At 39.8% G+C, this 144,179-nt stretch overlaps 4 protein-coding genes across 6 annotated transcripts; 2 read left to right on the plus strand and 2 right to left on the minus strand.

Moving 5' to 3' along the window:
* Positions 1-17,306: 17,306 nt before the first annotated feature.
* On the minus strand, positions 17,307-63,256 carry SLC12A4 (solute carrier family 12 member 4). Of its 2 annotated transcripts, XM_072346309.1 has the most exons (25): positions 62,910-63,256; positions 45,219-45,313; positions 43,590-43,721; positions 37,389-37,535; positions 36,915-36,969; positions 36,496-36,626; positions 35,827-36,068; positions 33,866-34,080; positions 33,084-33,248; positions 32,916-33,014; positions 31,031-31,088; positions 30,098-30,272; positions 29,618-29,736; positions 29,055-29,153; positions 28,575-28,694; positions 27,847-27,951; positions 26,824-26,992; positions 25,606-25,801; positions 24,401-24,570; positions 24,092-24,223; positions 23,896-24,003; positions 22,922-23,106; positions 22,178-22,192; positions 20,109-20,242; positions 17,308-18,495 (listed from the first exon to the last, which is right to left on the minus strand). In XM_072346309.1, the coding sequence occupies exons 1-25, from the start codon at positions 63,181-63,183 to the stop codon at positions 18,404-18,406; spliced, it is 3,432 nt and encodes a 1,143-aa protein (XP_072202410.1). In that variant the 5' UTR covers positions 63,184-63,256; the 3' UTR covers positions 17,308-18,403. The 2 variants fall into 2 exon arrangements, with proteins under 2 accessions (XP_072202411.1, XP_072202410.1); XM_072346310.1 differs by lacking the exon at positions 22,178-22,192 and having other exon boundaries at positions 17,307-18,495; positions 62,910-63,253.
* A 7,871-nt stretch (positions 63,257-71,127) lies between these two features.
* On the minus strand, positions 71,128-84,962 carry LOC140257270 (dipeptidase 2-like). 2 transcript variants are annotated; one of them, XM_072346465.1, is made up of 11 exons: positions 84,756-84,962; positions 80,192-80,462; positions 79,362-79,488; positions 78,769-78,898; positions 78,291-78,432; positions 77,389-77,458; positions 76,712-76,888; positions 76,175-76,262; positions 75,452-75,527; positions 73,808-73,943; positions 71,128-72,791 (listed from the first exon to the last, which is right to left on the minus strand). In XM_072346465.1, exons 2-11 carry the CDS (start codon positions 80,320-80,322, stop codon positions 72,603-72,605), a joined length of 1,266 nt encoding a protein of 421 aa, XP_072202566.1. In that variant the 5' UTR covers positions 80,323-80,462; positions 84,756-84,962; the 3' UTR covers positions 71,128-72,602. The 2 variants fall into 2 exon arrangements, with proteins under 2 accessions (XP_072202566.1, XP_072202567.1); XM_072346466.1 differs by lacking the exon at positions 84,756-84,962 and having other exon boundaries at positions 71,162-72,791; positions 78,769-78,872; positions 79,362-80,295.
* Positions 84,963-98,225: 13,263 nt separating this feature from the next.
* On the plus strand, positions 98,226-113,821 carry LOC140257414 (galanin receptor type 1-like). Its single transcript, XM_072346702.1, has 3 exons — positions 98,226-99,367; positions 100,993-101,058; positions 112,679-113,821. Exons 1-3 carry the CDS (start codon positions 98,660-98,662, stop codon positions 112,994-112,996), a joined length of 1,092 nt encoding a protein of 363 aa, XP_072202803.1. The 5' UTR covers positions 98,226-98,659; the 3' UTR covers positions 112,997-113,821.
* Positions 113,822-115,847: 2,026 nt separating this feature from the next.
* On the plus strand, positions 115,848-130,107 carry DUS2 (dihydrouridine synthase 2). The gene is made up of 16 exons (XM_072346750.1): positions 115,848-116,081; positions 116,743-116,876; positions 117,098-117,143; positions 118,265-118,356; positions 119,492-119,535; positions 120,394-120,454; positions 122,079-122,126; positions 122,351-122,416; positions 123,520-123,590; positions 124,014-124,100; positions 124,607-124,775; positions 125,403-125,524; positions 127,076-127,219; positions 127,738-127,825; positions 128,425-128,498; positions 129,603-130,107. The coding sequence occupies exons 1-16, from the start codon at positions 115,991-115,993 to the stop codon at positions 129,859-129,861; spliced, it is 1,596 nt and encodes a 531-aa protein (XP_072202851.1). The 5' UTR covers positions 115,848-115,990; the 3' UTR covers positions 129,862-130,107.
* The last annotated feature ends 14,072 nt before the right edge of the window (positions 130,108-144,179 follow it).

Here is a 144,179-nt window from a genome sequence, read left to right on the forward strand (position 1 = left end):
TCCCACAACCCCTTCAGTAACAGCTAACTGCATTAACCCTTCCCACGATCCCAAAATGGCTATAAAGGCAAGATTTCCAGAAGACTAGTGTCCATTTAGACACCATTATAAGAGGGTAAATTTTCAAGTTGTGTTAAACACAAATGGATGCCAAATCTTTGAATGTTGATATGCTTGCATAAAATCACTTATTTTCTCTCCCTGTCACATCTGGTCTGTTATAACACTTCATGCCGTAATGTTGAGAGGTTCTTGTTACATACTTTACACACTTAGTAGCTCTGCACCGCACAATGAAACCAAGATTTATTAGGCCTCTGGCCATAATACACAGAAAACTAAGAAATATTCTAAATAAATTCCCTTTTCCCCACTCAAGTGGCTGTTTTACTTCACTTACCAACAACTGAGCCCCAGGAGAGAGGTAACAGAGAAAGGAGAACACACAAAAATATTTGCCTTCCTCTTTCAAAGCAGTAACCAACATCCCACTGTTTTCATAATCTTTCCTATGTCAAAGGCCACTTATGTTTAACTAATTAAAAATAAAGCCAAGAAAGAACAAACCAGCAGGGTAAAAGAAAATGAGAAAAGTAGAACAGATTCAGGAAGTACGAACAAAATGGTGTAAATGTGAAAAAGAAAAGGGCTAACATGACTCAACCTCACAACTCCCAGATGATCTAGGGAGACATTTTTAGGTATAAATGTGTGAATGAAATCACATTTAACAAATACTACCCTTGACATTTTTCACTCAGCATTTTACAGTTTTTCCTGGAATTTTCCATAGCTGCTACACTCCAGTGTTCATCAACAACTTAAAATGAATATTTGCATCATTTTAGTAGTAAAATATATCCCTGCTGAAAGTAAATAATTGCCCAATTTATTGCTTTTCTAATGTCATTTCTCTAAGCTTGAAATAAATATTTGAAACCTTAAGAACAGATGAAGTTTGAGAGATGTTTAAAGAACTACCAACTCCTTAGTCAGATCCTGCTCAATATTAGATAATCTACTGCTGCCAGTTGAAATCATGGATACCACATATGAAGAGAGAGCAGAAGTGAGAGATGCATTCATTTCTGATTAAAGCCATTTAAACTGATTCAAGATACCTCAGCATTCTAATCAATGGCAACAACCACAAGAAACCTCTCAAACTGGCAGAGGATTTCTTTCTTCCTACTAATCTCTATAGCTGACTATTTCCTTTCTGCTGCAGGAAGATTTGTATCATGCATCCACCTAAAGCAGCATCCCTGAGCATACTGCAATTCAGAGGAACAGTTAACTCTAAACCAAACAAACTTCCCCGCCTCACTGCCCTAAGTTCCACGCAGAGATAAATAAGCCCTTTGCAGCTTGTAGCTGAACCTTCTCACTATCACTGCAGCCAAAATAAGGATAACCCTGCTTGGTACCTTACAACAAATGAAAAAACAACACTAAGTGCCTCCTTCAGTACACAGTGTGGAATCTAGACACCATTCCAGGGTTTGCTATTTCTCTAAAGCAGGCTTGCAGGTCATTGTCTCATTGTCTCATGCATCCTCCACATACTGCAACCCTCCAAACAATTTTGTTCAACTCTGGTCGCATTAGTAATATAGCTTGCAGGGTTTTCCCAGAAAACTATCCTCAATGGAAAATTAAGGCAGTGGTGAAATAAAAGAAAGGAAACATGCAGCTTGGTAGCATTTTGTAAGCTGGTTTACTAAACTATTCCAGTTGCAACATCAACAGGACAGGAATTTATGGTGAAAGATCAGTTCAAGCTGACAAAAGATACTCCTGGTCAATCTGGTCACTCTGCAAATAACTTTAAAGAAGCAATGAGAGCACAACATAACACAGCCCAGCTACTTAAACTTCTGTGCTAATATACCTCATTTTTGATACCATGTAACTGTGTTTGAAGTGAGCTCATCAGGAATTGATCCTTAAAATGAAGATTGATTCCGAGTTCAACTATTTAAAAAAAAGGGGGATTTGTATGCATTGTTTTTAAATTGATACCATGGAAAACATCAGTACTAAATATTAAAAGATTACTAAAATTAGCTAAGTAGAAGGTATGGTGATGGTTCAAGACCTACTAGCCTGTCCCATCAGAGTGCAGTGGGGGGACACCAAACGGAACTGAGTCCAATTTAAGACTTGAAGAAGATGCTTTCCTCAAAAGAGGTTCATTCAGGAACTTAATGGTTCTACAGCATGTTTACATCTCATTCTCTCTGGGGCTTTTTATTTCATTAAAATCAACTCACCACTGCCTTACTTGAGTGTGAAGTTTGGGAGAGAGTCTCAATTCCCCCCAAAAGGTGAGAATGAAGTAGAGAGGTGAGTTGTTTTGTGTCTATGTATATATTTATATATAGGTACCTATTAAAGCATTTTTTGAATCGAAATAATTGCATTTTTGGTATATCTATTTTTTTCCTCTGAGGCAAAAAAGGCATCAATCTAGAAAAGCTTGTAAATAGCATGTAATACTGCAGGGAAAATGATATGATGACCTCCAATATTCTCTAAAGACTGTTAAAATAGAAAGAAAATATAACTCCTATGGCAAGCCAGTTAAATTTCCAATTTGTGAAGGTGAGATTCAAAGATCTGAACCCATCTTCAGCTTGAACTTCTGGCTGCTTATCTGAACAATAAGAAATCTCAGGAGAGCAGGCATTTTCATGAACTAAAATCTCACAAGTTGGGGCAGGGGTGAGAGAGGAAATAGAAGAAGTAACTTATACAATGTCAGAGCTACAGATCTCCAAGCCTGGATTCAGCCTGTAAGAGAAGCTGAACACCAGAATGAAAAACAGTTGAAAAGGATAATGACAGAACATTTTGAAACATTTGAGATCTATTTAATGAGCCCTGGCCAGAAAACAAGAATCCTACAAACCAGTAAGTGTTTTGTTCTGCATCCAAACAAAAAGTTAGAGCTTTTAAAGTAAATTTTCTAAGACAGCAGAATTAAGGAAACCAAAACTAACTCAGCCACAGCCCAGCAGTAGGTCACTCATTGTACAGATTTTCTTTTCCATGTTCCAGATATAGAAAAGTAGAAATTTGGACTCATTATACACAGTAAAAAGTCCTAATACTGGGAATTTTGGAATCACGTATTGAAAACCTTTGTCTCCCTTTAATCTTTGAAAAAGTGTGCCCCAAACCATTTCTGTTTTATTTCTGCCTATCTATGTCACAAGCTCTAGTAGAGATTCAAAACACTCCCACCTACAAAAGGATAATAATTCTGGTCTACTTCTACTTGTTAATTTACTTACTTTGAAGGCCTGCATGTTTAAAGGATGACAAATAATTTTCTGATACAGATGGTAGAAAACTGCTTTGTCATTTAAGTTTCAGGCTATTTGGAGTAAAGTTCTTTCTTAAATATTAAAAATACATCAGAAGTGTTTGCTTTTTTTTTAAATTATTTTTAAATTAGTCAATCTACTCCTGCTGTTCTTCTGATTTAAGTTTGGTTGGAAATGCTACAGCTTGCCTTGCTAGAGGCTGTTCTCCTGGAGAAAGCCTCTCCAGACATATTATTTAGGGGAAGAATAGAAGCCTAAACATAGATCTTCAAGGTACACAGCACAACTATAGCAGAAAAGGGAAAGAGCCAGAAAACCCCAGCCTAGTATTTGTTATGGGCTTCCCTCCACTAGACTCATTAGCCCAACTACTCATTCACATGTGGATACCCTGTTCTGCAGTTAGTGAAATAGTACACACCTGCAACCAAAGTCTGTTTTATCTCCTAATCACTTTCATACATTTCTTTCACAATTCTTCTTTCCAAGTCCCTAGATGAATGGCCAAAAATACTTGGCCTTTAAGTTTCCTTGATAAATGAGCATGTACTTCGGTGAGGCATGTACATGAAAAGTCAGTGCTAAATATTCCAAATCTGAATTAAGCAGCAAAAAAAAAAAAACAACTTGGATTGTATAACAGGACAAAGGAGTAGCTACACACAAAGCTTGTAAGGTAATATTTTAGATAGGAGGGGATCAGGAGCCAAGGTTACGTACACACTGTTAGTGGGGGAAAAAAACAGTTTCTGGAGACATAAACTGAAGACTATATAACAAAGTGTCAAAGTTTTGAGGTTAAAATCCTAGTAATAGTCAATACTTCCTAATAAATTAATCCCTGTGTGAGGCAGGATGCAGCACTATGACACACTGTCACTTTTGAAAAGAAGATCAAGGACAGAATACCTCCTTTCCATTTATGTAAATGCAGCACATCTTCAAATCACACTACAAACACGGCAAAGATCTGCTGATGGCCTCTCAACAAAATGGGTGAGCATAGTTGTCCATTATCACAAACTTAGTACACTTACTACTCATATCAAAGGACAAACGCTTACACAGAAAACAATTATCTGTTGTGTTTGGCACAGTTCTGACACTCTCTTTTCCTAACGATAAACATTTAATCCATCTAAAAGCAAGAAAGGACATTATTTTGTAGCATCTTGTACTTTTGTCCACCATTATAAGGTCTTGCTTATAATAATACTCTTGCTAAGAGTAGTATTGGCAAAATGTCATACATACAAGTTTCTTTGATCAAGACTTTCAAAAAAAAAAAACCCAAAAAACACCACACTTAAACAGTCAAGAAAATAAGAGCTGAGACTATCAACAGCACAAATGCCCTACATAATTTTCTCAGAGTAATAAATTAAATGCTTCAAACCAAAGTCAGACAGACATTACCAGAAGACTCTACTGAGAGCCAACCACTGCAATACTGCAGAACATGCTAACATACCAGAAAAACACAGAGACAACAGTTTTAGAAAATCCACCTTTTTGTAATAAGAAACATAACCAACAATTTGGAGCTTTTATATTAGCAAAATAAAACACACTAATCCCAGCAGGGTTCATAAGCGCAAGCAGCAAACATTTCAACAAAGGAAACATTAAATGCATGCCATCATCAACATCTGCTTTTCTCAGTCTCAGTTGTAGATATTCTTTCACAAATAAATTTTTCACTTACCTTGATGACTTCATTTCAGGAAGTTCCAGTTCTGTCAGGTCATGGGCTTGAAGAGTCTGAAGTTTTATCTTGGAGTAATCGCACCACGGTCTCAGCAATAAAACTAAAAGAAACATTTTAAAAGCTGCTTAGAAATCTCATTTTTAGGACACAATACCTCATATAAAAAGACAATTTAATATACAGCACTTCCCAAGGTATCACAACTAAAGAAAAACATACAGAACTCTGCAATATATAATATGTATAATAACATTATATATAATGATGATCAAAAGTTAATTCATGATCTTCTTATATGAATTCAAGAGCACAAGGGGAAAGTGGTACCAGCCTGCTAGGGGTGCTATCTAGCCACAGTATCCCATCCTTCTGAGTCTTTTTGTTCCATCTTCAAACACTTTAGGAGGCAGTACACCAGCTATTCACATTATTTTGCCAAAGACCATTACATTTGCTACCAAGTAGAACTTGCGAAAAGTGAGTAAAAAGAAAACAAAAAAAATACACCTCCATACACCCATGATTGAGGCTGAATAGTTGACAGCAGGCTTATCACTGAATATTTGAGCAGGGAAGGACCTTTAAAGGTCATTAAATTCAACTCTTCTGCAATGAACAGGAACATCTGCAGCTCAGAGCCCAGTCCAGCCTGACATTGAATGTCTCCAAGGTAAAGATATCCACCAGACCTCTTGGCAGCCTGTTCCAGTGCCTCACCCCCCACTATTGCAAAAAAGTTCTTCCTTACATCCAGTGTAGATCTCCCTTCTCTAGTTTGAAACCATTTTTGTCCTATCCCAACAGATCCTACTAAATAGTTCATCCCCTTCTTTCTTATAACCCCCTTTTAGATATTGGAAGGACATTATCTCTCCAGAGCTTTCTCTTTTCCAGGCTGAACAGCTCCAGCTCTCAGCCTGCCCTTGTAGGGTTTTCTGAGTTGCAAGAACATATTGCTGGCTCACGTTCAACATACCATCCACCACTACCTCCAGGTATTGCTCTATCCTTGCATTGCCCAGCTTATACTAATAGCAGAGGTTGCCACAACCCAGGAGCAAGCCATTGCACTTGGATTTACTGAACCTCATAAGGTTCACCTGGGCCTACTGCTCCAGCCTGTCTGGGTGGCACCCTTTGGGTGCACTGACTACACCACACAGCTTGGTGTCATCTGCAAACTGCTGATGGTGCACTTGATCCCACTGTTGAAGACATTAAAGAGCACAGGTCCCAGTATTGACCCCTGAGGGATACTACTTATCACTGACCTCTATCCACATATTGAGCCACTGACCACTGCTCACTGGGTACAATCTTGCAACCAGTTCCTCATCCATCGAGTAGCCTACCATCAAATCCATATGATATTTGCAGAGAAGGGTATTTTCCCTTGCACCAATACCACCAGCAAAAAATGTAGCTAAGATTCCAACATATTGGCAATGAAGGCCAATATATTACATGCACATTAAATATTTTGGACAGTGCCTCAGTAAATATATGGCATTGCCAGAAGGTGCATTACGCATTGCACAAAACTACAAAGGCTACCGCTCTTATAAAGAAGTGCTGCGGATTATATAAATCCAAACAAGATAAAGATTCTACTTCCTTTTAATTCCAAACATGCAAGGAAAGAACAGCAGATTAGGTCATTTCTTAAGTACAGACATCTCCAAGCAAAGGGATTAATCAGCTGCAAAGGACTCCCATAGCTACACTTATGCAGTATTTTGATAAAAGATTACTAAAAAGGAATATAACATTACCATGACTCTTGTCAGGCAATATGCTGATTTGTGGAGTAGAACACTATCACAAAATCCAGATTATGTAACTTTTATAATCACTCTCAACCCCAGTGTCACGTGAGTTCACCAGAAAATATTTTCTATGAACTTTTATAAATATACATCTAGAACTAAGAAATATACTGTTGCTTTTTTGACACTTTGCATCCTCAGAGAGACTGGGCTGGGGACAAAACCATCAGGGAGGTTTGGTCCTGCATAAGGTTTACTTGGCCAAGGTAGCTGTTTTAGTAATCTTCACCCATTAACAAGATCAGACCAAAGCTCTTTTCCTCTTTCTCATTCTCCAAAAGCAACAAGAGGATAAATTCCTACTTCAGATTTCACAATCCAGAAAAGAAGCATCTTGGCTCCTGCCTTTTGGAGAGACTTCAAAGAGACGAGGACTGCACAAACAGCCCTGCAATATTGGGCCAGAGCCACTGGTAAACAACAGTAGTTGAAATCCAAGCATAACTGACCAGTTTGTTATCCCAGTTCCCAATCCCTCATCTCTTAAAGCTAACATAAACCATCTGTTATTTGATAATTAGAAAGAAACAAAGGGCTTTTTTACAGGTAGAAGTGGGATAAGAAAAAAAAAAAAAAAAACTGTTTGGTTTCTCTCAAAAATAAGTCTCTCGGCTCATTGCAGCAGGAAATTTGTGAAGTAGTCATATATAAGAATAAAAATATAAGGAAAGTTTAATACAGTCACATAATTCTCCAGTTAAATTTGATGAGTGACTGTGCCAGGGCTGGTTTATAACCAAATATATTAGAAGATCCTTGCCACAGTGTACATTTTGGAGTCTGGGTTTCAGCAACAAGTCAGCTCCACTTTTATGCATCCCCAAGTATCCAAGGCTCTACTTTGGATAAAATATCTGCACCTTACATTTTGCTATAGAGTTCAGCTGTCACCTCAGGCCCCTCCCATGGCCGTAGCCACCACACTAACAGGTGGTGCTTTTCCTCACTACTTACAGAAAGCACTCAGACACAGAAGCACTGTGTCAGCAGCCTCACCAGATGGCTACTGAGGTACAACTCAATGCTGCACCCAGAGCAGCTGAAGCTTTACCTACTAGAGCAAGAAAAAGGTGGGATGACCATGTGGTACTCCAGTCACATTGACTCACTTTCCTTCCTCCTTTGAGGAAGAAGGAAAAAACAAATTACAACCCATAGCTGAAATTTATATACCATATTTTAAGTCTCACAGAACACTTTTCTGTCTCTCCAGGGCAGACCTTTTGGGACAGCACTTTGAGACAGTGAGAATTAAGGAGATTGAGGGGCCATAATTAGACAGAAGTCCTTGTAAGTAGTAACCATGGTTAATTTTAAATTAAAACGGCCCTCTCCCCACTGCTCTAGCATAGCTGTACATCACAGGAAGAGATGGCCAGCATATGCCAGCCCATGAAGCCAGACTTAGATAAGAGGTGATGGGATGGAAAGTTAAACACTCACTGTAATCTCAGACTTGATAGACAAGTCACCATCCAGAAACACAGATCTGCCACAGCCTCTAAAACAAAACAGAGTGCTCGAGACTACATCATTGATTTAAATACACTTTTATCCAATTCAGGAACTGCTACCATTACTGGAATTTCAAATAACATGCTTTCCCTCATCCTCTGTAACTGAAGGTAACACAGGTGCTACAATTACAGTTCTTCAATTCTGAGTATTCCAATTCTATCTTTACACAGCCAACATACAGGCCTTCCCTCCCAGCAGCCACAAAGAGCAAGAAGACGGGATGGCAGAGGAGGATGTGGAATGCAAAACTCAGGTCCTAGTAGCCAGTACTTCTTAAGTAGTCCTACATAACCAGAGCACAAGTGACTAGAATCAATGACTGCCATCCATTCAGATGTCTAGAATTCAAGTGCCTGAAAGCAAACCTGTACCAGATGCCACTAGTAAGCCCACAGTAATCACCTCTCCATTCTCTTCTATGCCTTACAGGCCTGCCTTCGGTTTCAGCTCTAACCAATAACCATTCAGTAACAGTTAGGGTTGAGGGTAAGGTGATGAAATACCACTTCGTAGTGCAAGTTACAAGGAACAGCAATCCAACTGCCTCATTTGATAAGCTTCTTCACCAGTTTCAGCAAATGCAGATACTATTTTCCCCTACTAATCAGAATTCTGAAATGGTTTTGTGCTAGAAAACACTTTTAATATCATTATTCAAAAAAATATTTACTAGTTGGGAGTCATAAGCAAGCCAGTAAAACACCAATATGCAGAAAATTGGGAAGTTACCTATCATGTCTTTGCAAGCAAACATTTGGAATTGTGGCCTTTATACTTGCTGCTTGTTTTGCATCTAGCATCAAAGTGTGCTTCATGCTATAATATCATAAGTCTTGGCCACAAAGAACAAGAACCATGCAAGAGAAATGAAGGTGATATTCATTCTCACACAAGTGCCTCTTAGTACAGTTGCTCTGTAGGCAAATCTGTTAGGAAAGCCTGCAGCAACCAGAGCTGTTCCTACATACAAGCTATAAGAACAGAACACAGTACAGGGCTCAGAGACCCCTGCTTAACATCTGCTCCTGGATTATCCTTTTAACAGTGTTGCAACAAAGTACCACTTGCTTAAGCAAGCTGTACTCAAACTCAGTTAAACAAAACAAAGCTTGGCTTACTGAGCTCACAGAGGGAGGCTTCTACTCTGAAAACCTGATCTGTCTTCTAACTGTGAAAGAGTCTTGCTTATGCCTGTGTTAACATGAAACAGCAAGGCTAAGGAGTAAGGACCAGAAATGCCCATCTTGGTCTGTTGTAGTCATACAACCCCACTCAAGAGGATGTGGCCCTACCATTTTTATCTATCTTCATATTTTGAAGCTTTCCATTTGCTGGAAGGTTTTGTACACTAAGTGTAATTAAGCTGTTCTTGAGTCCCTCAGAATTTACATTCTTCTTACTTGTGACTACTGTGTATCAGTAATAGAAGAAATAAATCCCCATAGCTTCTGAAGCACAATAGAATAAGAGAATGTGTTATGGCAGATACATGCCATAGTTCCTCCTTTCCTTATAGGCTATGCAGCATATTAAAAGCTTGAACATTCCCCTGAAGTAGATGCCTCCCACTTTTTATCTAGACTTCCAGCTGAATAGTTTGCTACAGCAGTTACCCTTCTTGTAATCACACCCACAAAGCACAGAAAACCGAGACCATGCAGTTTGCTCACCACTGGAAGAGCAATTGAGGCATGTTTGATGTTGTAACATTGTTACCAAAAACACATGGACCCTGCACTTCCAAAACAACGTATGCTTAGAGAGGAAACCTGGTTTATTTTCAGGGCAGGGAGCCAGGTAGAATATTTCCACAAATCAAGCACAACCTCCTGCTTATTCAGTTTGCTTTGTGTTGTTTTGTTTTTCTATACCTACTTTGTTAATAAGGAAGAAACATCTACTACCTGTATATTTGTTAGGTTAGGCAAGCATCGCACTCTGTCTCCTGCTGGTTACTTTCCCTGGCCATCTGCACTTGAACAAGGTTGTATGAGGGTCTTACATAACCCTCACTGGTTGCTTGGGAGTTCCCCCCTTACTCATTTGTATAGTCCCCCCTGCTTTTCCAGCTGATGTGTTAGGTCAGACAGCACTGCCAAAAGCCATCTCTTAAATTGATGCTAGGATCTCCGTCAAGTCAGTATTACCACTTTTATTGTTCATTTTCCTCTTCTTAATCTGATACAGACCATAAACTCTCCTCTACAGACCCAGTCTTTGCCAGCCTAGCAAAAAAACAGTTGCTTCAAAACTAAACAATGGAACTCTTGTCATCTATAAATGTTAACCAGAACAGAAACACTAGTGAGGGTGAAGAGTTACTTAAGATAAAGGGCAATTTTGTTATGAGGTCAAGCAGCAATAAACTAAGAACAAATCTAGCCTTGAAATCAGAAGGCTTCACAAGAGTTCTTGAACTAGACTTTAAATCTCAATAGGTTAAAAGAAAACCCAAACCTAAGCATTTGCAAGGTAGAACTGCAGAAGTCAAGTTTGAAGGAAACAGATCCTCTTGTTCCTCATTAACAAAAGAGATTACATCAGTTCAGTCCTGTTACAGGTTGTAGTTTACTCACTCTTGACCAGGCTGTATATCGTTGTAATTATACAAATGTATAGTTGTAATTACAAAGTGAACGGATAGTCAGAGGGTATCTAAGAAAATGCTCACTGTCAAGATGGATGCTCGCCAACGTCGAGGCTTGCCACAAAAACTCCACACAGAAGCAATCTCCAGAAAGAGATGCTGCCTTAGTGATGGTCAGCCCTTAAATGGGATCTAGGAGAGGTGAAATCAAGCTCTACTCCTTCTGGTAGCACAGCTGAATAACCTTCACCTGTGCTCCCACAGCTGACCTATCACTTGTCTCACGTGGTTAATCAGAGGTTCAGTCTGTGATTAATAGTTTCCCTTACACAGGTCAATATGATGCCCTAGTTTAAATGTATAAATCACTTAATTTAAATCTCTACTGTTTTACGAACTGGGACTACTCCCTTGCTAAATAGCAGTCACTCATTGCAAATCTAAAGTTTCAGAGATTGCACTTCTGGCCATTCCAGTGGCTGAGCTCAGAGGCCTTCCAGGTAAAGCATAAAGAGTTCTGTGAGGACAGGAAACAAGGTATTTTGCTAATAACAACACAGAAAAGCTCAGATTATTGATGAAAATATACACATGCACTGGATGTGATGCCTCATTTCATGAGGTTCCTCAGACTTCAGTGACTGCTCTGGATTTTGACCTGCCTGTATTGGCAGCCTGAACAAAAGTCACTGTTGGACTCTGGAAAATGTTTTGATATTTCAGGAAGAGAATGAAGCAAGTAAACTCTGAGAATAGGTTCTTTTCTGCATGACAGACTTCACCCTTTTGTTGTGTATCATAACACATTCCTCTTTTCTCCCCTCACGCTTGCTTCTTCTCTTTGCCACAGAGCACTATTAGCCTTATAAAAGTTACTCATACTTTTCACAACTCATCCATACATTCTTCCCTCCCAAAGCTGAAAAAAGCTTATGATATCACAAGAAAACTGCCAAATGAGCTGCAACTCTTTATCACTTACAGCTTGGGACAAACTTTGCTACACATAAAATGATGGGTTATGAAACAGCAGAGGCAGGAATCCTCTGTGACAGCAGAACTGAATCTAATTGATCTCCCTGTGGACATCATTAAAGGTGCTTCATCACCTTCAGCGCTACATCTCCAGAATGACATCTGTGGTGCCTAACAACTCACGGGTGTGTTAGGTTCTGTTTTGTTTAGGTAGCCCCATTACTTTGTGGTCTACCTTGGCTCTATTGCAGGCAGGAGCCTCAAGATCCGACCCTCCAACATCACTGAAGGCCCCGAATTTCACCCAAAGAACTCCTCCCTCCCCACCCTGCACAACCACCCTTCAGTTCTAATCAGTGTGAGCACACAGTATAACAGACTTTTCCTCCCTGCCTGCCATGCTGTGACTGCAGCTCACTGCACGGCCTCCATACCTCAGCAGCTGGGCTAAAAGATGGAACCTTCTGGAAGAGCAGAGTTTGCCTCCTCCCTTTTTTCTTGCGTGCTCTGATCGAATCCCTTTATCTCCCTCACACCAGCAGCTTTATCCTCACCTAGCTTTGTTAACCATTCATGCTGTCAGCAGCACAGTCTTCCTCGATCAGAGCTATCTCCAGCTCACAGTACGGGACGGGTTTTCTCTCCTCAGCGCCGCCACGTGGCGAGAAGCGGGAACTGCAGCGCCGGGCCGCGAGAGCAGCCGTTGAGTTGCAGCACTGCGGGTGCAAACAAGGCGCTGCGTTCATTCGCGAGGCTCCCGAGAGCTCCGGCATCTCGCGTGCATTTGCAGACGTCACAAGACAGGTACCACAGTGCAGCACGTCTGGAGTCTCTGTATGAGTGTTTGCTGCAAACTTTTCCCCATGACAGCAGTATACAGAACAGCCGAGGTCAGAGCTTTAGTTGCAATGGTGAGACCCATTTCACGGACAACTTTGGTATCTGTGAGGTACAACTTAAAGTAAAAGAAGGGTCAAAATCCAGAGAAGAGCAGCTTTCCTAAATTAAGTGGACTTTTTCCTCTCAGTTTGATCCATGGGGATATTCACTTCTTGCTCCAAATTGCCCTCACTGCTTCTTAGAAAATCCACCATTCTCTGCTCTGCTTAAAGACATTCTTGAGTTTCCCTACAGGCTCATTGTAGTACCCAGGATCTGACTGTGGAAGTATGGTTAGTAATGAGATCCTAATGAGATCCTGATAGTTAAGTCCGGTATGAGAAAGGTGGGTCTCCTAATCAAATTAGACACTGAAGAGATTACAGGAGAGACTTTTTCCTCACAGCCTCTACAGTGAGCCACCTCTCTTAAGGCAGAACATGTTGAAATACAAATACATGGCCTGGAAGGCACATTCACCAAGAGTTATCACTTGATGTTCTCCTTTCACACACTTCTCCTTCTTCCACCACCTTCCCAACCAGCACAGACCTTACTTAAGATGCTTTTTAAGTAACTAGATCTGCCTTCCACAGTTTTCAGCAGCACCAGCATTTTATTTTTCAATCTGAATTCAGAATTGGTGTTTTGGAGCAGGGGTTGGATCCAGGAGCCTTCAAAAGGAAAGAAAAGCTCTGTTACAGCAAGAATAACCTACCTTCTCCAAAGACATCATTCCGTGCTGCTGCTGTTCCCATGTACAGCATATCCAGGCAGACAGGAACAATATTATTTATAAGACAGCAGAAGAGGCTGTTGCGCTTTAACAGCAGAACCAGTTTGCCATGCTAGGATGTAGCCATATTGACCGTCAAGACAATGTTTTCCACTCTTAGTATGTATTCTTAAGACGCATGGCCTGATTCTACAGAGACCGTTTCCCTCAGTTCTGTGCATTCTATGCCAGTTTTCATTCAGTACTGACATACCAGCTGGCAGACAGAAAGATAGAGTAGATTAGCATTCAGTCCCAAAACAAGTTGCAAAAGATGCCTGTTTAAAAGGAGCTATTTTAAAATCTAATAAATAAAGCACTGTATAAACCACACTGTATAAAACCATTGCATAAACTACGACTCTGGGAGCAGTATTACTGCTAAGCTTTGTTCATTGCAGGATCCTTGTCAATTTTAGTTTAAGTGTGTGAAAAATGGTATGAGAGTTGGACTCATTCTATCTTCTTGTTTTCAGTGCATTCATTTTAGCTGACTGGCCTGGCTGAGCACTTCAATAAGCTGTTCTGAGGTGAGAAATACCTCCGCAGATGCAAAGAAGTTGTTGAAAATGAAATGAACGGAATCCAGACAAGCACACTTTATGAAAAATAGCGCTGAAGCCCATCTGACAAGGATCGAGTTATGCTGGCTAAAGCCCATAAACAAACAGGGCCATGCTTCACCCTCGCACAGCTGGCCTCTGAGGAAGCTAATTGTACTTGCTCTTGAAAGAGAAAAGAGCAGATAAGCCACAAAGAGCTCCATTGTGGGAACAGCTTGTATCAACTCTGGAGAAGGACATGAAAGGAGCCAACTAAGAATGCATTCAATCGTCATTGTGGCCAGCTTATTTTGATGGGAACTATTTACATATTTCATTCAGATCTCTGATGTTTCTGTGGTGAATGATGTCTTTCTTTTTTGAAAAGCCTCGGCCATTGATTCCTTATTAACTTCCTTCTAATCTAATGGAAAGCAAATCAAGATATTTAGTCAAAGATGGAAATTTTACAGCAGAATGAAACTTGTTATTCTTGGGAAATTAGTCTAGACATATAACAAGAAAATCCAAAAAGGTGTCAGATAGAAATTCTTTACTATGGGGGTAGTGAGACACTGGAACAGGTTGCCCATTGAGGCTGAGGATGCTCTGGCCTGGAAGCATTTAAGGCCAGGCTGGATGGGGCTGTGAGCAGCCTTGTCTAGAAGGAGGTGGACCTAGAAGGAAAGAACCTAGAAGGAGGTGAACCTAGAAGGAAAGAACCTAGAAGGAGGTTCTTTACTAGTGGATCCCACAAGATCCATGCAGCACAGTCCCATGCTCTCCTTATTACTTTCTTTTTATTTAACATCATGGACTCATTGTCCGACTTGCATGGCACAGACACCTTAAAGGTCAGAATCTCTGCCTGGCTTTGCAATGAACCTGTTAGCAATGTCATTCCTGTGGGCAGCAGAAATGTCCTGCCACACTTCTATTTCAGCAACACCATCGATATTATTTATATAGCCAGAGAATTACAGAAATCATTAAAAGCTGTGGCGCTTCAGTCTCACACACACTATGCAGAGATAAGTTAGGCACATTTATTGCCACTCAGCTTTAGCCAGTACCTTTTTACTTCTGGAATTATCCTATCTCACCTTCCAACTCATCACACACAGTACATGCACTGTCTCTTTAACACCTCTTAAAGCATGAGCTTGCTGCAGCAGCTCACAGAAAAATAAGCATCAGGACTGCCAGGGACAAGCAACATCTGCCTGGGTGGCAGGTTCTCCTCTGGCTGGATGAAGAGGCACATCATGACAACATTTTTCCTACCAGTGACAGGTCTGCCTTCATAATATTCAGGGCAGTGAGTGAATTTTGGTCAAAACTTGAAAACTCTCCTCAGTTTCCCATTGGCAGGGGCAGTCTATTCAGAGCTGCCAGAGCTTGGGGTGTAGTGTGTGACTATTAAGGAGAAATCTCTTCAGAAAACCATCGTCTACTAGACTGTGCTGCAGTTCTGACTGATGCTGTCTGATGTGGCAAATGCAGAATGATGTGGTACCTCTCCCTGGGGGAAAACAGCACTTGTTATTGGCAGGATCTGCCTACAAACCTGGGCCAGCGGCTATGGAGGGGGTAATTACTCCCAAACGGGATGAGAACTTTTGACCTCTAGAGCACAGCATGAGGCAGTTTCTTCCTTCCCAAGGGAACTACTGAAGAAGCAAACACGATTATGGATGACGCAGATGAGAAAATGAGGAATGGGGACAGGGAGGAGAATGAATCGTTTCAATGGAAAATTTTAAATGTATCGTGTTTCATTCCCTATCAGGGTATGGAGGATTCAGAGAAGTACAGTTTGGATTAACAAGATGAAAAAAATCACCACTCAACAGGAATTCAGAAATGATTTGGGTAACTGTGGTGGTATTTCTGCAAGCCCAGAGAATCGCCAAACGAGGCAGCCCAGTGCCCTCTTGTGGATTTTACTGTATAAAACATCATTGTAATTTCCTGAAAACAATTTCAGTGCTTGGAAGGCTGAGCTGCATCAGGAAAGCAACATACAGATCCTCACAGAAAGTAAAGCAGTTTTGTGATAGCCTGGTTTTCCTGAGTTCTAGCTTTGTGAAGGTGAAGGCTAAAGCAGGCAGCAAACAAAAAGCAACTACTTTTTAACATTTCTAATTATTAAAAAGCTTGCCATAGAGGATTTAGTCGTAGTCAACTATATACAGCTCTGTATAGATAGTACCAATTAAATCTGTTGCATTTTAATTGTAACGTTCTCACCCCCTTAACAGAAAAGAGCTCTAGTGCAGGGCCAGGAGTGGAAGGTGATCATTCTGTTACCCTCAGATAGCTAACTCATTGCTGGTCTGCTTCCCTGACCTTTTCCATGCTGCTTTCAGGTTGTATCAACACACCCCTTCCAAAGGAACTTACCTTGAATCCTCTACATAGAAAGATATCTTACTTAATTAGAACCTACTGGTTTGTTAGCGTTCATAAAGTACTGAATTAGTTTTTATCCACGTGGCATAGAATAACCTTAGAGAACCCCATCTACTGTATCATCCTTCTCCCATCTGGTATGTCTTATTTCCCTGTGAGAACTTAAACTATAAAACTCCTACACAAAAAAAACTGTATTATATTGTTCTTATTCAAGACAAAAGTCTGTCTGGGTCTAGATTTCTGCCTTAGAAATGCTGTTACAAAGTGAAAGAACCAGGAACGCTATCACAACAGAGATGACAGAACTAAGCATACCAACCAGCTGGATCACACGGATCAGAGAGATGTGCCATCCCTGACCTTTCTCCCCACACTACTAATCCATCCCACAGAGATCAGCTCACAATCATCCACTGTAAGGGATCACTGCTTTCCCACGCAGCTAGAAATCCTGAGGGCATACTAACCCATTTGTGTTTCATGGTCTATAGGCATAGGGTAGATCATAGCTATTTAATAAGGCAGTAGCTCCAGACCCATGAGCTCTTACTCACTTCAGCACAACACCAGGCTTTCAAGACTAAGTCAGCACCTCCCCAGAGCAGTACTTGTGCCATCTGGGCAAACACAACACCTCTGCACCATCCGGATCTGTCTCAACTGATGCACTGAAATCAGACCACAGAAATTCTGCAAGGTGAAGACAGATAGAGTATTCCCAAGTAATTCATTATAGCACACAGAACAGAGAATAGGTTCAAAGTATATGCAACATTTTATTGAAAAAATACGAATGTTCTGTACATAAAGTACAACTCAATGGGCTTGACAAAATCTCCAGAGACTTATTGGTTAATAAAGGTCATCTTTTCCTCCTTTTCCTCTACTAACACAAAGCATACAATGAAGCAGCAGGTCCCTTGTACTTGTGCAAGTGCAATCCCATCACTGTGCGTGTAGCACAGCACTTGGCTCTACACATGGGACTCCAACATGCTCAATGTACTTTGATGGATGGTCTGCAAGAAATTTAAAGCATGGAGGAACTGCACAGGGACTGGTCCTTCAATCGATGGATGATTCAAAGTTTATGATGAGATCTCTGTATTCCTAAGCAGCCTTGTGTACCCATTATTTCTGACAAATAAATACAAAAATAAATAGGAATCTGGCCTCACAGAACCTCAAGTCTCAGAAGCAACACAATTTGTAGCAAGCTACATACATAATTCCAACTATATCAACATAATTTATTTAAATCTCTATCAATAAATGTATTAAAGGTATAAATTCTTATCCAATACTGAGAGTTTAGTTCTGTAAATAAACCCAGGAAAAAAAAAACAAAAAAACAACAAACAAAACCCAAACTTCTTCAGTTCTCTTACAATTTAGTGTGCTCTTAGAAAATGCTTTGTAGCTGAACTTCAGCAGAAACTAGCTGTTATATAATGTTATTCTATTCCCCAAACCTAATATAAAAAGCTTTTAAAATCTTTTTACAGTAACTGGCTTTCATGTCCTAACTTTACATACAGTTACTAAAAATACTGCACGTGGCAGTGTTGTCCAAAAATAGGTTTAATGGTAAAACTACATGCACAACTGCTGGAGTATCAAAGCGGAAACTGAATAACGTGGCAGCTTCACAATTAAATTATGTTGCTAATCGGATGGTGTAACAATACTGCAACCCCAAAAGATATGTATGTTGCAAACGGAAAGACAGTGAACAGGAACTGGATGAGGAGAAAGGCAGAAAAACCTTTTTTTCTTCTCCAATTAAAACTGGAATGTCCATTATCACCAATAAGGTAAATGTAGGCCAGCATTAGAAATTTGTACTAAATCAGGAGTAAATTGTGATGACTTCTCGTCCACCTCCTCTGACAAGTAATACTCTCTCCAGACCCTCAGTCAAGACTTCGAGAAACTCCATGTCTGTTTCAGTAAAGTCAAGGACAAAGAGATGTTAAAACCAGAATGCACAATGATTAACCTCCCTGCTTCCAGAACTGTAGTAAAACATTGGATTTGGAATGTTATAGGCAGTGAAAAACAAGAACTCTGAGGTAAGTATAAACTTAAAAGGTCTGTTCAACCCAGGGCAGGAGAAATTTTCCTACAGGCAGATTTAGGGAGATGGGATTTTTTCCAACAGTTAAGAAATGTTACTTGTGGCTGAACACATTTCTATATGCTCATATTGTTAAATATCTCGCTGCAAGATGCTGCATGAGAGCCAAGTTTAAATTGTACTATACTCAATTTGACACACCTGCATTCATCCTTCTGAATAGATATAGATATGGTAGCAACTGGACAGAGTTAAGGAAGGAATACAGTGGGTTAACATAAGCTTTAGGAGTTCTTTTAAGAGCAAGACTCTCTCACTTCCCCAGCAAAATGATCTGAGCACCAGGAAACACAGACATTCCCTCTCAGCTGCTCTTTGAGAATAATGCATGCTGTTTGGTCACAAGGTTTCAGCCTCTCTAGGGATGCTGGAGGAGTAAGCAGCATCACCCAAAGTTACCCACAGACTCAAGTTCAAAATCTCTCCTGCAGCTGTAGCTGTGGTTGAAACACCCTTATGCTGAGGAGGAGTGTTTTAATCTCTTCTTCAGCCAGCAAGCTGTTGTGTAACAACTCTTACCACGGTTTCCCTCCAGAGTTAGGAGAAAACTGCAATCATTTGGTTTGTGATTTGCAACTCACGATACACACATTTTTGGCACAGTTCAAAGAAAGGCTTACTAATGTGACAGTACAAAACAAGGCTGAAGAAAAGCTATGGGCAGAAAACTGGAACACCAGGATGCTCTGCAGACTGCAACCCCCAGCTCTGGCCTCGCTTCGAGGCACAGTGCAAGTACCCTTCTAGGTATCTAAATACTGTAGGTCTGAATTTTAATTGTACCAGAGCATTGCATTAGCAGCTAAACTTCCAAATTACATTGTGAGACAATATGCTCGTGATACACCCTCTCTATCAGCACTTCCTGCTTACTCATCAAGTTCAGACACTGTCCTGAACTCAGAGCACTGGCTACTGTGAATGCCTCCTTGAACATCTGCTACATCCACTATTGAGAATTAACCTCCAAAGTCAGTGCTGTAGACTTCATTATTGGATGCAGGCCCCAACATTTAAATGACACTACATATCATATAGCAGGCCATATGCCTTTCAGAATTAGCCTTTGCTCCTGCCCACAACATATTAAGTGCTGTCAAACTGTTTACTCTTTTCTTGTATGGCAAAATAATCACAAAAGAATTGTGTGTTGTTGCACTGCACAAGCATGATTTACAAGGACTTGGTAAATTATGTTAAATAAGAATTGAGACAACATTCATTTCAAACCTACAAGGCTTTCAGTGCAACCAATGGCAAATTTTACTTCAAGCAACTACTATCGGCACCAAGCAAGTACTCTCCACTCAGTGGGAATGGTCATTCATTACAGTCTGACATTTGTGTCAAAACAACCTCAAGAAAGTGCACTAAAGAAAACGATTGTAAGTGGACCAGGCCTTGACTGAAAGGATACAGTTCTCATCACCATCAGTGTTCTTTGGAGGACCAGGCATATTAAGGAGAACAAGTCTGGCATCATGGGATCTATTAACAATAACTTCATTCAGCTTCACTGCTGTGTGCATCCTTCGGACATTAGACTGGTTCCTGCAGAAAAAGCACATTTAGACCTCCTGTTAGAAACATGCCTCTGAAAAACAGAATGCTCAAGAAGCCCTTAAAAGCATACCTTAAATCACCTAAACACTCTTTTCAGTGTCAACTCAACAAACAGCGCATTTCTTCAAACAATGATATAAATACTAAAAAGATTTCACAGAGTCCTTCAGATACTGACAGTTCATCCATCTTAAGATCCCTGGAGTTTGGTCTCTGAGGGTTGAAGTTACGCTGCTTTTAGGAAGCGTGTTTTATAAAGAGGATTTACAGCCTTTCACAAGAAGCTGAAAACGTGTTTGCCCAATGGGACATGCTCTTTGACCATGGGTGTTTGTGACTGCAAAGTCTTCACTTTCGGCAGCCTCCTCCCTCTAGATCCCCTCCTGCAGCAGCACAGACCTCCCATGGCTCAGTACCAGAATATCATTTTACTCAGATTCATCATGACGAAGGCACAGGAGGGCAGCATTGTGTTCCATCCATGCTCTCTGTGAGTGGACTTGTCTTATTGTGTGCAACAGCATTTGATATCTCCAGAAAAAGCCTGGTTTGTTACAGCTTCCTACACTACAAATGGCTGGATGCATGCCTGCTTGAGCGACTTTACCAGTGTTTAATAAAGATTTTAACCTTTTCTTCAGTTTGACACCAATCGACCTCTCTGCCTGGATATATGCAAACAAACAAACAAACAAAGAAACTCCCTATGATCTGATCAAAATTGAAATCTCAATTGTGCTTTTAAATCTGATCAGCCACTTGATTCAGAAGTTGTGGGAGAGAAGGGAATAGATGCAGAATGATCTTACAAGCCTCCTCTTTCAGAATCCAGGTACACAGTTAATTTTGTACACAGGCACATTACCAATTATCAGTAATATATCACCACAAAATAATGTCAGTTCACACAAGAATAGAACTGGAAAGTTAGGAATTCTGACTCAGGAGATGTTTCCTTCCTACAGGAAATCAATCATTATTTTGGTACTGCAAAAGGAAAAGCATAACAGAAATAGACTGATAAAATGGTGAATAGATTTCCAGTTGTGAGGATTCCATCATTTCCCACTTGTTTTCTTTCTTCATTTTAATGTATTAAAACAAGGTATTAGTAGACAGACTGAACATGAATACGCAGTTTTCCTGATTCAGTTTTATATGTTATGAGTTAAGAAGTCTTTAGTAACCCTGCTGCTCTTCCAAATACTTAGTATTGCCAGAAGTATTTTATATATACAGAAAATAGAAGTTCTAATAGTATGGTTAATATTTGTTATACTAACAGCAGTCTAACCACTTCGAATTACCTCTGTTATTTCAAGTTCTTATTTAACATAGAGCAAGGACACCCTCTGTCTTCACCACGTCAGCTTCAGGAAGCCACAGACAACACAGAGAGGCACCAGATTATGTTTACAGGAAGTGTGGAAGAAACCAGCACCAGAAACAACGCGCTGTTATTAACTACGTATAGTTTTAGAAAAGTAATGGACAATTAAAGGCTTGGTACTCTATGAAGTGGCATCTAAAACCTGCATCTCTCAAGTGACGTGAAGGTGCAGACTGTGAGAAAGGGTTTTTTGTTGTTGGGTTTGTTTGTTTTTTAAAGAATCCAGAGACTGCCAGAAATAACATCATAGCAGCGTTGAGGAAGGATCCCACATTTTGTGAGACACTTTCCTTAAGAAAAAAGGTTCAGACCTGTAATTGTTTTTTTTTCCATGACTTGCCAGGATAACTTGCAATTTGTTACACACTACGTATAATGATACTTTGCTTATGTGAGCTAATCCTGCTCCCTTTAAAACCATTGCTAAGACTGCTTAACTCTAACTCATTTTCTGTTCTTTCCTTCCTCTTAGTTGAGATAACAGTGTTCCCTCAACCACCTTAAGGCACTTCTACGTTAAATAACAAACTTACAAGTTTTCCCACTCTCTGAAAGCATGGAAGAGGAAAAAGTACAGGTAGTTAACACCAAATTCAGAATTTCTACAGTATATGAACTATTTATTTCACCCTAGAGCAGATTTGATTTCTCACTGCTTTATTGTCAAGTATGCAAAGCCAGCGGGATGAACTCTTCACGAAAGATGCAACACATCAGGAGATCACAGGATATTCACATGTTTTTATACTAAGCCACAACAAGCTTTACTTCTGGCTATTCAGGTGGTGCACATGCAATAACTAAAATGGTTGCTGTATGTCCATGCTCTTTCAACAATAAATCCATCTTATAAGGGTTTTGATCACAAACATATTCTACTCAGTCACTCATCATCATCCCCACAGTCTCTTGCTCATTGTATTAAACATCTATACTCAACATTAGATCAGTGAAGTTATCGGTCTTTTATTAATTGTCATTAGAGCTGTGAAATGATCAGTCTGTTTTTTAATACTGCTTTTTGTTAATGTATTTGGGAGGCAGGAGGAAAGTTACAATAGGCTTTAACATTAAAGCCCATTCAGAATTTGACAAAATACTGAGGCATGTGTGCCACATTTACTAAGTTAGATATTTCTCGGGAGGCTAACTGCTGTCTTTTCAGTAGTCAGGTCTCAATGTTTCCTGTGCAAGTCTAAACCAAGGATTAGAAGGGAAAAGACAATAAACGCACAGACATTCAGGAGGCACAAACCATTGACTCTGACAAGACTCACGGTTTAATGCTGATGAGATCTCTAAAGCTTCCCACAGCACTGCCCCGGTTCCGCTTCTCAGCATCGCATTTCTCTTTTGTCCAGGTCATCTGAATGTTCTCAGGCACAGTGTCCCCCTCATCTTCTTCATCTGAGTACAGGCTTTCCAGACGTGCTATTGAATGTCTGTCCTTTACTAGCTGAGCCTAGAGGGCATGTGAACAACAAGGTGAACTGAGAGTTTGTTTTACCATTTATGGTTCTTTCCAAGCAATGAAAGACTTTTTGTTCTATTGTATCTTATATTGCGTGTGGTTGATTTAGTGCCTGGTACAGCTCAGATACTAAATGCTCGCCCTAGCTAAAAATCCTACATAACCAAACTAGCTTTAAACTATTTAGATGATTGTGAGCCATGCAGAATTCAGGCTAATGGATGCCTGTATCTATGCAATAGAAAAGAAGACGCTCCATCTCACATCGTGACATGATCTGAAAAAATCAACGTTTGACACAAAACTAATGACAAAAAGTTGGACAAGCGCATGCACAGAAATAAGACTGGACACTTAGAAGGCTAACAGTCCAACCTACAATGAAGCTTTCAGAAGGAAAACAGGTTATTCTATAAAGCCTCAGACATCCCCACATAAAGCAAAATCAAGATCCAAACTGTTCTAGGTTCAGACTTGCATCGTCATGTCACCGAGCATCATCTACACTGCAAAGGGGAACACACAAATTGTTTCTGCAGCTTATATGCTGCCACTGTTTTTTCCTAAACCAAATTATTTCTAACATAGGTTTGCATGTGCAGCAAGGCTATCCAGTGACAACAAGCAATTCTGGGAAACAAAAAGCTACACTAAATTGATTTCCTTTTAGCTTTAAGAACACAGGAGTTTAATTTAGAAGCTGCTATTATAAAACACTACCAGGAAGACACTGCGTCATCCACCTCAGCAGCCCATGGTAATCAGCCACAAATGACATACCTCCCTTTCCCGCTCTGTTTTTGTCAGCCTCATTTGCCTCAACATCTGAGATCTCTGCTCCATCATAAGAGTTCTCTCATAAGTATATGCTGAAATATCACTATTATGCTGCAGAAATAAGAAAAAAATATTGCTGTCAATTCTTAATCAAACACCATTTCCATCACAAAGTGAAAAACAGGCTCAAATCCCTTACCATTTCTACCACTTCTACTTCTGCCTCTATTCGGAGCTGATAGAGGAAAGTAGCCAAGTCCTTCTTCATCTGGATGCTGTTGTCATCCATCTGAGCCACAGTAAAAATTCTCATCTTGCATTTTCTCCAAACCTGGTGAGGGAACATAAATTCTCAGTATATTTGATTTAATAGCACTCTACTTTATGAAATGAGCTTACCAATATAACTACTGTTGTTTATCACTGCAAGCAATACTACTGAGCCTTTTTTTCTTTACAATAATGCATACCAAAGTAATTGGTAACATTCTTTTTCTAAGCTCCTTACTTTGTGCTGTTTGAGTAGAAAAGGAAGCAGCATCAACATGCCTCCATCGTGCACAATCCACCACACATCAATGTTGCCTTCATTGTAACGCTCATGGTTGCTGGGATAGAAAGACACATTTTTGGGAACCAGCAGAGCCAGATGGGCTGCAGTTGTGCAACGAACAGTACCTGCCAAGAGGGGCAAGAAAAAACAGTTACCTTCAATTCTGCAAGAGTCATCTATAGTAAAAAATAATAATAATAGTAATAAATAAAATAAAAACACTCACTAAGCAAATGTCAGCAAACCATAGAAGTTATCACTAACATGAAGAAAAATACATACTGGAAGGCTTGCACAGACAGATCGGACAAATGATGCACCTGGGATAAAACAGACTTACAGGAACACAAGCCCTATTTCATGTCTGAAATAAAGGCTGTGATCTTCAAAGCTAAACACAAGGAAGAAGCAGATGTTCTAATTTGTCTGTTAAGTAGTTGGGCTACCAGAAACAACACGGGAATGACAGTGATAGAGCAAGGGCAGTGCTAGCTCCCATAGTAAAGATGGCTAGATTAATACCCATGGAAAGCGATTATCTAGGAACAAAAAAAATAGTTTGCCACAAAAACAGTATCTCTCTAGGTCACCATTTTGAAGCATTCATTAGAAAGATTAATTTTAATTGCTAAATTAATCTCCGAAGAACTTTCGTAGGCCTCTTGGCTACAACAAATGATACTTCAAATATAAATCAGTTTTGTAAGAAATCATCTACAGACAATTTGCTTATTGCTTTGCCTGAAAGCACAGACATACTTTCCCCTCTCCCCTCAATCACATCATCTGGTCTCACATGAAAGATTTTGCTTCCCTTGTGAACTTAACCTCACTTGCTGCATTTACACCCTTTGTAACATACATCCAAAAGCTTTAGATTACCACATTTATTTAAGCAAAAAACAAAACTACAACCCAGCAATACCACGTAAGTATATGAGACCACTTTCTTTTCTTTTTAAGACTTAAGCTTTAACTTAACATGGCAATCATGACCAACAGAAGAAACAAATCTGTAAGATATATACATATACCTCAAATTTCACAAGGATTCCATTGAAATCCCCAATGTGTAATGTATGTGTAATAAATAATGTAATGTATGTGTAATAAACATCTTGGTGCACAGTCTTTGGTCCCACCAAACCTTCAAAACTCACCTATAAATGTCTTCCATGACCTTGGATCTTCACTTTGCCTCCATCCATATGGCCATCCCAAAACCACGGTGTTATGTTTCATGCCACCAAGCCCACAGGACTGGATCAAGTGGGCAATTCCTTCCCGAACTTTATTGGCTACAACTACTTGGCAGAATCCTTTCACCTTCTCAATGTCCATCATATTTTTAATAGTCTGGAAGACAGTCAAGGAAAAACCTCATATGCAAGAAGAATTCCATGTCTTTGCCTATCATTTGATTAGAGTACATTATTGATTCATATGACCACAGGTAAAACACGTTTTAAGGCAAAATTCAGCTCAATCACTTTCCTTAATAAACCAGAAGAAAAAATGCCCACTCGATGCACATAATACCTGATACTAAAGCACACAAAGTTCCCTTCCAAACATAATTATTTCCAAGATACATGGCAAACTTTTCTTTCTGGTTTGTGCTATAATCTCTTACTCATAAAAATTGCAGTAGCTGGTGATACCTGTTACTACCCCACTTCCCATTTTCTAATCTTAAAACATCCATCTTTTTAAACACACAGTTGATTATCTTCACTTGGATTTCCAATTTTGATATCTATATGTAGTTTGGTCTGTTATTACATTCATTTAGCACGTACAAGCACTAAATCCCCACTTGTATCCCATGAACACCCCATACAAGAAAACCATATCCTCTGTTCAGAAATTAAACTTGCTCAACCTGTGAGCCTATGAATTCATTTTTCCTTTTTTAACAGTGCTCCTGTACAGAAGACCTTTGTGGAAAACAACGATATTCAGATAAGACGCAGATGAAAGCAGGCCTGTGATGTCAAGTTTAATGCTGCTTGAGACCATGCAGAAAGAAACACAGTACATTTGCTAATTTATAATAATTGAAAGTCACTGAAACGTTTCTTGTTATGTCCAGAAACTAAATAGTCATCTTTCCCTCATTAATCAGCATACAAAAACTTCCAGAGTAATTATTTTCTATAAATTAAGTCAGTTTTACGCAGTCAGGCTTCTTATACAGGTCGAAAGCATTCATCTTATTATATCCTCAAAGAAAACTGATGGCTGAAATGTTTGCAAGCTCTTTAACAAACAGCTGTAGCACTATTCAGCTCATACTGTATTTAATGGAAGTCTTACTGATATGCTTTTTGACATGAAAGATTATGAAATTCCTTTAGGGACTGATTCAACACACTGACCTGTTCAGCAGCCTGGGCTTCTCCATAAGTTTCCAAGAAGTTCCCTTGGATGACTGATCCTATGATAGTCAAACCTTTGCCAGCTTTCAGCTGGGATGCAAATGTTAACAATCTTGGGTATTTTACATGCAAGTCTTCATCAAGTTTCAAAAGCACCAGCAACTGAGGCCTGGAGAAAATTAATAGAGAATTAATTTTTTTTGTTAATAAATTACAAAGGCACTTGTGAAAAACTGCCTCATTCATTACTTTAATTGTGCCTGAATATTAACTCTGGGAACAATGCTCTATCTCCTCCTTTATGAAGGCTTTAATTAATAATTTATTTCTCTTGATTCAAAGCAGATTTGAGGCACTGAGGGAATTGTATTGTTTTGACAGTCATAAAACCCATTCACATACTAAGCTTAAGAGATTTTCATTAGCGCTTTATTACATGGTTGATTTTTCAAGGCTCTGCTAAGCACAATTATGGCACACGCTTTGTGAGAAAGGCTGTCCCTCCAGATCTATCTTGTGCCAAAAGTTTGGCAAACATGAATGTTTTTCTCATTCTGCTTTTTGTTCCTTAAGATATTTTTACATATCGCATTATTCTCTCTCTTAAGTTAAGATTAAGCAAGTTCAAAAAGACTTACAGACACTTTTTTTTCCTCTTTCTTTTTTTTCAAGGGAGATTCCTACTCCTCCTGTTCAGAGCCTGACAAGAGTTGTGCAATACATAACCCAGAGGAGAGTTCTGTAATCTGCTTAACATACAAACCCAGAGGGAGAAACGTTGGCCTCTCTTCCAGTTTTTAAGCTTCAAGTGGTAGCAGTGACTTCTTCATGCCCTCAGCAAATTATAGTGGGCCTCTGGACTTCTGCATTTGGCAATCTTAAGAGGCTCCACTTCTGAATATAAACTCCAGGCATTTAAATTCAACCACACAGATCCCCAACATCTTGCTTGGAATCCAATGTAATGCCTTATGTGTACATAGACAATCAAGTTGGTGCATTCTACTAGTCTAAAGTGAGTACCTCCAGTTCTTTGTGTGCGGAGGACCCTCCTCCAGTCTGAGCAAGGCGTATCTCGCAGCACTCAGTGAAAGACCCCGGATACCATCACCCCATTCCTTCTCTGCACTGTGAAGAACACACATTCACAATCACAATACAGAGACATCATTACCTTATAAGTTCAATACTGTGGTGCACAGCGTGCATCACATGCACATATATACATATATGTGTGATGCATATTGCATAAGCAAAATGCTAATATTTCAGTCAAATATGAGTGACACCACCTTCCTGCATTTAGTGCCTAATCAGCACTCCACTCCAGAGGTTTCCCAAGCATAAACAGCAGGCATTTCAATATTTGCTAAAATGAGGCTATACAACAACACTACAGCCAGACCCAATCAGACATTAACAGTCTGCCTTCAGCTGTTTTGGGCTTGAAGCAGTTGTATGTGGTAAATGAGAGGAAAAGTACCCAGCCAGGGTTTCTGCTTCCTGTGACCCACATAAGTAATCAAACATCTTCAGAGGCTTAACAAAACACATCCCTAAGATTTCAGTGGCTTTCAATTAGTACTGACACAATAAAATAATGATATATATATATATATATTGCTAAGAAAAACCCTCTATTTCATTCTGGACTGTGCCATTCCTTCACTAACTGTGGTACAGGCAGGAGATAGTTAATAAATAACACAGCCAGTCTTTTTCCTACCATCTCCTATTCAGTTAATACTTACCCTTGATATTCAATGTACTTGTAAATCATTCCTGCAATTAGCATAGCTACCAAAGCATAATACCAAGATGAAATGAACATCAGTGCCAGGCAAATACTCATGCCTAAAAATGAGAGAGCCCTAAAACAAAAAGCAAAGATACTGGTGAGTAGTGGGATAGAGAAGCAAATGAATGAAGAAATACTAACTTCAATTATTATCTCGCTCCTTTGTCTCTAAATATTCCATCTGAACTGCCAATAAATAAGGCTTCCAGGGGATTTCCTGTCTCCCACAGTTTTATTCCCTGCTGTAGGAACAAAACTCATTCCATTAATTATCTGGGTGTGATCCACTATGAATATTACATTGATGTCCCCTTGTCTAAAACCAATATTCAGAGAAAGAGAACATGCCCACCACTCCCACAGAGAGGATTCTCCCCCAAAGCCATGCTGTAGATCTCAGACCAGGTGCTGAGCACACCAGACATTTGCTTACCAGTGATAGTATTTAAACCGGGGCCGCCAGTTGGGAGTTCTAAGAAGTGTTTGTACTGCACATGCCAGATTAACAAAGAGGTAACACATCAAGAAAAACCTGCAGGAACAAACAAATAACATCAACAACACTTTTTAGCATACACACTGACAGACTGTAATTACGTGGATTATTTACTATCAAAGTATGACTACCATTGAGTTTTTATTAGCCTGAATGATCAGTATACAGCTCTTAGAACTTCTAATTGGACAAATCTAAACATATCTGCAACACTGGCCCTGTCTATTAAAAACATCCTATGTTGGAAATAATATTTTCCCAAAGAAAATATGCCTATACCAAAACCATGTTTATTTACAGACCGTTCCAGAACTGAAACAAATACATTTAAATTAAGAGCCACAGGTTAGAGAAATAATAAAAAAGGTAATTTGTTTTACCAGTTTAAGATGTGGTTATGACATACAATCAAATTAATAAAACCCAAACGCATGTTTTCTGCGTTCTGTTTCAGTCCACAAATGTTTGTTTCTTTCTACAGTAACCGCCCTGCTTCTTACATTGAGAGAATGGGAGCCACCATGTCCAGGGAAGCAATAAGGATTCCCAGCTCAGCAATTAACGCTGTCAACAGAAGAGCCCATGTTGGTTCACCATTTGCTTTGCCGTGACCAAAAACCTGAAGAAACAGAAACATTTGCAGCTGTCACCACTAGATATCAAGCGTGTTCTCCACATATCTCCGAAGTATTAAATGAAAAAATGGCAATCTATTCAGAGAAACTGTAATAACTTTCTTAATGCTTTTTTCTCTACCTAAAGCATGGAGTTAGTTATAGCGGCTTTCTCTGCTTCATCAAATTAGATGTGGGTGCTCATAAAACTACCATAAATGAAAACTCAAAGTCCTTTAAAAAATATTCCAGTTTTCAACAAAGGAAAACTTCAGTGCTGGGAAAACAAACCTAACTTCCAGAAGCATAAAGTCAAATCTCTGGCTAGTTACTAAGTACAGAGTGTCATTTTTTTTATACATGTACCCAGAGGAAAGGAATAATGTTGTCCTTTGCTATCGCCTGCAGCAACCGGGGGGCTCCGGTAAGGCTCTGTAGACCCGCTCCGCAGGTAGAAAAGAAGGACCCAATCACAATGACCCACGGAGAGGGCCATGAAAGGGTGCCCACCACCAAGTTCTTGTTCACTGCATCGCCGTACCTGCAGAGAGGAACAGCAACACACTGATATTTAAAGGAGTATTTTGATACTCACGTTCAGTTTTCCTGGTCAGTTTTAAAATGTCATTTTAATATTAACTACCAGATATTCTCTGCCATGGGGAATACAGAAAGTAGCAAACAATCTTAGTTACTTCTAACACACTCCTAATTTCAGCAATTGGAGCTTATTGGTTTTTTTTTACTACTTATTATAAAACTCTTATTTCATTGACAGAATGCGATTTCATACTTTCCTTGGGAAAGATCTGCATTTCTTAACAACAAACAGAAACGATTTTGAAAACACCCAGCACAACCCAGCATCAGCCAACCCTACAGGCAGATTTAGAGTTTTTATTTGGTAGTTTGGTTTGTTTGCTTTTCCCCTCAGACTTAATTATATTCACCCACACTTCCTTGTTTGTCCACAGGCATGAGACAATCAGAGTGAGAGAAGTTTTAACAAAATAAGTACTTGTAGACTCCAGTACTGCAAACATCATTGAGTTAACAGAGAAAAAATGTTAAATAAATAATCTAGGGGCAGAGTTAACCAAATATTAACCTTTATCCAGTTATGGATGTCTGGTTGGGTTTCTTAGTTTGGTTTCTGTGTGAGAAACACACAAATTTGGTTTAGAAGTCACCAAGAGGTAAAGGCACAAATACAGAAAATAATAGTGGGTGGGGGAAAACCAACACTCCTTGCTAAAAGAAAGTACAGTATTAAAGCAGTAAAGCTTAATGGTTACTTACTTATCTCTTAGGACTACACCTTCTATGCAGGCTCCAAATAACAATACACAACTGAAGTCTTGAGTACAGAGCGTGCTAAGGAAGCAGGATTTATTTAGACATGGCAGATGAAAACTAGAAAGCACTGGGAAAAGTTCACTATCTGCCTCTGTCCTACAGCATTTGTACTGCAGTATTTCCACTGTTGAGTAAATTAACATCTCATTGCTCATATATACTTTCTAATATAAGTGACAAACAGTTACTGTTCTAAGTTTTGATTTTTAGAATAGTACAGCTTGAAAGGCAAAGGTGATAACCTTTAGGAAGCAACTTGCATGTAAACATCACTTTCATCTACAACTATAAAACAGAAAATAATATTAAAATACTTTTTCCTGCTTCTTCTCTTGTGTCTGAAGATATTTTGAACAGATGGCAAATAATGACCTGGCACCTTCTTATGTTGTGATCTCTGAAGGTATTCATAACACCACCAATAAGTCCTTGAATATTTGTTATTAAACTCTACTATTCCTGCCCTGTGAAGTATAACATAATTCAATTTTCTTGGCTCTAGCACACCAGGAAAAGGCTTTGATTTGGTGACTGAAGTTTAGATGAAACATAATTTAAAAATACAAGGTATGATAAGGGAGGAAACACTGTTTTCTTCTAGAAATTATGTGCAAGCTTTCCACTGGGAGGCGTCATAACATTTACATGTGAGAACTAGAGCTGGGGGGGAGGGGGTCACATCTGTGACCTGGCTTAATAGGTATTACATCCAGAGGAAGCATTTTTGTTGTTGTTGGCTTTTTGGGTTTTCTGCTTGTTTTTTGTTTAAGTGCAAGGTCAGTTCCAGAAATAACATCTGGAAAAGTCAGTGCTCCTAACAAGCTGGGGTAAGGGAGCTGGGATCCTGACTGACAGCCTCGCAAGGCATGGCAGAAAACACAGGTTCAAAACAACAGAAGCTTCAGGAGAAGCATCTCCACAGCCAAGTGCACCTTGGGGGGATTTACTCAGAAAGCTCTTACAGTTTTATTTTGAAGGTCTTACTCGTTAGTTTTTTTTTGTTGGTGGTGGTTCATCATTTTGGGGTTTTGTTTGTTTGCTTGGGGTGGGAGGTTAGAGGGTTGGGTTGTTTGTTTCTTCAGAGTGTCTCCTATCTTTGTAGTTTAGGAAACCAATGGCTAGCTGAAGCTGAAAGACATCTAGAAGGAAAAGAGATTCAAAAGTGACAGCTTTTCCTAAGCAAAGCTCCCGTGTCTCCACATACGGAACCTGAGATCTTCAACTGGAACAAAGGCTGTTCCTGTGAACACACACTCAGCACCCAGAAATCTGGTGTGAGGGACATCCTCATCATTTGCAAACAAAGTTCTCACTGGAAATGACAAGTCATTCACAGCTACACAGAGCTTACTACCGAGTACAGTCATTGTAAAAATTCCACGCCTGCCAGCAGGAAATGTACTAAACAACCAGACTCTCTCTAGTTTGTCATAAGGTGTTCAAAAATGCATATACTACTTTAAGTCACTCAAAGACATTAAAGGACCTGGCATTTATCATTTCTGTGGTTAAAGCCTTCCCTCACCTTATCAGTCCCCCGCATGCTAAGAAAAATATGTATCTGTATTTAACCACTCTGAAAAGCTACAATTACGCAGTAAAGAAAAGCAACTGAAAGAATAAAACAAAACACACACACAAAAAAGGGGTTGGAAAACAATAGGGTAGCAATTTAGATGCTTCCAGCCTAAGGACTATTTTTCTTGTTGGAGACCAATCATACCCACAATAATGTAGTCACCTGAAAGCAGTTCCACAAATCACATACACAAGCATTCATCTGAGCCACTTGCAATGCACTAGGACTGTGCTGCTTTTAAAAGGATACAGACTAACGATGTGGTGACGATAGCAAGAATCGTTCCAACAGGAATGGATTTTTGTGCATCTTTGAGGTCCCCTGATCTGTTTGAACCAGCCATGATGCCTGAAAATATATTATGGATGTAAGATCCAGGTGAGAGACCCACAGTGCCCCCTTTCCTAACATTCTCACCTGTCACTGATGGGAAGAAGATGCCAACCAGCACCATGAATGAAGTAGATATATCCGAAAGCACATACAGATGAAGGTTGCTCTTCTGGCCTGCTACATCAACAGAGGGGTGATGTGCTTTCTCCAGTATCTCTCCTTTCTCCAAATAGTTGCTCCATAAGTTGTCTTCAAGGTCATCACCAAACCACAGAAAAGAAAAGCATATTTCAGATCAGACTTGTTCTCATTGCAATGATACTGCTGAAGATTACAAATGTAATTCATTAACTGAACAGTACAAATTAAGACATGCAAGTTACAGGAAAGAACATCTCTATTTCATGCTTTCAAAAACAAAACAAAATTAATAAATACATATGAATGGTCAACAGAAATCTAAGCACATTTTAACCTCTAAAATTACTACATATAACTTTCTTTTAACTTCAAACCCATCTTAACCCCCAGAAATACACTGAGTCTTTTTAATGGGCCGCTATATCCACACTCATAACCGCAGCAATATTTACCAGAGATCTGGATATATACTGGTTTGCTCTTCAGGGGAAAACATATGAAATTACGTTGTTGGCATTTCGAGTTTCACTAATAAATGTGGAATCCATTTGAGAAATCAGACTGCTGGTTCCTTCCTAACTGGAGCTTTAAGTGCTCAGCACCAGCACACAGCATCTGTTCTCTGGCACTCGTTTCAATACTGAAAGCTTTTCAACAATATTACACTCAGGACTGGGCAAAGAAGGAGCAATATTTTATACAAGTTATGTATTTTTATGCCACACCTTTTAAAATGCCACTAGCAGCTCCTGGAATGCCTGCTATCTCCGTAACATTGTTCAGTAGGAAATATTCATCACAGTTCTCAGTGGTTAAGTTTGTATTGTGGCAGAAGTTCTCCCAAAGCTTAGAGGCCACGGTGATATTATCCTTAACTATGGTTTTGGCACAAACATCAAACTGATCTCTTATCAAAGTCCTGTTGCCCAACATGCAAATTCTGGAAGGAAAATGTAAAGAACAACATTATTACGCAGCACCTGCAATATGAAATATGCCTTTCCCCATCATCCCCCTTTCACATCATGGAAGCTTCAAGAGGATCTATTTTTCTATGTTATTCCTCAGCTTCAAAAAGGTGGCAGCAGCAGGAAGAAGAGGATCCATCTGTTTTGCTTGAAGGTTGGATGTTCCCACCAATTTTGGGAGATGCATCGTATTTTGATTTAATGAATTTGGTAACAAGGATAAATTTCCGTTAAATGATAAAAGGGAAACATTAAGCAACATTTTTATTTTCATTTTTGTAGAACTGCAGGAATGGAAGATACTAAGAATATCTGAAAATACTTGGAAAGGCATTATACCAGTTTCTGAGCAGCAGCACTTAAGTGATCTCTGACATTTTAGCTTCAGAATTAGAAGTATACAAGTCAGTCACAACAAGCAAAACTTCTTGTCAGAATGTTTATCACTGCTAAAATCATCCAATGCCTGTTGTGATTCACCTAAGTTCATTCCAGCATTCAAGATTTTTAACACACATCTCCAAAGATGATTCCAAAGACAGTGTGATGTAACATAAATAACAGCTTGCTGCCACTGCAGTTTATTCAGCCTCTCTTCCCATTGCCATAAAATGCTCCCTGAAAGCAGGGCTGGGGTGAAAATTTACTTCTGTCCTCTATTTTAATAAGTTGTATTAGTTCACAGATCTCAAGCACTTCAGCCAGGAAAATGAAGGACACAAGGCCATTTCTTTAGGGCTTAGAGCCTTGGCCTCCTGTATATAAGATAAGCACAATCTCTAGTTATTGCAGTAAAAGGAGTACAGCCCAATGAAGAGTGATAGGGAGAACATTCAAGAACAACAGAAGAGGTAATGAGGGAAAGACATTATTTTTCACAGCTGTGAACCTGCCATTGTTGTAAATAACTATAACCATTGGGTCCTGAATATCTGAAGGGAGCACTTGAGGATTGAGACTCCTCAGTTGCAACACTCTGAAATGTAAATAATTATGCAGTCTCAACTCCTCTATTTCCATATTCCATCTCCTGCCAGCACTATCAGGAAACACTGTTTGCATTTCTGGTAAAGCACATGCATCCACATTATTGCTGCTTCAGCTTTGAGTTTAAGAAATCTCATTGCATGTTCAACAAGCCAAGGGACATACTTCCAGAGCAGAGCTTCTCATGCAGTAAACTCATCTGCCTTCAAATTAAGGCGAAGCTCCACTGGAGCTTTAGCATGAACTCATCATACCTCCTATGCCTCCCACTCTACTCCTGAGGGAGCATCTGCAGCACACTACCACAGCTTCCAACCACAAAGGCAGTGCATCATTTCTTACTGGCCAGGGAAAATGGAGCTGCCACACTCTTGTTGAGGAGGACTGCATAAATTCTTGCTTGAAAGTAACTGAATAGCCATAGGCTAAGATACTGGATTGTGGGAAGCGGAGAAATGTCAACCTCCATCAATCTAGCACACTCATGAGACTTAGTTCTACTGAAACAGTTAAGGAATGTGACAATTTATTTATTTTAGCCCAAGGAATTTCTATTCCATGAGCTTTGCGTGCTGTTACTACACACAGATAAAAAATAATCTGAAATAATTCACACAAAAAAAGAAACTTTGACAATGTATTAGGATAATCTTTTAAGCAACTTCCATTGAATCCCATCTTCCAAACCTGTAGCCAAAGCTGTATCCCACTGAGGAAGAAATATTACTCACGGAAATTCGGGTGGATCAAAGATGGACTTGATAGCTCCAGCATAAATGGATAATATGGATATCACTACGCAGGCCAAGAAGAGGGAAGCAAATTTGTTAACATATTTCACTCCTACAAAGACCACCACTGCCATTAAGATGAGGAATACAGTTCCATACACCCTCATGTTGTTTAGCATAGCACTGGATGCGTCATGGGCACCGGATGGATAAAAAATTGCTGCTTGTGGCACAATATATGTCTGAAATAAGAAGAAAGCAAGCTGAAGGAGCACAGAAACAGAACTCTGTCTATACTACTGTAGTGATCTTGTTCCCATAACAAAAATGTTTATCACTGCAGCATGCTCTTCACCAGGAACCGTCCTTGAGTTTACAGGAAAAAAAATCGAGGGCTAATAACCCTTAATTCAGTAGGGCAACTGAGCCAACTTTATCAATGATGATCACGTGTTTTTAATTTAGCCGTACTTTCATCCACATTTTCAATAGGCTTTGCATTCTAGATATCCACAGTGTATGTAATTTCAAAAAGTCAACACTGACCAAACTGAGTTGGAGACCTTCCGGTCTGATTTGTGAGTATGTGCGTGAATATGGGACAAGAATACTGCAGTATTTTCTGTCAGCCAGCTGTCTTAAGACCATGACTATTGTAGTATTACTCACCAATAAAATCTCAATGGCACCAAGAATGTACATCGCTCCTGCAAATGTTGTTCCCAAATAAAAGCACAGCCCTACAGCTCCACCAAACTCTGGGCCTAATGACCTGGATATCATGAAATAGGAGCCACCAGCTATGAAACAAGAGATGTGAGAGTAAAGTTGTCATTTCTTGATTACTACAACAATAAAAACGTAACAACTATAGTACATATCTACTTTTCTAAGGCTTCAATTAAATCAATTATTTATTAGTACAGTGGTAAATAAACCAAAATATTTTACCTGATACTGAAGAGAAATACTAGTTATTAATTAAAGCTCTCTATGCTGACTCAACCAAATGTATCTGGAATAAACCATGTTAATAGCTCACAGCAACATTTTTTTTCCACTAATGAGAAGTATCAGACTACACTTACCAGGAACAACACCATTTGTAGCAATAGCACTCATTGATATGGTTGTCAGCATAGTCTGCAAAAACAAGAAAATGGAATTAATCAAGTCAACAACATTATTCAAATTTTAACTTATTCCTTGTTAGAGTAAACCTGCCGCAATATTTCTATTTATTCTGCCTTGACAGGTCATTATCAGAAAGAAAAGACTTAGCAGGAATTTAATCATCATGCTGTTAAGACTTTTCCCTGAGAAATGTCTGTTTTCTCAGGTCAAACAATGGCTGCCTGCAGACAAAGCACGGTACCAGAACAGGCATCACTCCCTCTGCAGAGCTGAAACTCTTGGCAAATCACACGCCTATCAAACAAAGCAGGAGAATCTAGCATAAATCTGGCTTTTCACTACATGCACATCTACAAAGAAGCCTCTCCAAGTTTCTTGGTACTTTCACAGGGGTTACATAACAGGCATTGTTTTAGCCATATACTTACACAGCAGCAGCACAGTAATACAATCAGGAAGGACTGAAGAACACCAGCCATTCCTACCATCCAAGTCAGCCGAAGGAAGAGAATAACCCCAAAGATGTTCTGCATACAAGGTAAATACACTCCCATCAGGGTGCCCATGCTGGGTGACTGGAAAGAAAAAAAAAAGAAGTACATAGCATTCATTACAAGGAATTATTCAAAGCATAAGTAACCAAGAGCATACAACTTCAGTTTTTCAAATGACACAACTCTGAGAAATGTAAGGGAGATGCACACCAATCACTACTGTCCTCCAATTCTACAAACCATAAAGCAAACTACTAATACTGAAACCATCAATTTATAAACAAATCCACATCCATCCTATGAGGACAGACTGAGAGAGCTGCGCTCTTCAACCTGACCTAATAGCTGCCTGCCAGTACCTGATGGGTGCCTACGGGAAAGCTGGGGAGGGACTTTTTATAAGGGCATGTAGTAACAGGGTGAGAGGAAATGGTTTTAGACTAGAAGAGGGTAGATTTGGACAAGATAGTAGGAAGAAATTTTACTGTGAGGGTGGTGAGACACTGGAGTGGGTTGCCCAGAAGGGTTGTGAATGCCCCTTCCCTGGAAACATTCAAGGCCAGGCTGAATGGGGCTGTGATCAACCTGGTCTAGAGGGAGGTGTCCCTGCCCATAGCAGGGGATTGGAACCAGATGATCTTAAACGTCTCTTCCAACTCAAACCATCCTACGATTCTAAGATCTTCACATTTACAATTATATTCAGCATTTAACATAAATCATTAACAACTAAAAAGACATTTGTTTTATTGTTTAACCATGGAGTTTTTATGATGAACCAGGTGAGGGCTGCAGACTCATAGTGGGATAGACCCCATCTTACTCCTAGAATTCAAAATACACTTTTGTGATAAGTACAAAAGATTTTGAAGCAATGTAGAGAAATGCATAATGTATTTTTGTTTTCATTCTCTATATCTCACATAAAACCAATGATTCTGCTTTTCTTCTGCTTAAATCACTTTAGCATCAGACCCTGAATTACTTTGGACAGTGACTGAGAAAATGTAAATTATTCATGTAACTTCACAGGAACTTCACATTGCTGGTATCTGGCACAGCATCCTACAGAATTCTCCTTTGCCTGAATAGTTATTTTCAAAGGACAGCCAGATCCCAAACACTGATATCAAAGCATTGCTGGTAAGGATTTTCCTCCATTGGCACATCTGACACTCACAGAAATTCAGACCCAAATCTCTGTGGTTTTCTACCAAGGTTTTTCAGGTTTCCCATTTTCTAAGGCTTTCTCTTACATCTAAAATTACAAAGAATACTGAAGCATGGGGGGGAATAGAAAGTAGCTTCCTAAAGACCTCTCCATTTCCATGCTTTCTCCTATAAATAAACCTGAATTCTTAAACATATCGCAGATGAGTAGCATATAAGGAAACCCATGAACAGTCATGTGAACTGCAAGGATATCAAAAGGAACTACTGACTGAATTTTTCAAAGTAAGCTTTGAATTCTTTCAGTGACTAAAGTTAACCAGATCAATCCGTTTCCCTATACATGCTGCAACTTGTGTGAACCTCCTGACCGTATGCTGATGGTTTGCAATGGACATACCAATGAGACCTACCAGAATAGGGCCAGAGACCTCTTACTTAGCAGCTCCAGTGCCACACTACAAAGAAGTCCCCAAAACTTTGACTGCTGTATGTATAAAATTTACTGTCCTGCAGAGCTAAAAACTTTGCCAGGATTATGTGTGAGAATGAAAGGAAATGACACCTTCTGAGGCTAACATTAATGATATTGAAACAAGTTGTTCCAATGTAGAGGATCTTCTCAGGCTGTTCTGCATAGTATACCTGTTTCCTCTGAAGCTCAATCTATTCCTCCTACACAGCAAGGGCAGGTGGAACACAGTTGATGTATATTCCGTATGCAGATTTCCAAGCATTAGCAAAGCAGGTGAGTTTTTAGCCTGCTCTTTACACATCTCTCAGCACCTGCTTCCTTTGCATAAGAATTTGCCTTACCTCCAGCTCATTCCTATTTGATCCATTTGGCAGCTTTGCTCTACTGTTCATCTTCCCCTCCCTATTCGTTTGAAATGGCTTCTTTTAATGTGCATCAAGTTACAACTTAACTTTAGCCACAGAGGAAGAGGAACTGTGCATTAATTGCACAGTTATGAGACTACTGCTGAGTAGAGCAGCTTAGGAGATGCCTAAGTGCCTGCCAGAAGACAAAACCAAAACCACACAGAATTACTAAGTGTGCACTTAGTACACTCAGGACAAGTTTAATATGGAGTTTGTATTTTCTTGCCCTGTGGAATACAAAATACCACCAAGAAATGATGCACAAACACTGCTTGCACCAGCCTGCTCACAGAAATATTTAACATGAGTTAAACTGCAGCAACTTAACCCTACTTATACATTTTAATAATCAGCAGCCTCCATTGGAATGAGTGAAACTAAACCTGTAATGAAGCCTCAGCAGAATACAGTCTGAAACAAAAAGGTTACTTAATTCAGCCTCTCCAGCCGTCAAATAAACAAGTTAGATGCCTCATGCTGCATAAAGGTAGTAAAGCACAGACATTTGGAAGAATGCTTTAGTTCAACTGAGAAGGGAAAGAATAATCTCAGAAAATCTGTTTCAATGCAGATCATGTTTCTGCTTGCATAGCACTTGCTCTTATCAGCTGTAGACATAATTGATATCAATATCGATCCGAGTCTGAAGGACACTGTTTCCATTGTACCAGTATGACAGGTTATCAAAGCACTTGGCTGCAGGGCTCAGGGACATAGATCAGTAATGACAGCTTTTGCGGTTGCTCTATAGCATGAGGACAGTCAGCAGCACAGAAATGCACTGCCTTATTAAAGAGACATGAACTGAAATGCTTCATGTAATTTCTACCATGAGAAGGGGATATTTTAACAGGGCTGTGACCAAGTCTTTTAATATAAGGCTGTACTTACAAAACACAAAAAGCAATCAAAATCTCTACCCTATTACAATCTTTTTTCTGATGTATGCCTAAAACAGAATGATACTATTAAAAAATACTTGATGAGAACGCTGAAATGGGGTAGCATGTTTATATTGAGCTGTTTTCATAGAGTCACAGGGGTTTTGCACTGCAATTCTTCTCATCTGCACATGCACCTTCTACAAGCTGTGTAAATCATTCCAAAAGATGAGAAGGGAGGACGGTCACGTAATGTATTTTCCAGAGCTCATGGATGTGGTGAGTCTCTTTTGGTCATGTCACCTGAGAAAGCAGGCGTCAAGAACAGTGACCTTCACGAGGCAAAGCACTTCATTCTCTACTCATTTAAGCTTAACATTTGGGAGAAAGACCTTTATTTTTTTAAATACCTGCCACTCAGATTTCTGCACTGTATGGGAAACTGTTGATCACAGCCTGAACCTCTGATTAACCATCTGAGGAAAGCAATGAGTCAGCTGTGGGAGCACAGGTGAAGGTAATTCAGCTGTGCTACCGGAAGAGGTGGCTCCACCTCTTCCAGATCTCATTTTAGGGCTCACTACCACTAAGGCAGGGTCTCTTTCTCTGGAGATTGCTCCTGTGTGGAGTTTACGGTGAGTGTTTCCCATTTATCATTGATTATCGTTCTATCTTTCGTACAAAACATCTGCATAACCTCTGTTTACCTATTGACTGTATAACTATGCAATTGTATAACTGTACATGCAATACATGTGCACACAGTTGTGCTCTCCTCTCTAATTTAAAAGGGTACAATTTAGGGGACGGTGTTGTGCTAAGTCACAAAAGGGTTTTCACTGATGGGGCCATCCTACCTGCTCAGATGTACTTACTTACAGAAAGGACTGCTCTCTTCCTTCAGTTTTTGAATACCAGATCTAGAATTTGCTAAGCCTCCTCACTCCACTTCTCATCTACAAGATGCCAGTTCCAGTAAATGACACAACAAAGTGACACAACAGGCCAGGCAGCTCACATTTGGTCACACCAGCTGGACATGTATTGATTGAGCACACCTGACAGATCACTCAGCAATGAATCAGTTATCAAAGCTGGTATCCAAAACCAGAATGTGCCACCTGCTTCTCATCTGTACAGTTTCATAATAATTACAGTTCACAGCACTGTGTAGTTACTAGCTTGGAATTTTCAATTTTTAATCATATTATCATTGATGGTCAAGTACTCAATTATATTCTACAAGATGTTTAAACTCTCATATTGCTTAAGGCAAGATGGGGAAAAGAAATTCAAACTACTGCTATAGTATTGCAATTGATGTAATTTACATCCGAGACAGACAGGTTAGGCAAATATTCATTAAGGAAAATGCAGAGTTTACATTGAAAATACTGAGATACTAACATAGGATGATACTGTCACTTTTGGAATGGTTACTCAGCTCACTGTGCAGCAATCATTTGAGAAGTCTGTAAGCACACATTTTAGTAGGGCATAATTTTGGACAACCAGAAGCCCAAAGTGCACATTACCACAGAGGTGGAGCTTTCACGAGGACCGTATTGCCTTTAAGTTAAAAACAACTTCCCACTTGCCTGTTATTTGCGGCATTTCTTTTGTACAAAGCTCTAACTGTAACTTCTTTAACCAACATTACATCACCAAATTCTAACTCTTTCTCAACAGAAAAATAAGCAATGAGCTTTCAGATTAGATTGCGTCTTACTTTGGTATCCTGGATGGGCAATTAATGAGGAAATCAATGGGAAAAATACACAGAACTGCCTGTAGATGGTAAGGACTGAGCCAATTTGAATCTCCCTTCATTTTACCTTTGTTAAGATAATAATCAATCTGCAAGAAGTAGATAATTCTTATTTATTTATTTATTTATTTTGTCTTAGGCAACATCACCACATTAAGAGCTGATCTGTGGCATTATTTCCCTCAAAAGCATGCTAAAACATAGATGCAGGTGAAATTTCATATTGGTTATACGAAGGTAAAAAACTTTGAACAGACTCGACAGTTAACATAATGCCAAGTACCATACAAAAGCAACAGTTAATATGTTTAAGTTACTGTTTAGAAGTAAGGCTGAAGTATGAAAACGCAGTTACAACGCCTAGATAACCTTCACTCAGCCTTGTAATGATGGCATACTAACCACAATATCACAATGCTTCAGCATTCGTGGTCTTGGATGAAATTCAGCTTCAAGCATCATGTTGACTAACTATTAACATGAGTGTAAAAACAAGCAGAGTAAGGAAACAAAAAGTGCATAAGGAAGCTGGAATCCAGCAGTCAGCAGGGATTTACATGCTTTCCCTTGAAGAACAACATGCTGTTTTTCAGCATTATCACTTCTTTCTCTGTTTGAAACACCTTGAGGCTTTCTGACAGTACTGTAGGATTACATTTGTAAAATTCAAATGCTATCTTAGTTTTTTATAGAATATTTTCCTTTGGGAATAAATAAATAAATAAATAAAAATGCAAGCAAACAGATAGGCCTGCAAGTGCAGTAAAATGCAACCATACCACTAAAGGTTTTAGCACTATCTGAAGTGCCTGCCTGGCTGCCGGACATCTAAGAAGAGTAGTTAGAACACATTGCTTGCGATAGAAATCAACCAACCAACAATCAAACCCCACCTTCAGTTTAGGTACTATAGCCAGTCCTAACAGGCTGCAGATCTCAATGTAGATCCTTTGGGGTGGAATTCAGCTGATTAAATGCCTAGCAACCACAATGATACTTGAGCTGCCCCAGGGTGCCTAATCTGACCTCCACCCACCACTCTAGAGGGGTGTTGTCTTCTGCAAGTCCTGCGTCATACTCAGGCTCACAGATCTCTGATGCTTCCAGGAACCTAAACCAGCACTATGAAAAAGTTGTGGAGTTTTTCTGTCATTATTGATTTGATTCACCGCTAAAAGCATATCCTATCTATCTAAATCCATACTGGGTATATGCAACAGTGCTGTAGTGCATTATCCTCAACCTCTGTTTCAGAACCAGTTTTTTATATCACCTTATTACCTACCAATGAGCTCTATGGCATTTCTTTGCAAAGCCATCATGACACCTTGGAACTACAGAAGTTAAGATAAAGCAGAAAGGACTCCAAATCTCCAAAACCAGACGTGGAATCACTGAGTTGATTAGCTGGCCATAGAAAGAATCTTTACTTACTTTTGATACTTTCTTCTTGGAACCATCAGTGCTTTCTGCTTCTTCATGTTCCTTAACACCTTGGGTAAGATTAGTGTAGTTGACCAGCTTGCCAAGCAGAGATGACACTTTTGGTCGTATATCGAGTTCTTCCTGTGGAAGACAACTAGTCAGTTTCTGTGAGTCACAACATTGAGGGAGATCTGCTGGGATCAGGCCTTCCATGAGTAAAATCAAGGGAATCAGAGAGTATTTACTTGCACTGATGAGAGGATTTATTTTCTGAAACAAGGGCAACTCTGCAAAGAAAAAGATGTGGCAATAGCAGTGCACTATATGCACCCTTCTCCTCAGGTACTGAAAAGCAGATTTTATCACTAACGAAGAACTCTGAGCTTTGTGACTGTAACAAAAATGAATACGTGCCTTGTATGCATCTCAAATGACAACTGACAAAAAGAGATACACTTTTAGAAGTTTACAAATAAGGCAGCAGTTTCATTCTAGACTTGGGTCTCATTGTTTTCTTATATTTTTCAAACTATGTAATCTTATGCATGTGGATCTAGATACATATATATCTACATATATTTAATCCCAGAAGCCACATCTGCAGAGCCTCACAGTTTTAACTTTCTTCTCATCCAACATCTGTTTCTCAAAGCATTTTCAAGGCCAAATCTGTGGCTTCCCCACGCAAACAAATACTTTCCTCAGACAAAGAAGAAAAAGAAACAACAACAAAAAGCAGCCCAGTGAAACAGCTAGCCTGCAAAGAAACAAAATCAGGACGAAGTCACTCCCTTCCTCTGTCTCTCTCTGAAATGCTTTACATGTCACATTGCACAATATATAATGCACGGCAAAGAGAAATGACTCTACACAGAAAATAAAAAGCTGGTTAAGACAGATTTCCTTGTCTGGAGTTTTATCTTCATGTATTGTCATGAACAGTTTCTGGGAGGATCAGTGCTTTGTATCTGATGCATAAACCAACTCCAAGCAGCTGAAAGGATGCCATGAGCAAATATCCCTTTTCTTACTCTTTCCTCAGATCTCATCTATGATACCTCCAGTTTTCACCTTTAAAAACCTGCTTATGATTACTCCCAGAAAGAGGTTGAGTTAACATGCTTCCCATTCCATTGGGCAGCATAGCCCTTGAGATGTTCTGTTCCTCCTCTTTAGTACTACAGAAGCAGCCTGCAGTCCTGGTGTGCTACTGCAATATTGCTTATGAGAAAAGCAAGCATGTAAGTAACAGCAAATCAAATTCCACAACTGGCCAGACCTCCACAACCTGCAAGAGAGTTTATCCTGTTCACAGGTTTATTGTACTTTGGAGGGAGGAGACAGCAGAGCTGAGGGAAAGCTTCAAAGTCTATAGCTCAATCATAGTGCCACGAAAACAAAGTTATAGCATTTCCAGGGCAGCAGGTTAGTTATGTGTTAGGCTCAGTTGCCACACAGCTGAACACTGCTTATAGTCTTATAAACTATATAGTTCCCCATCAGCCAGTTAGGTACCAAAGCACCTGAACCTTTGCAATGCTCCACATTCCACTGAATAATAAATAACATGCATTCAGTCCCTCCCAGTGTGGAAGATCACAAATCAAATCAAAACTGTGAAAAACAGTCAGAAATTACCTCAAACAAGGCCAGATTTTTGTCATAGTAATCACCTCCTTTGCTGGCTTCTGAGTTGTTGAGAAAAGGGCTGTTTTCTTTATGGTTGCCATGACCTGCAAAGAAAAAAAGAAATAAGATTTAGAAAGAGCAAATAAGATTTAGAAAGAATTCCCAAGGAAACTTTTTAACCTTGACATCAGAAACCATTCAACTTAATCTGTTTCTTTTTAGTATCTAACGTTATGCAACAGAACATATATCAGAGCTGTTACTCTGACAGAGGAGTTTTTGCTGTTTCTGTTCCTCTATTTTCAGTAAAGCAGATGAACAAGTCACCACAAAGCAAAGCACACAAGTAGGGGCACAGCTACACTGCTGTCTGCACCTTTGTTCTCAAACGTCTCCTTTGATAACTATTTCTTACACAGAGCTGTGACAGGTCAAAAGACACTTTCGCACCCGGAAATCACTGCTAAGAGAACCATTTAAGCCCCATGTGCAAACACACTGGGTAGATCTAATAAAACTGAACAATGCCAAAACTAAACTCTGTTGTAACAATACTTGTAAATATTAACCAGAAACCTCTTTTCTTTTTCCTATTCTTTTCTATTTTATTCCACACACACACACACCCTTCCCCCCCGGGTCCATTCCAGTTTCTAGATCTCAAAACATGCTTACTTCATGAAGTGTTATGAAGCCCTATCCTTATTGTGTTTTGAACACAGGCTGTGCATTTTTCACTGCTCTAATGCTTTTAGATTAAGGCCTAACATCAGGTATAGCAAAAGTAAAGCATAAGGCAACCCGAGAGATCAGTAGATCTTTTTGAAATAGGTAGAAATTAAATGAATAAACAAAGAAAGGTACAAATACGGTACAAAATTATCTCTGCTAAAAGAAAAATGAAGTTGATTCCAGCACTCAGTTCTCTGACCTGTGGCTCCCCTTACAAAAATTCCTTTCTTTTTGCCTATAACTCTTCACTCCCTGCTCTTTCAGCCAATACAAACTAAGGAGACGCAGTTGAAAATCTAAGAGAGAAATCAATCAATCGAAGGAGTAATCTTTGTCTTTACAAAACCAGTAACCACTACAGAAATTGAAAACGAAAGGAAAAATGGATTATCTCAAATGGAAAGACTGCAAGCTAAAGTGCTACGCACTGAATATATGAAAAGCACAAGATGAAAGATCTGGATTTTTGGTGCATATTTTCAACAACTAAGGTAATCAACTGAAGGCAGCTATATTAAAATAATTTAGCATAACGAAAGCAAAAGCATTTCTGCATTTCAAAGTCTGAATCAACTTACGGAATTAACCTAGAAGACAAATAGACAACTCCTCCCCTACTCACGTGGATCAGCATATACCACCACACTGTTACAATTGCTATAGGCAAAATAATAGGAGAAATGTCAGTGCTGTTCTTACTGAGGGCAAGCAATGCATGGGAAGAAGCTGGAAGCTGCTCACAGGTGCTCTGAGCAAAGCTGTTAGGGGAAAACAAAAAACCACAAACAACAGATGTCTTAGCAAGTGTTTGCAAATAATTGTCAAGCTGACCACAAGCACTTGTAGATAGCAGTGCACTGTGATTATCTGCCTATTGCTTTTCTCACAGCTCTCACAACACCAAAATGTGACTTAGCAACTGCCTTGTGCAAGTAGGTTCAAATGATCTTAATATAGTGCAAGAGATGTTGGTCTTGCTGTATACTGTAAAACTTCTTCATGACTTGGAAAAAAAACTGTAAGCTCAGCAACACAGTATGAAAATAACATGTTTTTCATTTTCAGTGGGACAAATATTTACTAGACAAACCATAATAATTGCCTGCTTGCTGTATATGTTAGGTCTCTGATTGGCAGAGAGAGCACTAGACCAATTTTATTGCAGTACATATTGCATGCTGTGCTGAAGTCCATTCTATTCTATTCTGATCAAAGCACATTTGCTATTCTTGCTGAGGAAATTGAGTCACGAGTTTTACTTATGAAATTGAAAATGGGTGGTCTGTTTGACTAACAAAATTGGGAAGTTTAGTCTGTGCCGTACCTTCTCGTTACACTTTGTTTTCTCACCTCCCATATACTTTGATTTCTTTGTTCTTTCATCTTATAGATGCTGCTCATCACTGTCCCAAAAGTAGAGTGGGTATTCCCTTAACTGATAATGCTTACAGAGCGTCTTTGGGTTGTTGTTTTTTTAAGTATATAAAGTATATGAATCACATTGTTGTGAAGGTAACCCATACCTTCAATCCCTGATTTTCAGATAAGATGACAATTGTTTTGTTCATTCAAAATGCCAGGCCATGCATCTTCATTTTACTCCATTTCATAATTTTCCACAATTGGACTCTTAAAAGCTCAACATCTCTCTCAAAAAGAGTGTCTGACTCCTCTCTGTACAACATTTGTGTTTCCTTTTGCCTTTCCTTTTGAATGTGATTCCCTGGTGGGCTGGCTCTAGATACCTTTCCGCACAATGGGAGCCCAAACAAAGCTAACCACAACTGAAAAATCGGTAAAACAAGTGACTGGATTAAAGTATTGGTTCTTTGCAATTGCTAGGGCATATTTTTCTCTACGAACATTAACACCCCTCTCAAACACTGTGCTCCATATACTCCATTTCCAGGTATTGTAAGTTAACAGTCCAGTTCTGTGGAAGGATGTAATCTTTTAATTTCACCAATATGCAGATCTGGCTGCAGCACAGTTATGTCCCACATCAAAAAGAGCATTACATTGAAAAGTTAAGAAAAGCTAATTAAATGTTAGCCAAAAGCACCTTCATTAACAGTTGTACGTTCAGTGTAATCTCTGCTTTTCATACATGTTCTAAAACACATCACCAAAGCATTAATCTGATCTCCTCTAGAGATTTCTATATTCTGTTTTCAATTTCACAAGCAAAACCTATGATTTCCTCAAAAAGAATCACAAGTGTACTTTGACCAAAATAAAATCAAACGGAACGTAGCAAAACATGTGATATAAACTACAATAAAATATTTGTCCAGTATATTTTGTGTGCCAATGAGCAATACCAGCACTTTGAAACAGACTTACTTGCACAGGAAGAATTTGTTATCTCCGTTAGTTTTGGAAGAGAGTGGAGGTGACCTCGGAAAGACACTCCAGGGAATTCTTGCCCCAGCTTCATATGAGGATAGCTTACACTCTGAAGCCTGAAGTCTCCTGGACAAGCACCATCTCGTGACACGGGGACTGTTTTCCACATTCTTAGTTACTGAGCCTTTGGTGTTGGACGGTAGCTATGCAGTGTTAGATTCCATGATGGAAGATTTTTTTTGCAAGGAATATTTCATAAAGAGAAAGCTACATACTCTACAACAGAGAATAATTTATTTGCCTTAATCTCTAACTGATTTATTATTATTATTTTTAGGTATGTAAACTGCATTCCAATTAGGCTGATGTTTTCACCTGTTTCATTACTCCTCGGTCTTAATTATTGAAAGATAATGAAGGCTTCTTAAATATTAATAACTTCTAAATCCTGCCAACTCTCTTCCAAACCAAATCATTCTATTTACAGCCACCACTACAATTATACAGCTTATCATCAGTTCTCCATCACAATTTCCTGCTTTCTGTAGCTCACCTTCCCAGGTGTGGACACTGGTCTATAGAACAGTATTCATTGTGTGAATTGCCTGAACTCCATAAAACATCAAAGATCCCCAATGAAAAATAAACTAAAAATCCTAAGTGTGCACACTCCTATACATGCAAACACGTACGTCCAGGAGACAAAACCAAAATATTTAAAGGATGCCCAAATCTTTGCCCAACATTTACCTCGTTGCCATGGTGGCACAGCTGTACCAAGCAGTCAGGACATGTTTTATTTTGTTATTCTCTTAGACAACCTAAGCTTTTTTGGAGAAGGCTGAGAGGACAGTGTCCACGTTATTGCTTTGTTTCTGGAAGGAAATGAGGATAGAGAAACAGTTTTCCCACTAGAGTGCTGTATGCACAAGACTTCACTGTAGACCATTGCATTTTCTTTAGTGAAGGATAAAAAAAGAGTTCAAGGAAAACTACAGACAAAACACGGGCTAAAATAACGATAAGAATGACAGATCAGCAAGTATAAAAGAAAGCCAAACAATTAGGCACAGTGCAACTATCCTAAAGAAAGACCAGGAAGCTTCATGGTAATGAATTGTACTCAGCCAGACTAGTCCAAGAATAATCATCCCTTTGAGAAGTTGGCAGGAGCAACTGCACGACCTGACCTGTTAAGGTTTTGTTCTCTTCTATTGTCAGTTTCCAAACTCCCTCAAAGAAAACTACCACTCCCCTAATTCTTCATCATGCTCAGTTAAATAAGTGGAAATTAGTATATCCATTTGGACATGACTAATCCAGAAGCGCTCAGCTAGTTCTTACAGAGGCTTTATCTACATGACGAGTTAAGGCGTGCTGTATGCACAGATGGACACTGTATGACTAGCTTTTGTCTAAGAAACGCAGATAACAGGGAAAAATACAGTAATGCAAATTAATCTTAAAACATTTTAAGAAGGATTCCCAAATCCATGTTACTTTGCTTTTACAGGCATATATCTGAGTTGATTGAATGAACATCAGTAGAGGCACATACACCGTCCTCCCATCACACCTCCACTCACAGCATCTCAAGAGGAAACCAGACTCTTCAATGTGCTTTGCAGGGCAGGCAAGCTGGACAAAGCCCTCAGTTACAGCTACAAGCTGTGATGGCAATGTGCTGAGTTCCTATCAATCTCCCTGCCTAAAATATAAATTCTCATCCTTAACTTATGGGTTATATCCTTTCAAATCAGAGCTAGATTCACTAAAGATTCACTAAAAAAACCAGAAGCTCAAAGTAAAGCCTTTTCCCCACAACACAGTTTTATTTCCAGAGCAGTATAAGAGCTGATGTCTTATTTGTAATTGTACTATGCACATACAGGTTCCTTCATGCACACCACAGCAGAAGTATTTTTGCAATGAGACAGGCTGCACAGCAGCTAGCAACACTGTTTACAAACACCACTGCTCACAAAGCCTGTGACAGCTAGAGACAAATGGAGAGGTTTTCATGCACAGAGAACATTACTGCATCTTACACGTTTAAGTCATCACTCATGCTTTCAGTATTCCACCTACAAATAACACTGGAATTAACAATTAGAAACTAGAATAGATATGTAAGCAGCTGGTATGTGATTCTATCAGCCTAATTTCAGCTATCTAAATACTAGGCAGTTATATTCAACTAATCATGTAGGTTCACACTTTAGTCAGGACAGAACAGCTGAATTAGTTGATCCCTAGAGTGTATCTCCTGTACATGTATCACAGCATGCTGAAAACTACCTCTGCAGAGAATCTAACTTGCATCAAACCAAGTTTATAGATGACTTAAAGTATGCAAAATGGATCCCTTGTGTAAAGCATGTCAGTTGTGTTTAGATAACTCATTTTGGCTTCTGCAGACTTTTGTGTGTCAAGACCTTGCACAAATTCTTATACTGCTGGTCACACCAAGCCAGAATTGAGCTGAAAATTTAGCCCACAAAACAAGAAAAGTTTGCTAGATTAATTGTTCTCCCAAGAGCTGGATGCAAATGGATACACTCATGATGGATATTCTAGAGCAGGAAAAGTTACAGAAACAATGGGATTGCTGCAAACAAATTACATTCAGGTAGAATATTCTACTGCACAACCAAATAGTTCTACCAGTCAATGCAATTTTGTGAAGACATTTGTTCACAGCTCTGAGGATTAAGCTTTCATTAGAAAAAAACAAGCTGCCCAAACCCATTTCCATTACACTCCAGGGTTTATTGCTGTTTTGTTTTGTGGGTTTGTTGTTTCTTTCAATTTGTTTGTTGTTATCCAAAGGAACTGTTGTGACCGTTTTTGACAAAGCAAATTCCAGGTGTTAATAGTGATAATACTTCCCCAAACAACTGCACCACAAGATAAAACTTGGTTCCCTTAAAAAGGCTGTGCAATGCTCAGATAGCCTTCCTCATACCTTCCAATGACAGTAAAGTTCTGCAGAACTGAGTGCTGCTGAAGAACAGAAAAGCCAGAATAATTTTCTTGTCTTTTCCGAGCAGTTCAAGAACCCTGATACCTCTACCTTCAGCAGCAAAGTACTGAAATTACTGTTAAAGAGCATGAAGAGACCGCCGCGTTAAGATAAGCTAACAAAAACGCAGATAACAGCATTTCATTTATAAACAAAAACCAGAAGTTCTACTAGGTAACAACCCGTGCAACAATAAGGCTGCGTGGGGGGAGAGAACAGCAAAATGAAAGGGCAGGTCGGTGATCTCTACCCAGACAGCTTTTAGGCAGCAAAAAGATCCTCTGTACTTTAAGCAGGCTCAATCTATTACTTACACTGACAATACTGAACTCTCATATACCAAAGTTGGACGTCTGGCAGAATCTGCAGTTGAAGGCCAAACCATTGATATTTGTGGGTAATTTGCTCATTCACTGTTTTAAGACTAGTATATAACATTATTTACTTCACTATGGATTAGCACTCTCATTAAAATCTTGTGTTTTCTGGGTTCTACCCCAACAACTGAAGGTGTGCTTCTTAAACTATACTGCAGACATCATCTACATATTTACATTCATCAACCTTGACACCTGCAAAAGCTACACAAACAAAGCACAGTTTTACCAAAGATAAGTTAAAAGCTGTTTTGCTGATAATATATTAGTTCTTCTGAAACAGTTCAGAGTTCCAAAGACTGCGTTTGTGGTCTGTCTGCATGAAGGAAAGAGCCAAAGCTTTCCCATACAACCTACACAACAGTTAGGCTGCAGCAGAGTAAATAACTAAATAAAAAGTTAAGCAGAGATCTCTGATTTCTCCCTAAACAAAAAGGCATGAAATTACTACTGGTCTTTTATTGTACTTTGCAAATCTAGGCTAGGGAAGAGTTCTACCAAAGAAGTTGGCTAATACTACACAACTCAAAGGATTTAGCAATGTAATAACCCTCTGTTTCAGAAAGTGCAACGATTTCACTCTTCAGTTAAGATACTCTGATAGCTTCAGAACAACATAATCCTTTGTGGATATTAATATCAACATGAAGTACTTACCCTTTAGCAGTAACTCTTTGCCATTAGCAGTAATTTGGTTTACCATTATTCTTCTTTCTGCTTTTACTGCATGCTTTAGAAAATGCCTTCTCTGTCAAGTCCTGAGGATCAGACAGGTTTAATACTGTATTCCCAAAAGATGTTTTTCTACCTCCTCTGACAAAGTGACTGCTGCCTGCAAAGCTGAACGGGATTGATCTCTTTCAGGAAGGGTTCCTTAGAGAAAGCTAAGCCAATGCTGATATAATCCTGGCATTATAATCCTTTAAATGCTGAGAATATCAGCAAATATCAAGACCTTACTGAAAATGCTACTTGTGAAATCAAACTCGGCCGTGTCTGAGAGGCACATTGCACACTGCTTGCACACTTACTCAAAAAAAGCATGTGCCACAAATCTACTGCTTGCTCAGTCTGGAATCAGAGAGCATTTTAAACCCGCTAATGCCATGAAAATTACAGCTCTGTGACGTTTGCCCTCCAGGCATTTCAGCTTTCAAGTGAAAACAGTGATGTATTTCTTTCCATCTTCAATAACTTTCACTATGATTATTGATTAGGGGATACATCATATGAAAGATCACAGCAAAATAAATAAATCTCTATGATGAAATGGAGGCTTATGTAAGAGACATGTAGATACTAACAATGATTCTAAGTAGTTCATAATTACTATAGCCCCATGCATTCTGTTCACAAGGTAGCCTTCCAAGCACCACACACACCACACTATCTCCTTTATCCAGTAGCTGCAAAAATGCCACGTCACTTTAGAGAAAACGAATTTAGGAACTCACACTGCTTCAGAGCTTTCATAATCTAACTCCTCATTGCCAGCTGAAAAGCACTACAGTGAAATACAAAGGTTGTTTTTATAATACACTTCAGTGGTTCTTTCATGTGGAAAAACTCCGAATCATTTCTCACGACTATCATCCCTGAAACTCGGTCCCCTCACACGCATGAAGGCATCTCAGATAGAACACACCCCGTGTCAAAATACAACAAGAAATATGTAATTGCTATCCCATGTAGCTTCTTTCCCTGCAGAAAAACATTCTCAGTTTCTCTGAGACACGGACATGGATCTGTGAGACTGGCATACAGGCTCCATGCAAAACTTGCTTCGCTTCTCTCTTCGGTATCAAATAAGAGAAACCGTTTTAAGCCCCGTAACCCATTCAGCTGGCCACAGTTCTGCAGGAAGGATGAACATACATAAGAAATAAAAAAACATGCCAAAACAAACAGCAATAACTAGAAGCCACGGAGCGAGAACAAGCAGCTGGGAACAGCTCAGAGAACTTCCTACAGAGAACACATAGAACTAATGGAGATACAGGCAAGAGTGCTTTGTATCTCCAGACGTACATAAAATGACTGAAAAAGGTTTAAATTACTTTGAGAATTTCTATACATTTTATGCATTGCACACTATACAATGCACTCACATTTACTGTCCATTCCTGGAAGACAGTGAGGACACATCTGTAATCAGTTAAAGCATTTGGAACTTAATTATTAACTATATTAGTTTTCAGCTAATTCATATAGAAAAGTGTTACTAACATTTTTCTTGAACTGAAAACGGACTGTGTGAGAGATTTTTCTTTATTTACCAGTTTTTACCTAAAGGGAGCTGCTGGTGGTAAGCAGAAAGATGAAACAAAAAAGGAGCTAAGCTTCTGTATGCACCAAAGATGAAGAGCTGATTTTTCCATGTGGTGCTAAAAAAACCATAAAACAAAGCTCACTGCTCCATTGGTCACAATACTTACAGAATGCTGAAGAATTCAAATGCAGCAATGTCAAACTGGGACAACTCCAAGCAAAGAAATCACTCCACCCCTAACAAAAATTTTAGAGGGTGGAGAGCTCTCTGACACTGCATATATGATCAACAGCAAACCACATTATATATACATATATATATTCCAGCACATAATTATCAAGAGCTTGTAGCTCTTCCAAAATAGCACTAAATATTACACAGTGTAGCACAGCACTAAACAAGACACAGCTAAGGTGTCTGGAAAAGACAGTGGCTTCTACAATTGTTTTACAGAAAGTTTGTCAGTTTGTGAGAGCATCGGAGCAAAATGAGAGCAGCAGGTAACACATGGAGACTCTTCATGGGGCAACAGGTAATACTGGTTCGCTTCTCTTCTGCTGCAGCAGTCAGGAGTTAAATCAAGTACGAGCAGGAGAAGGCAGGTCAGAAGAAACTCAAGGGTACACGGTGGAGCTTAGCCCTGCTAAACATACACTTCTACCAAAAAAAATCCAGAACATGACATCTTCAAAAGGGGACAAAGGCAAAGCACCACAATTAAAATTATTCCCTGTGTGTTGCCTAAAGTTACGGCTCTAAAGCCCCCTGCATGTACACCGAAGGATATCTAACAAAAAGGCGGATAAATATCCTACTGTACAGTTAGTCTGTATTGGGTTTTTCCTGTCCTATTTGGCTGCCACATCCCTGATATTTCTCCATAACATCCCTGCTGTGTTCTCTGGAAAAATACAGACACATCAAAAATGAATGGTTTGTCTCTGTTTGAGCAATGGCAATTCCCTCTATGTTACATCCATACTAAAACTGAATTTGGATAAGCTTAGCAGAGTTTGCTTAAGATACTCCAGAAACAGCTGTGCCCTGGAAATCATGCCCCAGTACAGGGTGCCAAACACAAGTTATGAATGCAGGGAAAGGAAGAAATACTGGGGAGAGGTGACAAAATACCTTAAACTAGTATTCCTGCTGAATATTTCATACTGTAAAAATGACAGACTGGAATGTAATGACCTTAGCAGAGGAAAAACAGAAAATGTTTGGGAGTGGTCAGTTCTGAAATTAGACATGCAAAACCATCCGGGAACACCTACTGGAGTATTATGTATCAGCTTTGAATACAAACTTACACAAAGTGGATCAGGAAGACAAAGCTTCCAAACACAACTGTAGGAAACAGAGGAGAAGCAGTTATGTCTCCTTGAACTGCTCAGAGCCTGACTCAGGTCTGACCTCCTGCACAGAAATACACACACGGACTTTGCACAGTGACTGCACTTGGGGCTGCTCAGTTCACAAGCACGGTCATAACACAAGGTTTCATTACTATCAATAATTTCATGAAAAATAATTTTCCCTGGGGCATTTTATTTCTTTCACTGCAGCAATCAGCAATGTAAAGTATGTAAGAGCAAGACTCAACAAGTGGCTCCTCCTTACAAGTTAACCTAAATCAGCAAATAAGTGTTTTCCAATGGCACACTATTAAGAACCCCGATTCCTCTTTGACGTGGAACTAAAAGGCAAAGGTTTAGCCTAAATGGCTTTAAGGAAATATCTGTGATGATTGAATGGTGTTCTAAATCCTACTAACACAAACAAATGCTGGCTACAGGTGGAGGAAAATGAAAAGTGGCAATTAGGCTAGAGAAAAAACAACAACAACAACACTGTTTCATTCAAGCTTAATTAGCTTGAACCTATACATAGTACAGCATGCCTCTACCCTAAACAGAGCCTGCGTCATCTCTCCTCTCCCAGAGTCTTGTTATACAATCCCTACTGCAGTTCCCTGTGAGCCAGCTTCCAGCATAAGCTCACAGCTTTGATCCTAATTGTCAAAGTGATCAATGGACTGGATCCTAGTTATATTACAGACCACATGTCAGTCAATGAAAGAGCTGGGCCTCTAGGAGAACGCAGGTCATTCTGAGCAAATTAATTGTTCTGGATATGAGAGATGGACCGTTGGGACAAATTTCCAGGGGATTAGGCAAACCCAGAAACTGAGTAGCAGCAGAAATGCTGCTAAGCCATGTCCTACACAAACCAGCTTCCTGGTTTCTTGTCATTGCACAGTGACCACCCCCACAAAGACGGTATGATGGCTGTCCCCTTCACTAGTACCAGCAGTCTCCTCTCTCACCTCATGCTGCTGCTGCCCAGCACAGCCTGGCACCTGCTTCCCATCTTCCACTTAGCAAAATGCCATTTCACTTACATCTCCAACAAGTCTCAGGCTGCCTCTAGCAAGCAAAGACAGCTAACTTGGCACTTTTGCCAAGTGATCAACCTTTCCCCCTCATCCATACAGTAATGGAATCAAAGCTCTTTTTGGTCAATTAGTGCTTTATTCTGCGCATTAAATCCCACCTCTCTGTTCTACAGAACAGAATGAAGATCAAAAGATGATTCAAAAAAAATTTCCACCAAGTACCTTTAATAGCAGCAAATAACTGAGGGGAAAATGTATTCCCAGCACTGTCCTAACATATACCTCTGTTGCTCAGACATGTGTTAAGGCTGCTGGAAAAAAACAGCCATCTTTTTCCAGACCAAATATTATATCTACCACAAAGAAAAAACCAAACCCCAAATCTCTATTACATGACCTGTTTGAAAAAATGCTACTCCTTTAACTCCAGGAACTTCACAAGTGATCATCTGAGACTCTGGAAGGAATCCTTAACAAATAAGAGCAACTCAGGACAAGCAGGCAGTACCCACCCTACAAAATAACCTCCAGATAGGTGTGTACTCGATGACATAAGAAAGGGACCTGCTCCATATGCTACCTCTCATATTCTGAAGAGAAGGAAGCTGTATGACATAGCAGCTCACAAAATGCTCTCCTATCCTGAAAAGAAGCTTGCCATACACGGATTATAAGACCTATATTTTCCCATTCATGTAGGCATTACTAGGGTTCTGGGAATTATGAACTACTCAGAATCATTAAATTAGTATCTACATGACTCTTACATGACTCATACGGATTTATCTTTCACATGATTAACCCAATAACGGGTAATCACTTTATATTTAAATACAGAACATAATAAATACCTGCCAAGTATTTGATTTTGCCACTATTTTTGGTGTATGATATTTCTGTATTTTACTTGCATAAAAATAGAGTAGTGTTAGCTTAGCACTCACTAAGGCAGCCAGAGTGAAAGATTCAGTTCTCTACACGTGACAAAAATCCAACTATAATGAAGAAATCACCTCAAACAGCACAACAAGAGAAGAAAAAACAGCAACACCTACTTGGCATCACTTAAACAGATGTCTACTGAAAATCAACAATTAATAAAGAGGCTTTACAAAATCAAGCAGCAGAAAGTATTGAAACTTAGTCATCAAGGCTGCAGAATATCTTAGCCACTATTCCACGCAGAACTTCAGAGCAGAAGTCAAATTTAAACCTCAGTTTTAGGAGCATGCAGAAATGTAATCCTTCATTTTGCTGCAGCTGGGTGAGAGGGGAAAGCAAATGTCAGTATTTTCTTTAAGGAAGTGAAATCCTGCAATTTGCAAGAGCAAGCTGAATGAAACAAACACAGATCAGTTTTATATATAAAAGAGATAAGTGCCACAAATACAATAGAAGAAATCCAAAAACTGATTTTAATTCCTTTAGGGAAATACGGAGATTGAGCAAAAGACACCAATTCAGCATGCAGAAAAAAAAATAAGAAGCCATAGTTGAAAAACAGCTTGGGATGGGTACTCAGCAAGTCAAAAGGAGCGTGCATTTACAGAGGGATTTAGACAGAAAATCCAGGTACTTTCACATGCAATTCCTTGATCTTCTAATCGAGGCACTCTCCTAAGCAAAAATAAATCCAGTAGTAAATCAACAGCTACAAAAGACTGGCAGCGGCTTTTCTTTTTTAATCATCATTTTTATAACTTATTTTTTTGCGACACGTAGACCCATCCACCCACAGCTACAGGAGCTGCCTTCAGCTCACTTAGACGTATCACAAAGATCCACTAGTGAGCTTTTCCAAATAACTCAAATACCAGAGAACCCACAGAAAGGACCATGCTTTGCTATATTTAGTGAAGTCTCCTGCAGCCAGCAGCTGGCACCACGAACCCCTTGATGCCGGACAGCTGCAGCCTCACCAGCTCTGCCTTAACCGCTGCACAACTTAGAGGTATGAGAAAGGCTTTTACCAAAAGCAATAGTTGATGCAGTAATATGAACTCTTTTCTCCTCTCATACAATCTTTTGTTTAAATTGAACTGAACTCAGTAAAACTGCACGGTACGAAGAAGATCAAGAGATTTGAGTATCCGCCATGGACTCCGTGAAAATCAGTCACAAAGGTTACAATCTCTTTCACCTATCCAAGCCTTATACACAGCTAATGGTGTCACAAAGCACTTCTCCACTTTCATTTTTCACATACCATGTGCTTATCTTTCCTTATCACCAGCAAGGGCCCACTTATCTCTGCACCTGTTTTGTTGAGAAAAGTATTCTGGAGTTCGTTGCTGCAATCAGTGTTGTGCTAACTGCCAGCTGCACACGGAGCAAAAAAAGCACTGGGCTTCACAAGGATGACCATGCTGCTAAGACTCCTTTCAGGATCTGCATTTCCAACATCTCAAACTCTTGACACAACAGGAGCAAATATTGGCATATTCAGTACTCAAAAGGACAACTTTAAAACTCCACTTTAAGCTTTACAGAGACAGAAAATTGTGATGTAGACCTTGGCAGAATATGGTTTCTCCTGTTTGCTGTTGTTTTCTTTTCAACAAAACCAACAAAAAAAACCTTCCTCATTAAAATTAGATTTAAAGGGATGTTTTTCTCCCTAACAGTTCAGAGCTCCTGCCTCAAATTCCCAAGCCCTCTCTTGCATGACTTCTTCCTGCAGTTTTGAGGCAACAGGAATACTGCTGAAGGTGCACATGCAACGGAGCTTATGCAAAAGACTGCTGCTATGACAACTCTAACAGCACCACTTACTCACATTGCTGCTAGCAGAAAATTTAGCTTGAATTTAAGATAACCTAAAATATTTTTAGCCACTTAGTTCTGTTGTCCCTATTTAGCTGTAGTACCTAATTTGTTACATGATTAATTTTATCTTGTCTCTGGTCTTTGCCAAAACATTCATATATAAGAATTAAGGTGCTTTGCAAAGGGATTTGCTTAACTCCATTAGAAGTATCTTCAGATGTATTTTATGCCAGCTTTATCTCAAGTCTTGAAAGCAACTTAAAACCTTTATTAGTAAGTTATCACACCTTAAAAAGCAGTGAACTGGGAAAAAGCTTGAAATAAAAACTAACTGCTATCACAAGAGAACTTTCTTGATCCATCTACTCAAGTTCAATAATAATTTATTAAAACCGACCGGCATAATCCGCTGCTGCACAGGGACAGTGTACGTACTGATGCAGACTGTAAGCATGAGGAAAAGGTCTCGAGTCTAGTTAGAAAAGTGTGGGCTAAAAGAAAGGCATGTGATAAGCAGAACATAAGTAGAGCTATTCACTGGCAAAAACTAAGAGCGGCAGCTGACCAAAGTTAGTTAGTGACACCAAGCTGATTAGCATCTCATTTCCACAAACAAAAGTCACAGGAGGATAAATAAGTTCCCTCAGGAAACACGATGTTGTCTCACTTCAGTTGACAGGGTGTATAACAGCTTTAAAGCTGAGATTCTTATTACAGCAAAGCTTATTTGCTGCAGTTTTTTTGCTTTTTATTTAATACTATTTAGACTCCGCTTTCCCACTTCTTACCCTGTGTACCCAACCTGACACGCTGGCGTTGTTTCAAAGACTGAAGAGATGCCAAATTCACATTTCTCATCCCTGCCGGTCCATGAAGCAAGGCTCACATGTTTGTCATAGGATCACAACATTAGTCTTTGTGCTTCTTTCTCTAAATGGAAGATGTCAAAATCTATTATGAGCAGCAGGAAGGATCAGCTTATTCACAACCAAACAATGAAGCTGTCTGGGAAGGCTAAATTATTACGCACCGACCAATGTCTTCTTATGCAAATGGTTGATGAGAAATTCTGGTGCAGAATGGCTTCACTTCTGTGTTGCTCAGATAACATCACATCACTTGACTTCCCAAGTAAAGTTGAATAAAAAAAAAAAAAGAAAAAAACCAAGGCTATGACAAATAAGGGTTTGAGTAAGAAGGTTAGAGGGAAATGACCTCAGAATCATAAGCTTCAGAGATGGTGCAAGGAGTACCTGACCAACAAATCTGCTACTTTGCATGCAGTCAGAGACCAGCCACAAGCAGAACTGAATAACCATGCTCAATCATAGGCTCGAAGGGCCATACCATCACTCAGCCGCTTTAACCCATCTCCAATCAAAGTGAGTAACCCAAAGAGGTCTTTTAACAAGTCTTTGAATAAGGTTTCTGACTAGCAAGCTGCTTTAACACTTCCCTGGAGAATATTCAGTAATTCTCTTATTCTGACTTTGTTGGCAGTACTTGACTGCACAGAAATACTGGACAAATGGCACTGTTTGGGCAGCTATGTGTGTATTCACAGTGCCAATACAAACCCTATGCACTTGGATAGGGCCACAACTAAAAACTATGAGTTCGTGCATTTAAGTTAAAGTTTACCCTATCTGGAACCACAGGAGGCACCAACATCAATCAGTCAGTTCCTCCAGAACCCCATAATCAGCTGCCATGGAAAGCTCTGGAAGGGTGCTCTCCTCGATGCTGCAGGCTCTGGGCAGCATTAAGCAGCTGTGAGGTATTCTGGCTTCAACAGGAGCATCCCAGCTCTACCATGTCATTTTTTCAACTCTTGCCCAGGTAGCAGAGGCTTCTGTGCTCTGCACAATGTACAAAAGGAAGCACCAAGGGCCAGAGGAGTAATTTGAGTGAGATTTTAAATTCCCCCCTGTTGAACCATAACCCAAGAAACCTCAGGGAAGACAGAAGAGGCCAATGGGGAAGAACACACTTGTCACTACAGGTAGGGAAGAGAATGCATCTGTATTCACATACCCTGAGGATATGAAACAACGCTTAATTACTGTGAAAGTAAATTAAAAAAAAATAGAAGACAGTTACAGTTCAAACAGAAACAGAACTTAACTACCGTATGTTAATGGAGATTTTCCAGATGTTTAGCTTAGTCTTTATTTTACTGACTTCCAGCAGCATGGGTCTGTGTGCTGCAGAGACCACAACTTGCCAGCTACTGACAGACTTAGAGCGTGTTGCTTGCACACATCCTACAGGCACTGCCACCCAAATGACAGACAACTTGAACTGACTGACCTTCCCTTTTACACCACGGCAGTAGCTTCCACAAGTCCCAGCCAACCCATGGGGGCAGCTTACAAAGGAAATATCCCACAAAAAACATCAATTACTGCCTTACGTGTCAATGGTCTGTTAAGTAACCTAAGCTTAAAACAGGTTTGTTAATAAAATGAAGTCAAGTCCATATACAGCCTTCAGGGCCAGCACCTCAACTTGTCTGTAATAGCATACAAATTGGGAAGAACATTTATCTTTCATTGCTCCTAAGTGCCCAGGAAGAACCAACGCAATAGGCACGAGGCCTACATGAAATCTAAAATTCCTTTGAAAACTGTGCAAAGGAAAAGAAATTGTACGTTAGAGACTGAAACACTGAGGTACAAATTCAAAGAGAATCAGACAGGGTGCTAATATAAGAATTCATCTCATGACAGCTTAATATCATTCAGCAAAATAAACCTTTCCTGTTCTGTGAGCACAATTCTGAGCAGCCCAGACTCCCTTCAGTCACTCTAATGTGCACCCCATAACACCTGCATTCCAAAAACTCTGACAGCACAGACAAAGGAGAACAGGTCAGGTGTTCACTGATTTTCTTTGGTTGCCTAAAATCACAAGTGATTCACAGATTGCAAGTCAGATTCACATGCTGAGCACAAGCAGACCTTTTCCCAAAGGTTACAAGGCTAGACATAACCAATGCACAAATACAAGAGATACCGCAAAGAACTGAAACAGCTTTCTGCCAGAACTATTCTGCTCTGTGAATCTGAGCGTTCTTCCTTTTCTCACAGGAAACAACCATCGTATTTACGCTGACTTACTGAGAGTCACAGAAAAAACACCAAGACAGGCTGAGCGCTGACACTGCTTCCTTAAAGAAGCCGTACAGACTCCTCACTGCCCCAAATCCCGTCCCGTTTACGAGAACCTCTTCTGCAATCGGAATACATTAACGGCTAACAACAAAAAGCGGAGCAGCCCAAGAGGCGCGGCTGGTAAAGCCTCCCCCGCACACAATGCACTTGCTGTGGCATCCAGGGCCCGGCTAAGATCTCGCCGGGTAGAGGCGTTTTGTAACAACAGCAGCAGGGACAGCGAGCAGCCACCCGAGATCCGACCGAACAGAGTTCTCTACCGTCCGTTTCTCCGCGGCAGAGAACCACGATACCCGTGCGTACCTCCGCGCACTCCGACGGGCTCCGAAGCCGTGGCTTGCGGGAGGCCCGATAACGGCAGCGTGCGGCGCGCCGGGCGACAAGCCAGCAGGGGAGGCCCCGGGGCGGCTCCTCCGCGCGGCGGGGCACACCCCGACCCCGCGACCCCAGGGCACCCTCCCGGCCCGGAGCAGCGACCGGCTGACAGCGCTCCGGGCGAAGCCCCGGCGGTGCCAACTGCGGAGCCGCCGCCCCGAGAGCCGCCTTTGTCTGAGAGAGGATCGGACCGCTCTCGCTCCGGGAGCGGCAGCGGCGCCCCCCGCCCGGCCGTGCCCGCTCACCGTCGGAGCTGACGGTGTCGTAGGAGTCGCCGGCGGCGGGCGCGGCGGCCGGTTCCCGGTAGTCCACCCAGCTCAGCCCTTCCACGCTGTCGTACTCGGCGCGGTGCTTGTCCTCCACCGGCACCACCGTGAAGTGCGGCATGGCTGGCGGGGCGGAGAGGGCTCCCCGCGGCACCGCGGCGAGGCAGGCGGGATGCGGCGCAGAGCCGGCGGCGCATTCCTGCCCTGTGCGGTCACTTCCTCTCAGGAAACCGCGCTCCTCAACTCCACCCATTCCCCTCCGAGCGCCGGGGCGGTGAGGCGGAGCGGCGGCGGCCGCCCCCGGAGCCGCAGGCGGGAGACGGGGCGCACGGAGGGGGTCGCGCCGCCGGGCGTGGGCGCGGAGGAGGGGCCGGAGGCGGCGCGGACCACGGGCGCCTTCCTCCTCCCGCAGCCACCGCGGCAGCGGCCGGGCCCGGGGGCGGTGGGAGCCGGGGCGGGGCGGGCCTCCCTCCGCTCCGCGCCCCGGGGGGGACGCTTCCCTCCCCCGCCGCCATTTGCTGGGCCGCAACCGCCGGCCCCGGGGGGTCCCGAACCTCGGGAGAGGATGCCGCGATGGAAAATAGAACGGGACGCCGGGGTAGCAGAGCACGCCAATTAGAAACGCCCCTGAACTTTACGCCCCGGGCCTCGTTTGATGGGCAACGGTTTAATTAAAGACACGCCGTCACCCCGAGAGTCGGTTTGTTTTTACCAGAGCTATCGTTAGCTCCAGATGCGGCAGCTGCCCCCGTTTCCTGTGTTTGTGGAGGCGGGGGGGGGGGTGGCTGCTCTGCTCTGCGCGTAAAGCCTCAGCACGGCAAACAGGCAGCCCGAGGGAGGCAGGGAGGAAAACGCGACTGCACAAAGAGACTGCGGAGTAAAATCATCCACCTGGGAAATGTGAACGCTAACTGGAGCCCTAGCCCTATGCAAAGCAGACAGTTGCTAAGGCAGCAGCCTAACAGGGCAGATGAACCCGGCCCCTCCGCTCAGGAGGGGCTGGGAGTCGTGTCGTGCCGTTGTTAGTGCCGGCACTGCGGGTCCGTATGGCCCGGGCACGGCTGTGTCTCAGCCTCTTATCACAGAGACAGCAGAGCTCAATTCTGCCTGCACGTTAGGAAAAAATACTGCCGGGAGGGTGCCTCGGCCTGTTTCATATACTGTATCCCTCACATGGGGTTTAAAGATCAATTAATAGTTGCTAATGCTATTTATTGTCTGCTTTTGAAAGCTACTTTAGAAAGTAAAAGGATCCCTATTTAATATATTATGCAGTCATCAGAGGAGAAAGCTTTGCAGAACCATTTGTGCATTTTGCTACATGTATTTTACTACAGAGCATCATCTCAAACTAACTGCGGATTTTTGATTAAAAATACATCTTAATAAATCAGCAACAAGTCAATCCAGCACTATTGTAAATTAGTTCAATGTAGGAGTCTACCTATGGAAGGATAGAAGCCCTAGAGTAGAGACAGAGGGAAGACACTGTCAACATTGCTTGTAGCGAGAAGATCTTATCTCTAGCTTTGTGAATTTGTCCTGCCTTTTTGACTAAGCAGCCAAAGCCACTTGTGCCATATTTTGCTTAGTTAAGAAAGACAACTGTGTATCTTCACGTGACCGGGTGTATTTCAGTAACAGCCTCAGAAGATCCGGGAGAGAAACAAAACCAGCTTCCATTTAAAACTCACCATACATCAATGCACCAGAGCGAGATCACTTTTCTTTCCCAGTAGCCTTAACATTAGCTCACTTTTGTATATGATCACACTGAAGTCTGTGAAATTTACTGACAGACTCCTTGGATGGCTAATTTAGAAAGCATTTCTTTTGCTTTTAGAAGTATTAGTACTGACAGGATGGAAGCATTCTAGTGTGCTACTCCACCCCCTGAGTTATCTCCAGCAATGTATTTTCCCCCAAGGAAATACAGAAAAAATGACCAACAGGTAGCATTTTCTGTTTAACCTCTTAAGGTTGAATTGCATTTCATTACAGCTCACAAGTGTAAGAGTCTAGAGTCCACCAAGAAAACAGGAAAATTAATGATTAATTGACAGGAGACAATTTTATGTAGAAGGGCAAGATGGGAACTTACCATTAAGTAACTTAGTTTATGCTTAGTCTTCTGTCCCTTCGTTCCTGTTTTTGGCTTTATAAAACTCTTAAGCATCTGGTCTAAGTAAGCAGTCCTAAGGGGGGAAAAAAAGAAAAGATGGAGGTTATAAGAATTTTAAAGAGTAAAGATTTTTGCAGTCATTCTTATTTGGGAAGAAGAATGGTCTGGCAAGGAGCTGTCTTGGTTTAGGTACCAAAAATGCATCAAGGCCACTACAGAATGGGTAAGCATCGTTAACAGGAGGCACTTAAATTGCATGCCATTAGGGAAAAGAAAAGAAGACTGTCTATCTGGATAAGCTGGACAACTCCCCTCTCTGGAATGGAAACTGTATCCAAATGTTTTAGGAGAGAATTTGGCCTGAGGAAACTACTCAAGTGTATTGAAACAAAAAATATTTCTTTTGCCTGAAGAAGATGACTTTTTACTGATTTATAGACCACCAGTACTTACAGATAGAGAGCTGTCTGCCCTTATCAACTCCTTAGCATACGGGTTGTAACAGAAGTGAAATTTCAAGCTAAGTGACTGGTTTTTTAATATGAATACTGACCTCGACTTCCAGAAAGCCACCACAAGCTTCCAAGTTGTCTAATATCAGTACAAAACTGAAAAGAAACAAGCTGATCTAGAATAGTGTAGCACTTATGAGATAAATTTACCTCTAATTAAATAAGTCAACTCAAAGAAAAAGGCTGTATGAGAAACTGAGTCTTTTGGAAGGATGGTTCACTAAACTGCTAAAGATCCTGATACAAGTCATCCAGGCAAGCAAGCAAGGTCAAGTTTGCCTTGAACACTTCATATCACAGGTAACACCACTCAAGTATTAAAAACCAAAACAACAAACAGCTTGGCTTTTACTGCACAGTATGAGACAGCAGCTGCACACCACACTAACTGCTGACTTACAAGTGCAAGGTATTCTTTCCCATCCCCAACAGATGACAATACATGGCTTCTGGCAGGTTTGCCTGTGGTCATCCTAGGAAAAAGTGAACACAGTTACTATTAGTAAAGTTACCTCATCCTAACTCAACCTTCACCAGGTGATGTAGTACATCGAATGCCTCTTTATACGAGCCCCAAAGTATTGTTAGCTTGCAGACTTGGAGTGTGCAATGTTAACAAGAAACAAACAACAAAACGTAACACCATTTCAACTCCTTCACAATGAAAGTGGTTTGCTATTTAAAGATAAGAACACCCAGCATCAGAAACTGTGTTTGGAGGTGGCTTTTATCTCCACTACTTCCTGGAAGGAATAAATACTTGAAAGTTTTACACCCAATGCACAAATACGGATATTTAAATACAACTTCAGCTGTATTACAAGCTGGAAGTATTCTACTTGGGCTATGATGGTGTTTGCTCTGAGGAATTTGAAGGGTTACTGCAGGGGATCCAGATGCAATGTGGGTGACAAGTAGTACAGTGCTGGCCATCAGAAAAACTATCATTGACAAAACATGCCACAGCCAAGGTGCAGCTTCACTGAACACAAGGCTTGGCAGAAATCCTGCAAATTCATAGCTAGGATTTGATCACAGTCAGTTTCCATTTTCAGCACATTCCTGCTTCTCCACATCCGAGGATCAAACCAGCTTTACGAACAAAGCAGGACGGAAACGGGTAACCTGGTTGCAAAGGTTTCTCACTGACAAAAGTTGGCTTCTATTTAATGATAAGCAGTCAGCAAAAAAGGTCTATTGGTGAGGATGACATGTGCATCTATGCATTAAGAACTGGGGAGAGAGTAATAACAATTTATGGGAGATGCAAAGTACGGTTCTCCATAAGACATTACAGGGGAAAAGTAAGGCACAGAAAGGTCAAGTTATACTTGTTCAAGGGCTGGTACATTACCTGCAATGGAACATCTTTGCTGTTTCTCTCCTAGAAAATGTCATGGCTTACACATTAAAAGACCACAAGAGGACACTATGGTGCCACTTATCATCAGAATTTGTTTACTTCAGAGAACTTCCTCCTTCCCCACTTTCAAAGTTACTCATAACTGTATTTGGTGCATGAAACAGACATTTTCTATAAGCACATATTAAACTCCTCTTTAGGCAGTGGAAAAAAAACCAAATCACTAAGCCTACATATTTTTCTTTTTCCCTTCAAACTCAGTTTTGGTGCCTTAAAATAAGACAAACTCCACCAAACTTCTCTCCACTCAAACTGTTAAATATTGCAGTAATTTCCAGGAGAGAATTAAGATACTAAAAAAAATATTCCATTGTTTGTTGCACTTCCTTTTATTCTTTCATTTTTCTCTCTTTTAAGATAACAATTTTTAGTTCAGTTGCATTTTCAGCACTAAGGTTTGCCACGATCTATTTATTTATTTTTAATGTCTGACTCAGAGAAGAAACTTTTGTTCCATTTGTCCGACAGAATTCTTATTAGCTTCTGTTTTAATATTAGCTGTTTTAAAATCTATTTTGTTTCTCAGTAAAACTCAGAGAAACCTGAATTCCTGCTTGCCAGGTGTCATGCCTTTCTTCTATTGTAAAACTGCCGACTTCACAAGTGAAAGAAATGGCCTATGAAAATACTGAGGTGAGATACAGAGAAAGGCCTTCAGAGAAAAACACCCACCCATAAGGGAATGAATCATCACAGCAGAGTTTAAAAACCAACAAAGCAAAACGAGGCGATCTCTCACTTGAGATTAGAAGCAGCAATGTTTCTGGTAGGTTAAATGCTGAACTCCCATTACATAGTGTTTTTTACAGTTTGTTGGCTCTGCCCATGACAGGAACAGTTGATCCATGTCTAATATCTCCTCTAAGGTCACAGGAATATGGTGCACAGCAAAGAAGTTGTGTGCCGATTTTGCTCTGAATGAAAAAAGAAATCATAAATTGCAGCTATTTCTCAAACAACACACATGGGGAATGAGTTGTCACCTTTGCAATTTGAGGAACTCAAACACTGCGTGAACAGCTCATCTGGTAATACTAGAGATCAGGTAACTAAGGTTTTATCTTAGTCACTCTAGATCTTGAATCTTAAGAAAATACTTTTTCTATGGACATTTGTTTTTCTCTGATAGCAATTACATAATCATAAATAAATATGAAGGCTAGTAAGATAATTTAGGTTCTTCCACACACACACACACACCCAACAACCATCACAATGTGTTTGTTGTAAGCAAGCTGTCAAGATAATTACCTGAAAGAAGGTTGTACCAAGGTGGAGGTCAGTCTCTTTTTCCAGGTAACAGCAATAGGATGACAAGTAATGGCCTTTGAATGATGCACCAGAGGAGTGCCAGGTTAGATATTAGGAAAAAATTATTCTCTGAAAGAGTGATGAGTTATTGGAACAGGGTGCCCAGGGAGGCAGTGGAGTCACTGTACCTGGAGGTGCTCACAAAAATAGCAGATGTTGCACTGAAGAACTTGGTTTAGTGAGCATGGTGAGCTTGGATTGATAACTGGATTAGACGATCTTAGTGATTCTTCACCAACTCTAATGATTCTATGATAAATATCAATATCAGATGAAAAATATGTTCCTAGAACACTGACTCAAAAGCTCCAAAGTGGCCCAAGAGGGATAATCCAACATCAGTCCATACTGAACATGGTTCAGCTAATCTACAGTCTGCTCTGGGTCTGTGAATTAAATCTAACAAATCTTAAGCACAAATGCAAATGTCTTTTTGTTTTTCTTTTTTAAGAGGATGAAGAAGGGCAGGAGCAGCAGACTAACCACACTGCATTTTCAGAATGCAAAGCAAGTTGATCATTTCCACATGCATTAATTCAGGGAAGGATGAACAAATGAGCAACTTATCAATAGCGTAACACTATGGAAAGTACAATGACAGCAAAGCAGCAAGATCCCAGGCTACAGCAAGTGAGAATTTGCTGAAACACAACAGCCACAGAAATAATGGAAAGAAGCTGTTTACCTTCAGATAGCCTCAGATACACAGGAATCTCCAACAAAATACATTTACCTCCACTGACAACCCTTAAATGAGGTCTGAGAAGGGGTGGATCCTGGCTTAACATCTTCTCATCACTCAGGTGCATTGTGTGCACCTGAGCTTCTCTGGGCTGGCCCTCCCTACCCACAGGGGCTTAATCACTACTTCAGGCCATGATTTAGCATTTCTGCTACAAATAGCAAACAGAATTAATCCAAGCTTCAGTTGCTGAAGTCTCACTCTGCTTTTCTGCTTCTCCTCTAATTGCGAATGCTGCTAACTTTGTCAGAGATGATCAGTAAAAAAACCCATCACTGGAGAGAGAAAAAGAGTAATTCCACCTAGATCAGCCTCCTAAACTTGCTTACCATCTATTTACACAATCAGTAATGCTGTCACAAGGGAAGCAACACGCAGCAAAGATTCAGGGTAGCACTGAAACAGTCAAAGTCGACAGCGGTACTTCAGAAGATGACAGAGATGCAATGATATTTGTCCTTTCAAAGTTGATTCTGTGGTGCAGATGCATACTGAACTTTGTGTTTAAGTACTCCACATCCAAAGCAAAACATGTAAAAATCCTTTCATGGCATAAACAAGTCACTCACTCAGTAAGAATCAAATAAATGAACTGAACTACTCAGACTTTACCTAACAGATTGGCTCTGTATAAGAACAGAATTTTTGGGCCTGGTTTCTGCCATCACTGCTTACCTAGATAAGACAAACGAGAATTGCAGTCATCTATTCCTATGTATGCACCAGACCATTTGTCTAAAAGGGTATAAATATACATAAATTGGCATTAATATTTTGTCTGTAGCTTTTGGCTGTGCGTATCATATTTTTGGCTGTGCATATCACACATGAAAGGACAAACCTTACATTTTTAAAAGATGTCTTGAAGTTCAGCTCCTGTTTACAATATCAACCTAAAGTACATAGTTACATAAGTACATACAACCCACAGTACATAAATTATGGTACTTACAGAAATAGTAAAAACTGTTTTCAAAACTCACACTTCCACAATCCATTATTTAGAAGGGGTAAATCACGACTTGAGTCCTTCCATCTGTCTACCATAAAACCTTTTACAAAGTTGATAGCTTAATTTTATCTGATATTTTCACTTCTACCTCCAGCTGTAATAGAATCTCAGTTTAGCTATTATCCATTTCAAATTACCAGTGCAAATTGTTCTTACTAATTGATTCAGGGCAAAGGCTTTCAATTTCTGGATTAATCATCCTAACTATTGGGAGACAAAAGTCAGATTGCAATCATTTTATGTTTGAGCTGTTGATAATGTGTAGTTGTGATGCTGCTTTTACAGCCTGATGACAGTGGGCTGGGGACACCAGCACCCAGACTGAAGGGTCACTGTAACTTTTATGACAGCAGTCACAGCTGTACCTTGACATTATTTCACTTCTTAAATGTAATTCTAACTAGATGCCTTTCTAACATATTTCAGTCCATGATTGTGTGATTTTGATTGTTTAAGAACAAGAAAGTAAGTGTATCTACTAGATATGCTAGGTACCATGTGCGTAATCATTACAAGATGCATAAGATTTCACTTCCTGCTCACTGAATTTTCACTTTGATGTTGGTCTCAACCAAGCAATTTATCTAAAGTTTTCTCAGATAAATTTGTAAGGAGCAATGGAAAGGGGAACTTCTATATATGTATGTTGTAAAGTAGAGGTTATCCTACCTTGATGCAGTCTGGCTAGATCCAATAGCTTGACCAAGTGATCTGCTGCTGGAAACACTGTCATCAAGGACTTGCTACAACGATGTTGTGTCACCCTCATTTCCTTTTCATAAGTATCTGTTCAAACTTCTCTCCATGTTCGGCTGCATTTGAACAAAGATAAGGCTAACTGCCTACCTCCAGGAGCCTGCAGGCTTAAATCTACCTGACTTTCTTCTGTCTACCATGGGGGAGCTAGCTTCTAACACAGAATAGAGCCTCACAATACCGCAGCCTTCCTTCTGCAGCAAAGTTGCACAGTTATTTCAGGGCTTCATATGGTTTTGAACTTCACACTGTTTTGTGAGATTACAACAGCATCTAATTTTTTTTTTTTTTTAATATTTTATTTAATTTCATATTTTTTCCACAAGGTTACAAATTAAACTTCACTCCAAAGTCAGAAAATAAGTGCAATACACTACAGATAAAGCAAGGAAATAAACCACAATTATCTATTGCATGGTGAAATCAGAGTGATACAAAAGTATTATCCACACCTTCAGGAAGAGAAACGCATTTTGAATCCATGCTAAAGTACTGGGAAAAATAAGTACAGCTTAGGCAGGCAAGTGACAACACAGAAATAAAAAGGCATCTTACATTTCAAATATGCAATGAACTTACTATCACAGTACTATTCTTGTGAAAAGAGACCATGGATGGCAGTTTTCCAGCAGCTTCCAAAGCTATTAGCAAAAGTAAGGATGAGAAGTAAACATCTGCATTATTGCGTTCATCATTTGACTAGTATCACATGCTTTAAAAACAGTTTGTGATACCAGTTAAGTTGTATTGAGAAGACAAAACTTGTGCTGAAATTCTCCACCGGGTATTCATAAATAGACTCAGTATTTGTTGAGAAACTGCTCTTAAAAACTTGGCTTGTATGTACTAAAATATTCAACATGACTTGCAAAGAATCTTTAAGTGTCTCTAATATATTCAGAATATACTTATCAATGAGACCACCCTATCAGAAGAGTTAATTAAGCTACATTTTTAAGCAACAGCAGGAACTGTCTTCCTCCAGAAATAGTACCGGTACATGTATGCAGAAATGGATGGCAGGAACAGTCTCAGGTTATTCTAGAGAAAAACTGACTTGCTGTTTCACAGCAAGAGATACGAGAGTATCTACAACACAACCTGAACATCTATTCCTTTATTTTGCTAACATATGAATATGAGATACCTACCTTACCCCTTCAGTAACTCTCCAGCTGCCCATTATCCTGGTCAGGATTCAAAAATGAGTTTAGTACTGCAAAATGGTTCCCTAAAGCTAGTTGTAGGTATGAAAACTGAAGTCAAGTATCCACATCATCCAGTTTGTTGTCTTAAACAAAAACAAAACCCAAAAAACACACACAACCACTCTTCTACACCTGCTGGGGTGGGGGTGTCTTCTCTGAGCAATGATGACAACTGTGCCATATAAAAAGAAGTAAATGACAAAATCCTGATGTCTCAATGTCTTAATCCCATCCACTAAAGCCTGTGTGGTAAGGCTGAGTCTAGTCCTTGGTATTACATCAAATGCCACAACATGTGTACCAAAATCACATGCCATGTATTAGAGGATTTATTCATTAAGCATGACTACTTTTTATTTACAAAGTTGGTCCTGGTTTTATCTGGGTGGTAGAATTTCTCACTTCTAATTCTAAATGGTTCTGCCACAACATTTAAAATCTACACTAACTTTCAAGTGCGCAGGTGAAAGTATGGAAACCATATTAAATATTCCAGCCTAGCTCTATATTAACAGCTCACCCCTCAAAAGGTAACTAGCGGCATTACAGTTTTCTCCATTCTCCCTGGAATCCACAGATGTTACAATTAATAATGCAGGATTAAGTATGGTACAAATACAAGTGTTAGGCTAAGTGACTGTGCCATAGAAGGAAATCCGGAAGACCTGTCAGGTTGAATCCGAATATTACGTAGGTCTAGGCGACAGGAATTTTGTACTTCTTCATGGGGGATTTCACTCTCACCTACATCCATTGCTCTACTAATCTTCCGCACCTAGAAAAATTCAAAAGATTGCCCTTGAAAGCCAGACTGACACAACAGCAAAAATCTTAACATAGCCAGCAAATTCAGTGCTATTTCAAGTGAAATAACTCAAAATGTATTGCAAAAAACACATCTGAAATCAAGTAAAGCAACATCATTATCCTCGTATGTGCATTCCAATGAAATATTTCCCACTAATAGTTACAAATGCATTGTAGAAATAGTCACAGTTCTGTCTGTTCTTTGCCTTGGCTTCCACAACTCAGTAACAGACAGATATTCTAGCAGATTAGTTGAAACAGCACAAAATTCCCTGATTTCTTCACACCTAACGTACCTCAAAAAGGTAAATGGGAAAAAAATACATTGTCTATAAGGTTTTGTGTGTAATATCTACTTCTTAATTCTGTAAAGAAAAACAAGAATAGGTAGGCAGCTTGCAATTTGCAACCTAGGCCTTTTCAAAAGTTATCACTTAGGGGATTCTTACTGTTTTCATACTGTCTCTTTTCTTGCCACTTCTCCCTCATCCTTCTTAGCTGCTTTCTGGCATTTATACTTCAAATTTGCTGTGATCTAGTTGCTATGTTTACTGTCTGTTAGTGACCTCATCATGACAAGAGCCATTTAGATAGGAGCCTGATCCTAGGATGAGAACTTAACTGATTTTCAGGAGTCAGCGTTCCTTCCTGCATCAACAAACACAGGTAAGAACAAGGTCTATGTGGCAGGAAAATCATCAGCTTCTCCAAAATGTGTTTAGAAGTCAGTAATGTTTACTTGTCCAGACCACTCTGGAGAGAAAAACCCCCACAGAGTTCCATCCAGTCTCTCTCACTTTCCTCTATTCTGCTAATGCTCTCATGACATCTTGGTTTCTTTCCTGGCATTTGGAATTATTGCATTAAGTGCTAATGCTCCATCATGACTCTCTCATCAAACATGGAAAAAAAAAAAGCAATCCATCAGCAGTGTCTCTCTTCCCTTTAGTAAGAATCAGTATTCAGTTTATTTTTTAATCTTACATTTTCCACTTCCCTGAAGACACGGAGGAAGTTCTCCTTTAAGACCCCTTTTAGTTCAGTTTCATTCCACCCTCTTCTAAGAAGTTCCTCAATCAAAGAAGGGTATTTCGAAACATCTTCCAGTCCCTCAGGGAAACTGTTGGCAAGAGCCACACAAGAACATTCAACACAGATCACTTAAAAATGTACCAAAATATTTATTTTTTTAAGTAGTCTTTTGCACATATTCACTTTCAGAGTGAGCTTTTTTATACCCACTTCTTCCTCTGAGATGCCAGAAAAACGAAGAATCCAACTGACATAACCCAAAGCAGGACTGAGACACCATGCAAGATTCTTTTCTGCAGAGAGGATCTCATTAGAACTAAACTACATATTCTGGAATGAAAATGCACTTACGTATAAAGATGTTAAAGAAAAAAATCATGTAGATATTGACCCTCCTATATCTGGCCTTGAGAGTAAGAAGAAACATCTGTATCACCAGTGGAGTTTGTATAATCCACTTAAGTAACTGAGGAAAAAAAAGAGTACTCACAAACATATGATGTGCTAAGGAGTTGCAGGCAGTTTTGTGTACTCTGTTATTGACATAGCCATTTTTCCAAACAAAATACAGTCAGAATAATATTGCTTTGAACTCAGCAGTTTGGGCAGTGAAAAGAAAGCTATTCAGAACACTCCACTGAAGAAATTACAACAAGCAAAATTGACATATGTCTTGTGCTAATTCTTATAGGAACAAAAAGGAATAAGGAGCTGCAAAAACTGCGTTGAACAGCTAACTTGTATTTCCATGAGTCTTGGACTTTGTTTTGAGATAACTACTATTTCCTGTAACCTCTCTTTCCTGTGGAGAAGTGATGGTAACCATCAATTAAACTGATAGTCTTTGTGAAAATGTATGCAATAAAATGTGCCCTTTTTTTTTGTTAGCTGCATTTTCATTATGGAGGTTATACTTTCAGTCCTATGTTTGGCTGACTCTCATGTTAGCTGACACACTGCTTTTACATCCATCCTGCTTTACAGACTTGAGTCTCAGCACAATTTTCACATTCAAGTGTGTCTGACCCCACTAAGAAAAAAAAAATAAGGTTATACGAGCAAATGCCACCCAGTCTGCTCTTAATTTCTGCACCATAATGTAACACTTGCCCATGAGTGAACAGAGAAGGTTATTTTTTAGGCTGTTCACCATGTTCTGCTTTCCTTAAGCATATGCCAAGGATAGCTGATCAAGCCAAGAAATAGGTTACACAGCCCTGAGGCACTTTAGGCTTTTCCCCCCAGTAAGTAGAGAAGAGTTTTGCAGCAGTCCTGGGGTAACTTGTTTACTCATTTGAAGCATATGTTCTGTAATTCATCACTGGTCTAGAGAAGGTCACCCTCCATCATTTCTGTATGCACAAACTGCTGCCTACAGCACACATTTGCATAGCTCACAGTACATTAGGGCTACTTTCCACATTTAGGGAACTCCATGCATGTAATATTTGTGCCCCTTCTTTATAAAACTTCTTTTAGCACTCATCACAAGACTAGATTCTAAAACTCTTTTAGTCTACCTTCTTTTTCCCCAAAAGGGATCAAAATTGTTGCAATTTAATGAGCAAATATCAATGTATTTATGATTTTACCAACCGTTCCACTCCATCATAGTCGCCACCAATTCCTATCGACTCCGAACCTGCAATTCTCTTTATGTGGTCAAAATGATCTGAAAGAAAATAACAAAGAAAACAACTTCTAAGCATATCCCAGGAAGAAATAATTCACTTCAGACATACTGGCACCAGGCTACTGTCCTTCAACATGTATTCATAGTAAAATTATTTTTTAAAATATCTCAGAAATCCTGATAATACAGGTTAAATTTTAATAACACTGTCGATGTACTCAGAATAAGTTCTGGTGCTCATCTGGGTATTATATGTTACAAAGTGCATCAGATAGCAGTCTTCAAAATAGCATCTAAACCAGTGAGGTGTAAACAAGGAAAAAGACACTGTCATCTCAGCACATTAATTCCAAACAGAAAGCTCAAACATGCCAACAGATTTTTCATTACCCATTACATACCAATGTTTTGCACTCTTAAGCAGAAAGGTTTAAGGTATTTTTCAGCAAGTAACAATTACTTTTGGATTAATGTAGGAGTAAACTCATATCTTTTGGCTTTATGTAGGAATATCAGTTCCTCTTGCTACTGTTTAAATGAATATTAGCTCCAGAAAGACTTGGAGCTGGGATAGTGTGGGGAAGGAAATAAACAAACAGTACCATTGACACAGTCTGAGCAATGACCCAGATGGCAAGAAATTCTTAGAAGCCACCCACAAAAATCACAATATATTCACTTCAAACCTGCTAGGGTAGAAACATTAACAACTTTTCTGCCACAGGCCAGTACATCTGCATTGAATGTCACCATAATAATTCCCTTGTTCTTTTTCTGAAAGAAAGAAGAGACTGGTGATGAGTGTCCACACGTGTGTCCTGCAAACCTCACAGGCATCCTGTGCAGAACCTTTTCTATCCATCCACCAGTGAGCATAACAACAGTAAACATCAAAGATCAGATGGCAGCACAAGGCTTTGCCTTTCTGCCCATTACATCCTCACGTGAACTGAATCACCGAAGTCTGGTGACTACAAACAAACTCAACCAGAATTTCAAGGAATTTGCAACCACTTTATTCTTGTAATCAAAGACAAAACCAACCCGAAGAAGATACCTCAGAAGTGAAGGTGTAACTTGCTACATTGGGGTTTGCTTAAATCCAGTTCCATAGATGGGGGGTTTGCATGTATAGATTTGCATGTATAAACTTGCCTCAGATTAGGCAAACATTGGCATCTCCCCCTCATTGGTTTAGTTTTTCTGTTTTTTTAAGCACTTACCAGATTCTGGAGAATATCATCAGGAACATTTCTGGAGTGATTACAAACAGAAAATGCAGAAGAATGGCTGAAAATTACTGGTGCTTTTGAGATACGTAGTGCAGTTTTTGCTGTGGAATATGAAGTATGAGATAAATCTATCAGCATACCCAGACGATTCATTTCCTTTACCACTTCCTAGAACAGATTTACAGACAACAGCATCAGTATTGTGTTTCCTTAAAGGAAACTACTTAGATGATGTATGCAACCAGATAAGTTCTGCAGCTGTCAGCTAGTTATAAGCATACTGCAACTTCATGGGCTTCTATTTTACACAGTAAGTCACCAGTAATTTATTCTCTCCTAATTAACTAGAATACCACCACATGCTCGAACCTTTGAAAGCTTAATCAATGCAAAATATATATATTTTTAACTGTTATTTGTATTTCACTACTTCTACTTTCTATTTCACACATCAGAACTGTGTTGAAACAGTAGTTAGTATGAAATCTAATACGTTCATTACCCCACAAAACATCACAGGGAATTTATCTTTACTGAATCCTAATCACTCCTAAATAGCAAGAACTTATAGAAACTGGGTTTTTAATGATAAGATGTTCTTGAAAACACCAGCAGTTGTTAGCTGGGTGAGAGATTGCTTAGAGTATCATTCAAAAAGAAACCCTTACTTGGCCAAATGCAGTCAAACCAGTAACATTAGGGTAAAAGTTGTGTATTCCTTTAGATGAAGACTCAGACCTTCAAAAGAGGAGTGAGAGAGGAGAGTCATATCATTCTGCTGACTACGGTATCAATAACCGAAATGCCATATGTTATACACAATAAACTCATATCACACAGCCAAATTGAGAGATGCAAAATAAGTATCTTGTTCATATAGTGTTCTGTACATTTATGGGTCAGGTCTTTTGCATATTTGTGAAGTAATGACAAGCAAAGAGACACAAGTCCAAATTTGTCTGATTAAACAAACCTTCATCAGAAAACAAAGGTGAACTGAAATGTCAGCTCCATCAGCCATACAGCCAGTGTTTCAGACCACTCTGCAGACTGTTCTCTTTTGCTTTAGTCACTTCAAATGAAGTCTGTCAGTGCAACAAAAAGTAGGTGCTCTGAGAGAGGAAGCGAGTAACCATTTCCATAGCCACATATCGAACCTGTGTTTCTGAGAGGATGGTTTTAAAGGCTTCTGACTGTCAAGTTCTTAGAAAGCATTTACTATCTTAAAGCCACATTGTCTGCATTTACTTTTTTCTGTTGTTGTTTTTGTCTGTTTTGACCTATGCAACTCTCTCTAATCAAACCAAGTGGAAGGTAACTTTCCCATTTTTTCTGTTGCTAACAAAGATTAGAAGTTTCTAGACAGTCAGTGCATGAAGCACCACACAACAGATCCTTTGGTCACCCACTTGCTACAGGGCAGGTGATTGACCTCCCAGCCCTGTCATCCTTGACTTAGTTTGGACTGAGTATGACACAGGCAGACTTTATTTGAATTCACATCTTTCCCCTCCCAGAATTGCCACCACATCACATGATACGGTTACACAAACACATACACATTAGTTACCAAGGAGTATTGCAGGAATGTGTCAAAGTCATGTAACGAACACCTAGGTCATAATACATCCTCAGTGCTGCCAAACTGCTGTCAATAGAGTGACCACCTTCTATTCCAATCAAACATGCAATCTTCCTACTGTCAGAGATACCTGGAAACATCAAAGTAAGACGGTTCCAAAGCAGTTTCATACTCTACTGAGAAAAAACGGTTATTGATATTTTTGTAAGACAGAAGCTTCATTTCAGGGTATATTTATATGGAAAATTATCTTATGACTGCAGCAGGCCAGGACTTTGCACAATCAGATATTGTAGTTCAATAGAAAAACTGAAGATACTGAAAAACTGAAAGATAGCTAACTTGCCCGCTTGCAGTTTTTTCTCTTCTGCACATACCTTTGGAAATGTAATTAAAAATAAAATAATAATAATAAAGCCCTAACAAACATTAAAAGACAACACCCTGTAACAAGAGAGAGTATCACCTTGGGAAGTTGTCACAAGTTCAAGCTCTTCATAGCTGTTACACATCCTCTTGACAACATCAATTTGCTCTAAGGTCAGACGTACAGCATCCTTGTTCTGAGCGCTGCAAAGAACATACACTGACCAAAACTGAAAGAGACATTGACAAGTAAACTAGATAATCTGTGTTCCAACTGGGAAGCTACAGATTGCTAATAGTGGAGTTCACAAGCAGAGATCAAAGTGATTTCTCACAGTTTACAAGGGAGTTGCCATTATAATTTTTCCCCTCCAAAGAAATCTTGGATCATCTCTTATGCATTACTCAACAACTCCATAATGCATGCAGAAAATTGGATGTAAGCTTACTATACTTCATTTACCAGAAAGCAATTGCTGCTGTTTTGATTAAGTGTAGCTGGATTATAAACACAAATATTTGCAATTCAAATGGCACAGAAAAGTGCCTGTTGCTTTTCAGTATCATTTTATCTCTCCTCTTAGAACACAAAGTACCAGAACCAGAGCCAGTAATACCTCTGTGATTGGGAAGGGAATGAGACAAGTGTAAAAACATGATCTTAGACAGTCTCACTGCCATGACTGTACGTACCTGAGCTCCCACATAACCAGCCTTAAGTTTCAGAAGATTTGTGTGGGTCTTGTTGATTTCTCTTAAGTTGACTTTACTGATTCTATTTTGGTAAAATATTCTCAGACGCAGTACAAAGTCATTGTGGCTAGAATAGAAAACAAGTAGGGCATGTGGTGGAAATAAATTGTTCCTCTTCTAATCCAAATGTAATTTCTTCAATTCTTCTTAGTTTTTCAGACCAACAACTGCCAATAATCCTGGCTGTAATAGATACTAGGAGTCTCCTTTCTCTGCAAAGCATCTTTATTTCTTAAAGCTCCTTCCAGTTAGGACAGCAAGAAAGCTTTCCTCACTTTTACTGCTGTTATGCTTTTGTATGCATTTTTCTCCCTGCTATTTCTGAAGGAATGGAAGAACTAAAATCATCCACCATGGTCCTTATAGGATGATCAGTGCTTCTGTTCTCAGGTTAAAACACACCATAGACATCATTCCTTCAAGCTGCAAGGATACCCTTTCAGACCATGGTACCTGCCTTCTAGCTCTGTAAAGAAGTCATTGCTACCAAAGATGCCATTAAATTATGGGAAGGAGACAAAGACATTGTGTAAAGGGAAACAGTAATTCAGCACTGAAATCTCACCAAAAAACCACAAATGCATTTAGGGTAAGATGTTCTTGTCTTAACTACCCTCTGAATTGGAATTCTGTCCAGCTGATAAATCTCAACAATAACTAACTATTATGTGCTAGGAATAGTCTGCATCCCTACTCATCCTAACACTTTTTAGCATCTCCTCCACACTTATGAAGATTCATTGAGAGTTTAGTTGAAGATGTTTATATACCCATCAATTAAACGTGTATCTTGCATCAGACTGATAGCTCTCTCTCTCATTGATTTCTCACAGATGAATGGCACAGTATCAAAGAGGAACATCAACAGCCATAGCAACAACGTTGTTGGATTTTGCTTCATTTTCAAGTTTGTTAAAGCGAAGAGATACCACAGTATTCGCTGACCGCAATTAAACAGGAAAATTTCCAGTCAGTAAACACAGATTTAATAGTATAAGCAGAGCCAAAATATCCTCTTTCTGGTAAAGGCTGCAGTTGGTTCTGTAAGAAGAAAGAAAGAAAGAACAATGAAGAGAATGGAAGGCAGAAACAGGAATAGTAAGATAGCTACATTCTCCAAAAAAATTCTAAATCCATTTGTGGATGATGATCACCATCAGCTCTGCATATTCACCAGTGATGTAGAAGAGCCAGCAAGCCATGCTTATAAAAACCTGCACCTGTGGAGCTGACCCAGTGTCACTGCTGTCACACAGCACCCACAGCCTCTCTGTGCTCACATCCACTGATTGGTCTCCATAAACATTCTGTAGCATCAATAAACATCAGTGGTGACATCTTTCCTGTGCCGAAGCATTCAGTTCCTCACTTTTGCTTCATATGGACTTCAATGTCAGATGCCACAGAACTTCCACATGCACTTCCACATCACTCTCAGACATTGTTTATTGCAGGTGACAGGAGAACAGTGCAGTATACAAGAACTCCTTCAAAAGCAGTGCCTCCTATTTTATTAAGTTGGCCCATGACAGCAGAGACAGATGTTGGTGGTACAGCAGTAGAGCTTGAACCTTCCCATCAATATCCCATTTCATTTTACTGTGTGACAGATGGCTGCAGAGGAGCAGTTTGACTAGTGGTGTTTGACATGTAAGTGAGCACGAAGAAATGACTTCGCAACTTGGATTTAGAAATTTATAAACTACTTTTCTGAACAATCCTTCTACTTCGATGTAAGTTGCTGACATTCCTTTTTTAAGAAACTGGCTTAGGTCTTTTCTGTTCCTTTCACAAGATTTGGGAACATGCTAAATTATGCTCTCATCTGTCAGAAAGTACTTTTGAAGAGAGGAAGTATCTAACCCTATGCAAAAAGCAGTATATATGGAGAAGTAAGTTTAGAATCAGTCCTGAATCGGTCTAGGAAAGAAAATCTAGGACAGATAAATAAACACAACAGTGTGCAGAAGGTCTGCAAAGCAGCCAAGTGAATTGCTCCTCCACATACTACTTTTATTCATTGCCACACGTTTATGCTTGTACACAGGAAAAAGTTACTGGAAGAGTCATTTTCTCATGTTGTTTTTTCTTTTTTCTTTTCTTTTCTTTCTTTTTTTTTTTTTAATACTGTTTTTGGAAGAAAAATATTTGAATTGCCATTGGTAACCACTGTCATGTACCAGTTCTGAATCAGCAGATTTCAGTTTTTGCTTTTACTCAGAGAAACTGAATACTGGTCATGTTCAACATCTTCATCAATTACCTCAGCATAATTGCTTTCCATCCCCACCATTCTTTGCACACAGTGTAGGCATAACAGTTTTGGAACACCAAGCTTAGAAAAGCCACCAGTACAAAGCCCAGAAAAAACTAAATGAGTTTCTGAAGAACTGGAACAGGCACAGTCTTCACAAACACCTGCAAAGTGAAGCTCTACTGTAGCTAGCTTTTACCATTGCATTACCTTCTCTGAGCTCTCCACAGCTTGCTATCAATAAAACACAAATGCTGACAAACACTGAGTGTTCCCCTGTCTAGAACAACACAGCTGTGCCGAGGACGCTGCCCACATCTGCCATATGAGGATATGACAAGGGAGGAGAGGATGTTGCTCTTTTAAAACAGATGCATTTCAATTGAACGCTTCACAGTAAAAAAAAATAGGAAAGCATGTAGAAACATGCTTCTGTCATTTACCATCTTCATCAATACAGGCAAGCACTGTATTGTCTCTCTTCTTCCTTTCAAAAGGCAGGACAGACCCCAGTGAACAAAATGCAGTGAACAGCTGTTATTTAAGTGCGGCAAATCTCACCTAGGAACGATACTTCCTTTCATCTCATTTGATGTTCAGCCTTTTCATCTTAATTTTTATTAAAGCACTTCCTGACATCCTTGGCATTAATACTTGGGTTTGCTGAATTATTGTGCTCAATCAAGTATAAAAAGAGCAACAAAATAGAGCTCACAGTTTGAGGTAGTAATATTGCCTGAAGAAGGTTCATCCCCACACAGTCTAGCTAAGCGGGTGGTTCAAGTAGGTGACAGTGTTTGCAACTGAAGCATAGAAGATTGATGGCTTTGTCCTTTAGAACAGTTCCCTCAGAACTTCTCTCAAAAAGGACAACTACTGAATTTCTTTCCTGTTAGGTTTCCAAATTTTACTTTACTGTTGTTGTTTTTTCCCCTGTCCACAGTTTCTAAGACTTTCTGACACATTCAGGTTACTGAAACCAGTAATTTTAAAATAAATGGGAACTGTACAAATGCATCTTATCATCTAATGACCACAGATGGGAACTGTTTTCTCTTAGCAGTCCTAAATTACTGAAATTCTTCTGACACCAGAATTTGTAAGCTTTATCATGTAAGTACAGAACAAACCAGAACAGCCTGCCAACTACTTCTATAACACTGTGTCGGAGCACGTATTATCAGGCAATACTTCCTCCAGTTTACGAGTTCTGACCCCAGTGTTGAGAGGGAGTTCCCCTGAGGGAGTAGATTGGCTTCTTTGTTAATATAGTCTCCTCTTGCACAGATGCAGCAATGTTTCTTTCCTAGACCGCAAACCAGAACCCTCAGAACAACATGCACTTGAGCCAACAACTCTTCTGGGTTCCCCTCTGCAACTGCACTCCCAGCTGTAAGGGCTGCAATAGGTTCCAAAGATACAGGCACAAGACTCTGCACCTGAAAGGGATTCCCTCCTTCCCAGTCACCCCATTTGGGTCCCTTGCCACATGCTTCTATTCTTGTTTAAAAAGTTTCACTGCTCCTGTGTTCCTCTTCATGCTAGTGCAAATCATGTCCCCTCCCAACCTTTCCCAACAATCTTTTTTTCTAGAGTTTTACCAAGTTCTGAAACATTTCTCATATTTTTCAAATGTCTTAATCAACCATTCAAAAATAGCACGAAGCAGAAAGATACACACACAAAGGCCATGAAAATGACCATTAATGAGCATTAACAACTGAGTTTTACCATAACGAGCATACTGCTCTCATAGGAAGTAATGAACTTTCCTTCAGCAGCACAAGGATGCTTATTGGAGTCCTTGTGCCATAGTGAAGTTTATCCCCACATTCAAATACGAACTCTCAAATGATGGATGGTTTTTAAGAAGAGAGTGTTCTCAAACACACCACGAATGTTTTATCTTTTTGTACTTGCCCACATAGTTCAAATCTAAAAGAGAACACACAGTTCTGTTTTTTTTCTGATTGTGACATGCAAGAGAAAGATTCTGGGGAACAGCGGTTACTGGAAATGTAATCATTCTTGAAGAATGCCCTTGAGAAGTTGTTTTTCTTCTATAAACACATATCAGAAATATATGTACATTGTAAAACCTCCACAGCTCTGACAGAACAGCATTTCTATAGACCTGAAAAAAGCACGTTTAAGCACACATGTAGAATGACTTTATTACTACAATGAAAAAAGAATAATCTTTCTTTCTAATCTAGAAAACGTTACATTCATTCTTAACAGTAAAGCATGTAAGATGGCAAAGAAAGGTGGAAAAAAACTGCTCAAGCAGCAGAACTCATCGTAAAAGCAAATCAGCTTTTGAAGACAATTTCCAGTTTCAAAGTCATCAATTCAAAACACAACCCATACCTGCAATCCCTTTCTCTAGAATTCTACCAGATCCTGACAAAATGACTGAAAATGGACATTTTTTGGGTCAAAATTCCTAATGAGAAAATAGCAGACCTTCTTCATTCAGTAACACTGTTCTGATGCTACATAAATCTATTACACACTATAGATTTTGATCCAAATGTTTACTCTTTTTCTGACAGTATTACGTCCACAGTGATTTTCAGGAATACTTTTAATCATGAAACATACCTGCATGTTCCTCAAGTGGTTCAACTACTAACGGTAATCATTTATACATTACCAAATCTTCATTCTATGTATTTGTTCAAAAATGCTATGAGAATTTCCTACTTAACATTAGTCTCAAGTCATTATACCTCAAGAACATTCAGTAACAGCATCTTCTATGTTTCATGCTGATATAGCCTACATAAAATACTCTTTATTTTTTGACAGTTATACTGTTTTACCTTTAAGACTATTTATGTAAAGAGGACACTCACTTGTATCATTATTCAGTAACAACTTCTCGGAAACTGAAGGAGTATTGCAAGCACCAGACTAAATTAAGAACATTATATACAAAGCACCCATACTTGAAGAGCATGTAACATAAAATACAAAAGCCTTTTTTCCATGCTGACTGAGCAGAGTTGAGAAGTGGAAGCTCACATGAGATTTACAGTTTTTTCTTGTTTATCTAAAGGCTCTTTTGAGCAGGTTACCTTCTTAGGAAATTGTAGCAGAGTCGTAATCCACGTTTCTCTCTGTTGGATGCAATTGTTAAAGTCTGGAAACAGATCCTCTTGGCATCAAGACAGCAAGCAAGTAACGTCCTCTATTTCTTTAGCTCACACATCACAGGCTTCACACTCAACAGGCGTCTGGGGATTGCCCCTTGCACAAAAACGAGGTCTGTGAGAAAGTTTCCAGCTCAGCTACCGCCCACTTTACACAAGGCTCACGCTGTGCAGTGCTTGCTCCATTGCTTCCTCCCTCTTGTGGCAGACTTCTTGTGCAGTCCAAAATGATGCATTTAATACCACTGTTTGTGTTGTTTTAGACACAGGTGCCTTCCATCACAGACTGATTTTGTTTGGAAGGGATCTCATCATCTAGTCCAGCCCCCTGACCCCAGCTAAGATAATTTCAATGTTAGATCAGGTTGCTCAGACACTTGTCCTGCCAAGTTTTTGATTCCTTCAGGAAGAAGATCATACAACTTTCCCATTGTGATATTTTCTCTTTAAATTCACTGGAATCTCCTCTTATGCAAACTGTGATGATTGCAACTCTTCCTCTTGCTGATATGCTTTGAGAGGAGTCTCATAACTGAATTTGTAGGAAAAACAGGCACAGGTATGCACTTTGCAGATGACCTAATTTTGCCACGTTTACTATATCTAGACCTTGATACTGTGCTTACCAGGTTTTAATCAGGACTTGCAGTTCCACTGTATAAAAGTTAAAATACTCACAAGTTACAGATGATCTTTACAATTATAATTGTCCCTCTAAACCTACGGGGACTTTCTATTCCCTTTCTTGGAGCTGTCAGTTTGGAAACGCACAAAGAGATACGTACAAAAACAAGATCCTAGAGTTCCACAAGAAATATAGTTTGCTAATAATCATTTTTATTCTACTTCATGCTTTCTACAGAAAAAGCAAAATGTCATCATAATTCTGGTTATAGCTGCACTGCAAATAAATAACTGAGTCTCAAAACATTCACCAGGCTGTTGCACAAGGCACATCTTGTCTGGAACATACGTATTTCATCAGGCCACTCATTCCCAGTATTTGGAAATTTAAACAGAAACAAATACCTCTACATTACTTAGGATGTTAATTTGATGGACTTCACTTCAAACTTTTACCATCAACTCAAGTGGACTAAAGCACACTAAATGAAACAAATATTTTCTTTATGAAATAACTGCTGCTTTATCTGAAGCCTGATCTAGGCCAGATCCATTTGTATACATCTGTCAGGAAACCCTCTCCCAAATGTAACTTAGAGCAGCAAATAACAGATTAAAACAACAGGCTCATATTCATTTTCTTACTCATGCTCTAGTTCTACCTCAAGTTTCATTATTAGTTCTCATCCCCTTCTTACAAATTAATTAGTATCACATAACTGTCTGCCTGCAATTTTGCCCCCTATCTTCTCAATTTTCCCTCCTAGCAAAGCCAAGTTTAATCTCTGAAATGATTTCTACCTAAAACTATTTCCACATGCCTCCAGGAAAATCATGCTTAACAACAACCCCTTGGTCAAGAACAACTTTTTCTGAGCCACTAAGATCCTGCTCTAACTTATAATGGTTCGATTATATAGTTTCAAAAGATGAATAGATTTTTAAGGCTCCAATGAACCAACTTCTTTGGCCCACAGTCAGATTTTTTCTATCCGGATGAGCCTTAATGGCTGTTTGTTTTTAATAGTTCTTAAAACGTGGCACTTGGGATCTATGTCTTTCCTGCAGAGTCCATCTGGCAGGACTGTTCTCTTAATAGAGAGAGCTATCTTTATTGTCCAGAATGTAGTTACACAGCTGTTTCTGATAATAGTTATCCCTATGTTTATATCATGTTTTATCCATCTCAGATACATTTTGGAGCAAGCTGAGAAGCTGTAAACTAACTGCAGCACTTACAGTCATACCAGCTGCTGTCAAGACACAAAGGGAGATCATAATGTGTTGGAGCTGTTTTTCACAATAGAAAGGCTTGTTCCAAACAGAGCAGCTTCACTAGTGCTGGAGAGCTCAAAGTGCTAGCATTTTCACTACCCACATAGATTAAACTACAGGTTACTACTGCTCAGAAAGTAGGGGTTTGGGGTTTTTGTTTGTTTGCTTGTTCGTTTGTTTTTTGCATCTGCAGATGTCTATGGCAGCAGCCAATTTAAAGTGAACTTGGGTTTCTTGTACTCTACTAGCTCACAGCAACATCTTTCTTGCATGCTAACAATCTAAGCATATGGTACGGAATCTGTGTATGAATCAGCTTTTGAACTTCACCATTGCATAATGGCTTAAGGATGAGCCACACCAATTTAACATTAAAAACGCTGCTTACCAAGTATTTGAACATGGTGTCTTCCAAGTAAAGATCATGATCTCCTAGAATGTCACCTTGGTGGCTCTTCAGCACAGACATCAGTATTTTAAACAGAAAATGCCAAAACATGTTGGGAACAGGAAATTCTACGTATTAAGATTTCTGTTCACATTTAAAAATAGCAATATTAGCACTTTTAACTATTGCAAATGAAATTCCAGCTGTTTCTTCTGCTGATCCCAGTGGAATGAGTTTGTACTCAGAGTGGGGGAAGTTCACTGGTTGTTCTAATCTGTTGAAATCAGCATAGTTGCAATATATTTCTCAGTTAAAATCTCACAAGAAAAAAAATTCATCTAAGCTTAAGAACCAAATGGGTTATGACCCACATCAGTAAAGTTGTTTTTACTTTTTTTTACGCCCATGTCCCTCTGTCTTGGTTTTGTGAATGGCTGAAGCTGCTACAGTTTCATGACCCCAGTTCAACTATCATCAATGAAAACAGTTAAATTATGCCATCTGGTTATGTATGGAACCACAGTGTTTGGCAATTACTGCCAACTGCAAAAGAACAAGGGAGGAGTACAAAGTTGAATGTTTGTGTGTTGTCTTTTTTTTTAACCACAAAGGCTGGTTTTATTTTCTCATGCTTGGAACAGAGAAAAGGCTTCATGAAGCACACAAAGCTTTGTAGTTACAAGAGAGGAAAGCTATAGCTAAATGTTTCCCATAGCTGAAAGTAAGCAGAGCAATGAGATCAGATGCCATACAGGATGGACACAAATGTGTACTTCTTTGGTATTCATCAATGACTTTCAACAATGTTCAGTACAGAAGCCAAAACTGTAGGAGGTTCTCCTACGTAAATACTGTAATTCAACAGAATTAGTTTTCACAGTGTATTATAAAGATGAAACAAGCAGCCGAAGGGAAAAAACACGACAAACTTAGCCACTCATTTAAATTCTCATTTAAAAAATACTACTACTAATATTTATGAGTCAATATCCAATTACTAAAGCAAACCAAACGCAGCCACTAGTCTCCTGCTTTCTTTGTTTCTTTAGCTGTTCATCTGAGCTTTACATATATTAGCTCGGCGGGTTTAGAAGAAAAGAAGTTCTTGCCACAAGGTGGCAGGAGCTTCCCAATGGAAACCTAATCTGATCTTTGAGCTAAGGACAGATCGATGGCTGTCAAGACTGCGTGCTATTTCTTCCCACTCCAAGTTTTTCATCAGAAGCAAAGCCGTTCACATCTGTTTAAATTAGCAGCAACTCTTTGTGACCTTTAGGCACCCACAGCTGTGCAGGGCAATGAGTTCCACTGCCGTGCATTCATCTGAGCACAGCATTCTGAGAAAAGCCAATCCTGGCAGCATCAGTAAGAAAACCCAAAATAGTGTGAGAGTCAACTTATCTTCATTTCTGCCACCTGATCAAAAGTGCTTTTAAAATTGAATCTGAGATTTTGCTTTGAGTTTTTGGGGGATTCCTATAAGACATCACTGCTGTCTCTAATTTGCAGAATACATTCAGGTTGCTCTTAGCAGAGGCCTGAATCTTCCTTATTCCTTCCTTTCCTTCTTTGACTGTAAGTAGCTATACTGTTTTTGGAGCTCTGCTGGTACAATTCAGTAACAATGCTGGTAAATATAGTAGCAGTGTCTGTAGGTTGCTCCAAAAGTAATGCCTCCTAGTTTATTACAGTGGCCTATAACATCATGGCCAGATGTTGGTGGTACGGAAGCAGGAACTGAACCTTCCCACCAACATTATTACATGTTGTTGTTGCTGTGTGACAGATGGCAGCAGAGGGGCAGTCTGACATGGAAGTGTGTAATTAACAAAGGTGTGGAATGAATTCCTTTGTGCAGAGAAAAAAAAACAAAACACCTTTTGATATTCATCAACACTTGCTGCTGAAAGTTCAAGGAGAGCAAATGGTGGATGTGAACATAGTGAAGCTCTGGGTGGTGCTTTTTAGCTGTGACACAGGAGGCAATGCTTTCAGAGCAACCTACTTATCTACCATGCCACTTAGCTAAGCACAGAAGTTGCAGGACAAAGGAGAGCAGTAAGCTACATAAGAGTAGGGCCACAGAAGGTCTAACTAAGATTGCCATAACTCACTATACTACAGTACAACTACAAATACCACAAACACCTGTTAACAGTAGATTCCTACCGTGCTTTCACTAAAGTATATGTAGGATGCTTTTAATGTAATCTGATGCAAGGCATAAACATGTTCTTAAGCATTCATAGCTGTATGTAAAAATGAAAACGTATACATGCATATATATTCAAAATATTGCTAAGAGACCTCAAAGCACATTTGTGTTAGGGACTCTTTATTAGATCTGAAGGTTTGCCCTCTTGAGATTCACTATTTCTGAGACATTTTATCATTTATACATGATGTTGTGACATTTAAGAATAGGTTTCTTTAATTGAGGACAGTGTCAGTAGTATTAACAAGGCCATAGGTTAGGAAATTGCCTTGGTTCTACTGGAAAAAGAGCTTTCTTGCAGCAATGAGATAAAATTGTCATGGAAACCTATTTGCTAAGATGACATTAAAACACAGCATGGGCACTTACATTTCTCTTTTTGTAATAAACAACACTTAGTGGTGCAGTCAGGAGTGACTAAATAAAAGTGTTATTTGCACAGCCAGAGACTCAGGACAAATACTGGAGAATTTTTGTCATGCTCCAGGACTGGCTGGTTGACAATGTATCTTGTTACAGAAAGAGGATGTTAGGAGATAGATGAAGCAAGTGATCTTAACTAACAGCTAACCAGGTAAGACAAGTAAATACATACACATGAAAAACAGGTTCATAAACTGACCTTAAGTTATCACCACGGGAAGCTATCTGAGGAAATTCACAGAAGAATCTACTCTTTAAAATCATTAACTACATTGGAATTTTATTAACTTCTCACTTTTCTTCATCTAAAAACCAATAAATTCGGTATTTAACAGGGAAAGCATCTATTGTCCATGGTGAATTTCTCCTTCACAAAGCTTTCACAATGCTAGAACAGTTCCTCACACTCTGCACTGGGGTTTGATTGCACTTTGCACAGAATCATATATAATCACATAAGTAAATCCAAATCAAGATCTCTTTTCTTCTGTATAAGAATGGAATGCGAGACATCACCCACATCACTTTGACCATGCTCAGTTTGTGAAAGAGCTGCGTACAAAACCACAGGAACACACAGGAAGAGGCACATCATCTTGTATCTGATGACACAAGCCAGGACACATTTATTATTCTCTACTGAAAAAGCAAAAGGTATCAGTACGCATCCTGTTTCAAAGGTTATTGTGATTTTGGTACTTCTGGTCTAGTTTAGCATACATCTGCCCAACAGAGTATGCACAATGATTTCCTCTTTCTATATCTTTATTCTAATACGATTTCTTTTAAAGCCAAGATCATAATCTGTTAGTCAGTTGCTTGGTAATAAACATATAACAAGCTTAGCTAAACAAATCTAGGCACCTCATCAAAAATTATGCTGCTTTTGACTGTTCAAATGGAGCAGTCTGACTTTTATTGTGAACTCTATGTGAGGCAAAACTAACTTACTGCTGCCTGCAAATATCTTCCACTTATCTGTCCAGCAAGGAAGACATGAAAGAGTCACACAAAGGATTTGCCAGCACACAAAGGAGCGTGCGTTTAGTTAGACTTGCCTTCTCATTCCCATCACTATGTAAGCTAAGGAGACATTGAAATCATCAGTATTTACTCCAGATAACTGTTTCAAAAGAGGTTACTGAAGTGCTCAGAGCAAGGTTAAAGGCACTGTATGCTTCAATTTACAGAGAGCCAATTATCTCTATATTACTGGTTATACTGAACTGTGATGCTCCCTAAAAAGAGAAAAGTCACTGTCTGAATTATGACTTGTTACAGTTTTCAAGTTCCCATTGCCTAAAGAGTAGAGCTCATGATGCTTTGTCTGCCAAGCATCTGCTAAAGCTGATTTGTTTTATTTTTTACTGGAGCACTAATTTCATTCCTCATCTAAATCATCAGCATAGCAAAAGTGTTCCATGAGTATTTTGAGCATCATCACAGCCTCAAGTATTTGAAAAATACTGTTACTGATTCTTGATCAAAAAGGAAGAACTACTAAAGGCTTCAGTCAATACATCAACAGTAGCTGAGCAGTTTATCTGCCTAGTTTGCTACTCAGCTTGGGTATATTTCTGCCAGCACTCACCAGCAGCTACAGAAAAATTGTACCCAGAGTTCAGGCCTACTTAGTGTAGATAAACTAGAAGTTAAACGTTAAAATTGGATCATGGGTTACTGGGTCATACACTGGGGTAGTTAGAAGACTTCAAATAGCTTAAGGGCAACCTGATTTTTGAGAAATTATTCTTAATGTTGCCTAGATCACCTGAGACGTAGAGAGAAGAATGCAGATGTATGTAATTCAAACATACTGGTGAATAACATGATTGTTTACATACAAATGCATAAGGCAGAATGATACAAAGATGGTAACAAAGATGATGACAGATATTCAGAAGATTATTTATGGGGAAAAACTCACCAATACAGATGCCCTCACCAGGAAACACTGAGACAATCCCCACTGGGGAGCAATCTCCAAGAAATGCTGCCTTAGTGGTGGTCAGCCCTTAAATGAGGTCTGGAGAAGGTGGACTCAAGCTTCACCCCTTCCAGGAGCACAGCTACATCACTCTCACCTGTGCTCCCACAGCTGACCCAACACTTGCCTCAGCTGATTAATCAGAGGTTCATGCTGTGATTACCAATTTCCCATACATAATGCAACAACATGGAACTTATATAAAAACATTCCCCTTTGTACCTTTACAGAATATCCAATTACAAATGATGATGAGATGTGCTACTGTTATTACTCAGCCTTCCCTAATGTGAGCATATGCTGCTCAATAATTAAAAATCTTCACTGCAAATCAGAGTAAACTTTGCCTGCCTTTCTTGCTAGTGAAAAACTTGAAGTTAAAACAGTATGAGCACAGCATGAAGTTCAGCTACAGAGAAGGACTTCAGGTTCTGGTAGATTAAAAGCTTGATGCAAGACAACAGAAGGCCAACTATATCCAGGGTAGCATCAGGGTAAGGGACATGACTGTTCCCCTCTTCTCTGCTCTCATAAGGCCCTCGATCTGGAGTACTGCAGCCAGGCATGGGGTACCCAGCACAAGAAACTTGTGGAGCAGTCAGAAGGGTCCAGAGAAGGGCCACAAAATGGTGAAAGGGCTGGAGCACCTCTCCTATAAAGAAAGGCTGAGGGAGCTAGGTTTGTTCAGTCTGGAGAAGGCTGCTGGGAGATCTACTGTGGCCTTACACTACTAAAAGAGAGCTTATAATCAGGAGGGAGACCAACTTTTTCACTGGCAGAAAGTGACAGGACAAGTGGGAATTATTTTAAACTAAAAGAGGGGAGATTTAGATTAGACATTATGGGGCATTTTTTTACACTGGCACAGCAGTCCAGAGAGGCTGTGGGTGCACCATCCCTGAAGGGGCATGAGGTCAGGTTGGATGGAGCCCTGGACAAACTTATCTAGTGCCTGATTTAGTGGTTGGCAACCCTGCCTATAATAAAGGGATGGAACTAAATGACCTTTAAGTTCCCTTCCAAGCTGTTCTATGAAAATTACAGTTCTGAACACTGAACATTCAAGTCACAGAAGACATAAAGTAAAAGACTGTCTTTTATTTTAAGAAAGTGTCTGTCTAATATGCCCAATATGCATTAGTTCAGCTTTAAAGAAAGAAAAAAACAGTGGATAAGGTATTTTAATACAGCATGTGCAGCATGCAAGGGCTACTGAGAATCTTCAGCTTTTTATCATGATGTATATTTCCTTTCTTCAGCATATTGTAGGTTTTAGCATTCAGAAAGAAAATCTTTGTCTAAGCATACAATAAGAAAGAGCACCTCAAGAGATAAAAGAGCTTGGAGAAGCGATTATTATCAGTTGTTTTAGTAACTATATGGCAGGCTGCTCAGAGGAAGATTGGACAAAATGTTTCTGCTCCCTTGATCTGCATCAGGCTGAGTGTGATCTGTTTATTACAAGCATCATTTTCTACCTTGGAGACTGACTTTACAAGTCATAAAACAGCTCTTCAAGGATGAGAAGTGGCAAAGCTCTGAATAGTTTTGAAGCTTTCTACAGACACAGTCTTAACTGTTTGGATGTGACCAAGTACATCTACAGATCAGTGTGTGTACATTATTACTACTTTAGGTGGTCAAATTATGTAAAAGTTAACTTTTATTATTTATTTATCTGCTCCATGAGTTTCTGAATACCTGCTTTTGTTTTGTCTTATATAACTGAGAATATTCTGTTGCACTGGAATTGTCTCCTCACCACTACAGGAACATATGTTTGCACAACCTACATTATCCAAGCAGTAGTTTGTCTTTATTCTGAGATACAGTGCGTGCACTCAGTGACTGCATCTAAGCAAGCTGGGCAGTAAGCACACGGACTATTTAGTTCTGTGGCCTGAATGTCCTAAGGGCTCTCCTATGAGATTTTTAGAGATACTTTCTATCTTTACTACCCTCAGAGAAAAAAGACTGAGATTCATAGCATAATTCATGCGCAAATATACCTGCAAAATAGATAAGCTACTTACATAAAATACAACTAAGTCATTTCTAGTGAAAATCTGGACATGTCATGAAATGAAGAATAGGGAACCATTCAGCAGTACTCTCAAGTCAGGGCAAAATAAAACAGGGTTGTTTTCTTTTTGGTTTATTTTGGTTTTCAAACTGAGGCTATTCCATAAATCTATAGGAAAGCAAATTGACAGTATGCTTCAGCTCCCTCTCACAGCTCAATAGAATGAATGACAGAAACCTGGAATTCACAAGATTGACACCATTGGGAAGGTCAGTATATCATGAGATCCGTGCAGCTATAGCACTGAAAGACTTCAGCCCCCCCCCCCAAAATATTTATAATTTCAAATACCTTCTATTAAATCAGCCATTATTTTAATAACTATAAGGAAAAAAAAAAAAAAAAAAAAAAAAAAAAAAAAAAAAAAAAGTAGAATTTTACATACAATTATTTAACCCGGGGAAGCAAATTTACAGCCTAGTCAGTGAAAGGAATGATATTAACTTCACATCTGTTCCTTGCAAATTTTAGAATGAAATACAGCAAGATCTGCCAGATCAGAGTATTTTCAGAGTTTTGTTTTCATGTCTTTGCTAAATAGTAAGGAAAGCCAGTAGAAGACAGCTTGGAGAGTGAAGTGAAACAAGCCAGAAGAGCCAGGGATAATTAGACTTTGGTCTAATGTATGTTTTCGATGTGAACATGTAGGTGCATTATTACAACTCCCCTCTCTTTGTGGGGCTGGAGATGGAGAGCACAGAACATTCTCCTTCATTACAGTTTCAGTGTTTAACCTATATTAACATTTAAGAATATGCTTTGAATTGCTGTTGTTGCTTGACTGTGTATTCCACAAGCTCAAAATTCAGCTGATGTGCAAGTAACACAAAGTACACCCAAACGGCCAGCCAATAAGCCTATTCAAACAGTGCTGTGATTAAATCTTATTAAAGAGAAGAATAATACAAACCCAACTAACAGATAAAAATCAATAAACCTCAATTTGTTGTAAGTCTTAGTTGTACTGTCTTAATGGCAACATCACAGGGCCCAGAACAGATGTGCTGGAAACTGTCATCAGTTAAAATGAAAGAGCTATCTTCTTGATTGCTTTAAATCCTTTTTACTAGAAGAGTTTTACAGCTCAATAACATGCTTGGATCTAGTTGATATTCCTCAGAAGCAAGCAAGATTCATCATCATAACTGTGACTTTATTTGCCTAAGTGCAGCAGAGTACCATTTCATCTAGCTCTTTGACAAAATCCTTTCTGTGTGCTGAAGGCTCTCCTTCATGAACAAATGCAGCTTTGTGACAGCCAGGCAATTACTGACCAAACTCCTGTCCAGCTATCCAAGATTAAAAAGTGAGAAAGAATGACTCTTCATTACCCCCAAGGTTCCAGTTTATTTCACACACTATGACAAACTACAGTAACAGTTTTAAAGTTTTCATGTTTCTGTCTTCCCCTATCACACTATTATTGACATTTTCACAGTCTGAGTGAGATACGCATCTAGGGGATGTTTCAGTTCTTTCATGAAAGGATTATGCAGGGTTAAAAAGGAATTGAATATGGACTCTCATTTTTCTGGGCCAGTGAACCAGAACCTGCTGCCTGTCTCAATGTCATTCTTAAAGCGGAATGGACACTGCACCTTCTCTCACCAGGGTACAACCAGGCTTGAGATCACAAGCAAAGAGTGGACTGCTACAGATCAAGGGCAGGTTCTTCAGACTTACCACTGCCTGTTTCCTAGGAGCTACACCTAAATGGCTCATCACTCAGCCTAGCATACTTTTTGGCCCCAGTCACCTTTCTGAAGAGCACAGTATATGAAGACAGATGCTAAACTCTGGGCTATGAACTGGACTTTTGAAGCTGGATGCCTATTTGTTTTCCTTTAAATGAAACTGGGTCTGAGATGTAATCCACTTTCTTCGGAGAGAGGAGCGTGACAGTAAGACTTCTGCATGATATAAGGCTTGAGCAGCCTCCTTTCACTCAAAAATCAAGGGCATTAGAGAGCTAATGCAGAGGTCTCAAAAAGCTGAGCCACAATTATGAAACCAGTAAGAATGATTTGCAACCTGGTAGTCAGCGTAATTAGAAGCTGAAGCACCCATTAGCAATCAGAAAATGGACAAATTGGTTTGTACCTACACAGGCTAAAAATGCTGCCATTTCAATATTGCCATCTAATGCTTTGTTTTGTTTTTTCCTCCCACCCTCATTCCCATTGCTGACTTCTCCCTCTTTTCTCCTAACTATGGGAGCGTTAATGTGTTAAGAAAGGTCCAATGTTGTCTTTCTTCTACAAGACCTCTGATACCTGTTTACTGAGTGATTCTTCACATGAGGCCAATGCTCTCATTTTCCCTAAAATCAACTCATATAATGGCAGCTGCATCTGGCTTGCATTTCAGCCTTCATCTAAGTGATATCTGCCACATTTTTTTAAAGAACAGCAGAATTTGTAGAGCCAATTCGCACAGCTTGGTTCACACTGATTTCATGCTTTCTGGATTTCAAGTAGAAGTGCTTCAGATTTTACAGTACCGCACACCAAGTGGATGGTGCCAGCAAGTCAGATATTATATCTTCCCTGGTTATTTGTACTCTAGCAATTAAAGTTACTTGATTTCTTCCATCTATCTAGACTAATAGATGTGGCTTAAGTATAAGCAGGGTCAGCTCCCTACCACAGCTTTTGGGCCTTGAATTCTCATGGACAGGGAATATCCCACCATCAAAACCAGACCACTTAAAATAGTTGAGAAAGAGCAGAATGAGGGAATCAGAAGCTTTTGCACTTAACTGATCTGTGGAGCTGTGTTTGTTCTGCAAGTTATATGCAAATTCCTCCACCTATTATCTCAAACCCCTTGTATGAGAAACCAGTTGTGTTATAATTGCTTATTATTCTGCTCAAACCTTATATAAGAATAAAAGCATGCATTTACTTTGCTTGCTGTGGGTTCTTCTTAAATAATAGCTTCTGGTATGACTGCTCACTAGACAAACAAAAACTGCAGATAAAGTTAGCTGCTGAGTGTCTGGATGGAGAAAATGCTTGAAGAGGAGGAAGAGCACAGAGTGGCACAGTAACTGCGAGCAGTGAAGGAAGTGAAATACCGGTAGATGGCACTCAAATCTTCGGCATATCGCTGGGTTTAGAGGTTCCCTGAAACCTGTGCATTGAAACAGCTGTCTGCGAGCTGAGAGCGCAGATCCCAGCAGCTAAACAGGAGATTCGTGAGACTGTAATATTTAACAGCGTCTGAGTTGCTATGCCTCGGTAAGCAGAGCTGGCAGAGTGAAGACCCAGAGAGGTGCAAGTGGAAATCAAAACTGGTTGCAGAGAGAGGACGTTGTCTGGAGGTGGCTGGTTTGGCCACAGCGACCCGCTCATTGGCACGCAACAAAGGTAGATACATCTTGCATTGCAATTCAAACATCTCATACTGTCTGCCTTCCATCTCACCGCATAACCAGCCTCAAAAACACGGGAGCATGTGGGTGTGGGAGGAATACAGAGCCTGGCTTTGCAACAGGTTTTAAAGGAGATTATGTGAGCAGGCTAAATAAGGCAACATTAGCTTTCCTCTCAACAAGAGACAAGTCACAGTAGCTCTCAATTTCTGCAATTTGTTTCAAAAATGAAGGGACTCCCTCCACCCTAATCTCCTTATTCATAGGAGCTAGAGAGAGTCCATTTGGATCTAGTCCCTAAACTCGGAACCATTGAAAACAGAAACACTTATGCTTCTATGCAAGGGGCTACAGTGCAAGCACAAATCACTGTGCAAGTACTGTTATTATTTGCCTGAACTTTGTTCCCTCCTTCCTGCCCGTAGGGTTCACAGAATCTCTTCAGAAATAAAAGGAAACAGACTATGAAAAACAAGCTGCTTATTGCTTCTAGAACATTCATACTTTTTCTATGTGAAAGTATCAAAAACATTGTGACTAAAGCATTAATCCTTAATGAATTTCTCTTCCCAAGAATTGAATATTACAGCTGCTCACAGCTGCTGAGACCAAGTGCTCTTGGTACTGTTGGGCTGAGCCCAGATGGATCAACAAAAATCAGAAATACTGAGGCACAAAGGGATTTGGAAAGAACTGGAAAGAGGCAGGAACAAGATGATAAATCTAAGGCTCCTCCAGGCTTTTATGCTAACAACACCATAATCCAAATTGCATCATGCTCTAATGTGCGCATATTAAAGACTGAAACAAATAACAAACACTATTTTGTTGATTAAAAGAAAGAAAAAGACTAGATTTTTTCTTTTCATGTAGACAGTTCCAATGTTGATCCTTACAGTATTGCACACACAATCATTTAACATCTGCTGCTTCATCTATCCCTTTGGATAAAAACCTGCTTTTGCTGTTTAATATCATATAATATTGAGCTAGGATATTGATAGGGTTTTTTCTCTGAAAGTCTCAGGTCATGGACAGCACTTTTTTTGCTACCGCAGCTCCAAGCAGAGGTGGAAAGCAGGTACAACAGGCAAAGCTCCAGGGAGTGGCGTGGGAGGGAAGCTGAAGAGGAGGAGCGTGAGGAAACCAGGCTGCCACTGCTTTACCATTGCTTCATCCTCAGCCTTCCTGGCACAGACTTATCCTCTGTCACAAGATCTTCTCCATCAGGAGCTACCAAACCTCCCAGATGAGACCAGTTCCTCAGAACCCATTGTCTTACTTCCTGGAAGACACAGAATCTGGAATAATCATTTGAAGAAAATTGCTCCCCAAAGCAAAGGCACAGAGCATTGGAAAACCCAAGCATTCAGCCTCTGGCCACCATTAACAAACGCAGACCTTCCCCACAGCAATCAGGGCTGCAGCAACTGCTCCCTGGTCTCCAAGAAGACTAGCTCCATGGAGGAGGAGGAAGACAGCTTTATGCTTTCTTTAGGGGCCAACACCAGCAAGTGCAGCCTCGAGACTAATGAAACAGGAGGCCCACCATGCTGGTCAGGGACTGCCAAGGGAGGTCCTGAGGTGGTGATCGTACCGGTGCTTTTCGGCTTCATTTTTCTCCTGGGAATGGTGGGGAACACACTGGTGTTGGTTGTTTTAGGTCGTCTCCGGCCTGGGGGACGCCCATCACGCAGTGCCACCAACATCTTCATCCTGAACTTGAGCATTGCAGACTTTTCCTTTTTACTCTTCTGCGTCCCTTTCCAGGCCACCATCTACTCCCTGCCAGAGTGGATCTTTGGTGCCTTCTTTTGCAAGTGGGTTCACTACTTGGCCATGGCAACAATGCTGGTCAGCATCTTTACTCTGGTGGCCATGTCTGTGGACAGATACATCGCTGTGGTTCACGCCAAGCGTTCGTCCGGCATCCGCAGCAAGCGCAACGCTGCCCTCGGTGTGGGTGTCATCTGGTTGCTGTCTCTACTTATTGCCATCCCTGTGGCCCAGCACCAGGCCCTTATGAGCGGTCATCAACAAGCACCCAACAGCTCCTTCTGCTGGGAGAACTGGGCAGAGGGCTCAACAGCCAAGCAGATGTACAAGGTTATGATCCTGCTAGTGGGATACCTCCTGCCTCTGGTGCTCATCACCTGCTGCTACGCCAAGGTGGGTAAGAGGGATGAGAGTAGCATTCAAACATTGAAAAGGATCATTTCTAGCCTTTTGGTGGCTTGGATTCACACACACACAAATTACTCAGCCAACAAATCCAACAGATCCAACTTAGTTATACTCTATATTAGGACAGGATGCTTCTCTGGTGTTGGGGGGATATGAGGGATGTTGTAGAATAGAAAGAAATCACCATCTCACAAAGAGGACTGAAGAACATTTCTGTTCAGGTACAAAGTGAGGAAGTGCTACAAGCTCACACTCAGCTGACACCCGCATTTGTTAAAAACTTCTGCTGTTCCCTGCAGTTTTTAGTTTGTCCTCTATTAATAAAAAGCGATTGCTCCTAGGAAGAAAATAAAATCATAGAGAAAGCAACTATGCAGAAAGTTACAGAAATAGTATCAGAGAAAATAATTCCTGTAATTTCTTTATTTTATTGGACACGAAGTTTGGACTTTGTGTCTTGCAAAGACTTGTAAAAAGACACTTTAGGATTCAAGTCTTATTCAGCAAGGCATCTCTTTCTTCTTGTGGACTGTTACTGATCAAGTCTCTTTTTATCTCCCCTGATTGATCTTTAGAATGCCTGAGACAGATGGTAAGCCTATGAGTTGTGCTAGACTTCCAGGATAATTTTTCTGTGGCTTTATTGTGCAGCAGCTTGTGACTGCCAGGGGGTGGATTTCCTTACCTCCAGTCAGTGGCAGGTCAGCTCCCCTCAAAAAAATATTTTCTTGGAATTTTAGTTCATGTCAGTTTAATCAAAAGTTATGATACTTTCAGCACTGATTTACTTTAATATCATCGGTGCTATGAACAGGAGAAGGTACTTATTAGATTTAAGCTAAAGATATCTGCCTCTCAGCCCTTGCCTGTCAAAACAAGAAAAAACCACTAGTTTATACATTCTGTCACTGTGACTCCAGCTGCTTTTCCTATCACTGCCCTTGGTGAGCACAGCAGCAAATGAAAAGTAAGGCACATTTAACAGAGGCTTTATTTTTATTTTGTTAATTAAGTGCTTTAGAAAACTCAAGCCTTTTACCTCCAAAAGCTGAAATATAAATGTTGTCAGGTCACAGTTGAGTTATAACCAGGTGCAAAAAGAATCATCTAAATGTTGTTAACTGAGATTTTCCTGTCAGGGCTCTAACGCTTCTTATGACTTTCTCCAAAAGGGGAACTCATGAGACTGCTCCGTTTGTCAGTGCTGCACTCAGGAGTGCATATCAGAGTGCATATGTACTCATATCAGAGTACAGTGCTGGCAGCCTGTCCTTTTTATGGGACAGCCTAGAGAGTAAATGTAGATGATTTAAGCACAATCTAAAATTTCAAATCCGTGTCAAGATTCCAGTCAATTTCAGCACACAGCCTGTTCAGTTCTTACATAATGCTGAGCTACATCTTCTGGAAGCTTAGCATTTTCACCTTCAAGAAACAAGCTTTGAAAAGAAAATTGGAGAGTGCTTAACAATTAAAGCCTGAAAGCATCACATTCAACTCTGAAGTCACTCTAGAGCAATTTTGTTAATTTTTAGAGCCTGTGCAAGAAGTTCAAATACTAATATACACCATTCGATTTGCTATTCAATTCATTGTTCCTTTTTTTCAAGGTCTTGTATCATCTCCACACAAAAGTAAAGAATATTTCTAAGAAGTCAGAAAGATCAAAGAAGAAGGTAAATATCTTCCATTTAATTTGTACACTGATATAATGGGTATGTCGTGTTTTAAAAATAGCCGGTATTCTTTTCAAGCTCCATCCAGTTACAAATGTTATCCACGTCTTTCAGCTGAAGTTCAGATTCATGTTGACAGTTTGCTGTATCTTTATAGACATAGCACAGAATGATGCCATTATCGAATTGCTCTATTGATCTCCACATACATGCCTGCTGGACTGTCTTTTGATCTTTTGTGCAATAATAGAAGTCCTACAAATACAGCATTTTTACACTTGTAGGCAGAAAGATAGACTATAAGAAGAACTAAGTATCTGAGTACACTTCAATAAGCTAAAAGGAAAGGACCCTGAAAAAGAAGCACTTCAGCTTTGCAGCTGTTTGCACTGCAGTTCTTTAACATTTACATCTAGTATGTGGTTGATTTAGACCTTGGTTGGCACTTTGACCCTTTTGTGAGGCAAACATCGGGGTTATCAAGCTGTATGAAATATGCAGAATTGTAAGAATTTACCAAGGAAAATCCTAAAGATGGAATTTTCTCGCTAAGGATCTTTGAGTGGATAAGCCATAATTAATAAAAGATATCAGATAACAAAACTCACTAACAGCAGTGATGCAACATGAGATTCACAGGATATAAAAAGGAAAAAACTCTATTTCAGTCAGAAATGTTAAAATCATTGTGTGTGCAGTGGTAAGCAAAACTGTAGGTTATCTGCCTGGTCAAAGGCAAATTGTAATGAGGCACTATCACTAGGTGCTGGTAGGACAATCAGGTCACTGTTTCTGCCTGCGGCACAGCAGTCATACAACCCAAATGATCAGTGAGCATGCCACCAAGCAGATGTCACAGCCACAGGAGATGACTGGGGAATGCTTTGATTTGCCAGAAAAAGGTAGTGAAGAACTGTTGTTGATTTTATTTCAAGAACAGCAAATGAAGTGGTAAAAATGTGGTTCTTTTGCATAGAATGATCTCATGACTCCACAAGTTTACCCAGTTGCTTTAGGTGTAAGAAATCTCCAACAAATCCCTAAACAATTTGTATGGTTTAAATTTCATCCCCGTTCCTTCCTTGCCTGTATATTTACATCCCAATACAAGCTTATTTCACGTATTTGAAGAGAATGCTACTAGTGTCACCTTCCTACAAAGCACTGAAGTTATAAAATCGTTTTTTCTTAAATGACACTCTTTTCTTCAAATGCCTCTTTTTGCATTGTTTCCACATTTGACCTGTAGAGTTAGAAGGAAAACAGCTCCACAGTTTCTCCAACTGTTTGTTTCCTGATCAGACACAACTGAGAGGAGTAATCTTAAAAAATACCTTTGACTGCCTTCTCAAACAAGTCAGTGATACAGCACTTTCCCTCCCTCCCACTAAGTACTTTTCTGGCCATAGTTCTGGAATGCCTAGAAGCTATTGTTAATTCTGGCACTTAGACCTAGTTAAGTTAAACTGTTGATCCAAAGATTAAAAAAAAAAAGAAAAAAATCAGACCACTCCAAATACACACACACTATCTTCCAAAATGTGTCTCCTTCCAGCATTTTCTGTTGAGAAATCTGCTTTTCATCTAGCTTTTTTTGCAGGCTGAACAGCATCTTTGGCATCCCTACTGCAACTACTTTTTTGTTCTGACTTAGCACTTCATCAGACATCCTTCTTGCACAGTTTGCAGACTCACTCCATTCCCATGTGTGCTTTCAGAGTATCCTTGAAACATACTGAGCATCAATCATTTAAAGCAGATCTTCCTAAGAACACTTCACATTAGAGCCTAATAAGAAATTCATATGTACATGTCAGTTCTGTTAAATTAGCTTCCTTCGTATGTATCTAATTAGTCTATTAGGGACAAGTAGTTGCACTTGGTGTTAATTCAAAAAATTCATCAGAGATTAAATGAACAGCTTTTGCTTATTTTGCTCAGAATTTTGACAAGTGAATCTTTTTCCATGTTTGGAAAGTTAATTTAGCCAATACAAAACATCTAGCTTTATGACATATGCGTGTAATTTCAGTGGATAGACCCTTACCACCTTGGATCCATCGAAACCAAGTGTAATATAAAAACAAGATCTTACAACATGAGGTGATAAAATTACTTGATTCCTATCTGTTAATGTAGCATGAATTTGATCACACTGACAGAAAAACAAATTCCATACTGATATTAAAAAAATAGAATTCAGTCTGGATCTCTTACTTCATTCCTACAAACTGAAGAAAACAGGACAACTGAGCTGCTATCCTCCTCTCATCTATAAGAGAAGGGTTTTCTTGTGTGGCTTGTTTGTGTTGCTTTTGTTTGTTTTTAACAGATAAGCAGTGAATTTGGAAATGGCTATTTGTACGTATTTCATTACCTTCATCTATGCTGTATATGCAGGTGTATGGGAGATTGGTAATCACAGCCTGAACCTCTGATTAATCAGCTGAGGCAAGTATGGGGTCAGCTGTGGGAGCACAGGTGAGAATGATGTAGCTGTGCTCCCGGAAGGGGTGGAGCTCGACTCCATCCCCTCTGAGACCTCATTTAAGGGCTGGCTCCCACTGAGGCAGCATCTCTTGGAGATTGCTCACCAGTGAGGACTGCCCCAGCTTCTTCAGCCAAGGCACCACCACTGGTGAGTTTTCCTTTTCTTATTCCTTCTGTACATTTGCTACCATCTGTATATTAGCAACCAATACAGCAGGTAAATGTCTCAAGACAAAAAAAAAAAAAAAATTAAATTGCAGACTTTCAACCTTGTTGAACAAGAATTTCTAGTGAAATGTCATCTGCATTACCAATAGAGGTAAAACGTTCTGCCATGAGCTCCCATGGGTTTGCCATTAAGAATTCCAGAAACTTTCTTTGTGCTGTATGGACTCTTGAATCAAATAAAACACAGTTTAGAAATAAACTGTATGCCATAGAGTTTAGGGAAGGGACTTCTCATGGGCAGCATTTGAGAGGCTATCTGAAAGCACATTTCTATTATAGTACATTATAGGGTCCTTTGAAAACAAACAAAAAGCCTTATGATTGGATAAGATTTTTTATTTTTAAGCTTCTTGTTTCTGGATCTAAAGCATTTGGTAACCTCATTGGAGCTTTAGTGGGTTCCAATTTTTATCCTATCCAACTCCAAATAATAATATAACATTGGTAACGTACAGAAAAGACATCATCCTAATTCACACAATGTGAGCCACTGAATAGAGAAACTGATGAATGCAGTAGGGAAGCACAATAGGAATAAATCAAATTTAAGCCACTTGTATGGTAAGAAAGGAGCCCATTTGATATGCTGTAGATACATCCTCTGAATCACAAATCAACACATGAAAGATAAGGCCAGTATTTACGGAACACATGAGATAGAGACTGCTAGATGCAAACCTAGGGTAATTTCTAAAACAATAATGATCACATGGCCAAGTGAACAATTCCAGTGTTGTAGTAGTATATACCTGACTTTCTTAGTTGCCAATCTGCGACATAGTAAGCAACATAAAACTGTATTTAATTCCATCTGAGCATGTGGATTATAGCACACAATCCAGATAATTGGTACTGCACATCAACCTCATCTTTTAAAGAACATACTGTAACTTCAATTAAAATAAAACAAAAACAACTAAATACAATACACAAGAAATTCTTTATTATAAGAAGTCTTTTGCTTGTGTCTTCCATCAACTTTTTCTGCAGTTTTAAGGCACAGCATGATTTTCCTGTGCCTGCCCCAGCTGCAGTGCTCTCAGAGTGTGCTACCAACACACCCAGCAGAAAAGCACCAGCTGCCTAGAGATGGAGCAGAGCTGCACAGGCAGGCATACATACTGTCAGACAGCTGAGTAAAAGAAAAAAACTCAGTTAAAATGATTGTTTTTTAGCTACCTGCTCAAGTAAAGGAAGCTCTGACATACACACCTGAAATAGGACAGCATTGCTGCCTAAGTTCTCATCAAGGGATCCTTGTCAAAAAGTTCCTTTGGAAACTAGCTTATGAAGCCTCTTCTCTGAATGCCAAGCTTCATTTCAGCAGTACCATATCTCCCAGATAAAATCACTACAAGATGTACCTGGAGCTCCAGTAGATTTCATTCTGTACCTTGCATTCAAAGTCATTTTTCTTTCTTTTCAATTATCTTTCTAACATTAAAAATCTTTTCAATTATCTTTCTACCACTGTCCCATTTGCCACAGTATTGTACTAAAAGTTTACATTATTTGAGGATATGTAGGAGTTAGAAGGACAGAAGACCCTGTTTTCTAAGGCCAACATACTAGTGGGAAATGTTTAGATACATGACTTTAAAAATTACAAGTATGTTTGGTCTGAGTGAGCTCAGTTTATGAGAGAGCTCAGACAGTCCACCCACCTGCCCATTCCTACCCTCACATCATTAACTGAGGCAGGCCAGCAAGACTATGTGCTAAGAAATCTTGTGCACTTCTCAATCACAAAATATATTTCAGATCTGCTACTTTGTTGTGCATTTTGCATAGTAAATCTACAATTTATCTCCGAGGAAAGCTAACAACACCCCACCTAACAGAGCTGAAAAAGTGTTTTCTAATAGCCCAGCCCTAGGAACTCTGAACATACATTTGCAATAAACCAAATGTTTTAATAAAGGAAATTAATGCAAAGCGAGGTTTATTCTGATCATTAACTGGCCCTGTGGTGCTTTACTGGCCTCTGAAGCACACCAGGGTTCCTAAATGTTTACTTGGTTTTGTCCTGTACATCTTTAAAGAACAAACAAACTGAACAACCTGATTTTTTTTAAAAAATAGGGTGTTAGGGTTGTGAATTTCACAGCTATCTTGAAAGCACCCTTATAAAGAAGGAAGAGGTGTGGAATTTTCAGAGGTAACAGTGGTCAAAGGCTCTAATTAACAATTGAAACACCTGAATCTAAAAAATTAGTATAGTTCTTCTCTATTTTTTTCTGTTAGCTACAACAGGAAGGTGAAAAGGTGGGGATACGTTTCCTTGTTTGTCCTATATTCTTTTCCTAGTAATTCCTAAAATTTTCACCCTCTTCTTACCACTATTTGAGAACTAAGCTAATGTGTTTACAAAGAATACAAACCAAAGGTCTTGCTCCAGAATTATATTAGTCAACTTAAAGCACAACTTCCTTTGTGAAGCTAAGATTTTTTTTCTACCTCAGCTTGTGTATTTCTAATCCTACATTTACCCACATATAAACTTCATTGCTCCCAGAGCTACGTAAACACAAATACACAGAGCTGATTTGGGACATTCCCTGGAGCTCTTCTTTTTGAAGGTCAAATCACAGACTGAGGTAAAACATTCATAAATTCTTCAAGGTAGATGGAAATTTTGGTCAAGAACTGCTTTCTTGTATGCTGAATTCTTTATGTGACTACTGTTCACACAGCCAGAGTTTTCATTTACTCTTAATGAGTATGTTTGAGGTTTAAGCACAACCAACTCTAAGTACACCAAAGTAGCATGGGAGATCTTGGTATGGACCCAATAACAGCAAAAAAACACTATTCAGAAGTGAAATCCTACAAGTTGTCTTCCTAAGAAGAACCCATAGTAGCATAAATAGAGAATTGCATTGCCAATTAGTAGATAATAGAGTACCATAATGCTCATAAGCATTTATGAATACAAAGTGAGCCAGTATTAAGAGCATCAGAGGAAATCAGCAGCAAAATCACAGAATCAGAGATGTGCAGGAGAGCAGTAAGAGCAGAGTGATCAAGCTTCTAGGGGAAATGAAGAGTTCACCTCCCACCTTGCTATGCAAACAACCAAGATGGACTGATTACAAATCAAAGTTCATTTCAATCCATCCTCTTCTTCATGATAGCTAACTGCCATTTCTGATTGCAGGAAACAATGAACAGAACAATACTAAATAAAGAAAAAAACAAAACAAAACAATTTCCAGAGCGGTGCAGTTTTAGACTAATTTGAATCAGTTACACCAGAGTGTAATAAAAGAAAGACCAGAGGGCAGTTAACCAACATTAAAGCTGGTTAAGAACAGATACAGACTTTTTTGAAACATCTGTTTTGAAACATTATGTGCTTATCAGTAAGCCATAAGCACATTTCTGTAGTTCAGGCTGTGTTTTGGGACCTTCCTGGTGTTTGAACTTCATGGAAATTAGGGCTTACAAATGCACCAGTGGGATTCAGATTTGTGAACACAGAAAAAAAGAACCTGACATGAGGAGAAGAAAAAACTTGACAGTTTTCACTTCTGCACATTGGCTTAAAGAGGGACTGGACTCTGAGCAAAGAAATGTCTGAGTTAGTTTTGTCTTCAGAAAACAGAGTATGCTGGAGTTGAGGGTGAATTCTCCAGCAGTACAGTAGTGGACTGTGCTGAGCCACATAACCTTTCTGGGCACTGACACAGTGCACAGTCTAAAAGCAAAAGCTTGGAGCACTGTGGATCACTACCTTTTGCAGCCCACAGTAGAACTACCCACCACAGTAGAACTACAACATATGGACAAAGCTGACACTTCCTAGCTTACCCAAATCAAACATGAGGTGATCAAAACTTGTACCAACTGTCTCTAAAACATTAGGGAAAATGCGATGTGAGTTAGAGGCAGCATAACAGGAGAAAAGAATCAATCAGATAACATATAACTTTGTATTAGAAGTCAAGAGAAAAGCACTGGCCTCCATACAGAGGCTGAGGAATTATGGCATGGTGAGAAGCCCTGGCTAACATAAAGCTGCCTTTGGTTTCACAGCAGTGCATCATTAAATGAAACTAGTTTTGGTGAGTGAGGGGAAAGAAGACCCCAAGTATGGAACAAGTTCATTATATACACTGTCCTCCCACACAGCAGTAAGAAAAAAAGGAAAAAGAAAAAGAAAAAGAAAGAAAAAAAAGAATGAGTCAGTTGTTGTTAATGAGAAGGTGCAGAAAAACAGGTATGGGTTTCTTTGTGCTTCTTCCTTCAGAACCATGGAATGGGGAGAAAAAAATCTCCATCATACCCTGAAAACAGCAGCAGTCCCACTAACAATGCTCAGTTTTCCTGCAAGAGAGAATGTACTGTTCAATGAAAGCCTCGTTGAATGTTCTTTCCCATTTCTGTTTGGCTGAGGTACATAATACAAATGAATAGGCTGATCAGCTCTGAAAAAATCTGGCTAAATTAGATCAGGAAAGTGACAGGCTCTATCTCCAAAGTCTCTGCCTTTAGACTGCTCTATCCACTGCATATTTTAATCTCAATGTGGTTTATTAATCTCATGCATCAGGTAGTTACATAAATTATAGATAAGCACATGGAACACTTGAAACATTTGATTCATTACAGTGCAATCTTAATTTTGCCCTTGACAAGTTGAAGCATCTTCATCATGATTTCATCATGAATAACAGCTCCAAAGCCACAGTTAAATGCTAACGACTTCATCACCCTGCAGAATGAGGCATCTCCCTCAAAAAAGGTCTTTAAGCATGTTTCCTAATGCTTTTTGAAGGGCAGAGGACAACTAAAAGCAAGACACAGCTTGTTCAGGGCTGAAGAAAAAAATAATCAGAGGGAAAACAAAGAAAAGCAGGAAAGCTATTAATGAGGTTCAAATCAGAAGTCAATTGGGTTGAAAGGGACCTTAAAGATCACCTATAAGAACAGCAGAAGAATAAGGGGAGATGGAACACCCAAGAAAAATATTTGTTTATTTAACAAATATATTTATGATCCCCCCTGGTCCCTACTTCCCAGCCTACCATTGATCTTCCATATAGCTTTAATGCTTCCTTTGTACTTCAGCTCCTAATGGACTGCGAGCTGATTGAAAGTGAGTGTGAAATATTACTAAGCAACAGTTAAATAATCCAGTACTGGCCACTGTGCACTGTGCCTAATATGGACCAATGAAACCTAAGAAATGATCCGTATGGTTGACACGGGCACAGCTAGACCAGCAGTAATCCATTAACAGTGCGAATTATCTCAACTCACTGAATGAACTCAAACAGTACAGAAGTTATTTGGATCAGTCTTCTGCAGCTGTTCACAATCTGTATTAATGCTAGTTGTAACTACTGTCATGTTAAAAGTAAAACAACAGATTGTTTCAGTTCCCTCTCTTAAACACATATCCCCTAACTTAAAAAAGAAAGAAAAAAAGATGAAAATTTAATTTCCAAAATGTATTCCTTCAGTCATTAATTATGTATATCATGGCTCTACTATTGTCTGTGTCTACATCTGCAAAATTCCTAATAGTTGGATCTCAGAAACAGCTTTGTGCTAATATATAGCAACTGCAGGTTCATTTTTAATAACTAGCCCGATGCTGAGTGCATGGTTTGTCATTTCACAGTAAGAAGAAAAAATATTCTAGATCAATAGCCCCTATTCAAAAGAATTTTTCAGTGCCTGTAGCCTCCTAATTCAAGCAGAGGGATGCTATCAAAGGTTGTCTTGGTAACAAGCCTAAGCTACTTATCACTGAGACAGGGTAGAAAAAGTAGCACCATTATTGCTGGTGAGAGTTAAAATGCTTCATGTCATTAATAATTTCATTAGCACCCATCATACCACAGTAGGCAAGCTAGACCCAACAAGAGCGCTTCTTCTGTGTCTTTCAGTTCCAGTAACTTTCAATCACACCAGTACCTTATTAAGGACAGCTTCTGGCTCCCCATGTGGCCATTTTTAAGAGTTTTCAAGCAGAGGTTGCTCATTCACATGGGAATACGCTTTGTCACCCTACATGTCAGACAGCATTCTGGTATGTGAAATAAGGAAACACCTGAAATATGCTAGGGCTAAAATGAACCTAAAGGCCTTTCATAATGAATACAAACCTACTTGATGCATTTATTTTACTTAAATCTCCCTGTATTTTTTAAATTTATTTTCTCTGATCCACACAAAAATCTTGAGCTGATGAAATAGTATCTTCCCAGAGTTTAACAGATTTAAGTGGCTCATTAATGCAGTTAAGAACAAGTGAAGGTAGCACTGTCATCTCTCATCCATACACATTTTTCTGTTTCAATGATCACCTGTTTTTTATTGCAGGAGATCACTGCTGCAGTCCCTATGTAAATGCAACCAAGATATTGCGTGTCCAATACAGACAACACACCCACATCTCATCATGCAGTTGACTTTTCTGCAGGGTTAAACAAACAGGAGATAAAAACAGTTCCCAAGAAAGCACCTTTAGGCTTCACCCGCTTTATTACTGTTAGAAAAATCAGAATTTAAACATATTAGCATGATTCATTCACATATAAAACCAGAAAGAATCTATGTTATAAGCAGTAATTATAATTGTAGCACAGCCACATGTTCTCCAGGTTTTAGTGCAGATTTTACAAAGGTCAGCACAATATAAAAGTCCTGAACTAACTCCATTTGACTAGACTAAGTTCTAGCAATAGATTTAATAAAGAAACGGTACCTGAACACATCAGCATAACAGTTTCTGAGAAATGCATGGTTTGTTTTTGTTTGTTTGGGTTTTAAAAATGGGGTCAACCCCGAAAGATTTTGAAACTCGAGAGCGTCACGGGGCTGTTACTAAAGCAAAACAGAAGAATCTGGAAGACAAGTGGATTTCCTGAAATTTTGCCCCATACACTCAACCCATTGCAAAAAGCTGGTTTATAAACATCTGACACTTGTTTATAAATTTTAGTAGTTTATAAATTTTAGTAGTGACTCCCTTAAGTTCTTATGTATGGAATTGATGTCACGCTTTTGGACCACTGACTTTACACAACAATACCTAAGCACCTCACTTACTCTCTTTGGTGAAGAAATGCCACCCTGCTCTTCCCTGGAGCATGCTGTTGCATTTCCTCCATTGCTGTCATCGTCTTCATAGTTAGTCTGCAATACAGAAGCCTCCTGTCAGCCAATATACATTCATGAACACTATACCTAATTTACTGATACAGGAAGAAAGAAAAAGCCCCTCACTGAAGTAAACTCCAGATGAGTGAATTTTTAAGCACCACTGACAAGGGAAACACTGCAAATGCTCTGAGAATTAAACTGTCTTTTAAGGCACCAGAGAAATCCTCAAAGACATAACCAATCCCTTTGGAAATCCAGCTTCATTAGTTCTGTTGCTCATTTAATCCCCTTGTTTTCCTCATATTACCCTTTATACAGCACTAAGCACGAAGACTCAGGAAAACAAACTGCAGTCTGCAGTCACCAGAAACACAAAGAGTACCAAGGGAGGAGTAAATGATTCTCTAAACATTTTCCTATTTTAATGGGAATCCAAAAATCTTCTTCCTTAGCTCAACTCTACACAACCACTTTAGCCACCACTGAAATACTGCCAAGGTGATCTGCTTATTTTGACAAGTCAAACCAACTGCGGAGTGCTGACAAAAAGTTGGAGCACATACAGAGGATTTTCAGCAGCCTTTTTTATTTGACATATTGCAAGACAGGGATAAATTTGCTTTCTCCTAGAAAAGCTTAGTTGCTTTGTTGTTGGATAAATTTAACTCTGACTGCTTATAACCTCTGTTTATACATTCTAGCATAACAGGTAAGGTGACAGAGTGCTACAGTAATTTAAAATGACATTTGGAAACCTGCAGGTGTTTCTCCAGCAAACAGCTGCTAGATACTGTCTCTACAACCAGTGATTAAATGAGTTTTTTTGTTCACTAGGAAATTATCTCTCTTCTAGGGAAGTAATTGCTTGCTGTTTGCTTGAAATTATGGAAGGGAGTTACTGATCGAAGCACTGACCTTGTCTACCAAGGCTGTAAACCTTAAGCTGAAATGAAACCTAAGTTCTCATTTTTCTTTTTCTTTCTCTGTTGTTTTTTTCCCCTGCTACTTATAAAACAACTCACATTTTCCTTAGAAGAAAGATGATACCTGCATATCCACAAACTGTTACATTTATCCAAGTGGCAAAATAGAAGTGACACCCTCTAAAGCACACATTTTGCTGAGAACCACTACAGAGGAGGGGAAAAAAATGTTACCTGATTACTTCCATTACAATTTTCCAAGGACAGATTGAATAGGTTAAAGAAAAACAAAACAAACAAAAAACCTCACCTTCTGATACCATTAGTATTCCTGAAAAGAGGTGGAAGTAGCTCTGCAAAAGCAGTAGGAAGGGCTCACTGGGGCCCCAAGTCAGTAACCTCTGAGCTTTGCTCATGTATTCCCTGTCTGCGCTACATGTAGATAGTGAGATAAAAGCAACACTCTGAGGCTGCTTAAACTTGAGAAGGTGGTCCTGACCACGTAGAACCCCTACTGCAGGAAGGAAGCTACCGGCAGTTCTAGTTTGCTTCTACTAGTAACCTAGTCAATAAATCATCTTCAACAACTTCTTTTTGTACATTTTTTTTATCTTCAGAAGTAATTGAAATGTCAAACAGCCTTTTAACTATACTGGGCCAAGCAGTTTTTGTTCTAGAAAGGAAAAATCTTTTCGATAAATGCTGTTATTTCTTGTCATGCATCCTGCAGGTCCCCTCAGAGTAAGTTTTACAGCAACATTCAGAGGACAAGGGACTTTACCTACATTGATAGGGATCTCCTTTTGGGGGTTAGCCGACAGATTAGAGCACTGTGACCATTTAACACCTGATCTCATCTTTTTCAGACAGCACAGACAGTGCTTCTGGTGGTTGCTGTGTTCCTGCTCTCCTGGCTGCCGCACCACATCATCACAATGTGGGCAGAGTTCGGGCACTTTCCCCTCAACAACATCTCCTTCACCTTCCGCATCATCTCCCATTGCTTGGCCTATGGGAACTCCTGCATCAACCCCATCATTTACGCTTTCCTCTCAGAGAACTTCCGCAAGGCCTGTCAGCAGGCCTTCAACTGCAAGTGCTTCCTGCAGCCAGTCCCCACTGAGAAGCTGGTCAGAATACGCATGGAGAACTTCTCTACCACACACTCAACCACTAACGTGTAAGCAGGGCTCAGAAATACCTTTCAGGAGGAGAGAAATCGTGTCTGGCAGAACTGCTGTACAAGGACATTTTAGGTGCCTTGCTGCTAGGCACCATCAGAAGTGTCCGAATGCCCTTGTGGTGCCCCTAAGAGGAAACAGTTGTAGTTATGCCCATAGAGGATGTGTTTAAGCAGAAGGTATAATTACAGATAGACATGAAATGAGCAAGTGAACAATTCTGTGCATGGACTGTTACTGGGGTGTGAATTGTGAGTGACATGACTTTTATTGAGGGCACTGAGAAGCAGTTCAGTAATCTAGCTAAAACATCAGTGGATACGTCTGTTTCTTAAGCAACCATTTTACCATATGTGAGCTATGTATGTTTTCAGCTGTGATGGAATCTCTAAATCTCCTGGAAGTCTTTGCCATAGCATTTACTTACCATGTAGTATAACGTGAGGTCTCATTGATGCAGATGTCTGCGTTTGATGGCTCTGTAGAGGCTTGCATTCCCCTGGGTCTCAATGCCTGCATACTCCTGGATGTCATTACTTCAGCTGATGACTATCTCTAATAACTGCCTACCTAATAACTGAGATTTCTCAAAATATGCTTAAAAGAACTGTTCTTGTTTGAAAGTGATATTTACACAAGGCTTTACTGGTGCATGTGGTGTTCTCTGAGCATATCTACCCAAAGCTTTTTACTGGACACGTTCTTATGCAAATGCTAAAATGCCTTCTTTTGATTGAATGTTTAAGTTTAAAGTTATGATTTGTGAATATACAAAGTGTGTGTTACTTCAGATTTAAGAAGCATACGGCCCAAAGGCTGTTACCATGTCACCGTGTGGTCTGATGTCATTGCTGAGTGCTTCAGTCCTGACTGACCCAGCACAAGACTCACTGTTATTCTGCATTCACAGACTGTTAAGGAGCTTTTAAAAGTGCATTATAGAAGTTTAATTCGAAGTTTAACTAGGAACCATAACAACAATTCCCAAATATGGTCTCAAACACCCTCAGCGTCTTTTGTGACTGCCTTCAAAACCTAAACGCCTAACTTCTGTGAGATATACTTCATGCACCAAACATTCACATATTAATGGGTACATTTCACACCTCAGCTGCAAGTCCGCCTACCAGAACCTGCTCTAAGTTATCACCAGTGCCACTTGGCTACTGATAGAAACCAAGCGGATGCATTATGATTGTTGCCAGGTTGTTTTGACTGCGGATCTCCTGTCAGAAGCTGATGTTTATGTGGTATCATTTTAACTTCTTTAGGGTTATTTTCTCCCCGGAATCAAATGTTACCTGAGAAGAGGCAGAGTGGTTTAGAACTCAGTCATGTTATTTAGCTGGGAACCGCAGGTAGCAGAGCAAAATACTACAGCTGAAAGGTCAGCTACACATGAAACTGGGAAAGCCATTATCACCAGCCACCTCAGGAGGGAGGACACTAGAAGTCAGTAACTGCACATTTATGTATCACTCAATGCCTTTTTTAATACAATAAAGTAGCATCAATGTTTATTCTCAGTGAAAAACATCAAAGCCTGAAAAAACCCTCAGTTTTATTGTACAGTTTCTCATCCATCTTTAGAGGCATCTGGTCTATGATTCTCTGAATGAGCTGCTATAAAGAAAAAAAAATTCAATATAATTTGTCATTTTGCATTTCCACCACGTAACTAAAATTGGGTCAAAGCTGCAACAAAGTTGGGAAGATAATTTCTTTACTCCTGCCAGTAGACATTTTTAACAACGTTTAGCTGCTAGTGATGAGGAACACTGAAATGTAACAGAACAGGAGGAACACTTGTGAATTGAGATGCCTCTGGAAATGACTATTGCAGCTTCCAGAGCAGTGCACAAAGTTAGCCAGATCATCCTGTTCTGAAACTCAATTCATTTAATTTCAGCCCACCTCACGCACTTTCTTGTTGTGTCGTAATGGAATCAATTTAGCCCCTACTCAATTTATTACCACTTGGCAACTTCAATCAACCTGCTTTAGGTGGAGGTTCATTAATAGATGCATCCATGCCTGGAAGACCTGCCCTTTTCCGGGCAGCAGTTTCTATTTTCCGCACCAGGTCCACATCCCACCGATGGGTTACAAAGCTAACCACAGCTCCGGGCATCTTGCTTCCAACTCGGCCCACACGCCCCACGCGGTGTAGGTAATCCTGAAGGGTGTTTGGGAAGTCGTAGTTGACCACGAGCTGCACGCTGCTAGTGTCCAGTCCCCGCGAGGCAAGGTCAGTGCACACAAGGACAGACACATCTCCCTTCTGAAAGGAGGCAAAGATGCCAGCTCTGGCAGCTGCCAACATCTGTCCCTGTAACCTCAGGTGCTTGATTTTGTGGTCATCCAGCATATAGCCCAGCCAGTTGACGGTGCTGGCGCTGTTGCAGAAGACGAGTACAGCCCCACTGGACGCCGAGCGCTCCTTGAGGAGCTGCAGCAGTTCAGGCAGCTTGTCCTGACCTTTGAGACGGACAAATTTCTGCTGGACGTGTGAAGGCAGGCGGTGCAAGCTCTGGGTGCTGAGGTTGACAAAGCAGTCCACGTCGACAAACCTCGCAAGCATCTGGCTCAGCCCGGTAGGGAAGGTGGCCCCCACCACCACCACCTGGGTCCTCTCATCCCCGGGGCCGGCCGGCCCGGGGGCACCCGCGGCAAGCGGGGCGTGCGCCAGGACCTCTTCCAGCGGCGTGGCGAAGGATTCGTCGTCTATCAGCGCGTCCGCCTCGTCCAGCACCACCCAGCGCAGCCGCCCGAGGACCAGGAAGCGGCGCCGCAGCGCGGTCCGCAGCGCCCCCGGGGTGCCCAGCAGCACGGCGGCTCCCGGCGGCGGCGCCCGCAGCTGCCGCCTCAGTCCTCCCGCGGCGCCGCCGCCTGTCAACCCGCGCACCAGCAGCCCCGCCGGGCGGCACAGCGCTTCCGCCACCGCGCCCACCTGCGCCACCAGCTCCCGCGACGGCAGCACCACCAACCCGCGGGGCGATGCCTGCCGCGGCGCCGACCCCTCGGACTTCTCCACGGCCGGCTCCGGAGCGGCGGGGCGGGTCAGCAGCCGGTCGAGCAGCGGCAGCAGGTAGGCCAGCGTCTTGCCGCTACCCGTCTCGGCGGCGCACACGGCGCTGCGACCCCGGCGCAGGGCGGGGATGGCGAGGCGCTGCACCGCCGTGGGGCGGCCGATAGAGAGGTGCTGCAGGGCGGTCAGCAGGGCCGGCCGCAGCCCCATCTCCGCGAAAAGCGGGCCCTGCCCCGCCTCGGGCTGCGGCTCCCTCAGGGCGGGGGCCGCGTCCTGGACGGCCTCGAGCTGGAAATAGTCCCCACGCGCCTTCCTGTGCTTCCAGCCCGCCGACACCAGCTGCGGTCTCTCCCAGCGCCCCACCGTCTGCCAGCGGGGCTGGTTCAGCTCCGGCCGCCGGCTCCGTAGCAGCAGTTTACCGGGCCGCACCTCTACGGTCCGTCTCTGCCCGCGCTGCCGGCCCCGCTCGCCCCGCTGCAGGCGCATCCGCAGCGCCCAAGGGATGCGCACCACGTTGTCGGGGGGCTGCGCGCCCGCCGCCCGGACCGCGGCCGCCCCGCCGCTCCTCAGAACCATGGCCACCCCCACGTGATTTGCGGCGGCGCGGTCTGATGACGTCACGACCCAGCGACCCGCCCAGCCAGCGCCGCGCGAGGAAGGTGAGCGCGTGGGGCTGTACCTCAGGCGGCGGCCTCAACCCGCCTCGCTTTCTCTGTTTCAGACAGCAGCAGAATGACAGTGAACACACCGCTGTGCTTCAGGGGAAAGAACATCCTGGCCCCCATGGTGCGTGTGGGAACGCTGCCAATGCGGCTTCTCGCGCTGGACTACGGCGCAGACATCGTGTACTGTGAGGTACGAGCGGGATGCCTGGGGACTCGGTTACTGCCGGCAGGGTAAGGGAACGTGGGATGGAGAACCTGGGGACGTGGCTGCGGGTCGCAATGTCGAGCACAATGCTTCGCTTCATTCACTTTGTTCTACTTTTAATCGTTATTATTATTTAATAAAACAGAGAACTGTCGACAGCTGGATGGCTTGTATCTCATTAAGATTCTTCCCCCCCTTGTTCTCAGGAGCTGATTGACATAAAGATGATGCAGTGTAAGAGAGTTGTAAATGGTAAGCGTGGCATTTCTGTTGTTAATACCTGTAAGCATTCTTTTTTTATTATTATTCAAGAGAAAGGCATTTGCTGAAGTAACCTTACAGCGATCACAGTGAGGTGCAGATATCTATAATCCCTCTAAGCAGTTTGTAGAACTTTGAAGTCAACTTTTGAAGTGCCATTCTTACACCTGTAAGTTTCTGTACAGTTTCAGACTCTCATTTCTATTTCTTCAGGCACTTCAGTTGTTCAGCTGGTGCCCCTCACGGAAACCACAAATCTTTTTAGAGGACAGAGTTAATCATTAGTAACACGTTAATGTATTTTTATGTTCTGGGATCCTAACACACAGTTCTTCTCTACCTTCTGCTGCACAGGAAGAAAAACCTCACCATTGAATTAAGCTGTTGCAGGGATTCAATGAGTTTTCTGTTAAACTTTTTCACAGTGCTTAGGTCATTGGGTATGCAGGTGAAGGGAGCGGTGCTGGGCTCAGCTCACAGCCACAACCCCTCCTGCAACTAAAACCTTATATGAGCCCACTGCAGTGGCCAAGAAACACGTTCATTTGGACTTCAGTAGGGACAGGTTGTGATCAAGAGTCTGTATAAGTATTACCTGTTGGTAGCACTATAATGTATTTGCTTTTAAGTCCAGTGTAATAAGGAAGCAATGCGTTTGAGATCTTACTGTCATTCTTTCCTTAACTTCAGGTCTGGGGCCTAGATTTGGCATAACATGATTTTCACAGGCAAGTTCTTAAAAGACCTTTATAAGTTTTACAACAGCTGAGTGAGATGAGAAACAGCTTTTTGTAGCGTCCCTGTCAAGGAGTAGAAGTCAACCATAAGTCCACATTCAATTCTTACCTTTCTGAAAACTGTAGTGTTACATTCATTCCGGCTATTGCTCCCCCTACAAACAAGTTGGGAGGTAATTTGGGAGTACCCGGTAATGGAATCTGCAATTTGCAAGAAATGTACTGCTTTAGGGAAGATCAGTTGCCACTGCTTGTGCTGTTCATGGAAGTTTTGCTTGATAGCCTTTTGCTCATATGCAAATTGTATAGGCGTGACTTCCTTTATGGTTACATTTATACATTACTTGTCTGTTTTATGTTTCTCACTTCATGTAGAAGTACTTGAAACAGTAGACTTTGTTGCACCAAATGAAAGAGTTGTTTTCAGAACTTGTGAGAGGGAGAGGCACCGTGTCATCTTTCAAATGGTAAGAAAACAAAAGCAGGTACTCTCCTAAACAAGGTAGTGCTAATTAACAGTTTTAATCTAAGTCCAGAAGAACTCTATATTACAGACCATCTATTCTATGATGCTTCAGATGAGGATAAAATTTTGCATAATTTGTTGCGATATTTTTAAACTGTTGGTACACATGCAGTTAACGTGCTGCTGTGTAAGTTCAGAAAAAGGGATTAGGGTGAATTCTGTGCTCTCTGAAGAGATCCTGTTTTTGTAATCAGTATATTTATTGTATTTCTGAATGGCAAATTGGTAATCACAGCCTGAACCTCTGATTAATCAGCTGAGGCAAATGCCTGGTTAGCTGTGGGAGCACAGGTGAGAGTAATTTAGCTGTGCTCCCGGAAGGGGTGAAGCTTGACTCCACCTCCTCTAGACCTCATTTAAGGGCTGACCACCACTAAAGCAGCATCTCTTGGAGATTGCTCCTTGGTGGAGACTGCCTCAGCATTTCCCAGTGAAGGCATCCATATTGGTGAGTTTTTTCCTCACAAATAACCTTCTGAATATCTGTTCTCATCTTTGTTACCGTCTTTGTATCATTCCACCTTACAATTTCTAAACATATACATACCAGCAATGAATTACAGTGATGCTTGGTCACATGCTTTAATCTTGCACTGTGAGCAGCCTCAATGGAAAGACTAAAATAAATGATAGTGTTTATTCTGTCTAAGAGAGTATTATTAGGATGTTCCTTAATGATGCCTAAATTGATGGAGGAGGGAGGCTGCATTAGGCAATGAAAAAAGACGTTCTTCAGTGGTAATGATAACTCTGGAATAAGCTGTATATAGAGGCTATGACTCCTTAAGGGTGGAAATTGTTGAGAACAGGGTGAATATCCAGTTGTGATAGGCTGAGAATATTTGATACTGTTGTAGGTTAGGAAAGATAACTGATTTCTCAGTTTCTTTTTGTATTACTTTTTATCATTCACTGGGTGACGTGCTTAAGCTAAATGGCTTTGCTATCTGTTGTGCTGTGAAAGGATCTCTTTTACACTGTATTAAATGTTTAGAGCAAATATAGTTTTACACATGTGGAAGTGAACTTTTTAATTCACTTGATGCTATTTTGTAATTATATGCTCTTATCAACAGGGTTCAGCAGATGCTGAAAGAGCCTTGGCAGTAGCTAAGCTTGTGTAAGTCATCTACTCTCACCCCATTCCTGCACTGGCTTTGTAGTTTTGTTGTTGGTAGTAGTGGTGGTGGCTGCTCTTTGTTTGTTTTGGGAGGGATTTGCTTTAGAGAAGAAATGTTCTGGAAGGCAAATCGAAGTGATTCAAAGGATGGAGGTGGGTCTTGATAGGACCCTTGACAGGTTCAAGAAAAGGGTTTTTTTTCTTGGAGCTGAACAGTGTAGGGTAGTACTGATTAAAGTCTTGGTGATTGATAGTGCGACAATGTAGACTACAACTTAAAACAATTCGTACTCCAAATAGCAGCTACATGATTTCTATGCAGGGATTGAATAGCACTACTTTAGTGCAGTGGGTTTGTCCTTGATCTTTCCAATATGGAATTCTGTGAATAATACACACTTGCTAATAAGGGCAATATGCCTGCAAATGACTCCTATTTTTTTGTTGTTTGAAACCTCTAGTAAAATACTGTGCAGTGATATAAAGTGCATCTCAAACGTTTTGAAAGGTGTTTTTAAGTCTCCATTTTAAATAGATGGAACTTCCATAAGGCTTTTTGTTGACACTGGTGAATTTGGTGGTGAATGTGGTTTGTATCACTTAATTCTAGATAAACACATTAAGATGAGCATTTGCAGCTTCTGCACTGCTCATTGAAACACTTAGACTGGTTTTCAGACTGCTGTTTAAGTACATATATAAATGAGAAGCTGAAAGTTCATAAGTTCAAACAAAAAGTGAACCTTAAATTTACATTTAAGCCTTATAATAATGAAATAGGCTTCCTGGCAAGGTATCTATTTCCTAATTGTTGTTCTAGTATGCTGAAATACATTTTTCTCCTTTCTCCTGTTTCAGGGAAAGTGATGTAGCTGGTATTGATATCAATATGGGCTGTCCAAAAGAATATTCTACTAAGGCAAGTGGGTTTTGATTATTCTTAAATCTTTTTCTTGTTGATACCTTCTATAGAAAAGACTCCCAGTTCAGAAGACTCAAAGCTTCATCATAGGGAATAAGCCTGGCTGTTATGTGTAAACTGTGTCTTCTGGTCTTTGTATTGCTGGCATTTTTAGTATTTGGAACTGTCAAGTGGAGCTATAATGCTTTGTCCTTTAAGGAGAGATGATAATATATTCACATAATTAATACTTTCCTTTCCTAATTCTATGTTAGCACTTCTTTCTATCTGGAAGCTTTTAGTGTCCTTTTCTTAAGGCAAAAAGACAAACAAAGACTTGAAGTCTTCCCTACTTCCTTTTATCAGTCTAAGCTTTTGTAGAACTTGGATATTTTCTTCTGTTAAACCAAGTTGCACATGGACCAAGTAAACCATTCTTTCCATCCTCAAAATAGAATTTGGTGCTAGTTTATTGTATCTGGTGCACAAATAGACATAGCCAATTGAAATATCTGGCTGTAAAATGCAGTGTTGTTAAAACAAGGAATAGTGATGGCCAAACCTGCTGCTGCCAAATATGCCCATAGCTTGCATGATGCCATGACATTGTACAGATCTCTTATTCTCCTTTTACACTTTTTAAGTCAAGAGAAAAAGAAATATTGTTTAAGTGAATTATATTTTCCAGTAATGGAATTTGTTTCTTAATTAAGCTACTTGAATAGGGAAAGGGCTTATTCTAGATCTTAAAGAGATAGAGGCTACATGAAGTTTTAGAACAACCTGTGTTGTAATGCCTTTCCCATTGTACTGATCTGTCCAGTAGCTACACCAAGGGGCTGTAGTTGTCATGTTGACAACATGCCATTAAATTCATAATATCTGGTAATGTTTCTGCTACTGTTTTATTTAGCCTTTATTACTTTCTTCTGTACTGAAACTAATTACATGAAAGACGACTTTGTTCTTCCACAGAATCATAAGTAAGAACAAAACACCCATCCTTTATTAGGATGGAAGATTGAAAATTCATATGCTTGTGAATGGTTATTTTTCACCAGTAATATTGGATCAAAAAAAGTTCATACAATCTTTAACTTGTTATATCTGCCTATTGGTCCTTAGATCTATGCTTGCAGGTGAGACAGTGCTGAAAGAACAGCCAAAACATTGAATTAATAAAGTGTTCATAATGTGTTTAATACAGTCACTTAGAAAAACAGGTCCACGAAAACTAAGTTTGCAGCGTGTAGGCAGGAACTAATGATAACAAAACTCTGCAAACATGATGTGTAATGCTCAAGCAATATATCCCAAATGCTGTGCTGTCACTTAATAAGTAGGAACTAGATGATTACAATGCTAGAAGTGGCTTTTTGAAATCTGTTTTCTCTTTGATGTAATGGGAGCAAGTTGGTGCCCTGAATTACTGCTTCATTATCCTGGTACTATTCCAGGAAACGCGTTTCACCAAGCTGTTCTCTAATGCTCCTGCATTTCAGATTTCTCCATTTTATACTTTCTTTGTTTAATGAGCACCGCAGTATTTTTGCTGTGGTCTGCTATTAGATGAAATAATCAAGTTGAGAAGTGTCTGTGTTTCTCATGTTCCTAGTGTCACCATTTCTATGTATTTTCTCAGGGAGGTATGGGGGCAGCACTTCTATCTGATCCTGACAAAATAGAGTCTGTAAGTATTATCAGTGTTTAGCATTTTTCTTAAAAGCAGTATTGGGTCTTTTTATCTATCAGATAAAACGATGCACTCAGTTAATGATTGTGTGTGTTTCTTAAGTATGTGAGGTTCTTTAGAGAGCCTCAGATGTTAAACTGTTTTAATTTAATTGCATTTTGAAGTAAGGAAAGTTTTGTTCATGTCACTTCTGTAATCACATTTTTGTCTTCCCCCTCCAGATACTGACTACTCTTGTTAAAGGAATTTGTAAGCCAGTAACCTGCAAAATCCGCATTTTGCCCTCAGTAAGAACATTAATTGTTACGCTTAAATGCTTTACTTTAGTTTAATTCTGTGACTTAAAAATGAGTTCCAGTATATGGAATTCGAATAAACTGATGTTTTTTACTTGCTTTTGTGAGGTAGCATTTGGAATTATAATTGTTTGGAGTGCTCAACTTTTCTCCTGTATTTCCAAAACTCAAGAAAGTAGAAAACATTAGATGCTTACACATGGTCTTATTCTACTGAATTCTGAATAGGGATATTTCTATAATCATGGATTTTAGTCTTGTTTATTGTAACCTACTTAGTTAATCTCAAAGGCTTTGCTGATTGGTAAGCACTGACCGGAAAATAAAAAGGAAGAGCATATGGTTATTGTTGAAGGTTGCTATGTGTGGAACTGATGGGAAGTAATAGATATATGCAGCCACAGTGTGATAACCTTTGAATGCAGTGACAGTCTGCATGAGATTTAAATGAGTGGCGAAGCCAGAGTGCTAGTGTTAGTCCTCCAACTTCCAGCATTCATCTTAACAGTGAAGATTTCACTACTGAAATTGTGTTTAGAGTTGTAACTGTGCTCTAGAAACTGCTCGTATTCTGTGCAACAAGGAGCTTTGTTTCTTGACTCCTGATTACATGTATGTGCAAAGGCAGCAATAGTTACAAATGATACCTGAATTGAAAAGGCTGCAGAAATTGTATTTAGGAATTGATAGATTGAGCGCTAAAATTGCTAGCTTATGTGAGGAGATTTGTAATCTTTCCCAGAAGCAAAACTTCTGTCGCAACTTCAGAATGACTTTTTATAGGTGGATTCTTGGGTGAAGTCATTCATTTCAAGAGAATTGTGGCAGGAGTTATTTTTATAGAACAGTTGCATTTTTATATTGTCAATGTCTTTTCTAAAATGTAACTGAGGAATATTGTGAAGATATGTGGTTTTAAACACATGTTTTAAAGGTGATATGTACCTTCTCTTCCTATGAGTTTTGAAAATCTGTTTGAGTACATGTTCAGTTGCTGGGAATGGGAATCATGTGTCTCTTACTGAAATAAAAGGATTCTGGCTTCTGTTTTGTATCTTTGAACTAAGATCGTGTCATTCTCTCCTACCACTCAGGTTGAGGATACTGTGAATTTGGTAAAGAGAATAGAAAAAACTGGTATTGCTGCCATTGCAGTCCATGGAAGGTAAATCTGTTCCAGGCAAGAGTTTTACATCTTTGCTACGCTTTGCTGGCAAATGTCGCACAGTAAGATATGATTAGAATATACTCTGCATACAGTATGTAATTCTCATTTCAACTGCTAGCTAAAGAAGTATTTTTAAGAATCAAGCTAGTCATTTAGTGCTGATGAACTTTACTGCTATTTTCTTAGAAATTTAGGTTCAATAAAAACCAAATAAAACTGTCTTGAATGCTGTGTCTAAAAATATGGAGTTACAGTAGCAATAACTTTAAGTGCATTTGATTTAAAGTATGTTTGCATTTGAAAAAAAAACAAAATGAGCAATAATAAGTATTTAAAATTGATTTTTCAGCTAGTTCTGCTGTGATTTAAATACATACAATTTCCTTAGGAATGTTTTGGTCTTTTTTCTTTGTTGGAAAGGAAGAAGGAGGAGAGGCCTCAGCACCCTGTCCACTGTGATGTGATCAAAGCCATATCTGAAGCAGTCTCCATTCCAGTAATAGCAAAGTAGGTTGGAATAATCAGCTGGTTATTGCAATACACCTGTACCTAGCTGAAGATGCACTAGTGAAGAAGAAAGGGGGAGATTCTTCGTGTGGGGGCAAATACTTACGTTACAGGATGGGAAATACTTATGAAGTGTCATTTTCAAACAATGTCAGTGTGATTTATTTATTTATTTGTCTTCCCTGTCCATTAAGGGTTGTATGGAAGCATGCATGTTTGTTTAAAATGCAAACCATCTTCCATCTCTGTTTAAAAAAAAATCTTCTTCAAGAGAAAATGTGCAGATAATGAAAAAAAATAAGATGTAATCAAGATGTAATTGATGTTTCAATGGTCTATCATTAACATAACTCAGACCCATTTTTCCTCTTAGTTTTGAGATAATACCCTGAACACAGTGCCAGCATTAATAATGTAATCTCACATTTGAAAATGCAAGGCTCTGTTAAAGTTTATAGAAGAGCAACTAAAACTTTCTGGACCGTAACAGTGATGTTCATTTGTAGTGGAGGATCTCATGACTTCATCAAAGAATATACAGACATTGAGACCTTCCAGAAAGCAACCGCTGCCTCATCTGTAATGATAGCTCGTGCTGCAATGTGGAACCCATCTATCTTCAGAAAAGAAGGTCCTTTCCCCTTGAAAGAAGTCATGCAAGATTACATCAAATATGTATGTATATTTTGGAAGATTTTCCTTGTTAACATTGTTTATAATTTAGTTCAAATCTTAATACGGTGTCTTAGTTCCTCTTACTTTCAGAGACTTAGACTCTGGCAATATTTTAACATCTAGCATATAATGTGAGTCCTGCAAGTAAACCACTGCTGCTTCTGTTTTACTGTGTTCAGCAAATAATTTACAGAAATCATTCAGAAAACTTATTTTTTTTTCCAATTATTCTTTTCTTACATCCTGTTCCTTTAGCCCTGGTTTCCTGGCAACATTTGTGAGGCTTCCAGGGCTATCCAAAAACATCTAGCAATTTGGAAAGCCTATGATAAGTAGGGTGATTCTCTTGATGTTATTAGTGCAATTAATGTTGAACAGGTAAGTGAAGGAATATTGGCTACTTGCTGTTCCATTTTTTGAAGTCAATTCCCTACCACTGCCACGAATACTGCCACAAATTTTTAGCAGCCAGGAAGCCAAGGTTAGATGAATAGTCTTTATATGTTATTGAGAAAACTGTACGCTGTGTTTTGCTTTTCAAAAATGATTTTGAAATTCATCAAGAGATGTGAAGACTATCTAATAAAAATTAATTTGGTATGTTTTAATATACTTTGTCTTTCCCAGGCAGTGAGGTATGATAACCACTATACCAACACAAAATATTGTTTGTGTCAGATGTTAAGAGAACAGTTGGAAACTGCTCAGGGTAAGAAGCTGCATGCAGCACAGTCCACACAGGAAATCTGGTAAGCATGAGCTTCAGAAACAGAAATTGTATTCTGTATCAGACTTGCAAATTAGTTCTGTCTGTAGCACTACCTGTCACTTCTGGCATTCAGAAGTTGGGGGGAAAAAAGTGTACTTGCTGAGGCATGCAGTACACTGACCTTTTTCAAGTTTCCTCTATATTCAGGAGTTAAAAGGTTTAACCCTGAAGTTATCTATGTAGCCTTCAGCTAATTTGTATTTTATGTGTAAAAGGAGCCAGACTCCATCAATCGTAAAAGAGCAGTGGAACTTGTAAACATTACTTATATTTTGCAAGTTAGTTTCATTTCTGCAATGTTGAATGAATTTTACTGTAGTAAGTTGCTCTTTTTTGTGTGTAGTTTTCTGATTTGGTTAGAAGATCTGCAGTGTAGACCAAAAATGGAAGCAATCTTTTACAACTTCAAATAAATCATAACCAAATGGATGGTGGTGTTCTCTAGTGAATTAATAGTAAGGTGTATTATGTAAAGGAAAGAAACTTAAGTATGATTCAGGCCTTTAAACAGACGATTAGCAGAGGTATAGTATATGCACATCAGCACTGGGCGAAGGTCTAGGGTAAAGTTATGGTGCTTATGTACTGTCTAGTGATTCTTTAGGGCATTCTAAAATTGAATACAAGCAGGTTTCATATGTGTGATGCAATAAGAGTTGCAAAATTGGCTTAAGCAATGCGTGTGCATAGGAGAGAGCCTCTTAGAAATTGATTTAATCAGTTTTCATCAGCAAACTCAAAGCCTTCTAACTGTTGTTTCAAACTGGCTGGTTAATATCCAGATAAAGGAATAACTTAAGAGTTATGTAAGATGAGCTTATAGTCAGACAAAAATGCTAATGCTGCTGCCTTGTGGTGATGATGGTGTGTTGCAGCCATATGAGATTTTAACCTCAGTACTGAGTTCAAGACAAAGGCTGCTGCATTTCAGATGAAAGAATTTATGTAACAGCATGTTCACCTTCAACACTTTTCCAATTACTGCATTGGAAATAGTCTTGTGGATAGAGTGCATTTTGTTGTTGAACAGCCTGGTATCATTGAGTACTCTGATCACATTCAGCAAGTAAGTTTTCCAGTGCTATACAGGCTTTGTTACCTGTAGAAAATCAGTAGTCTCAGTATTTCAGAGCAGATGCAGTGGAATTTAATATGATTTGAGACAGTTGTCATTGATTCAAATCTTAATTTCCTTCTGTGTATTGGAGCTTGCAGAAAATACTCAGATTGAGCTAATAACTTGGATAGATATTGCAAGATATTTATTTCAGATTCTGCCTGGAGTTTCATATTGTAAATTAAATATACGGCGATAGAAATAGTAACTTTTTTCTACTTGCATCTCAAGTGTGTCTGATGAGAAGGAGAAACAACATAAAGTCACTGTCTAGAACATAGCTATGCTTTTGTGTGATATTCTGCACATATATACTCTATTTCAAAACAATGGCTTTCTGTACTTATTTTATCATAATTGCTTACAAAAGATCCATAATCTGATCTCTAATACAAAGAAGTTCTATTTCAATAGTGAAGCCTTTGAAATGTCCGAGTTCTATGAAGAGACAACAGCACTTTTTGAAGCTAAGAAAACATCTCTGGAAACTAAGAAGCAAGATGAAGATGACCAGATGGAAGATCCAGATGTAATAAAAATGGCTGTTAGATTTGACAAGTAAGCATACAAACTTATTTTATTTTACTGGCTTGCATTTGTAAAATGAATTTAACAATATTTTGTAGTTTTTAGAGAATAACGATTTGCGTAGCAGCATTTACAGAGTGGTGCTTTTTATGAAGCAATTTGTGCACATAATTAAGTAATCAGTAGCATCACTCTTCTTCCTGTGCTATTTAAATGTTATGATATTCACATGTTCTTCAGTTTTAGGCATCCGGAGACTCAGTAATTTATTAGAAGTGCTAAGCAATTAAAAAATCAAGCATCTGTACATAAACAAATATGAATATACAAAAGGTGTTGAGTTTTTAGACATGTCTCTTGAACTATCTAACAAGGAAGTGCCATTTTTCTCATAATTTGAGCTGTAAAAGTAAACCACAAAGAGTAACAGGTAGAGGTGACCTAATGAGCAGCACTGATTTTGTTGAGTTATTGACCTGATTTAAAGTAGTTCTGCTTATTAAGTAAACTCTTAAGCACAGTTATTGACCACAAATGTTTTTGTCTAGGCGAGAATATCCACCACAGATTACTCCAAAAATGTATCTTCTGGAATGGTGTAGGAAAGAAAAGCATCCTCAGCCTGTTTATGAGACTGTAAGTCAATCAAAAGACCTTTTCAAACCTCTTTCTCTTGTAAAATTGCTATTCTGAGACTTGGTGCTCTGAAAAATTCAGTTTCCCAGCTCAGTATTACTCTTCAGTAAGATGGTTCAGAAATTATTTTATATATATAAAAAATGGCAGCTTATTTTATTATGTAAAAATGAGGGGAGAAAAAACACAACAGTTTCTGTAGAGGTAAAAGAAGTAGCTGCAATTACAGGTCATTGCACAGAAGTCCATGATTGAAATACATTAACTTCTGTGAATTTAGGGCTTGGTTTAAGAATGGTTTCTTCTGTTGCTGGACACTGTTAAAAGTAGGAACTAAACTGGACAGGAGCAACTGCTTATTTAGGTTGGGGTCATTACTTATTATTGTGTTTTGTTTTGGTTTTTTTTTTTCCTTGTATAAGTATTTGAAGTTTGGACAAATCTTTTTAAAATCCTGATTATGTGAGGTTAAAGCTTTAGAATTAATTACAGTAATTTTAAGGGAGTGAAGACAAGAATAATAAGGAACCTTGGCAGTCTTTGCTGTATAATGTGACTGTTTTTGACACATCTCTCTTTTATTTCTTTTTCCTCTGCAGGTTCAAAGACCACTAGATAGACTGTTCTGCTCAGTGGTAACAGTAGCTGACCAAAAATACAGATCAGCTCTGTGGTAAGTTATTCTTAATGCTTTTGTAGCTGTTCTGTAGTTGTTTCTGAAGTGTTGCTTAAAAGTTTATTCCTGTGACTTTAGTAAATATCAGCTAAAAGATACCTCCTAAAGCTACGTCTGGGAGGGAGAAAGGAGTAAAAACTTCTGAGAATTAAATGTGACGTGAGACTAAATTCAAGTGAACTATTATATGATATCTTAATTCACCTAATGTTAGTCCACAATTTTAGTCCAGTAACAAACCAAGGGAGACAGAGGAGACATTTGATGGGGGTAATGTCTTCGGCCACTGCAGCAGATCTCAATACCAAGTCAGGATTAGGTGTCTGTGTGAAGTAGAAGACACAGTTCAGTGGCTACTCAGAGCTCACAGTTGATCAACAGTTACATCCAGCGCTGCTCTAAAGTTACATGACAGTATTATATGTTATCATCTATTAATATTGCAATTGGCTTCAGGCATTTGCACTTAAGTTGAACCTCATATAACTACAGAGTTAAACCTCAGTATTGAATGCTTTAAAGTGGATAAATGCAGACAACAATTACCGGTGTTTCTGGGATTACTGTTCAGAGACTTTAGGAAGCAAAGCTCAGCTGGTATGAAATTTTGAGAAGAAAAGGATTTCAAATACTGAATTTCACAAACATTTAATTTGAAGTCCCCCTTGGAATTAACAGAATCTTTATTATTATGGAACAGTTTCTGCTTGTGTCAGTGAACTTGTACACCTACCAGAGATGATATTTGGGCCTGAATGTCTTTTCAGAAAGTGATAATTCAAAACTCAGTTTTGTTTAATGATCATATTTACAAAAGTCAGCTTATCTGAGGACTGCAGCTACTTGGGCCAAACATATACTGACCTTTGAAATGAAGAGTTTGAGATGCAACTGTTCTGTCAGCGGAGGCAAATCAACATTGACACCTAGCAATATTCACATCACTTCTGGAACTGCTATTTTTTCTTCTGCTGTAAAATGACATGGCTACAGATGCTGTTTATTTCACGATGTTGCATCAGAGATGGGGAAGTAATTGTTTTGGCAGTGCAGAGACTTCAGTTTCTACTTTTACCTATGCTCTGTCTGCTTGCTCTTCAGGGACAAGTCAAAGAAACTAGCAGAACAGGCTGCAGCTATTGTCTGTCTGAGAACACTGGGTGTCCCAGAGGGAAAGCTGTGTGAGGGGGAAAACCACCTGATTAACAAACGCAAGAGGGAAGACCAGGAGTGCAGGAGGGAAGACCAGGAGCACTTGAACAACAGAGACCATGGAAAAGATCTTGCTGAGCCTTCCCATAAAAAAGCTAATTTTGCTGAAGAAAGTTCTGACGTGAATGTGCCTAAGATGCAACGGTAACGTGGAGATCAGAGGTTTCATGCAACTACACAGAAGCTAGAAATTAGCTTCTCTTTGTATATCTCGCTGTTCACATTTTGTCTGGATTCTGAGATGGATAAACCCCCCAGCTGTGAAAAATGCCAGTAAGACTTACTGTTCACCACTCACTATCCCCATGGTGCCTTTCAGACAGGATAAATTAGCAATCTGATTTTAGGAAACATTGAGAATATTATCCCAAACAATAAATTCTTTTAATATCAGATATTCTGTAGGCTACTTTGTCATTGGTTTTATTGTTTCTTTTAAGAAATTGATGGTATGCTGGTAAGAGATGTCTGAATGCAGCAGTAAGCAGATGGATTCATTATGGAACTAATGTACAAAAATGTTAGTTGCTAAGCAAGCATGGTTTTGTCAAATGAGTTTCATGTATGACTTGAGGCTTCACTTCCATCCATCATACTGACTAAAAGGATTTTGCAGAGAGGAGAACTTGAAAACAGTAACACTAAGCATGAAAATAACATTTCTTCTTGATTAACTTCTACATTTTACTCTCCAGAAATGTGACAAAAGAATTAATCGCGCTTTCCTGGTCTTTAGTACTACACTTATTTTCCAGTGGGGAATTGGAGCTGAGCCTGGTAGCTGTGAATAATTTGAACAAATTAACTTTGAGTTGTTTTGTACTTTTAAGCTTGAAAATTCTACTGAATGTCTATGTGTATATTACTAGCAGTACGGGCATTAAAGTATGGCAGGCACATCCAACCTGCTCCTGTGGGCTGCGTGCAGCCTGCCAGGGTTTGCAGTGCAGCTGCCCTCTGCCCTGTGCCATCCAGGTGGCAGCTGGCACACCCATACTTCAGCATCAACCAAATACGTTGATGCAGTGTTAACCCTACGTGGGCTGAAACCAGGACAAGGAAAGGGAACACAGTCACACTTTATGTTATTGCTTTTGGCAGTGTGTGTATTTGTGAACAACTGTTTTCAAGGATGCGAAAATGAAATGAAAAATGAAATTTCATCAGAAATCTGACCAACACCTTGAGACCTCACAAAGAGTTGAAACCACTGCCGTTGAGCCAGACTGAGGTGCTATTTTCACAAAAACAAGGTCAGATATCCCACTGGATGCTTTTGTTGATATCCTTTTTTTTATGTTTTAACAAACAATTAAACATTAAAATGTTTTGTTAACTGTATTAGATATTTTATGAGGGAAGTGCCAAAAATTGGCTCACGTTGTCAGAGGCAGAGGTTGGTGCTGCAGTAGTAGATGTTGAATCTTCATGCCAGTACCCGTTACATGTTGTTGCTGTGTGACAGATGGCAGCAGAGGGGCAGTCTGGCAGAATGGCATCTGCTGTGGGAAGTGTGTATGGAGCAAAGGTGTGTCACTGAATTCCTCCATGCAGAAAATATGGCACCCATTGAGATTTGTCAATGCTTGCTGAATGTTTATGCAGACCAACAAGTGGATATGAGTGCAGTGACACAGTGGGTTGCTTCTGCTGATACAGGCTCTTATGGGAATGGCATGCAGGGTCCTGTTCTCCCCGATGAAAATGCAGGGCTAATAGTAGTGACTGTGTTGAAAAATGATGTTTTGCAGCTGAAAATTTGCTCTATCAAACAGTGTTGCTGAGCTCATTGTATCTGTTGTAGTTTCCATGGAAATCAATAAGTGGCATTATTTTTGGAGCAAAATAATGTGCAGCATCAGACAGTTTCTCTTCACCCAGTGTGGCCCAGGTAAGCCAAAGTGTTGAATACCCATGAGGTATGGCTGTGTGATTTCTTGAAATGTGACTTGATTTGCATCAGTATGTAGCTGTTGGTGATGCTGGTGGTCTTAATCAAAATCAATTTATCATCATCTTTAAGTTATCAATTCTGGTCTGAAGACAAAATTGCAGGGATATCATGCCCTGGTTTCTGGAGTACTGTGTAAACTTGCAAAATGCAGAGTGCTTGGGTGTTCAGGATATTCATCAAAAGTCTTCCTATTTAAAATATACAATCTTTTTCTTAAATGACGGTGCCAGTATGATGTTGTTCTTTTGTAGTGGAAGAACAATATCTCACTAGAGATAAGTATAGATATACATTCATTTTTAAAACGTCTGCTCTTAAGATCATAGAGTAATTTCTAGCAAATCTATGCAGTCTTTACTAATTTTGTATACTGCTCTATATACAGTTCAGCATACTTGAAGTTGATACAGCTTTTGTATTAGAATTTTATTCCAAAGCTGCAAAATAATTTGCAGCATTAAGCAGCAATCGAAGTAGTAGCCATTTTCCTACTGATGTTGTCTGGTGGCTTGTGCTCATTGCTAGTTTAGTGCCATCATAGAATAATTGAGGAAAAAGTAATTTTTTACGTCCTGCTAGCAGTGTGGCTTGCAAGATCTCATTATCATAGAATTGTATAATGTTTGATCTTGAAAAGGGTGTCAGATCTAACTCCTCTCGCTCAAAGCCGGGTCAACAGGAGCAGGTTTCTCAGGACTTTGTGTAGCTGGGTTTTGAGTACCTCCAGTGTAGGTGAGGCCACAACTTTTCTTGCAACCTGTTCAATCACCCTTATAGTGAAAAAAAAATCATGTGTTTCTCTAATTTTTGTTTTCTAATAAGAACATATATTGAAATCATTATTTAGATTATTACATGATGCTTGCATTTAATCATCTCAATTTATGATACAAAAAATATATACATATACAAATAATATATACAAATAAACATATTACATTGATGAAGCGGTCTGTGCTGTTGTTCTGGATGGGCACAACTAGGCCAAACGGTCAGAGCATGTGAAAATGAGAGTGAGAGTCACTCTGTTGGAATGAGCATTCAGTGCTAATTATAGAAGTGCTGTATATTCTGGCAATTGGCGAGAGGGCAGAATGTATGTTGGACACCCTTGACCAGCATCAAAAGGGGAAGCTGCAGCTGTGTGTGTACCTGCATATGAAAGTGTTCCTGCTTAATGTTTGTCTTCTGTTACACGTCTTCGTTCTTCTTAATTATTTTATGGCTAATGTGTGACTTCCTGCCCCACATCCATCGTTCTATTCATCTCAGGCTGTTCCAGTTAGGACAATTTGTATTCACTGTGCATATTCCCTTCCAAATGCTAGTTTTAAAGTAATTTCTTTTGTTAGCACAGTGCTTTCCTTCTAGAATTACTTCTGTTTACATTGGTTTTAAAAGACAAACTGCATTACTGAGTTGTCTGTAGGACAGCTTGTGTTTCTTTTCTGCTGTACCTTTTATAAACAGAAGGTGGCAGATATTTCTTTTTTGTTCTGGAAAACATGCTGACTTCTGCAGTGTCTAATGATTCAGCCATTGTGCTTTGGCATTCTTACATAGAATGGCAATGGAGACTGCAGTTGGGTTGAGGATATTTAGCCTTATTTTTCAGAATTTATTTTTTTTTCCAATATTCAGTGGGAAAAAAAAAACCAAACACTTAATCATAAGGAATTCAGTCAGGCGGCCTTTCTTTCCCATCACAAGGCAAGTAAACAGGAAAACAGTTGGGTTTGAGTCTTGCTACTGATGTTTCAGACACTGTTTATGATACCTGCTGATGTGCGGTCCATGTGTATAGGGAGTGCTGCATTTGCCCTCCCTGAAGCCTGTGTGTACACGGCTTATTAGAAGCATGAGTGGGAACACAAAGATACTTTTACTAGCCTTCTAACATGGATGTGCTTGCTGGGCTACCTCTGGGGCCTTGCTGGTTGGAATGCTTTTTGGAATGTCCCAGGCTCTGAGCCCAACCCCGCCCTGGAATGTGAGGTTAAATGTTGGCGGTACAGAGTTTGAATATTGAAATCCTAGAGTTCTCCAGCGCTGCAATTTCAGAAAGCTGGCAAGTGAACCACATGTCAGCTCAGCTGCTCTCTGATTCAAAGAGTAAGCATGCCTTGGGTTGCTGGGGGAAAGAGGGGGAGGTAGAATGCTTTTTTGTTTTGGTTTGGTTTTTACTTACCCGTTATGACCTGCAGAAGGGCATGCTTTTCAGACGTTAACTGGCAAGATTGCAGGAGGTCCCAAACAGGTGCGAAGTTGAAAGAAGCCTTCATTCACAAAAGTGTTTTATCAACACTTCTTTAAACCTGCTGACTTAGAGCTGTTGCCTTATCAAGAAGTCTGCCTGTGTTTGAAAGTATGTTTCTGAGATGGCCCACAAGGCTTGATTCCATCTGTACAACAGTGCAGGAGGCCAACGTTTCAGACTTTTTATTCTGAGACTGTGATGACGAAGCTGATGAAAAACATTAAAAGCAACATGCGAGCCCTTTGGTGAGGAGGGAGTGCCTTGTGTATTGTTAAACAGCAGTTGTCTAGGTCAGTTAAGGAGAAGAAGTGATGAGCTCCAGGGGGAGCCTTGTCTAGTCATCCTTACTCAAAGGACTATTAACTTCTGTTTTTATGAGAGGAGGCTTAAAAAATGTACACATTTGTGGTGTTCACTTGGCTTCCAATTGAAATTCTGCTGCGGGAGTTAATGTGAATCTGCCCATTAAATATCCATTAGGTAAATAAATAAATGCTTTTCCCTTGCTCTGGCATGGTGGGAGAGTCTCTGTTTTCCTTTTTTAGAAAGTTGTTGTCTGACAGATATCCTCTTGCAGGAGGATACAAAGCGCTGGAGTGCAAGTCTGATGTTTTACTCATATTGACTCAATTTTCCTTGATGGTCTCCATGTATTTGTTGGTACCTTGGTTTGATCTGTACAGTGGGCTTCCTGCTCAAGTGTTTGGTCAGCGATTGTGACTGAAATAGCTTTTATTTTATCCACGGTTGTAAAAATAGATTTTTTGATTAGCGTTTTGTGGGGTTGAGCTCCCAGCTGTATCTGAGTGCAGATCTTCTATCCTGTTAAACTGTTCTAAAGTTATTTAAACATTTTGCCATTCCTATGAAGTTTTTTGTTGTTGTTGTTGGTTTGTAAAGCTGCCTCCCTCTGTGATGGTAGGATGCTGCATGTGCCACACACGGCTGTGTACTTGCCACTGTGTATGTTGGGTGCAGGTGTTAGTGAGAGCTGTTAGCATATCGTCATAGGGCTGTAAGTGAAACTTCTGATAAAATGTTTTCCCTCAGTGACGCTGGAGAAAAGCCAGTCACAAAGATTTTAAACTGAAAGTTAATACCTCTTCGTCTTTTTTCAGTGTTGGAAAATATTCTCTTTTGGAGTTAGGAAACAAAAGGATGCTGATCAAGGTTCATTAAGAAGTTTCTCAGTGTCTCACGTTACTTGATTCAATGTGTGCTTATCTACTTAAGAAATTAACTGCTACAGTTGTCAAGTTTCTCATGTAGCAAAGATTGAAATACCTCTTAGTACTTTATTGTAATCTCAAGTAGCTCTCTGAATAATTATAAAATTTAAAGCAAATATTTTGGCATTTATGTATCTGCTCTAATTGCATACTCGTATAAGTCCCAGGCAGCAAAAAAAAAAAAAAAGTTGAAATCATAATTTTCTTCTCACTGTGCTGAAATAAAGCAAATCCTGGACACCAGACAGAACACAAGTAAACATGTCTGGGTAGATGTACCTATACGAACCACAAAACCCATGAGATCTTAAGGGTGTTAAAAACAATGTGGGACAGTTTCACTTCAGCAGTAGCATGCATATACATATATTCTCTCCCCTGTATGGCACAAAATGCCTTTTTGTAATTTTTCAGAGGTTACTTGAACACTAAGCATTATGGTCATTAGGTGGGAGAGAATGGCAGATCAAGTTTTTCGTACTGCCATAAGAATGGTAAGATTTCAGTAAATTCAGGTTTAAGTATGTAAATCACTGCTAGACTGTGATGCCTACCTGTTGTATCAGTGAGTTGTTTAGTGTCTTATTGCCCTGTGACATTATCTTATTACAGCTAAAACCAGCCTGCATATTTTGCACTGCCTGAGCATGGAAAACATTTGCAATACTTACAGTGTTTATAGTGCTTAGGCTATATAAATGCTGAGTTGTGAATACTGAATTAACAGAGATTTAATGGACTATCTTCTCTCTTGTTAACTTTTATGAGTAGGCCAAATGTTACAATATAGACTGTAAAATTTGTTGTGGTTTGTTCACCAGTGTAGGTGATATATGAAAGCTGCGGCATGATCTGTGTTCACATCCTACAATGACAGTTGTGCTATCAGAAGTGAGGAGATGAGTAGAGCAAGTAAAAAGAGAACCAGTCATAGGCATTTCACTGCACAGTATGCACAGTTCAATGCATTTACCTGTAGATTCTGTCTTCAGAACTATTTTCTTTGTGTTCATATTCATTGGAATGGAGCCAGAGTGCAAAGATTCTCCATTCTTTGTTAGAAACAAAGATTCACATTTCAGATTATGCCTGATGTCACTGTTCTATGGAAGCAAATGCAGCTCCAAGTATCATGGAGGACAGCTTGCATCTTGTTGCTTCTTGTGGAGAGCCACTCCGAAGACAAATGGGTTTGCTTCACCCTCACTTGGTGTGGTTTTTTTTCATACATTTTAATTTAAAAAAAAAAAAAAAAAAAAAAAAAAAAGTAATTTAGATGAAAAGGAGATTTTCCAGAAAGGGCTGATGTATTTCCATGAAAGGAAGAACTAACCTCATCCTGTTAGAAAACATCTTGCATTTTCACCTATCGCTGCTAGACTGCCATTATGCTTAGCATTTCTCTGTCAGCCCAGCCTGTGAACTCACCAGATCACCTGGTCGGAGAAAACATTTCGCCCACACAGTTCACACTGTTCTCACTTCCCCTGTGTTTTAGAACACTACACGCAAGCTGTCGTAGTGATATCCTACATGGCCCAGCAGAACAGATGTTTCTGTGTGAGCGCATGTACAAGAAGTGAGCTCTCTCCTATACAAATTTCACTTTTTGGGGTGGAGTCAAACGTCGTCCTCAATCCATGAAGTAGCTACAGAGGTAACATAGTAGCTGTCCTGTTTTAGGCTGTTCCAATCCTTTAATTACATCCTTGCAGAATAGGTACCTGAGGACAGTGGAAAATGTTTCTGTTCTGAAGCCAGAACTTGCACCTAGGTCTATAATTTATCACTCCTGGTTGAAATGTTCTTCTTTAATCTGTATGTGGCCTAGTCTTTTTCTCCTCTCTGCAATAGTTGTCCCCATTGCAAGTACATGACAGAGAGTACCCATGAGCAAATAGAAGGGATATCCTTCAGCTTAGCATGAGGTGGTACTCTGCTTTTGAGCAGCCCTGTTTAGAAGGACTTGAGGATCCTGGTAAATGAAAAACTTAACACGAGCCAGCAGTGTGCACTGCTAGCCCAGGCCAACAATGTTCTGGGCTGCATCTGAAGAGGGGTGGCCAGCAAGGAGAAGGAGGTTGTTGTCTCCCTCTGCTCTGCCCTTATGAAGCCTCCATCTGGAGTTCCACATCCAGGTCTGGGACCCCAGCTCAGGAAAGCAGCTCACTATATTCCATCCTCCATTGGTAAGTTTGGTTGTCTTTTCTACAACTGTGACTTAAAATGATTCTGGCTAAATACAGCTCAGCCTCTAGACAAAAAGTCTTTTGTACATTTTTAAGAGTCTTTGGGTTACTGACAAAAGCTGCTCTTGGCTTATTGAAGTTATTCTTCACTCCAGTCGGTGTGGGACTGGGAAAGTGTGTCCTAGAAGGCTAATTCAGAATAGTTTCTGGTCTCGGTTGTTTTCTTAGTTTCACTGAGGTGAAGTTAGCTTTTGTAAATACCATTCTTTTTTCTACTTCAGTATTTAGAGAAGGCATGTCAAGCTCAGCAATGCTTTTATCTGAACATAAATAGTTACCATGTTAATCCCCAAATTTCCATTGCAAGCCTTTCTTACATCCCTGGGTGAATGAAAATGAATATTGCACTCGAGTTACCAGTGCAGTACTGTGCAGGTGTTGACTTATGTTCAACAAGGTGTGTAGCTGGGATGACGAGCCAATTAATCTGTTGTATTCCTGTCTTTGCTTCAGTATGATTGCTTCAGTAGTATGTATCAGGAAACAGTACAAATATCTCTTTGGTTTTTGTCATGTACCACCTATTACATTCAATTGATGTTGATACCAGTTGTCACGATGCTATTCCTCTAACACCTCCATTTATACATATGCAGACAGTAAAGAGGTTTTTAACTGCAGTGGAGTAAGCTGCTGGTTACAGTCCAGTTCTTAGCATGACACATCCTGTTGACAACCTTAGCACAAAGATCAGTGGCAGAGAACGAAAAAAAAGCAATTAAAATAATTTTTAGTCCTTTTAGGTAAACATCTCTAGTTCAGCACTCAGAATTAAGTGATACGGGGTCCTGTGAAGTTTGTGCTGTAGCTGATCTCCTAAAAGAATGCAATAATTTTCATACTTTGACAATTCTGTGCCATTTAGCACAGACACCAGTGAGGTGAGAAGGTACAGACCAACTGGATGTGCCATTATTTGGTAAGGTTCTATATGATTCTTGAAATGGGACTGAGAAAAAACTTGTATATTTCTGCCCAGTACACTTATCATCTATTTACCACTCAGTATTTTGTAGTCAAGTTCTTAACTTTTGCACAGCTGGTAAAAGCTATCAGATTCATTCTGTTAATTTGTGTAGATTCTCCATTAAACAGCAATATATAATTTCCAGCTCTGTTAGCAACTTGTGTGTGTATTATAAACACATCCACAGTACATAATGAACTGCTGTAGTTTTACACAGTGAGCACCGGGAGGATCTTCCTTGAGAAGTGAGGAAGTTGCATGATCTGTCATTAGCTTCCTCCTAACGAGAAACAACTATCTTCAACCACATCTTTTAACTCCCACACCATTGTGGATATTGAGATACTAAGCTTGGTTTATTTTAAAGGTCATCAAGCGAGATCTAACACACAGTTTCCAAACTATAAACAAAACATAGCTCCACAGGAGGAAAATGCAGATTATCAAAAGTGAGTGAAACTTAATACCAGCATCTAAAAATAGCTTCTCTTTATGGCTTAAAAACCTTAGCAATTATGCACAGCAGTTGTTGTTGTTGTGAGATTAAGTTTAGGTCTATGTGAAATACAGTTTCATTTTTTTATATAATGGCAACATCCAAAATAGGCCAAATGCTAAGAGTGTATGGGATGTTCACTGTGAAGAATTTACTGTCTAAGAGAATGAACATGAAAGGCAGAGCAGGCAGGATATACTATAAACAGAGGGTAGAAAACAGGGAGGAGCAGAAAGGTGCCTGACCCATTTTTCACAAGGGTAGAGGAGAAGATAGAGTGCATCTCTTTGTGTTTTTTGTTTTCCCTGTGAAAACAGAGGTTGGATGTGGAAATGGGCAAGGAAGCTGTGGTACCCAAGAATGGATTCATATCATGTTGGAAGAAAGAAAAATGTGTGTATAAAGCTGCTTAAATAATGTATTGTTGGATAAAGCAGTCAGAACAAAGTTAAAATTGTCAGGGATCTGGAAATGGGGTTACATGAAACAGTATCAGTGTAATGGAGTAATGGTTTATTGTTGCCCTGAATGCTTGCACTGGTGGTTTAAACATAGTTCTGAGATGTTGGTAACATCCTGAATTCAGTTCTACCCACTGCAATAATAGTGACATCGTTTCTTTTATATGACTCCTGACAGTAGATTATTTCAAGTGGAGGTCAGCATTGATTCAGGTTTCTGCTAGCTGTAAAGCTTTAGATTGAGTTATTTAGGAAGTCTGAAAGGCTGTGTAAATTAGTTGGATTAAAGTAAGATATTTTGGGGCTGGACTCAGTGATTCTGGAGGTCCCTTCCAACCCCTACAATTCTGTGATTTTTGGATCTAAGTTCTCACAAATTTAAGAGCTACTGAGGCTTGGAATTTTGCCTTAAGCATTTTGTTTCTGTTAAAAGTTTTAGAATTGTATGCTTAAAAGAAAGGAACTGGTTTCCAGCACATAAGGCTGCTTATGAAACATTTTATACTTTACTGTGATGGGACATGAAGTGAAGGATGCCAAAAAGGAGTATTGAAGGACCATCAGTTAGGGAAGTTGCCTTCTGTCCTTCAGTCTTGTGTACTAGAATGACAGTGTTTGAACTACATTGCCAGTATATTCTTAGGAGTAATTATTCCAGGAAAAAAATAACAACAAACTTCTCAAAGAAGCTTAAAGCTACTGAACAAGCAACTGTAGCATTTAATTCAAATACACGAACACTTTTTTAGAAAGAGAAAAATGTGGAGGCAAGGGGCTGCAAAAGCTGACTTGCCATCTATTCTGATTTCTCTCATTGTGCTATTCAGACTCACCAACAGTTTCACCCCTTTACTGTTCCATTCCTCTGGTGCCATAGACACACAGAATGTTTTCAAGGCTCCCATACTAGGTTAAGATTAAAGGCAAGTTATCTTATTCTTGCCTTTGGTTTCTTAGTGCAGCTTCTCGTGCTCTTCACCACTTCCACTGCTCCAGTACAAATGCTTGCTATGGTTGCTTTTATTTTTCAGGCGAGTCAGTCCCATGGTCTGATTCACTCTGGGACCGCACAAGTAACTGTAGTGGTACAACAGCAAGGATGGCACTTAGGCAAGAAAGGGTGTGCAGCGGCAGAGAATCCCTTACGGGGAAATGAGGGACTGCTGGAGTCAATAGTCGTCACCTAGGAAAGATCAGGACAGCCACAGCCTCATTATTTCTAGGCCCAGAGAAGTGTCTCTCACTGGCCTAACATCTGTGCATCTTAGCTATGTGCAGGGTTGTAATTACTCAAACCAGAGTTATAATTCTTGCATCAAATTATTGCTACAGATACTGAGAATCGTGGCAATAAAAGCCCTTCCAAACAAGAACACTGTCCATTGGGAAACAGTTTGCTCTGCAAATTCCTGAGAACAGCTATGATGAATGTTATTTCCATGTCATTGAAGTTCCATTGTTAAAAGTGATTGGCTACTGTCAGATCAGCGAGGCCAAAACAGACTTCAGAGCCGGACTAACTTCTCATGTTCTTTCTTCAGTTTTGTAGGACATTGTGCACCACTGCCATGAAATATGTGCTGCAGGGATTTTGCCAGCAACAGCTAATACAGCTGCCTTGTAGGCCAGGCTGGCCATGCCTACATGAGCTATAGCTCTGAAAATGCCAGCAGTGTGCATACACTGTAGTAGTAGGAGAAATGGGTGGGTCAGTATCTGCATTACCGAATAGCAAAATAGCTGTAATTCTGACAGAGTATGCATGTGCTTTGATGCACGCATGTGGCAGCGGTCTGAGTTTGATGGAAATCTCCATTTCTGAGGATAGATTGTGATTTTGGGGAAGGCTGTATCATTTAAAGCCCAGACATATTATGGCTCCTTGTCAGCCCACAATAGGAATCACGGCAGCTGAAAAACTATCTGGTCAAATATGGAATCTAAAATCAAATTATTTGTTGGGTTCTTTTTCTTCCCGCATCGTCTCCTGAGAAGGAAGAATATTTTCGAATTGTTGTTGAATGAACCGCACATTGTATAAAGTAGTTTAGGGAATAAGTGCTTTGGAAAAGGTTTGCATCAGTGCTTCTGCAGGCTGAAGATTCAGGTACAGCACAGTCAGTTTTACTGTTGTCTTGCAGTCGGTTCTAGCTAGGTAACCCTGGGCACCTCTTCCTGCCTCCACAATCATCCTCAGTTCTGCAAAGTGCATCTGTACACAGCTGTTTGACTGCCTGGACTGGGGGGCTGCTGTGAGCTAAAAACAAACCAGCAATATAGAATGTTCTTGTTGGGTGGATTTTTGTGATAACTGAAGGCCACTGCCATCAGAAGTGCTCATACTCTTAGTCCACTGTGACTTTGAGCCAGGCTGTATAGTTCCAGGGCTATCCAGGGCCCCACAGTTCACATTACCAGATACTTTGGACAGTGTCTCGCTCCCAAATGAAAAGATGAAAATAGATACTTTTTCAACACAGAAGTGGCAGCTGTAAGTATTTAAAGGGTAGATATTGGCAACTATAAATGAGCTGTAATGGGAGCTAAGTGGATACTTGCAGGGCTAGCAGACAAATAACATTCTTTCATAAAGTGAGTTTTCTTTCCTGGTAGTAAGGCAGTCAGAGTTGATTCTTGACTGTAACAGATGCTGTGCTATTCTATATGCACGTAAGGTAGCAGCATATAATATTGTTGCAGGGTTAGTCTGTAACAAACAAAAAGCTGTAGCAATTCAGAATTTGGTTAGGAGATTAAATGTCTCTTCTTGCAGCAGTTTCTGAGTTAACTGGTTTTAATTGTAAAAGATTATTTTAAAAATAGAATTGCCAGAGGCAGAACTTTACAGATCATTAAAATATAAAGACTTTTTTCCAAATGGTCATCAGTTTTTCTCTTTAAAGAGACTGCTGTGCCTACCCCTATGGTATTCCTTGGGTTTCCTAAGTGAGATTTTGATCCTTTCTTCTTTAGCTAAACCGTGGCATTCATTCACTTTGATTTGGGGTATTAATAGCCATGGTAACTGACAGTGAGAACTCTATCCAGTCTCTGGAGTAACAGGAGCCAACAAAAAGGAACACTTTTCTTTCATTACTTTCCAATGGTTCTCTGATCATTTGCCACAAAAAGCAGATTATTTTGACAGAACCAGGTTAGGGAGTGGCTGCATTTGTAGTCCGACTGGCAGATCTGAGGGGACTGGCAACTACAGGGGGGGTGTGAAGGAGTTCTCCTCCTAATACCAATCAGCCATACAAGTCTGACCATGACACTGAGTTCAGCAATGCTCTTTGCCTGTTCCTTCTCAGATCTAATCTCAAGATAACTTGTGACATCAGTTCTTCTTTCAAAAAAGGAGGCCAAATAAATGTTCGGTTTATGGTCCATATGATTTCTGAATGATGAATGTGACGTTCTGATAGCTTCAGACTGGCAAACAAGCTGGATCCTTTGCTGTACTTGGCTCCACACTGAGCCTATCCAAAAGAGCATGAAGGATGGAAAAATGTGAGGAGAAGGCAAAGGTTCAGCGGAAAGAATTGAAAGAAAACTTGTTCCAGAACCCACAGTAACCACTTTTCAATTATCTCTGATGCTCCTCCTGAGGTTCTGTTATTTTCTAAACTAAAAAAGCGGTGACATCTTCCACATAACCCACAATGATTCCAGGTACTTCTTAGAGCTGATGAGGTAGGTGACAGGTAAACTAAATGTTATCTGTGGATCATTTAATGTATATCTGAGAAAGCATATAAACATGATGACATTATTCAGTCTAAAGCTGTAGGGCAGATTGGCAAAAAAATAAAATAAAATAAAAAAACAAAAAAGAAAAAAGAAAAATTAAAACCCAAACTCTACAGCTGGCTCCAGTCTCCATGTTCCAACCACATCAAAATAAGCCCAGATAAGATAGAAGTGCCTTTAAAAGGATTTATATGGTTTAGTTTTCATTTCTCTCCTGGCTCCGTATTTTTGTCTGGAGAAGTAAAAAATAAAATAAAAAAGCATGCAGGATGGCCAAGAATCATTTATAAAGGGAAAGATTTGGGAGGGGAGAAGCAAAACAAAAGTGCCCCTCTGTTTCCTAAAGCAAAAACATATTCTTTGGAGTCTCTTTGACAGCATATAAGTTGACCATTGTGTGAAAGGTACTCAGTCTAGTCCAATTGCTCTTTAGAAAAATTAACCAGGGTCTGGCAGTATCACCAGGGAAGTGAATATGACCTGTAAACTGATCAAGAGTTGGGGATTACCTCCTCCCCTATTCCAGAACAAGTACTGTATTATATGGACTAATATCCCAGCCCAATATTCATAAAAGCTGGGAATAAGCAGCTGCTTAACAGTCCTTTTCTGAGTCTTTTAGAGCCTTTAAAAATCTGCCTATGATTTTTTTCCCTACAAATGCCTGTATTGTGTAATCTGGTTTGGGGATAGGCAAACATACTGGATCTTGCAAGTCTGGAAATTTATGTGCGGTTATAAAATAGTCTGCATATTTTAATATCTAATTTTCCAATGAACTGCAAGAGTCAGTAACAATGAGCTTGTTCATAAAACTGCTGTACGCAACTGCAATGCCATCTGAGGTGGGAGGGAGAAGGAGAGACCCCCTTGAAGAAAGAACTTACTGCATGGTGAGTTCAGCTGCGTGTGAGTCCTTTTAAGTGGGTATCTCTTTGGTCCTCATAACAAGAGTCTGAATTATAGGTGGATGGGGTTGTGATGGGTTGGTTTTGTTTTTTGAAGAAAAGGCAACATTATGTAGTTTGTGCACAGAAAAAAAAAATGCAGCAGATTCCTCAGGGAGTTTGAATACACAGCACTGAGACAGTCAGCACTGCTGA

The sequence above is a fragment of the Excalfactoria chinensis genome, chromosome 11, assembly GCF_039878825.1.
Source record: "Excalfactoria chinensis isolate bCotChi1 chromosome 11, bCotChi1.hap2, whole genome shotgun sequence".
Lineage (NCBI taxonomy): Eukaryota > Metazoa > Chordata > Aves > Galliformes > Phasianidae > Excalfactoria > Excalfactoria chinensis.

What these genes read in the sequence shown, in the direction of transcription:
- SLC12A4 (XM_072346309.1), bottom strand. Translation starts at nt 63,183, where the DNA reads ATGGGTGGAGTTGAGGAGCGCGGTTTCCTGAGAGGAAGTGACCGCACA. An exon ending in ACATTATTCCTTTCCTCTGG is followed by an intron (nt 29,737 to 30,097) that starts GTACATGTATAA and finishes CTGTTTCTTCAG; the next exon opens with GTTTTTGGTCACGGCAAAGC. An exon ending in CGGTTTAAATACTATCACTG is followed by an intron (nt 28,695 to 29,054) that starts GTAAGCAAATGT and finishes TTTTTGTTTTAG; the next exon opens with GGCTCTCTCATTTTTAGGCA.
- LOC140257414 (XM_072346702.1), top strand. Translation starts at nt 98,660, where the DNA reads ATGGAGGAGGAGGAAGACAGCTTTATGCTTTCTTTAGGGGCCAACACC. An exon ending in TCACCTGCTGCTACGCCAAG is followed by an intron (nt 99,368 to 100,992) that starts GTGGGTAAGAGG and finishes CTTTTTTTCAAG; the next exon opens with GTCTTGTATCATCTCCACAC. An exon ending in CAGAAAGATCAAAGAAGAAG is followed by an intron (nt 101,059 to 112,678) that starts GTAAATATCTTC and finishes CATCTTTTTCAG; the next exon opens with ACAGCACAGACAGTGCTTCT.
- LOC140257270 (XM_072346465.1), bottom strand. Translation starts at nt 80,322, where the DNA reads ATGAAGCAAAATCCAACAACGTTGTTGCTATGGCTGTTGATGTTCCTC. An exon ending in CATTCCTGCAATACTCCTTG is followed by an intron (nt 77,459 to 78,290) that starts GTAACTAATGTG and finishes CCTCTTTTGAAG; the next exon opens with GTCTGAGTCTTCATCTAAAG. An exon ending in TCTTCAGGGAAGTGGAAAAT is followed by an intron (nt 72,792 to 73,807) that starts GTAAGATTAAAA and finishes GAATTTTTCTAG; the next exon opens with GTGCGGAAGATTAGTAGAGC.
- DUS2 (XM_072346750.1), top strand. Translation starts at nt 115,991, where the DNA reads ATGCCTGCCGCGGCGCCGACCCCTCGGACTTCTCCACGGCCGGCTCCG. An exon ending in TTGGCAGTAGCTAAGCTTGT is followed by an intron (nt 119,536 to 120,393) that starts GTAAGTCATCTA and finishes CTCCTGTTTCAG; the next exon opens with GGAAAGTGATGTAGCTGGTA. An exon ending in AAATCCGCATTTTGCCCTCA is followed by an intron (nt 122,417 to 123,519) that starts GTAAGAACATTA and finishes CCTACCACTCAG; the next exon opens with GTTGAGGATACTGTGAATTT.